Below are 121,896 nucleotides of genomic sequence, written 5' to 3'. Positions count from 1 at the left end.
AATACCCAAATATCCAGAATCAGATTATATCCGAATAAAATGATCTCGGACACAAATCTGTACAAACTAAAAATAATATGATCTAATACTTGAGCAGAGGTATACCCGTATTAAGGCTGAGCAAAAAATCAAAAAACAACCGAAACCGGTGAAAAACGTTAAAAACCAAGCTGAAAAAAATCGAGCCGAACCGAAACCGAAAATTTATAATCGAACCGCTGTTATGGGTTTGCCGGTTCGGTTCCGATTATTGGTTAAAACCAAACCGAAAAAATCCGAACCGAACCGACTATCTAAATAATTTAATATATACACATAAATAATTTATATGAATTTAAAAATAATTACAAATAGATAAATGTATCATATATTATAAGTTGGTCCACTATTAATTCATTTAAACTTGTAATACACTGTGCAAGTCCAACAGTTTAATATTCATTTAGACTTATAATATAATTTTAAATTCCAACGGAACAGTATGCTGTGCTACTCCATTATACAAAGAATGTGGTATTTTTTATTGTTTCCTATTCTACCATCCTGTGATGCATGTATAAAAATCAGACCGTTTATGCGGATAGTTGAACTATATCATGTTTTCTTGTAGAACTTGATAGTCATAGTTAGGTTTTAGATTTATAATAAGATTAAAGAGCTTTTATATAATAAAAATTGTCAGTTTTGTAACTGAAAGTCTGAAACCGAGCCGATTACAATTGAACAGGGACGATTCGGTCCGGTGGTTGCGGTTTTCGATTTTAATAACCGGTTGCAGTTCCGGTTTTATTCAGAAACCGAGCCGAACCAGCTCATACTCTACCCTGCCCGGTATCATCTGATCATTTTACAGCCCTACTATTATGTCCGAAAATTCAGCAAACTGTGCGTGTAGAATAGAGTCACCAAATTTGCGATATTTCAAAGAGATTCTACTCCGTGAACATAATTTCAACCCAGTTCATTTGTGTAACAAATCTCTTACTGCTGCATGGGTTGGTCTGGAGTCTTGTCTTCCATCCCAACCATAATGTCTGCATTGAAAAACTATTTTCTCCGCAAAATGCTTTGGCGGATATTAAGCACCTGTTTCTATTTCTGTCAAAGAAGAACCTAGGTTTCATACTTTAGTTTTTCATTGTATTTTGTAAGCAGGCGCATTTATAAAAGTTACACGTGCAATCATCTATATGAATATATTTTCATCTATAAACAAATTTTGAAAATTAGATGATTTTAACGTTTGTAATTTAGCTGTACTTCGTAGATACTCGAATTTCAGAATTTTTCGTAGTAAACTTAATTTCTGATACATTTGTAGTAGTTTAAGAGTGTATTTGGGTAACTAAAATAAATAAATTATTTATATTAATCTGATACGATATATTTGTAGTATAAATTTTTTGTTGGGTTAATTTTATATTCATAGATAACTTATGAAATATTAAAAAATAATACTAAAAACAAATTTTAAAAAATTAATTATTTGAGTGATAATATTGATTTTTATTAAAAAATTATAAGAACAAAATAAACTGTTTTAAAAATATTCTGCTGATTTTTGATTTTAAAAAACAGTGTTTAACTTGATTTTAATTTAAATTAATTTCTAATTTATTATATAAATAAATATTTTTTAAACCACTGTCACTTAAAACTCAGGGCATAAAGTCAATATAAACATTTAGTGACTCCAATATTACGTTATATAATTGGATAAGGTTTTTGTCACCGAACCTTAAATTGAAGAACATGCATACAAGTGTCGGAGCAGGATTTTTTTTTTTTTTTTTGACGAATACAAAATGTATTTCAATATATTGAATTTATATTATATGAATTATTATATATAATATTAAAAATTTGTGAGGTTAATTTAATTTTTACAATTTTATATATGTCCAGAATTTGAATTGAGGAGGAGTAACTTGTACCAAAAAAATCACCGACAAGAAGAAAATATTTCATACATCAAGGTTAACATGATTTGAATTCATTACATATAATATAAATTATATTGGGCTAATAAATTTTACGGGGATAAATTATCTCTTACATTTTTCTTGTATATAAAAGTTTGTCAATTGGAACCCACTCTCCCCCCTTAATAGGTCTTCCATGTACGTATATTATTCCGACTTTTAGAGGATCTTATCTGCCATAAGACATTATATTCATAGAGTTATATATCGCTTGGTTAAGTCAAGATATGAAGTTAATTAAGCTTAGAACTAGAAAGATGGAGAGAAGTTGAGGTACAAATGACAAAACTTGAAAAGGGTACAAACAACAAATGTGCAAGCAAGTAACATATATTATTAATTATAGTACTTAGAAATCGATCTAGCACCAACCACCAGATAATGTCTTGTTTACTTGATTAAGTGTTGATGTTAATGAATCAACATAACTAATATACCCACTTATTTGTGGATATATATCGGTGAGGAGAGTTCGATTTCGTGGGGTAAGAAATATTAATCAGTTAAGAAATCAAATATTTTATTCATTAAACAAAATTCTGTTAATTTTATTCGTACAATTAACCAGCCATCTGCAAAATTTTGTTAACATGGTTTTGTATCACTACGTGCTTTGACTGCCTACCAGTTTTATATAATTTATAATAAATTATCGGTTTTTCTATGGTGTGCCCAAGGGCACACACTAAGCACTAAATTTAATGAGTTTGGTGCATTCTTATTGGTCATATAATCATAAATATGGATGGCCCCCTGCATTTACACCAAACTCCACCAATCAAAATCCACTAAACCCATTAAATTTAGTGCTTAATGTGTGCCCTTGGGCACACACTAGAAAGACCCATAAATTATATGCAATCGATATTCTACGGCCCCTTTGGCTGAAGATATGAATTATGACTTAACGTGACTTATGATTTAACGTGATTTATTTGATAAACTGACAGCTTAAAATGACTGTTTGGATAATTTTGGCTTATGAATGATTTATGAGTTATTATAAATATAATAAGAAAAATAAAAGTGTTTATGAGTAACTTATGATTTATGAGTAATTTTTATTTAAAAAAAGTTCAAAAAAATTTCGCCACTTAAAAAAGTACCTGAAACTAATTTATGTCTTTAAGCTAGTTTCTGGCTTACTTCTGACTTTAAATTGACTTCTTATTTATTACACAAATAGACATTTTTCAGCTTAATAGCGGAGATAGACTTAAATCCCGGGCTTCCCAGGCAAACACCTCTAGTCAAGTCACTATGCAAGATTGCAAGTATGTGCTTGAGTTTTTTATTGTTTTTTATTAAACAAAATGATAATACGAGAAACTCTTGTAACGGAGATGTGTACAGGTGTAATAACGATCAACGAGAAAATGTCCATCATATATTAAACTTAACAACTTTGATTAAGGTCCAACTTTGTAATCATTAGTCTTAATCAGATATTCGTGTTTACCTGAGAAGAGTAAGCTACTTCGATTTCAATTTTTATATACCGGTTAGGAGGTCTCTTCTGATATCTTATTGCGTTACTGGATCATCATCATATCATATTTTTGTACATATATGTATTGCCACAGCCGATGTGGTCCTCGTGTCATAGCTATCGCGTTTGATTTTTCATTTTTTCACGTCCGGTTTGTCTTAACATATACTCCCTCTGTTTTTTTATGACGTTTTTGACTTGGCCACGAGTTGACCGGATAATAAAAATTATTATTTTCAATTGATATTTTTTTAAATTAAAATCTTGATTACATATTTTTATTCAGATAAAGAAAATTTTAAAAATAAATACTTTTAACTACCCGGTCAAAACAATTAAAAGTGTGTGCCAAAAAGTCAAAAGTCATATATTAAAAAAACAGAGAGGGTATATTTATCTAAAATAAGTTATTTCATTTTAAAGAAGGTTCATGAAAAAGAATACGTATCTTTAAAAAAAAATTAGTTTTTTGCAAGTGAAAAGTAGGACAATTATCAAATACTTATTATTAATTAAAAATATTATATAAATATATAAACTATTTCTGAAATATATTCTTAGCTTCATTAATTGTTAAGGTGAGCGAAACATGCATAATATATATTATACACCCTTACTATGTTAATAATATTTCAATTCTCGACTTCTGTAAGTTCAATTTTTTTTTTTTCTGTCAGGAGTAAGTTCAATTTTCGGAAGTGGAGTGAAAATAATACTTGACAAATAAGTATGGTATATATGTCCGTGACAAAATATATATACTGAGATAACTTGCTGGATAATTATATTATATTATATAGTAATTAATATGAGTTTTAAGGGGTCAAAATATATGTCATACTCATGCAGTAGCGTCATATGAATATGAAAAATGTTCTGATTAGATAAGCATAAACACCTTAAATATATATGATTAGTTAGTTTGACCTTAATGGCCATCATTATTGATTTTTTCTTAATTAGATTATTTGTTGCAGACTTGCGCTACTTGCTTTCCGATTTACATTATTCGCAGGTACTTTTCTTTTAACAAAATTTCTCATGCATGTGTATATAAACCTTTTATTTATATATTTTCCCATTTTCTTTGGTCAGCACGTTATAAGTACTCACTCTCTTTTGAGAGAAAAAAACTAGGGCTTGATAATTAAAAGCTAAACATAACACATGAGTTAAAACAGTTGTTATATGAATACAAGTTGAATAATTATATTCATTTGATCATGATTTAACGAGATAAAAGGATTAATCTATCCTGTGACTAAAAAATTTTTTATATAAAAATTAGCAAACACTTAATTAATTAACACATAAAATAGCATTACTTATTAATTAGGTACAGTAAGAAGGCTAAGCACACATAAAAACATAAAAAAAATTATGTAGAAAGTATCCAACTACTACTACCCACAGAACTGTTATATAACATAGGTTTAAAAGTCCACAAGTCTTGTACCTAAACAAAAACAGATTAATTCATAATAAAACAATTACATAAAAAATGATGTGGTTAAAGCTCTTAGTAAGAAAGTGTCATTGTATGTACAAGGACACAAAAGCTTGTTGTAGTTAATAAGCTCCTATTTGTCGTGTAAAACCAACTAAAGTGACTGCCCATCCATAACCCTAATAGCAACCCCAGCACCTTTCCTTGTTCCTCTTGTTTGGTGATTCTTTCCTTCTTTAAGACCTTCTTCTCTCTCCCTCCCTCTCTCTCTGTCTCGTCTCTTTTCACCTCATTAATATTAATTACATGATCAAATATAATTAAGCTCAACCGATATACACTTATTTACATGGATGATCAGACCGGTGGGGGCTCTAGTGCTGATGATGCCCCCTCTTGTCCACGTGGACACTGGAGGCCTGCTGAGGATGATAAGCTCCGGCAGCTCGTCGCGCGGTATGGGCCCCAGAACTGGAATTCTATTGCTGAGAAGTTGCAAGGAAGATCAGGTATATAGTGTTCTTCAATATTCATCTGACACTACAACAAACTGGCCTATTTACGGTGATGAAATTTATGATGATGAAATGTCATTTGATGTTCTTGATCTTTTGTTTATTAGGAACGTAGATATCTGTTACCTATCTTGCTTAAATTTTTGTATAAGTATGAAGATATGCCTATGTCAGAGTTTACTAGGCAATAAAATATGATTTCTGATAACAAACTTAACGGTCTTATGAAGTTTTAATATACCATGTTGATCTCTTCTTACTCAAGAACTAATATATGTAAATTGATAATAATGAGAGTCATGCATATGTCACACTTTAGTAAGAACCATATAGCCAGTAAAGCTGGAAACGAACTGAACTGTTCGGTAAGCTTATTTGGTTCAGATTATGTTCGAGTTCGGTAAAACTTTGTTCGAATTCAGTTCGTTTACAGCTTTACATATAAGAATCATAACTAAAAAATTAAAAAATAAAACAAATAATAATTCATGGGTTCTATGTATTTTAGTTTAATAATGTTTAGATTAAATTTGATCTGCAGGGAAGAGCTGCAGATTGAGGTGGTTTAATCAGCTAGACCCGAGAATCAACAGGAAGCCTTTTACAGAAGAGGAGGAAGAGCGGCTGCTTGCAGCTCACCGAATACACGGAAACAAATGGGCGCATATATCTAGACTGTTTCCAGGCCGAACTGATAATGCTGTCAAGAATCACTGGCATGTAATCATGGCACGAAAACAAAGAGAACAATCCAAGCTATGTGGCAAACGAAGCTGCCCCGATTTAATTAGTGCTCCTGATCATGTTCATCGTCCGAATAATAATAGCTCAAAAATTTGCTGCACCAACACTCATTTCCTGGAGTTCCAGAATTATAAGAAAATGGATTCGAGTACTTCGTGGAACTTCAGACCATCAGCTTCCAAGGATCATGCAGGTAACGCAGATAGAGGCGGCGTAAATTATTCCAGCTCAAATGAATTTTTTAGAGGCAGTGCTTCCTCAAGCACGCCTCTTTTACATCACCCCTATCATCTGAGTCCTTCGGTTAGTCGAGGTACATTATACCGCGATTTTGGTTCACGGGCAATCTCGGGTTACAAGATGCTACACTCTAAGCATGGTGATCAAGAAAGCATGAATAGGGCCATGGTGAGTCTAGGTAACAATCAGCAAGTAAGGGAAGATGAATCCATCATACAGAAGGAGATCCCCTTCATAGATTTTCTTGGTGTTGAATCTCTGAATTCTTGATGGTCGTTTATTTATTATAATTTACTACTAGCTAGTTCATACTAGTAGTGTATTATGTTGGATCAGTACATAGAAAATAGTTCCAGTTTTATGAACTGCACCATCCTGGCTCTCCTTGAAATTTTGTTTAGGTGCTATAAAATATGAAGAATGAGCTAGAGAGCAATATAACGAACATCATTTCTGCTTCTTTTTTTCTAATTTTGATCAAATAAACATACATTCGGAGTATTATATATGTATATCAGTGCTAAAATTAATATATTTAATATTTTATATATATATATATAATTATTTTATAATCGAGTTGAGTTCGAACAATTTTTTTACACTACTCAAACTTGACCGTCAAGGAGACAAACTTGAACCTTGTTTGAGGTCACGATCGACATCGCCTATAAATCGCTACAAACCACACACATTTGTGGTCTGGTCTTGTTCCGGTTGGTGGGAAAATGAACCGTTTATTTATGTAAAACAATTCTGTACGTAAATTGTACTTTAATTTAATGTGATGTTGAATTATATTGTTCGTGCGTTTAGTAAGGTGTTGGTTTACGGTATTCGTTTAGTTGTTGATTTACAATACTCGCTAGGTTATGATGTACTCGTAGCTAGCTAGTATAGTTACGAGGAGTGTTTTATAGAAGTCCCAACTGAGTTTGAATATTTTTATCACTTATTTTAGGTTATAAAATATATGGTTGTATATCATTTTTTTTCCTCCGAAATAAAATTTTAATATATACATATATATATATTTATACAGAAAAAAGATTTTAAGAAAATAATATATTAGAATATGTATTTACATTTTAAATTACATGCAGAAAATTAGAGTGACTATTATTTTGGAATAAAATGAGTAAAAAGTATCAGATTATTGAGAAAGTATTGGAATAATTACTCTAATAAAAAGTAGAATATAATAAAAAAAACATATTTTGATTAAGAATCTTTAGTTTATGGATATATTATAACAATTATTAAATGTCATATTTTTATTGACAGAGATTGTTGTCTATGTTAAACTTGAAATTTTGCTATGTAAATAATGCTAAAGAACAATCAAGCTTTCATTACTATATCATCATGTTTACACCATATCAGCTCACTATAGAATGCTTTACATAAGAACTAAAACTACTAACTAGAACTAAAGAGGAATGTAGCTATATATACAACTGATTAAACCTACTCTCTAATCCTACACATTATTTTTAAAAATAATTTTCTAAATAAATTAAACTTTTCTTCGGAAAAAATAAAAAATAACATATAAAAATATGTCTTTAACCTCTCAAATTTGGTAAAAGATATAAAACAAACTACTACATTCAAGTAAATATAAAATGGATGCCAAAACTTGTACGACTCCAGATATTCGGCGGATAATTTTTGGTCGACAATTCCTAACAACTCACAAGCGTCAAGAAATCAAAATGTGATTGTATGTTCTATAAAAAGGCCAACGGTTGTGGGCTTTATCAGGCCTTTGTAGAAATTTGGGAATGGCACACTACTCGATTGTCCAGGAAAACCTTTGCTCAAGGCCCTTCTATTGTGCTCTACCAATAGTCCAAATGTCCAATATGAAAATGCCTTTGTATTAAATAAATAATTTAAAAACAAACATGCAATTGTCTTAAAATGAGTAGCACATATAATTAGTTACAAAATTTTATATAAAATAACATAACAATTAAAATAAAATACTTTAATAAATATTATTTATGTGAATACATGATTTTATTCCGGTCAAAATTTATTACATTAATACCCTTTATTAATAAGCGAAACCACATTTCATTGGAACATCGGTACCAAAAGTACCGAAATTTGGTCACTTTCATATTGATTAGGATTTTATAGTCATTATTATATTATTATCAAAAGACTTTTATATTGAATACAATTTTATTATTAAAGACCTCGATATTCATTAGGACAGTGAAACACTACTATATTGATTAGAATTTATGAAAATATCTTTATATTGATTCTGATTTTAAATTTTATTATTGGTTAAGAATATTATACTACTATAAAAATATAATATTTATTCTATCCGCACAGTTACATCGCTAACAATTTAACTTATGAAACGGTCTATAAAATTCATATCAAAATTTGGCTATTATCATATTATTTTTTATTTAATAATTATTACTATTATCAAAAAACTTCTATATTTGACAGGATTTTGTATATCTCACTAATAAAAATATATTACCAACAAAATTATTTGTTTTAATTTTTTAAAACTCAAATAATTTAATATATGAAAAACTTTATAAATCTTTTAGCATACTTCAGAGTTCAAATAAATAAAGAGTTCATATTGATATTACTATAATATCATATCAATAGAATAATAATGTCAACAAAATTATTCGTTTTAATTTTTAAAAATCATACAATTTAATTTATGAAATAAATTTATAAAATTTCTATCATATTTCAGAATTAAAATAAACAAGATTCAATATTGATACTAAAGTACCAAAAAACTTGATCATATATTTTTTTAATAATAATAATAATTATTATTATCATTAAGTGTTTTTCAGAAGATTGCGATAAATACGAATAAGGTGGTGGTAACACTGACTTGACAAATAGAAACTCAATGAAAATGAAGTCATTGTCCATATTGCAACATATGACAAAAGAACCGAAACTCTAGACATACGTCAAATATTCATTTTAATTTTTAAAACTCATACAATTTAATTTACGAAACAAATCTATAAAATTTCTATCATATTTCAGAATTAAAATAAACAAGATTCAATATTGATACCAAAGTGCCAAAAAACTTGGTCATATATTTTTTAATGATAATAATTATTATCATTCAGTGTTTTTCAGAAGATTGCGATAAAGACGAATAAGGCGGTGGTAGCACTGACTTGACAAATAGAAACTCAAAGAAAATGAAGTGATTGTTCATATGGCAACATATAATAAAAGAACCGAAACTCTCGACATACGTCAAAATATTTGATATCTTGAATTTTTGTTCAAGATTAAAAACGCTGTAAACGAATTTATATGTGTTGATCTTGAATATTATTTTCACAATTTAAAAATCATTAAACAACATAGTAATTTCACTAAAATAAAACATACTATTAGAGTTAAGTTTCATAAAATCCGCATTTAAGCCGCAGTAAGTAACAGTCATAATCTTTTAGTTTAATCATAAATAATATCTTTAATTATTCAAATTTATATATAATTTACCATCTTCAAGTAGTTTTAAATATGTAATTATCAATTAATCATTAAAAATTTTCAACATTAACAATTATTATTTTACTTATGAGTCATATTTTAGAACATATATAATGTTTAGTGATTTGTAAAATAATTGTTTTATCTTTTAATTGCAACGATTATATTATGGAACATAACCTGTAGATGTTTCCAAATATTGTAGACTAAAAAAATTAAAATTGAAACGAGTAGATTATTTTTAAATAATTATGGACTCCAATACTCCTATTTTTTGGACTTCATAGAACGGGAACGCATATCGTTATGAAATAAATTTAAAGTAGGATCAAATTATAATATATAGAAAGTCTTATATTAAATAACAATAATATAAATATCATTTAAAAACAATAATTTAAATAGGTGTAATAAAAATATGATCATGTAATTAAAAAATATTATTGTTCCAATAAAGAACAAATTCTTAAAATATATTTAAACCCGTGCTTGGCACGGGTTATCAACTAGTATTAATTAATAAAGAAATTTGTAGCCATGAACTATTTTCTTTTAAAACAATTACTCCCGCAGGGGCAGAGTAACGTAGAGACTAGTCACTAGAGAGGTGCATCGTATTACTTCGTATCTTTTTTAAATTAACAACTTTTTATCCGATGAAATATGCAAGTCACCTCCTTCTAAAAGGTGTTAGGTAAAGATGCATGAGAAATAATAAATATTCAAAATAAACACTTATTTTAATTACTTAAATTTATATAAACAAGAACTTTCCTCGCACATAACATACCAAATTACCAATGAGTGATTATAAAAGTTATTTATTATATTTTAATATGTGTAAATATCCTGACAAAAAATAGCCATATTTTTGACAAGAACGTGAAGGTACTTGCTAGGCACATGAATAATAATTTTGATCTGCTGGATAAGAAGGGACCTGTTAAAAACACACAGATTCCTGTCCGTTGGATAAATATCCAGACCCCTGGATATTCATCCAACTGCGAGGAACCTGTATGTTTTTTAACGGTCCCCAGCATACATATATTAGGACCTGGACCTGGACCCGGATAAGAAAACAGGATGAAGTAGATTCAATACAAAGAGGATCAGATTCAAACATAAAAATCATTGCAAGAGCAGATTCAAAGCAACATTAGCAGGCCGATCTTCTTCGATTCGAAACGGAGGACGAATGAGCCGTGTTGATCACCACATGACCCGTGCCGCGAGTCACAGCCTGGCGACGAAGTGCACAATTGAGGTCCAGATCAAACTTGCAGGTGGAGCAGTGAAAATGGAAGGCACTTCCCTGGTCACCGCAAGCATCACAAACGAACTCACCGATTTCATAGGGAGATTGCGTAACCAGGGTCAGATGGTGGGCCGGGTGAGATGGATGTTTGATGGTTCTTGACAAGCTGTAGCAAGATTGGTGAAGATAGAAGCTGCATTCTGAGTTGGTGCAGCTCACAACATAGCCTGAAATGTACTGCTCACAGCCTGAGCAAACTATTTCATCTCCTTCGTCTACTTCCGCGAGATGCAGAACGTGGGGATGGCTAAAATGCTTCATCTCTCCGAACCTTCTCTCCCTGTTAAGTGTTGTCTATGAAGTTTGTTAGCTTTTTATAAAAAAGGAATAAGGGCAAGGCAATTCGGAACTCGGGAGCCTTGTGTACTGAGCAAATTGATTATTATTGTTTCAGCAACTTGTTTGGTAAGATGCCATCTGAAAATTATTTGTGCTAGTTTAACAGCATTTAAGCAGTCCTTTGGAATGAGTTTAAACTACAAATAACGTGGCTTTCATACCTCCCTTGCTATGATTGGTTAGATTTGTTGACTTCATAGTTATTTTAACACTAGCTGAAATTGTCAACTATGGTTTCTTAACAGATTTCAGTACTATGGGGCATATGCAGGGACAGTGGGGGGCACGATTGGTACCTGCAATCGGGTAGATACCAATTAGTGGTATTCTGATTCTAGACTGTCATATGAAGCATCTTTCTTTTCGATTCTTCTTCAGCTTCTCTGTTTTCAGTTTCGACTCTGCAAACATCCTAAGCCTTGTAGGAAGATCGTACGTAGGAGGCTTAAGCATTAGTCATCTTCGGTTTTGAACATTTAAGTGATTATTTACTTATGAATTTTCCATTTCAATACATTTATACTCTGCACCAGGGTTTATCAGATAGAGTTATGCATTGGAAAATTACAAAAAAATTCGTCTGAACTGAAAAGTTAGCTCCATGAGCATGAGGCTGACAAACATTATTAATTTCATCATCATACAAAACTACATACTGTTGGTCACAGCTGTGCCATATAATTTCAGGTGCGACAGATTTTGGTGCCACACGACTTAACTTCTATCTTGGCTGGCTTTCCTATATTCACTCCCAAGCTTCTGCTCATCATTGCCAGACTTATGATCGCAACCAGCCAACCCCATCTCCGTTGATTTATCTGTAGTTGAGTTCTTCGTCTTTCCTTTGTCTTTGTAATAAATAGCATACAGTATCAGCTGCGCTATTCCTAGGAGGCCTCCAACGCCATTTGGAACCTGCAACACCATAACTTTATGTATAAATTTTAATGAATTTTGAGGTAGTGCAACGAATGAGGGTAAGTAAATAATATAGATTTTATTCATACAATCGAAGAAGGAGAAACTATAAATTATAGATCTTACAGAAAGAAAAAGATCTTTCCCCAGCAGCCCGAAAATGAACCAAGAAGTACCACAGAGGAAACTAAACAGTGACAGGAAGAATGGCATGTACTCCACACTTCGTGTTCTAATAACCAATCTCTGCACGTTTTCAAAGATATGGTATCAATTCATCTTTGCGACAGAAAAATGTTAAAATTTCTTTCTGAGCACAAAGTAGTTGTAAATAAATTTGGCCTGCAACTCGCAGTGAGCCATCTATAAATTTGTACCAGCAAGAGTTCTGAACAACATAGCATTATTCAGTAATTCAGAGACTAGCAAGTTTAACTATACAAATTTGAGTGGATTCCAGTCTAGTGATAACATAAGAACATATCTTACCATAACTGATAATGGAGAACCATACATTATGACAGAAAAAATTCCAGCAGCTAAACCACAGAAAATCTTTCTATTCTGGTGGTGGAGAGCAAAGACGGAGATGAGGGCAATTGTGGAGAACAGGGCTAGAACAAAGGCGAGGATTCCAAGAATTTTTAGCTTCTCTTTCTTGGGCGCATATATGATGAATATGAGCACATATATAGCTTCAATGCTTGCTCCAGTGCCATTAAGTGTCACAACTAGTATGTTGTTCGGTGATACAAAAGGCATTCCATACCTATTCAAGTGATACTTCTTTAGTACACAAGGTACAGAGTATATCAAGGCAAATAACTTCACTATAGTGACAAGTGAAAATGAATTATACGCGTCCATCAACTAAAACTAACAGGGTACTCTTATATAATCTGCTACTTCAAGGCTACGTAAAGATGATTGATGTAGAAGAAAGAAACGTTAGTTGCAGCATGATCAAAGTGTAACTGCATATATACAAAGGTATAGAACTTCAACATGTGCTTTCTTGTAATAGCAGATGGTGACCCTTTCTTAACTCTTAACTATATCTAAGTGCAGCAAAATACTCATATATAGAACTAAGAAGTAGTCTTACCAGCCTGAAAGGGCGCAATTGAGCATGGTCATTAAGTAGGGTATCCCGGAAAATTCCTCAGTAGATTTGTTTAATATGATCCTCTTAAAAGTAATCCTGTGATATATACACACACTTTTCACAAAAGGCAAAACTTCAACGGATTGCTACTTGTTCTGCAACATATATTATTATTGCAAATATACAAGCATAATATGTTGCTGAACATGAACAGAAGTATATAAAAAGTATAACTGTGAAGTACTTAAGGTTGTGAGATTTTAATATACATTGATAATTCTCAGTAAATGGATGCTTACGTTGGTGCAAGAAATAGGAACAAACCAATTAAATCCCCTGTTACAAGAAAATAAAAACACAAAAGCACCATTAGTCAATTACTGACAAATTTCCAAGAAGCTTAATTATGTAACTGCAAGGTTCTTCTAATTCTCTATATAAGAGAGAAGTAAGCATGACGAAAAGGTTGAAAACTATAATATCAGAAGAGATTAGAAGATGAAACACACCAAAAATCCCAAAAAATGAGTGCAGGGCTTTTGTCATTTTTTTTTTTTGAATCCTTGAACTCCGAGGTTAGTGAAAATATTGTAGTTGTCCGGAGATTATAATCCCTTCAAACAAACACGGCCTCAGAGAACTGTAACTACATATGATATACTGAGCCACTGAGGTCAGAGTACCAAGGCAAGCAGGGAGCAGAAGCTTAAATAGAACACTGGTGAAACTAATACAGATATACAAATTTTTAGCCCACATTTAGGTGCGAGATATTATGTACTTGGGTAAATTCTTTATATTTATTTTTAATAATATTATTGTTATAGATTTGTTTTTCTGGGGCACCACAGACCTGTCCGTCCAAAAAGTACTCTTCTCTCTTTGCATGCAAACAGCTAAGAAAAGTGCTCATGTGTATTTACAAACATGTGATTGTTTCTCTTTTATTGCTAAAATCTATTTTCGACCGAAACATGCTCCTATACATGTTTGATTGCGAGCACAAATTTTTTATGATGAGATTCGAAAAAGAGGTCAGGTTTACGAGAGACTTGAGCATATCGTCTTAATTTATGATGTAATAAATGGAACGACAAATGAACGAGACTTTGAACAATTGTTTCAGATCGTATTATTCCATTACTTCCAAATTCTTTCACCGACCAAACACAACAAATATACGTCATCTCAAATGGGATATTAGGAAGCAGATCACGTCAATGTTCAAAGTTTGTGTTGCACACATGGTTCAAAATTAGGTTTGGGGTTTTTGTCCAAACTAAAATAAATATTGGTAGTTTTCTCATCAGTTCTGAATTATTTGCTTTGATTCCTAACTAGCCTTATTTGAGGCAGCATTTGAAAAGGCCAAGATTTCATATTGGTGAATTGTTACAGTGCAGTACTTGAGTTGGATACATCCAACTCTTACTAAAGTTTAGGCAGATGGCAATCCGAACCCTATTGTTTGGAAGCCGATGTTTATAGTACAAAATAAAGTTAGCCAGAGCCTAGATTATACCTAAACTTTAATTTGCTTTCGAGGTTTTGTATGAATTGTGATTGTCTGGATCTCCTTCTCTTTTGATGTGTATTTGTGCCGCTTCAAAGAATAGACTATACAAGACAGCAAAGACAGCAGTCTACCATGTCGAAAGTTGTGAGTTTGATTTTTCGACCACCCTACATCTTTTCTGCTATTTTAGATATCGCGCATAATGCAGAGTCGGGAGAGGGTAAGATGTATAACAATTCATGCTCCAGAGTTATTTGAAGACCAGTAGAGAGACGAGAGTGAACCATATTCTACTTAGTTTTGTTGTAAGATTTGAAGTTCGGAATGAGTATAGAAGGAAGATAAATGTGTGAAACAAAATTTATTTATAAAAGAAGCCTTTGATGCTGGGGAACTGGCAAAACTCTGTTCACCGTCGCCTCGGAAAATGGCAAATGTTAAAAGAATTAATGGCGTACATATGGCTTGAGGTTATGGAGTATTGGGGAGCACTGAGCACAAGCATGCAGTTACTAATTATGCTAATCTAGAGTATTTATTTATCCATTTGGTTTAAATTGAGTCGCATCAGATCAGAAACCTGTATAGAGCATTCTCATTGGGCACCCAATCCTCAACCTCAAAAACTTACTTAAAAATAGTAATTTCTCAAAATATTTAACAAATTTTCAAAAGTTTCTTCCGATCTATTCCCCGTATTCAATCCCTCTTCTCATTCTTTTTACTAAACCTTGTTCACTTTTATTTATAATTTCAATTTTTATTTTTTATATTTTTATATATTTATATGTTTCATTATTTTTATTATATTTAACATTTTTCAAATAATTTTAATTTTTTTAAAAAAATATCATTTTTAATATTGAAATTTTAACTCAATAATTTGTAGGGTGCATTTCGATCAAAATTAACAAATTTCTTTAAAATATAGGGATGGGGTTGGATTTGGGGATGGAATGTGAATACTCTAAGAGCATTCACATCCCCTCCCCAATCCCTATCCCTATAAATTTACTAAAAATAGTAAGTCTTCAAAAATTACTCTAAAATTTATTTGCTCTTGAAATGATTTCCATCTCATCCCCCATCTCTCATCCTCATGTTCCTTTTACTTGCTTCTTTTCATTATTTTATTTAAAAAAGCAGCCATGTGTACATGTAATATGAGATGCGGGCGGTACAGTATGCCCCCATATATGAGGATCCAATTTTCAACCGCATAATTATTCCTCATTTTGGGGTTTCGGAGCACTGCTTTTGCACAAATTAATACAAATATCCTTAAATAATGAGGATAGGGTGCAAATAAAGAACCGGATGTGAATGCTCTAAGAGCATCTCCAACGGCGTTGACTATAATCGTTGGCTAAATTGGACCTGTAAGACATTATGTAAAATTTGCTGAACCTGTAAGACATTTTGCTTCAATGGTACTGGGTATATTGGTTGGTTATAATTTAAAAATAGTATGTTATTAATATTTTAAATTGTTAAAATAGAATATATCAGTTCAATATGGTAATAAATGATGTACAATCTTCCTACAGATTTTCTTACATAGAGGTTCGACAAATTTAACCATCCATGCGAGGTTGGCTAAATTTATAGACAGCAGCTGAGCATGATTGGAGTAGTGTTTTTGGAGCTGTTGGCTAAATTTTTTTATTTTAAGTATGTCAACTCATCTTTTAACCAAGAGTTTTAGATGATTGGAGATGCTCTGACAGCTACAATTCAGCTTTTCGCTAATTCGTTTCGGAGCCTGCATTGATTATACTAGCTTATGACCGTGTTTAAGATAGTTTTATAAATATTTTAAATGTTAATGGTAAGGATTATTAGAATTAGTATATTGCAAGAGTTGCTAAAAATTAATCTCGACCAGAATTAATCACTGATGATTTCTAAAGAGATAAAAATAAATATTCAATACCAATAATTATAAGTTGTCTTGCAGCCTTTAATAAAATTTGAACTTTATAATTATTTTAGATGTTTAATAGGCAAATGTTATATGTGATACTTGTAATTCTAGCTATAGTTTAACATAGAAAATTACGTTTTAGTTTTAGTTTTGACCATAATCTCATATGATCCATATTTATCATATTGTATATTATTATCTTTAGATGTTTTGCCAAAGTCGTAATAGTTGGAGGTGGCTTATCATCGTTACATTACAAAATCTTAACAAATATAGAAGTTTTTTTTATAATTATATAATAATAATTATAAAATCCCAATCAATATGAAATTTTTTTCATAATAATATAATAATAATCATAAAATCTCAACCAATATGAAAATCTTTTCATAATAGTATAATAATAATTATTATTATTATAAAATCATAACCGATATGGAAGTCTTGTCAAAATAATATAATGATATTTATAAAGTCCAAACCAATATGAAAAGTTTTTCGTAATAGTATAATAATAATTATAAAATCTTAATTAATATGGGTTTTTATTGGATTTTTTATGATAATATAATGTTTTTGCTTGTATTATTAAATAAAAAGATTATATTATGATAATAAAATTTTGATATTTTATTATTTGGTGCTTTTGATGTTTCACTAAAACTCGAAAATATGAGATCATCTCATTTTGAAATCACACCAAATCTGACAAAAAATTTAAAACCAAATAAAATATGATATCGGACGTGAATACTCAAATACTCGTTCATAATAATTTTGATCCTATCCGAATATTTGGAAACGAAAAGGTAAATCGTAACGGAAACAGTTTCAAGTGAGAAACGTGCGGACACTTATTTACGTGGCATGTTCTGAGGCATTCCACCTGTCTTGCATTTGTCAGGAAAGCTTAGGCGGTGGTTCTAGGAAGCAGAGGAAATTACACATTGTATGTCAGATGTATGCATATAAATATTTACCCTTTTTTCTTCACTCCGCCAAACACACCATCAGATCTTCTTGTGCACCCAAAATACACAACTACTCCAAAATGTCTAGCACGGCTGGTCAGGTCATTCGTTGCAAGGGTAACATTTTTTACCTGATCGAAAATTTAAATACGCACGCACACATGGTATAAAAAGTCTTCATCATGGTTATTTTGTATTTGGAGTATGATCATTATAGTGTGTACAGTAAATTAATCTAACCGTGTTTTATATATGTATAATTTACATATTTAATTGGTTAATTAGATCACGTGTGGCCGTGTAGGGTTTAAGATTTTTGATTGCATTCGATTTTTTATAAATTGGAGAAATGACTGTGCTTTTAATCAATTTGTTAAATATTTGTTAATGGTTTTGATCAGCTCGTGTTGTACATTTAATAAAGATTGTAGACATTGGGATTGTTGTGTGGTGATTTATGTGAATTTTGCATTTTTTCATATAGCTGCTGTGGCATGGGAAGCAGAGAAACCGTTGGTGATAGATGATGTTGAAGTTGCACCACCACAGAAAATGGAAGTTCGTGTTAAGATTCATTTCACCTCCCTCTGCCATACTGATGTTTACTTCTGGGAGGCTAAGGTATCAATCTAATTACCTTGTTTATTACTCCCTTGTACATTAGAAGTTATGTTAGTCAGAGCCTTCATTTTATTTTCTTCCCATATCGGACACTCGACACTCTTGACGACACTCTCTGAGAACACTCGGACTTGGTCACTTACTTTATGCCAAAAATATGTGTACTCATTTCAAATGTTACTGAGTCCAATACTTGTACACCTATCCATGATGTTGGACATTTGTAGTCGAGATCTGAGTAACATAGCATTATAGTCATTGATTGTATGTGTATTTATGTGTTAAAGAGGCCAGACCTCTTTTCTCTGTTCCGTATTGATTCTAATTGTTTTTTGTCACAGGGGCAAAATCCTCTGTTCCCTCGCATATTAGGTCATGAAGCTGGAGGGTAAGTTGAATTTGTTACGGGAACAAGTTAATTCTTGAGATAGGTGACTAAGTTAATTTGTACTGATTTGTGTTCTTGTGTAGAATTGTAGAGAGTGTAGGTGAAGGTGTAAAGGAATTAAAACCCGGGGACAAAGTTCTCACGATATTCACCGGGGAATGTGGGGAGTGCCGCCACTGTAAATCAGCTGAGAGCAATATGTGTGATCTTCTAAGGATCAACACGGAAAGGGGTGCGATGATAAGTGATGGCAAGCCAAGATTCTCAAAAGATGGCAAGCCAATATATCACTTTCTTGGAACTTCCACCTTCAGCCAGTACACTGTTCTTCATGCTGGTTGTGTGGCGAAGATCAATCCTGAAGCTCCACTTGACAAAGTGTGTGTTCTAAGCTGTGGTATATCCACAGGTATAAAAGTTTTTAAGTTCATTGCTTTAACATCTGGATGGTAAGTGTCTCTCGTGACTCAACGTGACTTTCCTTATATTTTTTTTATCTTTCGAATTCTGTATAGGAATGGGAGCGACACTGAATGTTGCAAAACCAACAAAGGGTTCTACTGTTGCTGTATTTGGATTAGGGACTGTGGGCCTTGCTGTGAGTGAGATCGTTATTTTCATTGTTTCTTTCAATATGATTGAGAATTTTTAAGGAGCAAGAAAATGTCGAGCAAATATAATTTACTTCTATTATCTATATATTGTCTTAAACACTAGGCTGCTGAAGGTGCTCGGATTGCTGGTGCATCCAGGATTATTGGTATTGATATGAACCCAAATAGATTCAAGGAGGGTGAGTAAACTGAATTTTTTTCCAAAAGTATATATTGGTAAATCTACTTCCTGTGTAACTATGTAAGAAAACTTGCAAACGAGATATCAGTTTTATGGTTTATAATAATATCAAGATTTTTTTATCCTTGTATTATGCTGATGTTTGTGCTATCAACAGCAACCAAATTTGGTGTTACTGAGTTTGTGAACCCGAAAGATCACAATAAGCCGGTCCAAGAGGTTCGTTACAAGATGTTCTTGACCTCAGCTATACTTGCAACATGAGAATGAATATTATTATTAGTTACTTTTTTTTATTACACAGCTCAGTATCTTTAGATTTGGAGACTGTTTTTTTTTTTTTGAAAGTTGTACTGATTGGCATTTTAATTCATTTTTCCTGTGCCAGGTATTAGCTGAGATGACGGATGGGGGAGTAGACCGGTGCATTGAGTGTACAGGAAATGTTGGAGCGATGATCTCTGCCTTTGAATGCGTGCACGATGTAAGTGTGTCACCGATTAATCCTAAGATTCGTCACAGAAATTTGAACTGGATCCTGAATATGAATATATGGGTACGTTCTTCGCAGGGTTGGGGTGTTGCTGTTCTTGTTGGCGTCCCAAACAAAGATGATTCATTCAAGACCAACCCCATCAACTTATTAAACGAGAGGACTCTCAAGGGAACTTTCTTCGGCAACTACAAGCCCCGCACTGACATCCCGGGCGTCGTGGAGAAATACATGAACAAGGTATAATATGCATTACTCGACTTCTGCAGATTACATAGGATGCTTGTCAGTTATCAATGTTCTTTCTCATTCAAAATCCAATTGATCCATAAATTGTGAATCTGATTTCTACTATACTAAAAAGAATGCCATATTTTCACAATGCAGGAGATGGAAGTGGAGAAATTCATCACACATAAGGTGAACTTGTCGGATATCAACAAAGCATTCGACTACATGATCAGGGGGGAAAGTCTGCGCTGCATCATCGACATGGGTGCTTAGGCGAAGCCTATATTTTGGAAGCATAAATATTCTGCAATCAGTGAAACATGCGCGAATTTGATAAAAATTATCAAATAAGTGTTGTATATAAATAAAAGATTTGTCAAGGGGTTGCCACTTAATACTGAGTATTGGTGTTTTGACATTGTATTGCAGAGTTTGGTTGTTTTGTTTACCTCATTTTTGCATGCATCTTCTTTCTTTTCATTTGACTGGCGTGTTAAGTTTCTAGTTTGGTTTTATTGATACAAGTATGGAAAACTGAGAATAAAGATATAAATCGATCGAAAAAATCGAAGTGCTGAGCAATAACGCATGACCCTGTAGTATACCAGCAACTGTAACGGTTTCATATGATTTCAAAAAAAGAAGTAAAAGATGTTAATATCACTGTGAGATTTTATGCAACAACTTCGAGATAAACACCAAAACAATGCTGCATTGTCTAAGATCTTGCTGCTAAGATTGTGAGGTTTTTTTTAGGGGTGTGCTCATAAACACATGCTAAGCATTAGAAATTAAAAATTACTATGTTTGACTTATCAAATGGCTTTTATTTCTTAATAATGGATGCCTACTGCATGTACAACAATACACCAATCAAAATATCTCAAATATATAAAATTTAGTGCTTAGCATGTGATCTATATACTTAGAGCAAGTCCAAGAGTGCCCTAAAATCATGTCCTAAATCAAAATTTAAGGCATTTGAAGTAAAATGAAGCTCCAACAATATCCTAGTGGTGCCTAAAAACACTAGGACATCTAACAAATGCCTTATTTTTGAGGCACAATCATATATGCCCTAAATCATTTTTATCAATAAAATATTAGCTTGATCACATTCCAACACACCTCTCTTCTCTTTCTTTTTCACTTCCCTCCAACAATAATTCAAATATACTATTATTTAAATAATAAGGCGCAATAATAAGGCATATTGTTGGAGTTGTTATATTAAAATGATGTCCTAAATCACCAGGACATCATTTTTTATTATATATATAAGGCACTTTTTAAGACATTGTTGGACTTGCTCTTAGCATGTGCTCATAGAGACACACTAGATAAACTCTTGTTTTTATGTGCTGCGGATAAGTATCGTAGGACTTATCTAGATTTTAGACTCTTATTTTTATGCTGCCGATAAGTACCGTGGGACTTATCTAGATTGGATTCTTCCGTTTCTATAATGTAACGGTCATGATACCTTAGGACTTTTCCAGATTTTCGATCCTGGAGTTCATCCGTTTCTATAATGTAACGGACACAAAAGATATCTATCCACTATAATTTTAGAATGCATATGTTTCTGTAATGAAACGTGCATAGAAGATAGCGCTGCGTTTCTATAATGTAACGTACATGGAAGATAGCGACCCACGGGTGATTTCATCAGTCTGTGAATGCAGCTGGACTATCAGAGCTGTTTGCTACCAAGAAAGATAAGAATGGAGTTGATACTATTTATAGAATGCTACAAACTGATATCTATCTGCACATAGTAACACCTGGAGCAACATGCAGATAATCGCTACGTGTTGTGTCCAAAATGCAACCAAGTGTCTTTCTGGTGCGTTTTATTCACACACATTTCACCTATAAATACCATCATCCTTTACTCAACTCCTCCATCCACAAAACACACAATCACATTTTCTGCAAAACACACACAAATACTCTCAAGAGTGAAGATGTCTAGCAGCACTGTTGGCCAGACCATTCGTTGCAAGGGTAATTATTTGTCGTAGTAAACCTCCAGTTTTATATAGATGAAGAAAAAAAGTCATCTTCTAGTTAGCTGTTTGGAGCATATGTTGGAATTTAAGCAAAGAACTAAATTATCAGGAATCGAGATTTGATATTTACAGCGGCTCATCATAAATCTCGAAAATAAACAAAATACCGATGCCATATTCGTCCAAGTTAATTGTCTAGCTAGGTCGACAAAGGAGGTCAAATCTTTAGTTTGCGGATTCTGCAACCAGATATTAAATTTTGCTCGACAAAATTTAATATCTGGTCCGCGCATTGCGTGAAACTTTTTCTGTTCGCGCATTGCGTGAAAATTTAATATTTAACTTGTGCATAGCGCAAAAAATATTATCTTAACTCTCTGCACGGTGTTAAAAATTTATTCTGTATTTTTTTTAGCTTTACAATCAGATTAATGTATATTATTGTTCAAATGAATTTTGCATTTAGCTGCGGTGGCATGGGAAGCCGGAAAACCCTTGGCGATAGAGGAAATCGAAGTGGCACCACCGCAGAAAATGGAAGTTCGAATGAAGATTCATTTCACCTCTCTTTGCCATTCTGATGTGTACTTCTGGGAGGCCAGGGTACTACGCTAATTAACTCGTTTACTACTAGATTAATAGCTAGCTTATAATTAACTCACTCATATTTGCTTATATGGTGCTTTCTGTCACAGGGGCAACAGCCTCTGTTTCCTCGCATATTAGGCCATGAAGCTGGAGGGTATGTCCGGTTCAAATTGCAAAAAACTACTGATACCCTAAAAATAAGCATATGTTCTAGGATAATTTAATGGTCATGTTTTCGGCTTTTTGGGGTATAGTTTATCTCCAACGAGCATTTACTGATATTTGTTTTTGCCTTTTAGAGTCGTGGAGAGTGTTGGCGAGGGGGTTACTAGTCTGAAACCTGGAGACAAAGTGCTCCCTCTATTCACAGGGGAATGTGGCAAGTGTCGTCACTGCAGATCAACTGAGAGCAATTTATGCGATCTGCTAAGGATCAATTTGGACCGTGGTGTGATGCTAAGCGATGGCAAGACGAGATTTTCGAAAGATGGAAGGCCAATCTACCATTTTGTTGGAACGTCCACATTCAGCCAGTACACGGTTGTTCATGCTGGCTGTGTGGCAAAGATCAATCAGGAAGCTCCCCTCGATAAAGTCTGTGTTCTGAGCTGTGGTATATCCACAGGTACAGAAGTCTTTATGTCGCCTTGTTTTACATATACATCGGAACTTGCATCCTTAACTAAGCATGATTTCCTAAATGCTTTATGCATAATCCTATAGGAATGGGTGCAGCCCTGAATGTGGCGAAACCAACAAAGGGTTCCACGGTTGCCATTTTCGGATTAGGAACTGTCGGCCTCGCCGTGAGTAAATATTTGTTGTTTCATTGTTTCGTTACATTCAGATCATACAAGGATCATGAAAAGATCAAGCAAGTAGAATTTTCTAACATTGCTTTTCTTTTTGGCCAAAAATAAAAGGCTGCTGAAGGTGCCCGCATTGCTGGCGCATCAAGGATTATAGGCATCGATATAAATCCAAACAGATTCAAGAATGGTGGGTTTCTAATACTTAAGCAGAAAGCTTGCATCTGTACATTCACTTCTCACTTCAGTTTCTGAAGCTTACAATGTATTTACTACTTTAGTTATCTTGTGTATGTTTATGATCCTAATGTCTCTGCTTCCATCTATCTAACAGCAAGCAAATTTGGCGTTACTGAGTTTGTGAACCCCCAAGATCATGATAAGCCGATTCAAGAGGTTTGTAACAGGATATTGCTGCCTCGATTCAATATGTTAGATCAAGGGTTAGGGCCTTAGGGATAATTGCTCTAAGTATGATGTATGAGTTGTAATGGATGCTCTTTAAATTTTTTAAAAACCAGGTACTAAAGGAGATGACTGATGGAGGAGTAGACCGATCCATCGAGTGTACCGGGGTTGATATCAGTGTGACAGTTTCTGCTTTCGAATGTGTTCATGATGTAAGCAATGATTTCGATAGAACATAGAGCTTCTAATCTATATATGCATGGCAGACAGTGAACTGGGTCTGGTTATATGCAGGGCTGGGGGGTTGCTGTTCTTGTTAGTCTGCCAAACAAGGACGATTTATTCAAGACCAACCCCGTGAACTTTTTGCAAGGAAGGACTCTGACGGGAACTTTCTTCGGCAATTACAAGCCCCTCTCTGACATTCCGTCTGTTGTGGAGAAGTACATGAACAAGGTGATATCCTATATTTCAAACAGGCGGATTCTGTATCCTATATCCTTACAGTTTTGAGATAATTGATGAAATGATTTGATTTTTGCATGCTAAAAGAAAGACATGTTTTCCTACTGCAGGAGCTGGAAGTGGAGAAGTTCATAACGCACAAGGTGAGCTTGTTTGACATCAATAAAGCATTTGACTACATGCTGAAAGGGGAAAGTCTGCGTTGCATAATTGATATGGATGCCTAGGAAGCTCAAATCCTATACAATCAGTGATCTATGGCCTATGTATGTGTGTGTTGAGAATAAACGATTTGCCGGGTGTTGCAAATCGCATATGTATATAGAATAAATGGAATATTTGGTAAACAAGTTGCTTGCCGATCGTTTGGCGATGGCATTTAAATTAGCGGATATGTGTTTAGAATAAATGCAGTATGGTGTTTAAATAACGAATTAATAAATGAGTTACGACTTGGGATAGTTGCTAGTCTATAAACTAAAGCCAAGGTTTGACCCCATACACTCGCTTTTTACCATCTCCGGTTACTCGCCACAACATTTATCAAATATACAAAAACACTTAAAATTAAAGCATGTCTAAGCATAGATATACAGCGAGGATCAGAAAGGAAGACAAAAATGTTCCCACTACATTAAAGCAAAATCTTACACAAATGTTTAACGGCTCATGCCCTGACACATAACCTTACCTTGTAATAAGAAAGAAAAGGGGTAAAATGGAATACAAATTTAATAATAAAAGATAGAGTGTTAAATAATGACATTACATTCACGTGATTTTTACAAACTTTTAGCTGCAAGTGAGATTCTATTAAACATTTTCAAAATAGACTCAAGATATTGTGTAGTTTTTATACTTCTTATCTGAACTTAGTTTGTGTAGAAGATTAGCACTGTAGGACTCCATTCACACTAGAATATTTTAGTTCACGTATCTAGAATAACTTACAAAGAAGGGAGTAACCCAGAGATGATTGGAACAGGCGGTGCTAGAGTGGCAGTTGCATTATCGGTCCAATTTGTTTCACCCCAATGCCATAACATGCTCTCCCAGAAGCAGAATTCTTCAAAACAAGCCTGCAAGCGTGAATCTTTAATTTGAATCTTCCAATGACCATCTGTGTAATTACCCTTCTCGGCTTGCATCCGATCCCATTCTAGAGCTGCCTTCTGTTTAGACCTTAGCAGGCAATATTTATGCAAGTTTTCCGGCATTGCATCATGCACTTTCCACCATCTCCTGTGAGCAACATCACTTGCGAACTCCTGCAATATGTTCACATTCCAGTTGCAATCATAATCTCGAAAGCACAACCATGGTTTTAACCCGAGATAGTGAATAACATATAGAACAGGAGGATCAGCTCCAAATAGCTTTATTTTCATTTCCTTTTTCTCTTCTTCATCCCCTTCCCAGAAATGCTTCAGGAAATTCATGTGTTTTGGTATCCGGTGCCACCAGGTGAAGACCTCGTTCAAGTACCCCTGATCTCCGCCATTGTAGGACACAATTTCATTAATGTGATCCATCAGCAGTTGGAACGTGCAATTGGATGGTTCAATCACCATTACCCCAGAATTAAATAAGGTAGCATTATTTCCAATTGCAGTAATTTCTGGCATCTCAAACAGGATATCAATGTTTCTAAGTATGAGCAAATCAGCATCAATGAATATGATCTTATCATAATCTGTTAATTGCCACAGGCGGAATTTGCTGTAGTTCCATTCGTTATAAGCATCTCGTTCAGCTTTTGGGTTCCTAATTCTTTCAATTGTATGTAGTTTCCACCCTGCAGCTTCCAAACCTCCTCGATGATATTCACTGATCGTGTCATCAACAAGGATTACAAGATCGCGTGTGGAACCTGACATGCGGATACTCTGAGCTGCTGTTATAGCCCCGCAGACGTACACATGTGCAGAGTGCAAAATAGTTGCATACGCTTCTCGCCTGGCATTGCTGGAGTAGTGATCTATATCAAAACTTCAGTCAGTGTTGAATACAATATTTTTTACCATATTCAAGAAAACTCAGGATTGATACCATGCATGAAATTATTATTAAAGCCTATAAATACTGCTCATTAAGGGTGGCGCCAGTATTTGCTTGAAAAAGCGGGGAGGGAGCTGTATACTTTATTTTCCTGTGACAACAATATGCTTCCACTTCAAAACTGAATACATATCTTATCACAGATTAGAGCCCCTTGTTAGAATTACAAGACTTAATTTTTAGTAAATTAACAAAAATATCACAGTTTACAATATATCTCTGCTGGATTCAAAGCAAAGAATGTCCTAACACGAAAGAAAAGGGAAGACTTTACTCAGTTGAGAATGCATAAAAAAGAAACTAGATCCAATCTAATATCTTAACACACAATGCAAACTAGAAAAATCAAAGATGTAATACAACTGTTAAAAGACATAGGCTAATGTTTTTCACATCCGCTTCCTTGATATAGGTAGGCTAAATATATAAGCACTTTATATGCATCTATGTTCCTACATCTTAGTTTGACTGGCATGAAAGATCACGGTGGTCATTAAGGTGCTAATAAACTGTGACCAAAGTTACATGCACCACAAAATTTTCCCCAAGTGAAGTTGAACAATTATTGTATTGGGCACTTCGTCTCAAACAAACTGTCCTAGTCCTTGTAAAATGAGATGCCTAAATTTCCAACTTATTATATTCCTAATATTCAGTGTCTTAGTACACTCAAGATGATACAGACGTCAAGTGAAAACTTCCACAGGACTTGACCCTGCTATTTATAGCTGGAGTGAAGAAAGCCAGTGTTTTGTAATGGTTTAGCAGGTAAAGTCTAGAGAAGCAGCTGTGCTTTTGTCAGGAAGATGGTATTTGTGGCTAGTAGAAGATATATATAATATCAATGCACAGGAAGCTATCAATATATGTTTATATCTGACCTTTACTCTTAAGAGGAACTGCAAGTTCACATGAGCCAACTGGAAGATTAACCTTTTGTCTCAATGTATTCAGATTAGGTTCGTATAACCATGCGTTGCCTACACGGACAACAAGCTCCTTGCAAGTAAAGAGATTTGGAATTGGGAAACAATCACTCAACAGAAGCACGTGCACTGAATGATACCCTTTTGACATAGCAGCAAGCCTTGCTGCTGCAATTTGTAGATGCAAACGAGCCACATCTCGTGACCATTTGCTTCTTTTATTGCAGGGAAGCTTTACAGCAATAAGATCAATTCGCGGTTTACCAGGAGCATGAATATTGGGTAATGTAGGACATATGGGCACCTCAAACTCTTCTTCTTCATCTATCCATTCAGGATATAGGGATTCCCACGTCACATTGCTGGAAACAAAATCAAGGTTCAGGACAACATGTTCTGCGTCTGGTATAAGCAGCTTCCATTGTTCAATATCACTGTCATTAAAATTTAACAGACCTATCCCCTGATACTCATGCCTATCAGCAAGTTTCTCAATCACTTCGGAGACTTGGTCCCAATTGACCTCCAATTGTGATAGATAACGTTGATCAGCGGCAAATTTGTCCTTTATGAATTGACCTACAAAACTTGGCCTGAATTCGATAAGGTTTAGTTAGTCATAACGACAAAACCATGACTTTCTGAACTCAAAATGATTTTATATTAATAAAGTCTGTATGGCATTTAGATCTTCAAAAACGTGGCAGATCGGTAAGAAAGTACCCTTGCATGCATCATTAAGAAAGCAATTAAACATATTAAATGTAAGCTAAATCATTCATAAAAAATTATTTCAAGATTAGGCAAGACAATATACCGATGTCTGAAACTGGCTAGGTGGTCTGTGTTGTAAATTGCTGGAGACTTTAGGAGGGTCAAAAATGCTCCAAAAATTATAATAACCAGCACTAGTTTTAGAGTAGAAAACTTGCAGTTCAAATTGCGCTCCTGGCTAAAACTGGAGAAAGGTTTTTCGGCACTTCTAAAAACTCTACTTCTGAAAGATCTTCTCTTGGTTGTATCTTCTCTGGACCAGACATCAAAAATAAATCAGGCATATACAAATTATTAATTAAGAGAACAGAAAAATAAATGCAGAAAATAGACTGAGAGTTTTTTAGTTACTGGTAATGTAAACACCATATTAAATACGTCATACATGCCTCAGAAATGCATGGCCGTAATCAATAATAGAGAAAGGCAAGCTAGCAAATTGCTGACCATGATTGTATTCACTGTTATAAATACTAATACTAAGGATTTTTTTTCAGATAACAATAAGAAGAAAAGAAAGTCAACATTAGAGATCACAGGATTGGAGATTACAAATTTAGCAAGGTAGATTAACTAATTAATAGCTACAGCTTGCTTACTTGTTTAAAATTTAATAAAAGGTCTACTTAATAGAGGTTAACAGTCAAATGCTCTGTGGCTTTCTTTCATAGGATTTGAGAATGAATTCAACCAATTCTGCCAATCAAAGACAGACCTTAGGTCATATATATTTATTCCAACAATTACAACCATTGAACAAACTTAGTTGACGAACATGGTTTATATTGGTGTGGCACCAACCACGTGTTCATATCAACAAAGAGACTCCATTAAATATAAAAGGAATGGACAATGTTCCACCATGGTCAAATCTACATATATTGGTGCGGGTATCATGATTCATTTGTATGCACAGGCAAGAACACCAATACTTATTGGCTAGACCTTAATGGTAATAGAATTATCCAAAGTATTTAAAAGGAGCTACAGAAGGAATATAACCCATCCTCGCCTTTTAAAGAAAAGAACAAAGAGATAACTAAAAACTCGAAGAGTGATATATAAAGGGAAGAAATTGCGGGGGGGTTTAGCTAAGGTAAAGATTTGAATAAATTTCTAGTTCGTACCATACTATTAATCAAACTTTTTCATCATACAAATTTATCAAGATATGACAGTACAGTACACTATTATGAAGAAAACATCACTTAAGAGATCAACACTAAGACACTAAGACATAAATCTTTAGTTACTTAAAGTCTCCATTAGAACACGACCCTAAAGGCCTAACTTAAAAACCATCCCAAGTCTGAATAAGTGAATGAGCTATTTCTTTGCCCAAATCCTCAACAAAACCATCTATGTAGAGATATAACATTCACCTGATATTAAATTATGGATATTAGACTATATTCCGGTCCCTAGGTTGGTTAACCTTTTAAAAAGATTTACATAACTTCACATACGAGAGTTGTGGGTGAAATATGTTTATCTGCTAATGTTATATATACATGAAACATCATTTAGATCAAATATGCAAATTATTATTGATATCATATATCACCGCTTTCCTTGTAGCAGTCCCAATGAAATTTTTGGGCAGAGTAATATTAAACTAAATGATAGATCTCGTGCTTTCTTTTATTATCAACTTAAAAATATCCGTATGGACCGTATCTGGACCTGTTACTTTGCTACAATGTCGAGCCAATATAATAATAAACTTACCACTTCAAAAGTACAGGAAAATTATTTAAAATACATCTGGTGTGCTAAACCCCTTCAATAGTGTAGGCCCCTAGTTGCTCGGACTTTCTTTGTAAATCGTTTAAAGGTCTTAAAAATCTTGCTTAGGTGGAACAGATATATTAAAGCTCATCATATGATCATCAAATACTTCTTCAGTCCCAGCAACTGATAACACAATGACTTTTGCAGATCTATTCATGTTCAGAACCCTTGTCACATTATCATCTGAACTCATGACTTTCCAGCAAACTTGTACTTCTTTTTGTGGCCCAATCAGATAGAATAAGCTTGTAATATATCAAAAAGTGGCATATCCTCATCTTCCTTCCTAGGGCAATATTCACTCATTCCCATGCTAGATTCCTAGAGTGTCCAATTGAAGTTGTGGCATCACTCCTTGATATTTAATTTTTCCTCTTAATTCCTCTAAAAGTGTGAAGAAGATGGAGGAAACAGAAGAGAGCACAACTAAGCTAATTCATTTCTATTTTCAATTTCCTCCAGTTTCATCCTTCCGAATTCCAAGAAAAATGTAGCCTAGTCTCTTTGATGTTGGTTTTGTCATAATTATTTTCAATTTTAGGACATGTGAAAATTGTTTCTTACATGACCCAATGATGCTAGACAAAGAAGTAGAGATATCTGGTTTGGTTCCTGTATATGTAATTATGTATTAAAGGAATGCCAGGTGATGATAAGTATATGGGGGAAACCAATCCAAGTATTAACCAAAAAATGCTCTTGTGATTTGTACACCAATGTCATGTGTCTCATTCAAAGTTATACATTTACCTTGAAACATAAGTCATACCAGTCTTAATAATGATTGATGATCCTACTATCATCATATTTTCAAAGCTCATTAATGAAACAGGAACGTAACATTTAATTTTATAACCTGCGTTGTTTACACACATTTCTTAAATATGTTCACCAAGCAAGTCATTTTAGACTTGCATTTCAGATTTCCCTCTAATATGACAATTAACAATAAAACACTCATAACAAACTTGTCCAACAAATATCACAATACATAAACAGCAGTGAATCTAAAACATTTCTCGCCAAATCCTACAATTCATCCTCTAAGACGAAAGTCATAAATTGGCTAACCACCACAATAATAATCACGTTCCAAATCAGATGAATGGGATTCATTTAAAACATTTCCTTCTTTGATCTTCAATTCCATATTTCCATCAACGATACAAACTTAATGTACACATAGATACACACACTGGAGAGAGAGAGAGAGAGAGACTAACTGAGTAGCAGAAGAGAGTCTGTGTCTACGTTCATGACTACTAGGTGAGCCGCCACCACCAGCTCCTCTCATACTTAATTTACTTACAAAATCATCTGATGAAAACAATTCAGAACACGCAAAAGATCAAACACTTTGGGTCCATTACATACAATGAATGTAACAACGAAGAAACACAAACATACCTGGAGTGTGATTACATATATGTGCCTGTGCTACAACAATGGCATTGGGAGATGTGATCTAGTAGATTTGTGCTGAGTTGAATGTTTGTTACAGAGTTTACTTTATTAATCAATTCAAACGCTTAAAGAGCAGGTCAATACAGGAGTAGTATGTTTTTAGTGTGTGACTGTGTGTAAATGTGCTGTACAATTGTTTAGTGGAAACAAATTTACCAAAGTTAAAAACAGTGTTGACGGCAGAAACCGTTACTCTGGTCTGATTCCGATTTTACAACCTTCATGGAAGAATTTGGATTTTCGTGTCACAAAATCTACAGTTGTTAGAGCATCTCCAATAAGCTCTTTAAACAAGCTCTTAAATGAAAAAATAGAGAGCATTAACAAAATGGAACTCCAATAGACTCTTAAAGGCTCTTCAAAACCTTAAGAGTCTATTCTCTCTCCTCTCTTTTAAGAGTCTCTCACTCACTCTTAAGTTATATTTTATTATAAAGTAATACAAGCATCCACTTTCTCTTTCCACTCTAGTATTGTAGTCCTATTCATTTAATAATAAAATATTGTTTAGGAGTGGATGTAAAGAGTGTTGTTGGAGATGAATATACATTAAATTGTTAAGAGTGAATATTTTATATTATATTTGAGGAATGACTTAAGAGACTATTGGAGATGCTCTTACATAAATAGTACTCCGTTGTCACATTTTTATTTTTGTTAGTCAAATTGTTGACTAAAAATTATAAGTCATTCTTTTTTTATTTTAAAATCCTGAAAATTACATCTTAAAGTAGATTAAAAATTATTTTCAGTGACAAATTTCTTTTTGTTTTTTCACTTGATAAAATATTAATAATTTTTAATCAAATTCTAGTCAATTTGACCGGCACAAACCAAAAGTGACAACTAAAAAGAGACGGAAAGAGTATATTATAAGACGAGGGTTACGAGAGATTTTATTAAATTTATGACAGTGAATTATTAATTTTAACACTTCATCTATGGGGTGGTCTTGACCCCCGAAAACCTTAAATATAATCAATTTATATGATTGAATTTATAATTTGTAGTATTTAGTCTCCTCAAAATTCATAATTTTTTTTAACGTAGGAACTCGCAGCCGCTAAAAAAAAAAACTCATAATTTTGTAGTATTTTGTTTTTGAAATTTTTTAGTAAATTTCGTCCCCGGAAAAAAATTCTGATTTCGTCCCTGTATTATCTGGATAAATTTATTTATATAATATTCGTTAAAAGAAAATGCATATTTATGTATTTTTATAAACATATACATTTTCTTCTAGATATAAGTAATAGACGGATGTTTTGTTTTGTTTTGTTTGATTAAAATAATTACTTATTTCAAATAAAAATTATATTATTATATACTTCTTCAGCAATAAATGCCAAGATGATACGGATACTACCGAAATTCAAATTAACCAGCAAACTCGCGGAAAATCAAGTGTAAAGAATTTGGATTCTTGTAAAGTACTGTAATACTAATACAGTACAGGGGATGATTCGATTTTGGTTAATAAATTAATATATCTAATTGATCTGTATTATATTAGCAGCGTGGATTAGCAATTGAATGGAATAATATAAATTTTCATTGTAGAATGGTCAGAATATATTATCTTAGTTATCACTATCATAGTAATAATAAAATACGGCTCTTTCATCTTATTTTAGGTGACCGATAACGAAAATTTTGAATAACCCAGTAGACAATTTTTACATTTCGACTATACCTGTAAAAACTTTTACATTTCGACTATAAAAATTTTAAATAACCCATTAATGTAAAATAAATTAAAATTAATATTTTATTCATTATAAATGAAAATTAGATATATATATATATATATATATAATGAAAATATATTAAATATAATAAAATTTTAATATATATAATTTAATATATAATAACATATTTTTGAATATAATAATAAAACAAATAAACATTACTTATATATAATATGATATATATTTAATTATATTGGATTTATTAGTATTTTTCATAAATATGCAATATTTTAAAATAATTAATAAATTTGAGTAATAAGAATACAATATTATTATACTTAATATTATATAATATTGAAAATATAAAATTAAAAATATTATAAAGATAACTATATTAGGTTTAAATAAAGCACAACCTGACGTCGCGTCGTGGATGTTATAGATAATGATTAGAGACGGGTTAATTATCAAACTCATCACTGAAGTAGACAAATGATATCAAACTCATCACTGATCTCCACGGGGTCTCAAGTGGCTCGCTAAAGTCGCTTAATGGTATCAAACTCATCACTGCCGTTAAAAAAATTAACGAAAGTTTAGACGGAATGATGGTACAGAGTGATATTCATGTTAAAGATTGACATTCTGAAAATAATGAACACTAATTAGGGTTTTAACATGATCAACTATCATCATTATACAAACACACGACACCTTAACAATGATTTAAAACATGCAGATAAAACATATATAAGCCACAAAAACATTTTCTTACAGCATCAATAAACAAAGATACGACACGAAAATGCAAAAAAGATTAGGGTTTTCATGCCTGGTTATGATTTAGTGTTGATGAGGTTTAATTTGGATTAGGGTTTATATGCTATTCGTTCTGAATGTTCTTGACGCTTGGTCTCTTCTCTCGTGTGAAGCAGCAGTGTGTGTCTATGTATGTAGCTACTGTTGACATATGTTTTACTCTTATTTACTTTCTTTCTTTCTATTTTCTACTTTTTCTTTTTTTTTATTTTATTTCATTTATTTTTCTTCAGTCTTTTTTATTAACGTGCCACGTCAATCGCCAATGTGTCATTCCGTCTAAATTTCCGTTAGTTTTTTTAACGGCAGTGATGAGTTTGATACCATTAAGCGATTTTAGTGAGTCATTTAAAATCCCGTGGAGATCAGTGATGAGTTTGATACCATTTGTCCACTTCAGTGATGAGTTTGATAATTAACCCGATTAGAGACTCAATAAATATTGAAGAGCAGAAGGATATGTAAATTTTCGGAGATGCTCTAAAAATATCGGGTTCTTTACTGTACTCTCTTTTGAGAAAAAGAGGAACGATTCTTTGCTAATTTGATTTGAAATTTTGAATGATAAATGGGTCTTTCTAGTGTGTGCCCAAGGGCACACATTAAGCACTAAATTTGATGGGTTTAGTGGATTTTGATTGGTGGAGTTTGGTGTAAATGCAGGGGGGCCATCCATATTTATGATTACATGACCCATAAGAATGCACCAAACTCATAAAATTTAGTGCTTAGTGTGTGCCCTTGGGCACACCATAGAAAAACCGATTTATTATTAGCGTAAGTTGATTAATTAACCCGAAACTTACCAATCGGCAAACAGCACACGTTTTCAGCCACAAAGGCATGTGGATATTATGTCATTGACCAGTGTCTGCAGTAGAACAAAACCAACAAGCTAACTTACATGTAAATATCAAATCTATAACGAGTCGTGTGGAACAGATTTTCGATCCCAACGGGTCAAAATATGTTACAAATTATACAAAAGGAAAATCGAACATGTGATCTGTATTCGACGGACTCTCTGTTTTTGTCATTAACGGCTTGAGTTGTTGAATAGTAACTGTAATACAACATTGACTAGTCATCATCCCTGCAGAATCGGAAGCTTATAAATATCTTCCAGGTTAGTGTAGTAGTATTTTCATATATTGTGTATTATACTATGGCAGGAGCTACGAAGGTGGAGAAATACAGGGAGTTGCTGGATGCAGAGAATGTGAAAGACGTTGAGTGGAGGTTTGGAGCTCCTCCAAACTATGATGTCGTTGATGAGCTTTTCGAACAAGGCCGAACTAAGGTAGTTTTCTTATTTTCAGTACGTTAAAAACACTTCAGGACTTGCTGAATGCTGAGAATATTGTTTTCATTGGTATCGGATTTTGCTTGTTAAAGAACTTGGAAAAAGTATTGGAAACGAATTTTACACTCTCAATCGTACAATTAAAGATGTTAGAATATAATATGATTCTAAGCTCTCTTGTTTTAAAAGATCGGTCACTTTTCATCTGGAATTATTAAAATATAATATGATCTTGCTAAGTCACTTTAAAAAATTCAATTTAAACAAATGAGCTCGATGTATCATGTTAAGTAATCAATCCATTTAAAATTTTTAGATATCAATCATGCTTTATCATTTTTTTTATTTTAAATCTTAATGTGTTAATCATGACTACATGAATTTCATATGTTACCTTAAAAACCATTGTGTTTCTGTGTAGATATGGCCAGCGGGTTCACTGGAAGAAAAGGTGCAGAAGCTTGTGAAGACGTGGGAGATGGAAATGTTTCACAAAACCCGACCGGAAGACTTCAAAACTATTGATCCAGACAAGTTTACTCTAAGCGTCAACGGTAAAATTTCAGGGCCAGAACTAGATTAGTTCTTAAAAGCACTTTTGTTACATATGTGATAGCTAGCTTCGATTAATGGTGTGTGCAATTAATTATAATAGAATGGTTAAAGTTATAAGAGTGCTACAGTTTTCTGAAGGGACAAACTTGTTGAATTCTTCAGGAAGGCAAGGCCTTGCAATGGGTGACATAAAAAGGATCAAGGGAGGATACAATGCTATGCTACAAACACAACTCCCTGAACATTTGCGCGTCTACAATCCGGCTGAGGAATCAGCTGACTCATCTCATGTTGTTTTCACCACAGCATTTCCTCGGGGATTTGCTCTAGAGATTCTCCAGGTATATGCAGGACCGCCCGTGATTGTGTACAAGTTTAGACACTGGGGTTTCGTGGAAGGTCCTTTTAAAGGCCATGCCCCTACTGGAGAAAAAGCAGAGTTTCAGGGAATTGCCATTTTTGAGGTACATTATCTCTTGATCAATAGCATTTTAATGTTTATCGCTCGACTTATGGACATATAACTGTCATAGCTTGTACCACTTGGAATGAAAATTGACAAACTAAAGTATTTGTCATACAGTTGGATGAAAACTCAAAGATCTTCAAGGTGGAGCTTTTTTACGACAGGGGAGAACTTCTCGGAGGTCTGGTGAAGGGTGAAAAGACTACTGATTCTACTGGTGGAATGGCTTCAAGCTGCCCTGTTATGAGGACAGGATAACCTCTGCAACAAACTGATAAATAAATAATAAGCTTCACCACTGGATGGTCTCAAGAGTTCTCATAATATTTCGTAATCAATAATGCATCTTCATAATATGTATTTTGCCTTCAATGTATAACATATAGTTTGTATTACTGCAATTTGCCATTTCCTGAAGCTTTTGTGATAAAATCAGTTAATCTCATCTCAAGTGCCAGTCTTTTATTATGATTATATCACATCTTTTCGGATCCTTATTCCTTGACTACATTCTGCAGTTATCTTATATCATCATTTTTTGTAAATCATTCTTTGCGGAAACAGCCTCTCCCTTGCGTCTATCATTACTGTCACGGCCTACTAAACATTAGAAACAACAGAATCACCCAAATTGTTATGACAGAGCTCAAATTTAATAGCAATATTTCCTTAGAATATTGCCATTTGGACAGCTTGGTCCCTCTCATTCTTCGTATTTAAGGTCTGAGGATATCTGTTTAGTTGACAACTACTGCATTGTAATTACCGTTATGATAGTTATTTTCTTTACTACATATATTTAAAAGCACAAAAGTTCTTCTACTCTTGCCTGCAAATCCAGCTTGACTTTTACAATCTTCTATTTGGAACTACATTTTCTAGCTTTAATCCAATTAAAATTTATGGCTATGATTTAAAACGTAAAAAGGTCGGATCTGGTGCAGGAACTTCACACTTTTGTCTTCCTAGCTTTCAGGGTTCTTCTCTTGTTGCATGCATCAACCTCTAGCTCTTACACTCATACCATAAGATGATTCACTAACTTAGCCATACATTTCTCATGTAAATATTTTATTCACTTCCCACCAGAAATATCTTACTGCTTCCCTTGGATATATTGCCTAGCCTTTCTAAATTCATGAAGTTACTAGTAAAAGTCTGATATAGCAAAAAAAAAAAAATTTAAAATATAGAGATCTTATTTATTTTACTTATTTTAAAGTATAAAAAATCCCATCAACCTGTATATATTACTCCCTCCGTCCCGTTGAATTGTTAACATCACTTTTTGTCACGTTTTTTAAGACCTCTATAAAATATAGTTGCATGAGGGTTTTTTTTATAAAAAAAATTCTGAATAAAAGTTTGATGTTTAAACTTTTATTCAGAAAAAAAATAAATTAAAAAAACATTATGAAAATATACTTTATAAGAGCCTCAAAATGCGTGCAAACAGTGAACGTTAACAACCCGGTGGGACGGAGGGAGTAGTAAATTTCAATGGATTTTATATCAAACTGTCACCCGGTTGTATCAGAATATCTCACTTGACCCACTCATCTCATTGGGGACTCATTTAAGCCACTATAAATACCTTCCACGTTAGTGTAGTAGTATTCTCATATATTGCGTATTATACTATGGCAAGAGCTACAAAGGTGGAGAAATACAGGGACTTGCTGGATCCAGAGAATGTGAAAGACGTTGTTTGGAGGTTTGGAGCTCCTCCAAACTATGATGTTGTTGATAAGCTTTTTGAACAAGGCCGAACTAAGGTAGTTTTCTGATTTTCAGTACGTTAAAAAACACTTCAGGACTTGCTGAATGCTGAAAATATTGTTTTCATTGGTACCGGATTTTGCTTGTTAAAGAACTTGGAAAGAAGTGTTAGAAACCAATTTTACGCTCTCAATTGTCCGATTGAACATATATACATTGCCGGTATATAATATGATCCTCGTAAGCCCTCCTCTAGATCCAGATGTTTCGGGATAACCAGTCACTTAACATGAGAAACTCGGGAAATATAACATGATCCTGACAAGCCCTCCTCCCAACATCTTGAGAAAATTGATTTAAACAGATAAGCTCATATATCATGTTAAGTTTAAAATCTTTAGATATCGACCGTCAAGATCTTATACTCTTCCATGCATAAATCATGTTTTATCTTTCTTTAAAAAATATCTTAATCTGTTAGTCACTTAATGAATTTCACATGTTAACTTAAAAAAAAAACATTGTGTTTGTGTGTAGATATGGGCAGCGGGTTCATTGGAAGAAAAAGTGCAGAAGCTTGTGAAGACGTGGGAGATGGAGATGTTTCACAAAACCCGACCGGAAGACTTCAAAACTGTTGATACACAGAAGTTTACTCTAAGCGTGAACGGTAAAATTTCAGGGCCAGAACTAGATTAGTTCGTAAAAACACAGTAGTTAGTGGTTTGAGGTAAAATGAGAGGTTTGAGGTGTTTTAGAGGTTCGACATCCGCAGATGCTAGTGTTTGATAGTTAGCGGATTGAAATAGAGGTTTGGGCTCAAAAAAGCTAATTTTCAAAAAGCTTCTTTGAGGAGTTTTTTGGGTTAGAGGTTTTGATACGTGTCATAAAAATCTAATCAAACAGCTATTTACCAAACAATTTTAAGAAAAATCGTTAATTCAATCCGCTAGTCAAAACATCTATTTTAATCAGTTAGTCAAAACATCTATTTCAATCCGCTAACTGCTAATTCCCAAACAGGCCTTTGTTACATATGTGATAGCTAGCTTCAATTAATGGTGTGTGCAATACAATTATAATAGAATGGTTAAAGTTATAAGAGCGCTACAGTTTCCTGAAGGAACAAACTTGTTGAATTCTTCAGGAAGGCAAGGCCTTACAATGGGTGACATAAAAAGGATCAAGGGAGGATACAATGCTATGCTACAAACACAACTCCCTGAACATTATCGCGTCTACAATCCGGCTGAGGAATCAGCTGATTCATCTCATGTTGTTTTCACCACAGCATTTCCTCGGGGATTTGCTCTAGAGATTCTCCATGTATATGCAGGACCGCCCGTGATTGTGTACAAGTTCAGACACTGGGGTTTCGTGGAAGGTCCTTTTAAAGGCCATGCCCCTACTGGAGAAAAAGCAGAGTTTCAGGGAATTGGCATTTTTGAGGTAATTTATCTCTCGATCAATAGCATTTTAAATTTTTAATGTTAATCATCTCGAATCATGGACATTTTAATGTCATAGCTTGTACCATTTGGAATGAAAAATTGACAGACTAAAGTATCTGTCAAACAGTTGGATGAAAACTCCAAGATCTTCAAGGTGGAGCTTTTTCACGACAGGGGAGAACTTCTCGGAGGTCTGGTAAAGGGTGAAAAGACTACTGATTCTACTGGTGGAATGGCTTCAAGCTGCCCTGTTATGAGGACAGGATAACCTCTACAATAAACTGATGAATATTTCATAATGCATCTTCATAATATGTATTCTGCCTTCATGTATTGTATTACTGCAATTTGGCATTTCTTGAAGCTTTTGTAACAAAATCAGTTAAACTCATCTTAAGTGATGCATTTTATTCCTAGCTTGACTACATTCTGCAGCTACCTTATATCATCATTTTGTGTAAATCATTCTTTGCGGAAACAGCCTCTCCCTTGTGTATATCTTTACTGTCACTGCCTTGGCCTTTTCTTACTAATTAAACATATATTTATTTATAACTATGCTAGTTATTACTAAACGTTAGAAACAACAGAATCACCCAAATTGTTATGACAAACGGCTCAAATTTAATAGCAATATTTCCTTAGAATAATCTTCAGCCGGAAGGATAGCAGGCATTCGGGTTCGACATGATGTTGCCATTTGGACAGCTTGGTCCCTCTCATCTTCATATGTTATGTCTTAGGATATCTATTTAGTTGACAACTACTGCATTGTAATTACCGTTATGATACTTCTACTCTTGCTTGCAAATCCGGCTTGACTTGTACAATCTTCTATTCAGAACTACATTTTCTACCTTTAATCCAATTAAAATTTATGGCTATGATTTAAAACATAAAAAGGTCGGATCTGGTGCACAGACTCGGATCTGGTGCACAGACTCCGGAAAAGATTTTGATCTGGTGCACGAACTTCACACTTCTGTCTCCCTATCTTTCAGGATTCTTCTCTTGTTGCATGCATCAACCTCTAGCTCTTGGACTCATACCATTAAGATGATTCACTAACTTGGGCATACATTTCTCATGTAAATATTTAATTCACTTTCCCAACAGAAATATCTTACTGCTTCCCCCTTTGATAATTTGCCTAGCCTTTCTTAATTCATGAAGTTACTACTAGAAGTCTAATATACCAAAAAAAAATAGAAATAAAGAGATCTTATTTATTTCATTCCTTTATATATTACTATATTAGTAAACTTCAATCTACCTCATGTAGTTCTTTTCATGCATATTAAACTCCACCCTAATACCAGACAGTCCATAAAACAGCTAGGAGTCACTTGATCTCCATAAGAAATGTCAAAAATCTTTCAAACTATGCTTTATCATTTTTAGATTCTGCTCTCACCTTGCATTCCCTAGTCTACCATGCCTCGATCATCATCTGTAGGCTCACCGCAGCACACTACAACAGCAGCTTCTGATGATGACTATAACCAGCCGCTTGCTTTTGTTCATACAACAATATCTGGGGCTGGCCGGCTTCTCCCATCATCTAGCCACTGGAACTCCATAGAAATTGACTTCAACATCTTACCTCAATCACAAACTCCGTCCGGATATGAATCAGTACTCCCTTCAAGATTCTCTAAATCCTATGACTACAATCTAATTGTCACTGATAAGACACACTTGAAACGTTGCGTTTATGTTACAGTTTCTTTTTTTCTTGTTATTGCCCTTATCTTTTTTCTGTTACACTTTGTTCCCTTGCACAAGCACCATCACCAGGACTCTGTCAAGAATCTTACACTTGCTGTGAATCAAGCACTTGTCTTCTTTGATGCTCAAAAGTGTAAGGACAAAATACCATGTTTTTCAGTCTGCGTGAATTATAACATCTATGGTATTCTAATTAGTTTGAACTTTCTTTTTCAGCTGGGATTCTTCCAAAAAACAATTTAGTGAACTTCCGAGGTGATTCTGGTTTACAAGATGGAAATAGTAGTACTACGAACGTTGATCTTGTGGGAGGATTTTATGATTCAGGGAACAATATTAAATTTAGCTTGTCAACTGCTTATACTATAACTTTATTGAGCTGGACTGTGATTGAGTATCATGAGAAATATGATGATATAGCTGAACTTGAGCATATAAAAGACATCATAAAGTGGGGGAGTGATTATTTGCTCAAGGCCTTTGTTCCTCGAAATTCAAGTGCTTCCACTCCTAGTAAAATCTATTCACAGGTATGCTATGTTTGTAAAAGTGAGCCTTTCTGATCTAGTTAATTAATTCTTGAAAATTTTGTACAGTAATATTTTCTAATTTTTAGGTTGGGAGTGCTAGTAAAGATTCTAAGGTTGACAATGATATAAATTGTTGGCAAAGGCCAGAAGACATGAGCTACGGAAGGGATGTATTGGTCTGTGATAGTACTGCTTCAGATTTAGCAGGGGAAATTATTGCAGCATTCTCAGCAGCATCATTAGTATTTAAGAACAACGAAGCTTATGCAGGAAAACTAATAAAAGCAGCTGAGGAATTGTTTGAAGTTGCTAGTAAAAATGGCACAAGACATATACAGGGAATGTACACTAACAGTGATTGTGGCAAACAAGCCAGTGAATTTTACAATTCTTCAGGTTTTAGAGACGAGTTGATATGGGGTGGAACGTGGTTATTTTTTTCAACCGGGAACAGTACTTACCTCGACTATGCCACCACAAATTTTGATGCAGCAGTAAAAGAAGAATTGTCCTCTGAAAATGGGATCTTTTATTGGAATAATAAGCTTAGTGCAACTATGGTATGTGATCTACTATAAAATTTTGTTCATCCCAGGCTTACCTCGACTATGCCTTTTTGTGGTGTGAATGTACACATATGTGTTGATTCCTGACATTATTTTCTACTTATTGTTCCTCTAGATTTTGCTATCAAGACTTAGATTTTTCCTTGACCTGGGGTACCCTTATGAAGATGCATTTGGATCATCAACCAATAGGACTGACTTGCTCATGTGTTCTTATCTCAACAAACTGCAATCTGATATGACAGACGGTAAATTATTTGTGTGTGCTACTTCTGGTGAAGCTTGATTGTCGCCATTAGTTAATCCATTTCATTATGAAGTATTCTGCTTTTGATATCAGGTGGTTTGATCCTCTTGAAACCTAAATATGGTGCACCGCTACAATATTCTGCAACAGCGTCTTTTCTGAGTAAATTGTACAGCGATTATCTTGATCTATTGCGTAGATCTGGTAGCAGCTGTGCTGGCTCTGTAGTAACACTGGATAAACTGAGAAGTTTCTCAAGGTCTCAGGCAAGTATTCCCTAATTTGTGCTACTTATTTGGAGCCTATAATCACATAAGTTCTCTGAAGGCCTAGCGAGGTTTTCAACCCCTTAATATTGGAATATATATCATAATCTCACTAGTAAAATTTTTACATTTTTGTTTTAGGTTGATTATATACTTGGAGATAATCCTATGAAGATGAGCTACATTGTCGGCTTTGGTGATGAGTATCCAACACACGTTTACCATAGAGGTGCATCGATACCATGGGATCACAAAACTCATTCTTGTGCAGAAGGAGATAAATGGCTGAACGCCAAAGAACCAAATCCAAATCAGATTGTAGGAGCCATGGTTGGAGGTCCTGACCATAATGACATATTCTTAGATGAAAGGGATAAGCCATGGTTTACAGAGCCAACCATATCGAGCAATGCTGGTTTAGTAGCTGCGCTCATAGCACATCATGGCCCTCCGCTCATGACCCGTGACCATTTAAATTCATCTAGCTCAAATGGCCTCAATTTAGGCATCGACATGATGGGTATTTTTCAAAACATTCATCTACGTTAATGAGACCTTCACTACATATCTTTCAAACTGTTATTGGAAGGAAAAGATGCATCAGCACCCGAAATCAAGGTGTCAAGATATATTGGCTTGAAAATTTTGGACTTTGAACTATTAACAATAACTTTGGATGTTTATACATCATGACTGTGTTCAATGCTTTATTTATACCTCCTGTAGCATAGATCTTGTTGATCAAGTCACAAATGGCTAAAACTGCAATGCCCTGTGTTGAAAAGATACAGAAATTTTTTTATAAGGCTGTACAGCTGATAGAAGATTTTCTTTGACGGTATAATTTCTGAAATATAGCATATTTACAGTTACATCTGTGCATTACAGATTTTTTACAAAAATTGGAACGACTGATCGACTGAGCAAACGTTTCACATTGCATTACGGACTTTTTACATTGTAAACTATTGCTAATTAGAAGGTGATTCACATAGTTATGTACAGCACGAAGGATAATATGGATATACACTACAAGCAAAACTGAACTATCTAAAACATTGTGGTTTCTTTCACTTCTTTCGCTAGCATCTTCAGGGAGACTTCATATTATCCAAGTTGAATGTTATCTGCAAGATATCAAATAGAATTATGTGCCGACAACATTATATACACACGATGCACATGTATTGATCAGAAGAAGGATTCACACACCGAAATTAAGTGGATTTTGTCGAGGAAAGGCACAAGTAGTGAAATAAACATCTCCATTTCTTCCTTAAGTCTGTCATTGTCTTCATCATTGGACATGAGAATGGCAAGAAAAGCTTTTGTATCAGGCACTAGTTTGAGAGCTACCTGGAAAACCATAAATTAGTCCGCTTAAATTTCAACTACCATATATATCACTGTATGATGTTCATGTAGGTTCAAAACATTAAGTTTTCTGTTATAAAGAACAACTACGCACCAGAGGCAACTTGCGCAAATTTGCAGAAGACACACTACAAGTAAATAGGTGAAGTTTAAGAAAACAAGGAATAAGTCAAAGAGATTCAGTAAATTTTTCCGATTCACTGCAATTTACAGATTGCAGTAAAGTAATAAAGAAGGAAATACAGAATGAAAGTAATAGTCAAGGAAGTACAGAATGAAGTTTTGGTTTTTTATGAAGAACATTTTGCAAGCATTAGTGCATAACACAAGAAACTATTCTCAAAAAGATTAGTGTAATTGCATTTGCATTACCAACATAGCTTTTTAAACAACTTCTGGAAATTGAATGGTTACCTTGTAAGCCGTTGAAGTGATCCATCCATGCCATGGTTTTAAAGTGACAACATATGCTTCTTCTACTGCTTTCTCCATCTTAAGTTCAGAGTCCTTCAGTAATAACTGCAACAATGTCACTGTAAAATCCAGAGATCTGCAGAGTACCGAAATAAAATTGCTCAATACTTATTCTTATAGCTGATATATGGACTTGCAAACTAATTCTTAAAAATTTGTTCAAATTTCCCCATATCAGCATGAATTTTTTTAGACCCCACAACAATATATGCTTCTATCTATAATTTAAGAACCTGCAACCAACTCAAATATATTATATACGGAGTCAGCAAGCTCCAAAATTTTAGTTGTCAACTAACCACATGCATCATGCCATTAGCCTAAAATTATGCACTAGTATATTATTTTAGCTAGAGGAGTGACTGTGAAGTGGTTCGCCATCTTAATCCCGAGAGCTATGTTAAAAATAAGGCTAAATTGTCGACTTCCAAATTCCTAAGGCTCTCCTCTGTGATGAGCACACCTAACTAACTCTGAGGAATTAAAAAGAGCGATTAGTTGTTAGCGGAAAAAAGATCATAATTTACCTGGTAAGCCATACAAATGCTCTGCTGCAGCTGGTAACATGTCTTGCAGAGACTTCATTCTTCTCTTTCTTTAGGATCTCAACCACATTTGAATATAATGAAGGGTTTGATTCCTGAAACTTTTCCAGTCTCTGGAAGTGAAATAGAACAGCATTACATTTCAGTGGTCCTAAAATATGTTTTCGAGGATGCCAAAGGAGGGTAAAAATGTCTTATAATCTATAACAGAAAAGTCAAAAGGGAAGGGAGTGTGTTTTTCACACACCACAACTCCACAAGTAACACAAGGAACAGTTTGTATATGAAATCATAAACAGGAGCAACATGGCCTAATAATTAAGCAAAGTTTTGTTTGTATTTACCTGTATATTCTGATTTATGTCTTGTCTCAAAACAGCCATTGTTGGGCCAATCTTATCTGCAGGAACATAAAATCAAATATTAAAAGATAAGAACAAGAAAAGCAAAATTGCATACAATGATACAATAACATAATTTCATATGATAACTATTAGTTGTAGAGAGAGAGAGAGAGAGAGAGAGAGAGAGAGAGGGAGAGAGAGGGGGGGGGGGGAGAGGGGGAGAGGGGGGAGGGAGGGAGGGAGAGAGAGAGAGAGAGAGAGAGAGAGAGAGAGAGAGAGAGAGTACCAAGAACTTGAAGAACCATATTGCAGACAACAAGAAATGGTTTGATGGGAATATGTGCTGCAGCATTATGAACTTGATCATCAACAGGCTGAACTATCAAAGCCTCCTTAGAGAACTCTTCAATGGCAGACCTTAGTTCTGATCTCATCTTCAGCTCCATCTCCATGTCTCTCCTCCTTTTCATCACAATATATCTCTCCTGTTTCCTTGCTTCTTGATTTGCAACCTCTCTCTCTTTATATACAAAAATTACCAATTATTATAAGAAAAGTTCCAGAAATAACAAGTGTTATTAAACTGGAGTATGACTATATAATAATATATTTATGTACATAATTTTTCACAAATGAGAACCTGCAACGACACCAGATACCTTGGAACCTATAAAAAAATCAGTGCTGTGAACTCTACAAAAATTAGAAACATATATCTAAACTTTATTTTATTTGGTTCCTTATCCAAAGTTCTTGTACTAGACGTCTAGACATGTGAGAGCGACCTTTACTTTGACCTTGATGTTATCAGATATATCATCTACCATTGTTTATGTGCAACAATTTATATTCTATTTCAGACTAAATGGGAACTGCACCATTCTATAATGCGGTAGAATCTCGGCAACACAGCTGTAAGCCCAAAATCATCTAGTTTTTTCTTCTTCTTTTTTTAATTTTATTTTCCAGGTAGAAGGTAAGGAAATATAATTCATAAACCACATATACGAACCTGTATTTTTTATATTCCAAGAAGAAAAAATAAATCAATAACTTTTTCAGTTTTCGGCCTATAATGTAGGGCTAAGGGGATGTATCCAAAAATCCAAATTTGGGGCAGTTTTGCCCCAAACCACTCCAGCTGTGGACTAAAAAGTGATTCAAATTTGGATCACTGCTATTCACTGATCCAAATCTTTTTAACATTAAAATATTGTTATTTTCATTATTTGATGATTTTGTTAATGTTACTAAAGATAGATTAATTAATATTAGAATTTAATTAAAACAACGGTTAAGTATAATTAAAATTTCAAAATACATCAAATTATCAATCGTTACAGAAAAATCAAAAATAAAGATGCTCATCTTGAATTTCGAACGCTGACTGAGCATTTGTGGGAAGAATATACTAATTCTAAGAATTAGTATTATAATGTAATATTTTGATACTTTTAATTTATTTTAATGTATTGTTTCATCTTTTTCGAATTATTTTGTAATATTTTATTTTTGTATAGTCGTTTATTGTATTATTAAAATTAATGATGAAATTAGTTAATCATTTTTAAAAAATATATAAAATCAAAGTATATGAATATTATAAAGATGAATGAATTTGGATCCATATTTGGATCACAGGATTGAAATAGGATTTGGATCTCACCCAAAATTTGGATCATTTGGTGATCCAAATTTGGATTTATAGTTAGAGTTGGCCTAAGGTGAATATCGGAGGACATAGAACAAAAAATAAAGCATTTAGTTTGCAAAAATATAAAACTATTTAAATTATACTTTATATATGTGTCAGAAAACCTAATTACTATTTCTGTATACATATTGCCAGAAAATAAAATCATATCATCATTGAATATTCACCTTATCACCGTATCAGATGTCGTCATAAGAAAATTTTGAATATACGAAACATTCTCGATTGATATATGTTTTTTTTTTTTTGAAACATCTCGATTGATATATGTTATTATATTCAAACGAGACTCGCAAAGATGAATGATCTGATGAATATTATGGAACAAACTTGATATCAAACTAAACTGATTCAAGTTTACGATTATTTCAACTTCAATGTATATTATCAATCATGGTTGAATTATCCTGTTTTAAGTTAGTTATCATGATTTATTGTTTAGAATTAAACACCTAAATTTAATTAAAATTTCTACTTTAGGCAGACACTTAAAAAAATGCATGAAATACTCGAGCGAAACAAGTATTTAGTGAGAAATCACCTCGGTTAATGATAAATGAGATACTTCTAACAAACACCATATTTATTTATATGAGTATTCTCTTATAATTATCTTCTTATTGTAATATGGTATTTATTTAAGAGTTTGTGCATACACTAAGCACCAAATTTTATAAATTTGGTGGATTATTATTGGTGTGGTCGGTGAATTTGCAGTGAGATCCATCATTATAAATAAGAAGGAGCCAATAAAAATTCACCAAACTTATAAAATTTGATGCTTAGTGCCCATAAGCACACACTAGAAAAACCGTGTATTTAATTAATAAATCTATATTGGTTGACTCTACAGATTTCGAAATCCCGATATATTGTACATTATCACTGACTGAACTTCTACTTAATATTATATCACCCTCTTCCAACAATAATTGTGCAAAACAGATCTAACATTCAGAGAACCACTTGAGTTGGATTTCCAAATTGCATGCATTACGTTGGTCAACTAGTTTCTTATTATCCGTCTGCTGGAAACATTCAAACATAATATATAAGTTCCAAATACAGCAAATGAGTAATTAGCTGTATAATGTTAAATTATTAGAATTAATAATTCATATATGTTGTAGCATGGTAGATTTTCTTAAATTATCAAAATATCGTAATACTTTTAGAGTAAATTTTAAAATTGTGACCAAAATTTACACAAATTTTTCAAAAGTGGGGCAGAAATCCAAATTCTCAGAAAGGAGGCTAGATCCGTTTTTTAAAAGTGTGGCTCCCATTAAATGTTATTAACATGAATGACGGGCAGAGGGTAAAAATGAGTTCCGAATTCTCAAAAAGGCGGTCAAACTTTGGCTCCGCTTTCCAAAAATATGGCCCCCGTTAAGTGACATTTAACGGGAATCACACTTAAAACGCTGAACTAAAGTTTGACTACACACCTTTCTAAGAATTCAAAACTCCGGCCAAATTTTTGAAAATCGGTGTAAACTTCGGCCAAACTCTCAAATTTACTCTACCTTTTGTTATATTCAAATATTATAACGAAAATCTTATAATTAATTTCTCTCATCCTATCTTTCATCCGTTGTTTGAAATTTATACCGAAATATAAAGTTAATATAAAATATTAATCATATCTTACATTTACCTACAAAATATAAGGAAATACTAGAACAATCAAATTAGAAAGAAAAAAATAAATGGAAATCACATCACCGATGTCACATTATTTTGTGACAAAATCTGTACGTAATTTGGTACTTATAACATTACGCGAAAAGATAAACAATACTTGAACTTACTAATCATATCTTTGTAATTTTGTTTTTAAATAAAATCATATCTTGTCAACAAACATATGAAACTTATAAATTAGAATTGTCAGCCAAAAGATTTAATTTAGAAGCAATTTGTGAAGATTTGTTTTTATAAAATACAAACTACGAGATCTGACAGTAATACACACATGTTAACATATTAGTTTACAATACGATAATATAAAAAAAAACACTAAAAGCCTATGATTACTGAAGGATGCAAATTATGAGGATAAGTAGAAGAAGGGTCCAGGCGATGCAGATTGCAGCGAGTAGTGGTTGAGTTGTCATAAACCACGCCGCGGCCTTGACGCTCACTCCCTTTGATTTTGATCCCCCGGATACGCTGACGCTTTCCTTCCCGTCTCTCAGAAATCCGTTTGACTTATTCTAATTTTATTTATTTTTTGTCTCTCTCATTTTTTCCTGTTATTATTTTGAAATGTCTCTCTCATTTCTTTACATTACTACAAATAGTAAGTTTTTCTCATTATTACACCCACTATCTTCTCATACTATTTCATATTTAACAATAAAAACTACTATTACACTCACTACTTTCCTCCACTATCTCAAATCTACTTTACTCATTTTTTATACATTGTCTTGGTCTCCGTGTCCCCCTCCAATATAAAGAATTGAGGGAGACAGAGGGAATAATATTTATTTACTTTTCATTAAAATTATAATTGTATATTTTTAATGTGAGCAATTTTTAAAAAACTAACTGATACTAAACACTTTTTGAAAATTTATTTATATAAATATATTCAAAATAGAGAAAGAATATAATCAAACATGTCACTCATACTATGTGTGTGGACTAAAATTATAGTTATGAATGTGTTTTATATTAGAGTTATAATATCTAATGTAATTTATTTATTTTTATAAAAAAATTATATAATTTTACAATTAAAATGATAGTCATAATTTATTTTAAATTAAAAACAAGAATCATAAACTAGCGTTTATTTTGGATTTAAAAAAACAAACCGTAAATATGAAGTAGATATTAGTTGGCTTCCAAGATGGAACAATTTTTTTTCTAATTTAGCACTTATTTGTTCGATATATAATTCGACCGATGATAAGTTTTTGATGATAATAATATCATAACATCAAATTATTTCCTTTTAGACTTATAACATATAAGAGCAACTCCAAGGCATTAGACCTCTTAGATAAAAGTGTTTATGTGGCACCTACATGGCATCTATGTGGCACATTTTAGACAATAGGTAAAAATTCTACACTCCCACCATGACCCCTTAGCAAAAAAATATAGATAACTAAATTTGGGGTTGCTACATTTGTAAAACATCTAAAGCTATTATGTATAATTTTAGATAATATAATTATACATAATACCATTGGAGTGAAATTAGAACCTCTTAGTTATAATTTTAGATGATTATTTATATATCATATTATAGCTAACAAATATAAATAAGACCCTTGGAGATGCTCTAAGGACATAATATAATTATAACTTGATTATTTTGGGAAAATCAAAATAAGTGATACGAGTAGTGAGGAGATGTGGGAAGGATAACTTAGCCATAATAAAGTTAATTGTTTTTTTAATCTTCACAAGTGTTATGTTGGGCTTATCCTCTGTTGTCCCGGGACACCCGGGTTCGACTCTGGCTCATCCCGAAATTTATTAGAACAGATATTAATTTATAAGGCATATAAGCCCGCATTGTCAAAAAAAAAAAAAAAAAGAATCAGTATTCTTTTATATGTAATTTCAAACAATCACTAAACACTATTTTGAATTCTCATCCCGATCAGTTTGAGCTTTGTTCTCCTTAATGAGCATAAGATACGAGATTTATCTTTTTTAAGAATTGCATGAATTATATTTAAAAATTTCTACAATATAAGGAATAATCTCTTAGTTCAATAAGAATATTCGAGTATATGAGACGGATTATCCTTTTAAAATTGGAATTATGATAAAAGATATTCCTACAATCCTACAAAGGACTCTACACACTACAATGTGAATATTCATGTAATGTTTAATTATTTATCAAATTATATGTGTTTTCTGCGGTGCCGATTAATTATTGCCAAAGATTTATAATAAAATTATAATTATTTACGCGTATTACTTGCCGATTACTAATGAAGTCTAAACACGATAGATTCTTGGGACCATTAGAGCATCTCCAACCATCTAAAGCTCTTGGCTAAAAAGTGAGGTGGCATACCTAAAATAAAAAAATTTAGCCAACAGCTCCAAAAACCCAACTCCAACCATGCTCAGCTGTTGTCTATAAATTTAGCCAACCTCCTATGGCTGGCTAAATTTGTCGAACCTCTACAGGTCTGTAAGAAAATCTGTAGGAAGATTGTACATCATTTATTACCATATTGAACTGATATATTCTATTTTAACAATTTAAAATATTAATAACATACTATTTTTAAATTATAGCTAACCAATATAGCCAGTACCATTGAAGCAAAATGTCTTACAGGTTCAGCAAATTTTACATAATGTCTTACAGATCCAATTTAGCCAACAATTATAGCCAACGCCGTTGGAGATGCTCTTATGACATAAAGCAATCAAGCTTATAAGATACTGTACGTATGATGCTTGGACTATTTAACTACTTGATCATTAATTTATAGTTCCTAATTATATAATTAACCTAAAGGCTTTACTATCTCTTAGATTGGTGACGAAAGTATAAGAAGAATCTCCTAGTTGTGTGCATTCATTCACATTGAAAGTTTCACTGATTAGTAATCTTTATTATTCGGTTCCAAAGAAACATGGACAAATGAACAAATTACAAGTTGATTAAAATTTGTTTATTATCATTAATGGCATGTTGATGACATCATGCATATGCACTGCCACAGCTAATCATGAAAACGAGATGTTAACTCTCTGTATTTTTGAATTTTTATAGCTGTATATCGGCTAATCGATAAAATTAAGCAAGAATACACCACGTAACTTTCATTAAGTTGGATTAAGTTGAAGGAATTTGTGTGTTAATCCTAAGGCGATGATGTAATTACTTGTGTGTTGACTTGCATTATTGTCATTAAGATTTTTTTTTAATAAAATTGTCATTAAGATGTTGACAATCAAACAAATCTGATTGTTATTAAGGTTTTGAGTATAAACTTCAATTAGCTTTATCTAAAACGAAGTAAAACAAAAAATTTATCTCAAACATTTTATGTAAACACATTTTTATATTTACAGTTAATTTTAATAGAAAAAGTATTGATATAAATATTGACTAAAATATGAAACCTTTTTACTATATCTAGAATGATATCTTTTACTTATTCCTTTTATAATTTATAATTATATGTCTTATAAATAAATATGTTTTTATATTTTTCATGTGAGCGAGAAGTAGAATAACATATCACAACAAAATCAAGTCATAAAATCCATACTTTGTGACCAGATTTTTCGAGTTTCGGTACTGCAACACAAAAAATGTAATACTCTCAAGTTTATATATTATTTGTGATACAAATTTTAACACATTTAATTAAGATAAATATACAATTACATAGTTACTAAGGAACCACGGATAGATAAAATATTAATATAAATATATCATGTATTTATATTTAGGTTATAGATGATACCAATATTGCATTTAGTTAGACTAGTCCAGAAGATTATAAGTAATTTGCAGTGGTGTAAAAAGCGGGAATCGGATTTAATCGGTAAAGTCACGGAACAAGGATTAATCGGGGATTAATTGAATTGATCGGAGATTAATCGGATTGATCGGTGATTAATCGGAGATTTAATCAGTTCGGCGAGTTATGAAACAGGGATTAATCGGTGATTAATCGTGATTTTTAGAAGAGAAGTAATTTGTGATAGCTGTTCAGGCGAAAGGAAATCGAAAAGAAAAAGGTGTAGAAAACTTGAATGAATACAGCCCATTTCAACCCTGGGCTTTGTAACCTATTAGTAAAGGTTTTATGTACATAATCATTGGTAGAGCCCATTTCACATACCATGGATAATTCCACACATTGTAGATAGTTATTATTTCAGTCGTACACTCATACCTAGTCGATGGACTAAAATTATACACTTTTAAGAAATTTTTTTGTTTCAAATTACTTGTTCACTTCAACTTTCAATGCAAAATCATATTTTCAAAGTCAATTTTACTCCACACATCTCTTACTCCCTCCGTTTTTTAATATATGACGTTTAACTTTTTGGCACACACTTTTAAGTGCTTTGACCGGGTAGTTAAAAGTATTTTTTTTGAAATTTTCTTTTTCTGAATAAAAATATATAATCAAAATTTTAATTCACAAAAAAAATCAATTAAAAATAATAATTTTTGCTAACCGGTCAATGCACCTAAAGATACGTGCCAAAGTCAAAAGTGACATATAAAAAAAACAGAGGGAGTATTTATATTTCTTAGATCAATCTCACTCCACATATTTTGATCATTTAATGCAATTAATTTATGAACAACCACTTTTCTTAAACTGTGTGATTTTTTTAAAGTGGACATCTAATTTGAAACGGAGGGAGTATGAAATTGTAAGGAATCGAATATTGGATTTCTCTCGAACCTGCTAAATATGGACCTTAATAATTTGGTTTCAATTTGGATTTCATGATAATAAGTTAAAAAAACATACTTGCTTTTTAAAAAAATGAGAGTGGAAATTTTTAAATTTTTAAAAAACGGCTAGAAACACACTAGAACATAATATATCCTCTTCAAATTTCGCTAATTAACTATTTTATATTAGTCTGTTATTCACACACGAACATGATAATTGTTGTTATTAGAAGGGGTTTTTTTGGAACTAATATCATGTCCCGAAGGGCCCGAGCGACATATAAAGAGGGAGTTATTTAAAATTGCAAGAAGGATGGTTAAACAGGCAGTCGCATAGGCAAAATTTAAGGCGTATCAAGACATGTATTATGTATAGGCGTCTAAGTACTAAGGAGGGGGTAAATGAAATTTTTAAACTTGCAAAAGCACGTAATAAGAGACGTCAGGATATTGGTTTGGTTCGTTATATTAAGGATGAGGGTGATCGTGTTTTACTTCATGATCAGGATATTACAGCGAGATGGGTTAGGTATTTTTCAGAGTTATTTAACCCAGCGCGAGGAAGGGAGATTGTTTTCGAAAATGAGATTGTACATGTTCCTAACAATGATGTGGATATGGGTCAAGATATTACTGTGGCAGAGGTTCGCGCAGCTTTATGCATGATGGGTAAAGGTAAGGCAGTTGGGCTCGATGAGATTCCGATTGAGGTATGAAAGTGTTTGGCAGAACAGGGGGTAACATGGTTGACGGCTCTTTTTAACGTGATCTTTCGAACATCCAAGATGCCGAGTGAATGGCGGTTGAGTGTTGTGGTACCCATCTACAAGAATAAAGGTGATGCTCAAAGTTGTAGTAATTATCGTGGTATTAAGTTGCTTAGTCATACAATGAAACTCTGGGAGAGAGTTATTGAGTGCAGGGTTCGAAGAATTGTTACCATTTCAGCGAATCAATTTGGTTTTATGCCTGGGAGGTCAACAATTGAGGCGATTTATCTCATTCGTTGTCTTATGGAGAAATATCGAGAGCGTCGTAAGGATCTTCATATGGTGTTTATAGATCTTGAAAAGGCTTATGATAGTGTACCACGGGCCGTTCTTTGGAGATGTTTAGCAGCGCGAGGGGTTCCGTCGATGTATATTCGCACCATACAAGATATGTATTCAGCGGTGGAGACTTGTGTTAGGACACCCGTTGGAGATACTCAGTATTTCCCAGTGGAAGTAGGACTTCATCAAGGTTCAGTGTTAAGCCCGTTGCTTTTTATAATTGTTTTGGATGTGATTACCTGTGACATTCAAGTGCATGTGCCTTGGTGTATGCTTTTTGCTGATGATATATTAATAGCTGAGTCTCGGTATGAGGTTAATGTAAAGCTAGAACAGTGGCGTGCATCGCTGGAGGGTTATGGGTTGCGTTTGAGCCGTTTTAAGACTGAGTATCTTTGCACCAATTTCAGCGAGGAGATTCACGAGGAGGGTGTATCTGTATGTATTGCGGAGTCTCGTGTGCCACAAGTTAATACATTTAAATACTTGGGTTCTATTATTCAGAGTAATGGTGATATTTCTGCGGATGTGACACATCGTATTTCGATAGGATGGTTTCGATGGAGGGCTGCTACTAGTGTCTTGTGTGATAAAAGTGTACCGTATCAGTTGAAAGGTAAATTATATCGAGTAGCGATCAGACCGTCATTGCTATATGGTTCTGAGTGCTGGCCATTAAGAAAAGCTCAGGAGCGTAGGCTAGAGACAGCGGAAATGCATATGTTGCGTTGGATGTGTGGTAAAACCATGACTAATCATATACCAAATGTTACTTTTCGACGCCTTTTAGGTGTGGAGGCTATCTCTAAGAAAATGTGGGAGGGGCGTTTACGTTGGTATGGACATGTTCGACGAAAATGTAACTCGGCCACGGTTAGAAGAGTTGAACATATATCGGTTCGGGGTAAGAGAAAGAGAGGTCGGCCCGTCGGACGGGGGCTGATCAATTAAGTTTAGATATGGGAGCCCTAAGTCTCACGGGTGATATGACAGTAGATAGAAATGATTGGAGAAGAAGTATTAGAGTAGTTGAGACTCGGTCTCGTGGCGTCCAGAGGTTTTGATTGTCATGACATTATGCTTTCAGAACAGGTTTAGATTATTGATGGACATAGGAATTAAAGACAAAGAGGTTTAGTGTTATGGTTATATACGGTGACGAAGAGGTTCAGCTCTTTCATTGACAGACGAATTAGAGGTAAAGGTGAGTCCCATGTGTTCACAACCATGGGCTCAGGTACTATTTACATATGTATCACACCATACTTTGTCTTGCACTAAGCTGGGGGGAAACAACCTCCTTATTCTTTAGAGTAGGGGCATGGTCTGCGTACATTTTACCCTTCCCAGATCCTGCTTTAAGCGGGATATACCGGGTATGTTTGGTTTGGTTATTTGATTTTAACACATATCGTAGGACAAAAACATTCGCAAAACATCCTGATTTCCAATTCTTGGTTGCATGCAATCAGAACCTTAAAAACAAAATTCTTCACATCAAAGAAAAACACCATAAACTACGACGCAACAAACTCTCGTATTCGAGAAAATTACATTAACCTATATACACATGGACTTGCTCGATCTTACTGCATTCTTCAACAATTATCCCCATCTGTATGGCTCCAATTTCCCTAATGTGTTTGATTAGTCCAGATGCCTAACTAGTAGGTACTACCTAGTAGTCAAGCGAGTGTCGCAATTTTACGCAAATCCCATGTGCTATATTAAAAATTAGTTCCTTCGATATAAAAAAAAAAAAATTAATACTTCACATTGATCGCGCTAGGCAAGAAATATCTACTATACATATAATCAAGTCTTCCTTGACAATATCCAGACTTTTATTTTAATCTCAATGTAAGAGGAGAATATTCATTGGTTATATATAAGTATAAATGTTTCTTGAAAATGTAACAAAAATTAATTATGGAGGGATTAAAAGATCTTAAATTAATCCAGATAAATCCGTTGACGAGGAGCTCCAATTTTGGTTGATTAGATTTGCTGAATTTTGTAGTTGATCTTGATGTGGAAAAGACCCAGGCTCTTGCCACTGCATGCCAGATTCCCACATAAAATTCGGAAAAGTTCCCGCATTCATCCATGTCACTTCTTCTTGTAAATTATCATCGAGCAACTCGAAAGCATTCGGAGTTTGAGCAACAAAATCCTGATAATTATCGTCCCCAATGCTAATATCTTGGTAGAGATCATCATGTAGCTGGGTTTCTTCGAGTAGATCAAGCGATTTTTCGAATTCCATTACCATATTGTCGGAATTTTGTATTGGGAAGTCGTATGATGCACAACTAGCTCCGCTAGAAACATCTTGATCAGCCCCTACATTATTTTGAGAACCAGAATTTTGATTCAAATAGTTGGCATAAACCGCAGCCAGGTCTATATTAGCCGGCTCCTCGTCTCCCTCAGTAGTCGTGGACCTCGTAGTTAACCCGTCCGGGTTAACCGTGGTATGAGCCAGACTCGTACCACTCTGCTTTGTTCTCGAGCGGCGGTATTTACGACACCCGCCGCCCACGGGAACATTCCTTAAGGACCCACCCTTCGTCCAGTACCTCCTACAGCCCTTACAAAAGTACCTAGGCTGCGACAAGCTATAATTGTTGTAGTAACAAAATTTGGTGTTCGGGGAGGCGCATCTCGGACAATTCGGTGCGATTTCAGCTTGGCTCGACTTGTTCCAGCTTCTATCCATCACAAGCGGCATGTGAGGAAATTGTAACATTTGGAGATCATTATCAGTGAACATTGCATAAAATGAGGCTTGTTTGGAGTGGGAAAATTGTGTAGAGAGAGTGTGGAGGAGAATGTGGATTTATATAGTTGAGTGAGATGGTAGGGGAGTGTAGGAGAGTGGGATCGATCGTGGGCGGTTGGCGAAGCGTCAGGGCCAAGGAAGGGCGTGTGAAATGAAAGATGTAAGAGGGGTTGTTATCGTAGTAATAATCTACTACAGCGTAGCCGGATTAGACGTGTCTCTTATTTCTTCATGTGTATTTTCCGTATTCGTTACCCCTTGACACTGATTGATGTTGATTTCCTCTGTGTTTCTACTTGCTCCATGAGCTCAATCTAAATTTTATTTTTTATACATCTTGTTCGATGATCAAGAGTTTATAACAAGAGGGACTTGTCCAATTGATCGGTACTTCTGTACTCGTTTGTTTAGCCATTATGATGGTCATCTCCTTGCAAATTTATGCTGATATATGTTCCCATCTTCTGGATATATCGAGTCATTTTCTTGTAATTGAAATTTTAATTTTAGTGAAGCGTTCATTTTATAAGAAATTTAATGGTCGAAGAGAGTAGTTAACTGTATAATCAACAACGAAATTTGATTTGTGGATCATATACTCCTATTTTTATTTAAAGGAGTACCCTGTCAAAGTTTATGAAACTAAAGATTTATATACAGTGATAACATTGATGCTACAAAATATTACTACAATAATTTATTCTTCAAATAAAATATATTTTTATATAGTGCATATTTCTTCCATTTCACCCAAATATTTATATTTAGTTTGGGACTAAGAAAATAAGTAAAGGAATTGTTAGAAAGTGATGGCTCTGCTTAATACTTACCATTTAAAGTGAGTATAATATAAGAAAATAGCGGAAGTAATTAGTTTTTATATTAAAAATTTTTATCATTTTGAATAAGTTTTGAAATATAAAAATTGGAAAAGACATAAAAAAAAAAGAATAAAAAGATGGGTGGGACCGAGTCAGTATCATATAAAGATCATAAATTGTTGACAATATATTTGTGCACTATCTTAATATATAAATTGATAAATTGTATTCTCTCCGTGTTTTTTAGTTGTCACTTTTGATTTTGTGCCGTTCAAATTGATCAAAGTTTGACTAGAATTTGTTAAGATTTTAGCAATTGATAAAAATAAAAGAAATATGTCACCTGAAGTAACTTTTAATCTATTTTAAGATATAATTTTCAGTTTTTAAAAATAATGAAAGAGTAACTTACAAAGAAAAAATCAATTTGACCGATGAAAATAGAAATGTGTCAAATAAAAAGGGGCGGAGGGAGTAATATGTTAATGTCGGGATTTGAATATCAGGTTTTTAGTAGCAGTGAATTATTAAGTAATCTAACAATTATAATATTAGTACAGTGAAATATTAAGTAATTGTATTGATTTTATATGGCTTAAATTAAAGGTTATAATAATGCTTAAAAACTTCAACCGCTGATCCACAAAATCGAAGGTCCAAGTTCCGATACCGGAATAAGTGCACTGATGATGAGTTACAGGAGTATATAAGAATTTAAAAAAAATATTATCAAGACTCTGTAAAAATAGTGGGAAAAGCCATACAAATTATAACATGAGTACCGTTTTACCGATAAAAAATGTGGAGAAAACAGACCATCTGTGCGGCCTGCGGCGTGAACCAGGTGTATACAGATTGTAAGTAATTCTTTCAGTCAAAATGAATAGTATATGCATGCACCGTATGTTACTCATACAGAGTCATACTCTCGTAGCATAGGGATCAACAAAGGATTATCTTAAAAGAAAGGTTTTTAATTTTTGTTAATTGCATGGCATGTTGCAAACCACATGCTAAGAGGGGTTACGTGGCCACTCTTTCACCAATAAAATTGATTCCAACGCTACATTCACCGTGGCTAATAATTTAATAATCATATCTACCCGGAATTAGAGTGAGAATAATTCAGATATTTAATAACTTTTGACCATGATCCTCGTCCTCTTATTGGGTATCTCGGACTTCATTCTGCACCAGGTTCATGGATCCTTTTCGAAGTCAATACTCCACTTCAATGGAGTACAATGATACGAGTACAATTTTACAAAGTCAAACATCTCTCTTCGTTCATTTTCGATTTTCGATTTCTTTATTCGCTCATCTCGGGTTATCCTCAGCCAGCCAGTTGCATGAGGTTAGTAGAATATTTGTATATATTTTATGAATATAATTGATAGATGTCATATTTGTACATGGTAGATGTCATATAAATGATATTAAAATTGTTGAAAGCCCAAAAATTCTCTCAAAATTTGTTCTAAATACTCACATGTCATTTGTGCAATGAATAATTTTTCAAATAATATAATACACTCTACATTCGCCCATATATTAAAATCTGTCATATGTGATATCATGGCCTCAGTGATTTTCTGATATATTTTTGGATTATTCATTCAAAAAGTATTTAACCGTAAATCATATAAACTCTAGTACTAATCACTTTTAGTCTTATATCTTTCGATTGGAATCAGAAAAATTCATGATTATAAGTGCATATGTGTTTTGCTGAATTTTTGTCAAAAAGACATTTATCTTGGTGTGTTGGAAGAAGTCTTTTGATTAATACAAAATTTTCTTTGTGCGTTCGCGCGATTTCTCAGATATTATGTCTGAAATTTTCATGGGACTAGGCAGACTCTCATTTCAGCATGGGTCATGTAGGCATGTAGCCCTTTCCAGAAAAGGGATGAGTAGTCTTGGATTGTTAGTCTTAGCCTTATTACGTTTGGACTCGCTAGGTTACGGCTCATACATCTTGTGCGTCATATTGGACTCGCTATGCTACGACTCATATATCTTGTGTATGCGCTATGACAATCTCGCTTCGAGATAAACTAAGCAAAGAGATCATATGTCTTATATATCAAATATTCTAAAACGCCACGCCTATAAGAGTTACTTCCTCTGTCTTTGTGTTATCTCATGCCTTCAGGATACGAAGGTTCATGTCTATCTGGATTAAATTTTTCCAAATTACTGCGTAATAGCTTGAGTCCACGTAGAATATCTTTGTGTTATCTCATCCCTTCAGGACACGAAAGCTCATGCCTATCTGAATTAATTTTTTCAAAATTACTGTGTAATAGCTTGAGTCCCTATAGAATATTACAGAAGCCTCTTATATCACTTCTATGATTTCTAAACTAATAATTGAAAAAGTAATTCCTATACACTATGGGTCTGTTTGCGAAGGAGAAGCAGAAGCTGTTTCTCGCTTTTCTTGACCCGTTTGTGTAAAGAAGCAGAAGCATTTTTAAAAAGCTGGGAATCTTAACTTCTCTTTCACAGCTTCTGCTTCTTTTCCAAACACTTTATTAACTTATTTACTTCTCACTTCTATTCCACTTCTTTAGTTTAAACAAGAAGTCACTTTTTTAAGCTTGTCCAAACGGCTCCTATGTCTATAGGAATCACTTTTTCAATCACATAATATACTTATTCTTCGTAGCATCAGAAAAACAATACCAGACCTCACATTTTATACATTCATCGACAAATCAAAAGAAATTAACTGTCGACCACGTAATTTGAGAAAAAATTTAAAATTAAAATTTGGAATAACTAGCCCTACAGAAAAAAAAATCATATTTTGATTCACTATGATATTAAAAAAAAATTAATAAAGAGATAAATGATAATATATATTACTCTGATATTCATCATAGTTGATCTGCATATTAAAAAATAACATTTATTTAATATTTGAAATAATGTAAGGGCTATACCAAAAACGAGTAAATTTGGTTATGAACTATTACTCCTTTTAATTAAAAAAAATTATAAACCCTGTATGTAGGAAGAAGATCTTTGTAAATACAGCATGCCTTATTTCATTTTCCCTAAAAATTTATATAATTTTATTTGGCAAGCTAATCTTCTTATATCACAGAATGTCTTTATTCTTTCATGTAATAAATTAAAAGTCATATAAAGTTTTAAACTGTGATGAGCAGTACATTTATAAAATTAACATTTTGGTTTGAATTTTTTAGTTCAGTTGAAATCTATAATCAAACTCGATTAATATAAAGCGGTGTGATTTTGAAAACTCGAGTTTCCGTCTGAATTTGATCATACACGGTTCCATTTTTACCTTCAAGATTTTTGGTTCAGGAGCAACGGAATCTGGACCCAGGGCCCAGGCTCTTGTTTGGGTCTTCAAGTAATGGGCTTGAACAGGTTGCTTATACACGTGAATCTTTTAAAGACATTTTTAAAAGTCTGAGAGGCTACTTACAACAGTTTACAAAATAACTCAAGGAGCAATATTTGAGCATTGAAGGACCACTTAACCCAGTATACGACAAAATGAACTGAAACTACTTGCAGAAAAGAACATTGAAAAGCGATATAATTGACTATGAGACTCGTTCTTCTGTGAAGAGGCTGAATCAGGCCAACTGCAGTTCAACTCCGAATCACCTTCGAAAATTATATGTTACTAGAAATTTTCTAATCTTCGCGGAATCAGGAAGATTACTAGACATTTTTGATATATTTCCCTATTCTGACTTGAAATTTTGACTTTTGATTGGATGATATAGACATCATAATTTATTTTGTTTTTTAAGACGAAAATGCTTAACACCAAATTTATGATGGATTCCTGTACAGTGATATTTTCTGGCAAGTTGACCAGTATATATGTTTTCTGTGTGCCCTTAGTCGATATTAGTTGAAGATATTTCTTTTAATGACTTAAATTTTTTTTAAAAAATTATTTATAGATCGTAAGTTACATATTAATCACTTTTATGTTTATTATCGCATCTTTAATGATTCACTGATAACTAACAAATCAAAATTGCTCAAACAGAGCTTAGCATACCAATTCAGGCCTAGCTTAGAAAGAAAAATTTACATACACTCAAATTATACAATTTTACAATGATATAATCAAAAATATTATTTTAAGAATAATGACATAATCAATTAAAATATATATATATATATATATATATATATATATATATATATATATTTAAGTACATAAATCTGTCATTATATATGTATGTATATTTTTTGGTGTCCCTGAAATAGTATTGCTCTAGACGTTGATTGCTTTATCTAATATGAGCTTTTATCACTGGGTCATAAATCACCATTCTAAGCTTGCATCAGAACTACCCTATCACAGGTCATACCTGTGTTAATCTATGTATTATTATTAAATTATCATCTTCAGATTATTAGAAGACTTGACTCTTTCAAATCTCCATAATTCTACGGAACCGGCCCAGCCCCTCCAAAGAATATTATTGCAGCTAGCCACTCACCATCTGTTTCGTAATTAAATTTTAACAACTCTATTTGTTTATTCAATATATATACTACCAAGTCATCTGAATCCAACTGTGAACATATTTCATGTCGGCTCTTATAATATTATCTTCCTCGTCAAGCTAGAAAACACACAATGCCTTTAGCATCACCACCGTCTGCTTATACTTTTCTCCCCATCATTGACTCTGTCCACCACAACATGGACTTCTCCGGTCACGGAAAGTCGCCCCGACGGGAGCTCCAAGGCCCCCGTCCGACGCCTTTAAAAGTGCGAAAAGACTCTCATAAGATCAGAAAACCTCCTCCTGTTCCACAACAGCAGCATCAGCAGCCGCCTCCAGTACACCGCCCTCCGGTGATCATATACACAGTTTCTCCGAAGATTATTCATGCAAACCCTAATGAGTTCATGCAACTAGTTCAACGTCTCACAGGACCTAATTCTTCCACTACTTCCTCGTCGTCTCCTGTGCATTCTTCGTCTCATTCATTCTTTCCAGATAGCGGTGCAATTTCTCCAGCAGCTCGTTATGCTTCCATAGAGAAAATAAAGTCCCCGGAAGGTAAAAGAAATTTACAACAAAATGGTCATGTTCAACAAATGGTTGATGGCTCAGATCTAACTGCTGATATTGATAGAATTACAGGGCTATTTCCCGGCATATTATCACCTGGTCCGAGTTCTCTTCCACCTATACCCCCAAACTTTTTTTCTCCATTAATGTCGTCTGATCCAAATCCTCTAAGTTTCTTTCATGACCTAAGCCCTGGGTTACAAACCAGCAGGAATTTTAATATAGACGGCAGTTTCATGCCCAGTAACTTCATCCCTAGTCCTTCAAATAATTTATTTTCTCCTAATATAAACTACTCTACTTCCCCCTCTGTAGATCTTTTCAATAATTTCTTCGACTTCTAACCCCTAATTATAGCAAAAATCTTATGCTGAACTGTTATACCAGATATACGGAGAAGTTTCAGATATACGCAGACCTGATCACAAGAAACTGCTTCTATTTATCTGCAGCAGCGCTGAAACGGAAGAAGATTGAATTTAGGTTTTCCAGTATATTTAGTAAGCACAGAAAGTTGGTGAGGTTATGATTATTGCTTCATTTACTAATTGGTAGTCTATATTTTGATTATACAGAAATTTTTGATGTAATGTTCTTATGTAATGTAAAATGATACTAGTAAAATATATGATAGCTTGTTTTTTCTTGTTTGTTTCATTCATTTGTTGTTTTTCATATGATTAATTTGTAGTAAATCAGCTAGCCTGTGTCTGAATGATTGCCTTGTAATAAAATATTTTGTATACTCCCTCTGTCCCTCTCATTTCTACGGTTACTATTTTGGGATGTCCCTCTCATTTCTTTACGTTACTATAAATAGTAAGTTTTTCTCATCATTACACCCACTATCTTCCCCTACTATCTCATATTTAACAATAAAAACTACTATTACACCCACTATCTTCCTCCATTATCTCAAATCTATTATTAAATATTGATAGGTCCCACCACTTTTCATCTAACTTTACTCATTTTTTATACATTGTCTTGGTGTTCGTGTCCCCCTCCAATGTAAACAATTGAGGGGGACGGAGGGAGTACTATGTTGACATATGGGGATGCTACCCTACATGCAATTAAGGATTTATATAGTGGCAGCAATGGCAGGTAGAGAGGAGTCTTTACTCTTTAATATACTTTTATCCATTATAGAAACTTCACATCTCTCAACTGTCAAACCTGCCCCCACTACAATTTCTACATTAATGTGTATAATTTATTGATTTGTCAAAATGACAAACATTGAGATGTTTCTTTTGATCACCCAGTCAAAGTATATTGGCAGAGGTAGATTTTCAGAAGAAACATGTGATATCAGTAGAAATGTAAAACTCAAAATTTCTTATAAGCTGGGAAGAAAATGTGATGTTAGAAATTTAATTCCGAAAAAAATGTTGGTTCAAGAAAGATTTAGAAAAAACTAGGAACGGAAAGGAAAAAGTTAACACTGAATTTATATTCTCCCAACTGACTTGACATAAATTCTCTAGATCTTGCACTTCAGCATTTACCACATATACTACTTAACTTAAGGTATGAATCAACAAAGAGCAAGTCAGAATTACTAATCCCTGTCTATTAACTACTTCTGATTATTTATAGATTAGGAGGACATAGCCAAAAGAGAATTCCATTTTATTTGTTATCAACATCCAAGAATGAAAAATCAATTCCTCCAATGCATCCCAAGGTAATAACTTCAAGCATTAGTAACAGCGTATCAGGGTCAAAATGTCAAAGACTTACTTACCCAGTGCCGAAGGAGATAGGAGCTAGTGGAAATATAATTTGGTAAGCCAAAGATGTCTATTGGTCTCACTTGTCAAAAGATACAAAAAAGAGAATGTGAAGGTCTGCAACCAAATTATTCAGACATATCTGTAATTAGGTTAAAATTAATACAGGCAACCATCCCCGCTTCTTGTATGTCTCAAAAATTAAACAAAAGTTCTTCCACTAGGAATATTTATACAACACATAATTATAGTGAAAACATTGATTTATATCATTTTAATTAAATTACTAATTTATATTTCTGGACAGGTCACTGCTCTTTGGATGTTTTGATGAAATTAATACCAGCACCGATACAACTGGATATCTGTAAATAGATAACACCGGTGGATATGGAAGTACTATAAGGCACGGTGTGATGCCAATGGAGAGAGAAGCAATAGCATGCTGGAAGAGAAAGCAAATCGGATGGATGGAAATATACCACCATTGCCTGGAGTAGTATGAGGATTCTACAGTCTGCAATCTGCTACAAGGCTACCTTATAATCTGAGATGGTAATATTAACTCCCTATCACAAGGGTCCACTAAGTGGGGAACTTTTCTTCAAGACACCCCAAAGATAATAATTTTCCGCTAGTCCTGCATAATAATTATCCAAGATCTCATTAAATTTTAGGTGAAATAGTTAAATTCAAATCTGAAACATAATTAATAATAATTATGTATGTTATTTCTTTATGGAAGCTGCTTGCACTCACTCCAACATTCTTTGGGCAGTCGAAGAGATGTAAATACCAATAGTTCTAAACTGTCAATGACAGCCACGAGTGCAAGATCTTCATCAATCATGCGATCTAGCAGGCTTTTGTAGAGGCATTCATCACTGTAGAAATTCATGTGAACACATGTTAATACGTGTGCGCGCGCACACATGTATGTATAGTGTGTGTGTGTGTGTGTGTGTGTGTGTGTGTGTGCGTGTTAAAGAGAGAGAGTGCAAGAAAGATGAATCTACGAACAACACTAATTATTAACATTAACTAAACTACCTTTCAGTTTCAGGAAGGAAGTACATGCCAATTTGTCCACCAGTTGGCTCTGATCTACTGAATGATTTAGGCCAAATATGAAGCCTAGGATATATATCCAAGTGAAGCACTGATGGGAACTGTTGTGCTGCCTCAAATACTTTAGTTGATGCTATGTTCGATAAATGAGACGCCAATTTCATTACTGTGCAGAAATTGTCACTGGAGACACTGAAACCTCCTCTGTACATTTAACAGAAGTTATGAAATAAGGCGCCACATTCTTTTTTGACTATTGAGTTTCATGCTACAGTACAGATATACTTCATAAGCTAGCCATCTTACCTCCATGTTGGTTCACTGCATGGTTGTGCTTGGCCAACACCATAAGCTTCCAAAGTAGTTGATGTATCATCTGTTATAGCCTGAGAAGTCTCACCGCTGCCAACTTCAACACTCAAGTAATCTTCATCTTTGCTAGTTGGCATTTCTTCATGCACAGACTTCTGAAAGTTATCAATATTCATGTTTAAACATGAAGTACGTTTGTTCTTAACCAAAGGAGAGCTTTTAACCAAGTCAACCTCCGGATGCACCTCCTCCAGGTGCACCTTACAGGGTTGAAGAGCATCGATACTTTCACCTATCTGTATCTCCTTCTGAGAAACTATGCATGTGTCCCTCAAATCGATTTCTGTAACATCGTTCGGATGTCTACAAACAGGATTTGCTGAAATAGACTGTTCTGCATTATGCAGTATGCAATCACTGCATATCCAGTCAACGTCATCCTCGAAGTTTTTAGGCCATGCTGGAGAACAGTAACTGTTGAATACACACGGAGCCATTAGAAAAATGTTTACAGACTTCAAACATAGATAAATATAAGAAGTAGACATGACCAAATAGTACTTTATATACAAATATGCAAGTAGCTTATAGTTGTTCTTGACCTTTGTTCTGGATAAAATCCCTAATGGTGCTGTAAAGATACATATTTTTAAATGTGCTTTTATTAAGAAAAATTGCAAGGCGATTTATAGAAAGGCTTAAATTTTCCATTAACGTTCAATTGTTTAACCGTATTATTGACTGTTTCATTAGATACAGATTAGTAATACTTTAATAGACATGGTTGATAATTCTAACTTCTAAGACCATGGTATTGAAGAACATATTGAAAAATTGAATTTTCCCCCCCTTAATTTTAGTGGAAAGATAATTGCATAAATTGAACATCAAGACAAACTCGCCTCCACTAAAGTTTGGATTTTCGACCTCTTTTACCAAAAGTAGAGGGGTACCAGTAGATGAAAATAAGAAAATTGATTCTTGCTGAGTTTTAGGTGAAAAAGCAATAAACCATATACTCCCTCTGTTTCTCTCCATTTGCAACCATAACTCTTTTGAAATGTCCCATTGATTTGCAAGGATTCCTTCAAAGCTTTAAGTAATATATTTTTGAGCTTATTGCAATTCGCATCCCTAGACTTCGGCCCAAAAACACTTTAGTATGCAAACTTTAGATAATTGCACTTCGCCACCCACAGGTATTTTGTGCGCGGCAATTTCCACCCTTTCCGTCAAAACTTAACGGTTCTGTTAAAAAGTTGAGGGTAATTATGATATTTAAAAAAATTAAACAACAAACCCACTATTAGTGGGTTAATTCAGCTGACTTAGGCAAATCTGCAGAATACACAACTCTTAGCTGAACTCGACGAAACCACAAGACGAAAAACCAGCAGAGCAAAACAAACTACACTGGCGCATACAAATCTACAAACTCAAAACATTAATCAACACTAGTAAAAAAACAACTCTGCAGCAAACTCAAACGAAACGAAACTCAAAGAAATCAAGTGACTCGGTGCTATACACAGACTACTCAGCGATTCAACTCAGCTATAAACACTAACGGTGATTCAAACCCAAAACTAAGAGTCTCTACTGTTCCATGGCAGTAGCATTACTTTGTGTATGTACGTTATGAAGTAGAAAGAAACACTTCCATGTAAGATGCTTTGCTTGTGAATATAAATGCACTACTTGCACCAATTGGAAGCATTCTGTAGATTTTAGGCATTAGTATCAATTAAGTACAGTGAGTTTGACCGCAATCGGATAGTCCAATAACTACCTTGTTCCAATGTTTCGAGGGTATATTCAGATGGGGATGGAGAATTTTTGGGTTTCGTAACGGTTATGGAACAAAGTGGTGGTAAATTAGGGCTAATGAACATGAAATTAGGGTTTATATACATTAAAATGGGGAAGAAGACCTTAAAATACGTTTTTCCCATTTTACCCATGCCTTAATTAACGTTAAACACAAATATTTAACGGAGGTTGACGGAAAGGGTGAGAATTGCCGCGCACAAAATACCTGTGGGTGGCGAAGTGCAATTATCTAAAGTTTGCATACTAAAATGTTTTTGGGCCAAAGTCTAGGGGTGCGAATTGCAATAAGCTCTATATTTTTTACATCAAGTTCACCCTTTTTACTTCCCTGCCTAATATCTATGGTCAGCAACTCCACCCACCTAATATCTTATGTGTAATTCCACAAAAAATGAACACATATCTGTCCTTTATATACATATAAAATTATATATGTGTCATATATTGTAGAGCTTTATGGTTTAACCTTGTCAGTATTCTTTGATAGAAAATTATGATTATAATCTCACATATATCAATGCATAATAGAGATGTATACATATTAAATTTACGTAGTATTGACATTTGCAAATGCATTTTAACGGACAACCTTTAATAAATCAAGACCTAATCACCTAAACCATTTAAACCAGAACTAACTGAAAATACTGTAATGGTAATGAGCACATTTCTCTTAGAGGTTAACACTGATACAATATACTAATCCCAAGTATATTCTCCTGATCTCCTTCACATAGAGATTAATTGTGCAAGGCAGTACGTAAACTCGGCTACAATAAAAAAACTACCTTCCCCTCCCCTTCAAAACAAATGAAGTTCAAAAAATGAGGTTGATAAATTTTTTTATCAAAGATGCAATTCGCTGTGTTCTGGTAAAGAAAAATGCACTCATGTAAACTTAAATATAGATTATGAAGGGTAAGATATACTCCCTCCGTCCCCCTCAATTCTTTACATTGAATTTGGGCACGGAGGTTAAGAAATATGTATAAAGTAGTGAAAAAGAGAAAGAAAAGTGGGTGAAGCGGTGTTTTTAATATATAAAAGGGACATAGTGGAGTAAAAGTAGTGTGAAAAGGAAGAAAAAATGGGAAAGTGGTGGGACTCATTAACTATTTTAGGAAAGTTTTGTAATGTAAAGAAATGAGTGGGACGTCCAAAAGAGGAAACTGTAAAGAACCTAGAGGGACAGAGGGAGTAATAAATTATCTCCTTAGATCTTAAAGATCTGACTATATATGACTACATAGGCCCCGTGGAATACCTTATTTTCAGAAATAAGTCAGCTTATTCCTGAAGTATGCAAATGTGTAATCTTTTCTGAAAATAAACTTGTTTCTGCAAATAAAAGGGATGTTAAATGCTCCTTAATTACTTAATTCCGGAAAAGAGTATGTTTGTGAAATTTTTATTCAAAATAAGCACTTATTTTTGTAATATAACTCAAGCCAAATATCCCCATAATAACTACAGCTAGATTCTTATGCCATTACTAATAAAATGCCCGTCCGCCTTATCTTATTTTACAGAAATAAGTACTTATTTTCAGAAAAAGCTTGTTGCACCTTAATTGGAAACATATGTGGGGCTTAAGCCCATTTCAACTCATAAAGGCGTGTTTTTTTATTCTGAAGATAACCTACTTCTTTCCCACGAATAAGGAAAGGCGAACGTGCTTTAACATGATTAACGTTTTACTGTGATGCAATCACATTTACGTCTTTGAATATTTTATCCCATTTTGGGCCCACCACAATAAAGAAAGATTTGCAGCAACTTATCATGAACAAATACAAGTAAATAGACATAACGAATGGTAGCATTACCGGTGTTCCCCGGCATCATGACACTTGACGCAAATAACTATAGCTTCTGAAAAGCCTTCGTCGCCACAAGTCTGGCAAACAGTCTCCTGCATAAAATATTGTGTACAGAAATGTAAATAATGACAAAACTTAACAAATGAAAGGAGAAAGCTGAAGTTGTAAGTCCACTGCTGCATTTGACAAAAGATCCTTAACATATAGGACAAAACGATCATAACAACCTATGTTCGCCTGACTCTTCATTTTGTCTCAAGTGCCACTCCGACACTTATTTTAGGCCATGAACATGTAAAATATTAAGATATTGTACTTGGGCACGTATCCATTTTGGACCCTCTTAGCGGAGTCCTGTTAACATAGATAACAAATTTATTGAATTTCTATTAGCATATCAAGAATGATTTGAGAAATATGCTTGGCGCTTCAAAAAAAATTTTGTTATCTTGAATTCAATATATTTCATTCTTAGACAAGATCTATCTCGTATACCAACCTTCTGTATTTTTAAACAGGTCACAATTGAGAATTTTAAAGCTTAACATATATGTTTACTCCTACACGACCCTCTTCTTTCATTTCAGATGTAACCCTCACCTGAGGAAAATTTTCTTTTTAAGAAAGATTATATTGCAAGACAGCAAAGACACCATTTCGAACGCCATGTTATTTGAACTGTTAAATAACATTTTTAAAGGTTTGATGTCACAATGCTTTTTGTCTGGCATTGAGGATAGATACTATATAAGTGCGCTCTCCAGCAGTACTCTCCGCTCAATTCAGATTTTCTTCTTTTAGGTTTTAGGGTTCTGTAACCTGTTAATAAAAATAGATGACAAACACAAATGACAGAACCCAGATGAACATCAAAATCTAAAATTCTTGCCAACTACAAGGAGTTCCAAACCAGAAGGAACCCTCTAATAATAATTTAAAACTAAAAGTTCTTCAAGATACTAATAAATATACAAACTATTACATTTCCGTGCGGTTTGCCCAGCCCTAGCAGAAGTTTAAAATATAAACACTAAATATCTATCAGAGAATCTCAATTTATATCTTAGATTCTTCTTTCACTTGTTTTTGCAGTGTTAACTAAAAGGGTCCACTTATCTCCTACATATATATAATCAGAGTATGAAGGTTTGTCAGCAGAGGCGATTCTAGAAGCAAGGCAGGGGCAACAATTGTCACCCCATTATTTAAAAATATATAAAAATGAAACTTTTAACACTATATGAATTATATTAACCCACTATCACAGCTGCAACCCCATATTCCCATTTATAACACGAATACAGACTTACAGAGGGGTAAACTGTTGGTGCTCTTCTTCTCTCTAAGATACTCTTAGCTAGTGTCTGTGTAATAGTATGGGGATGAGTTGCTTAATGATTGTTTAGTATGTTTTATTGAGAGAAATTTAGCTTCCAATTCTAGAAATAATGCTATAATACATCGATTTCAGTCGATGAAAACTCGTAGGGGAAAAGTATAAGTGTCATTTGACATGTATTAAATTTCACTTAAGCGAATCTTTTTGAACGTCTTGTACCCCCATTTGCAAAATCCTTGAATCGCCACTGTTTGTGAGGTCCTCGTTGATAGTATAAAAAAGTATATGACTCAAACCTATAATTAAATACAATTTTTATCCAATTATATAATTGCTAAAAAATATTAGAACAAAAAATAATAAGGAGATAATCACCACGTAATATAAATGAGATAAATTCAAAAAAAAAGAAATGATACTAGTCAATTAGAGATGAAGTAAGCAACAAAGAGGGAGAAGTCAGAAGAGCCAACTAGAAATCAGTACAAAGTGGAAACACGATCTAATAATGATTGCCAAAACCTAAAAGGAAATGGAGGAAAGCTAATTAACATGTTCCAATCTTTATTTATATCATGTATTCTTTCCTCTTAAATAAGATCTTCAATTCTATTTGATCATCCAAAAGTAAGCATTAGAATGAAACCTTTTAATAATCTATAACAAATAGAATAAACACAATTTAAGGACAGGGAGCCCAAGCTCTCATTTTAGTATTAATACTTACAAGACAAAGCGGTTCTTGTTACTTGCATATGCGCATGTCCAGGGCATGCGGGAAACCTTTCTCTTCAAAAAAAATATTAAACTTTTTTTACCATTAAAATCTTTATGAAATCCCCCCCCCCCCCCCAATAAAATTTAAAACATATAAGGGCGCTTGTCAAAATTTACTTCCCTGAAAGAAAAAATCCCAATCAGCCCCTGTGCATGTCCTCATTTCCTTGTAGTTACACTTACAAAGCATGGCCTATCTTGTTGCTACCACATATGCAAGTCCTGATTTTGCAGGAGTATTAATACTTAAAAGACAGGCCTATCTTGTTGTTGGCATATATTGACAATATTTTGCATTGAAATATGTTTTACACGGAAGTACTTTGATAATCATAAGCAATTAACACCAATTTAGGCATGTGATAATATAAACACCCATATTAGTATATTACATTTCTTAAGGCTGGATGATAGATGGCACAATGCCATAGCAATTAGCACACAATGTCAAAAACTCAGTAACAATACTAGTCTAACAAGCAAAAGGGTCAAAAACGCAATGATAATATCGCAAAATTACATCTGAAATACAAAACCCATCACATTCAACGCGAAAATCAGGGTCTCTAAAGGCTGTGTTTTTAAAGAAACACCCCCCTTCTCTAGCGCTTAGCATTTGCCAACCGTAATGAGCATTCTTTTTGATATTTCAACATGTATACTCACAAATTTCACAAAGGAAATCCCCAATAAGTAGTATTATGACAAAAAAAAAGGGCTTATACACATCCGTAGCTTCAATTCGAAACCCATAAAACCAATATGTGCATGTGTGTGAAATAGTACCTGTAGTCCTGGCATGTTCTTTGAATTTAGGGACAAATCATTGGATGGAAGACGGACTTTGACGGGGAAAATATTGAAATTACTGTGTGTGCGAGAGAGAGAGAGAGAGAGAGTGAGGGGGAGGGGGGAGAGAGGTGTGATGTCTCTGTGGACTGTCGACAAAGTAAATCAGAGTTGAAAAATACAGAATAAATCAGTAGGAAATACGACCAATTATATCGCCATTCGCCAATAATTTTAGTTATGGGTCGAGGTCTTGACTCTCGATGATCAAATTAAAATTTATTTAAATTTAAACAAAATTTTATAATGATATTTATTTATTAATTTATATCGGTAGAACTGATGTATGTCGCGAATACATGCCGTGCTTGTTTATTTGAGGCTTCTTGCTTTTTTTGACGAGCCTGTTTGCGAAAAAAGAAGAAAAATTTATAAAAAATTGAAAATGCTAATTTTTTTCAGACTACTTTTTTTTCCTAAGTTGTTTAATTACTTATAAAAATCTTAATTAACCTCTCACTTCTGGTCTATTTAAAGAGTCGTTTTTTTTAAGTTTAGTCAAACGACCTCGTTAACGAGAGAGCCCGGACGAGCCAATTTTCACACATTCCGATGCAAGAATTGGGTTTATATATTTTGATTTTACCAATTTTTCTACTGAGGGTTGTATATTAATATCCGAATTTAGGAGATATTCCAAATTTTAATAAATTAATAATAATTTATGAATTTTAATAAATTAGAGGTGATTTTGATTTTTATATTATGCCGAACATAACGGATTCGAGATAAGATGTTATGGATCAATGATATAGAACACAATCAAAACATTGTGGAGTGATTTCCACAAACATAACAATATCATAAATCCGACATTACAATAAAAAAATTTCATCAACTTTTCAATACTTTCCAAATCTGATGTATTTTAAACGATTTAAATTAAATATCATCGGATATTCTTAAACATAATTTAAAATTTTAATGGCAAACTATCTAATTATTGAAGATAATTTAAAATATAGTTAAATACATCAAGATTCCAACACATTTTTAACTGGATGGCATAGTTTCAAAAGATAATTTTTATAAAAAAAAGCATCCTATTTGAATATACCGCACCAGACAAGACAAGAACTGCAAGCACCGATTCAAAAAAAGCACAAGCATATGCAGAGCTATCCCTTTCAAACCAAGTACGATCAGAAGTTTTTTTTCTGTCTCTGCAACGATATGATTAAACTCTGTTGTTACTTGTTATTTCACTACTCGTGCCTCCTACCCAACAACTCGAACTCTCATCTTCTTGAATTGTTTCCGGTTGCAATTCCGAAGATAACCTCAAAAGTTGTAAATTTCTATTCTTTAACAAAATGAACAGCTGAACCTCTCCTATTAGCCACTGAATATCCCAAATGCATAAACTCTTTCAAGTGCTTTACGAGGTCAATTACAGATTCGAGAACAGAGCTTGATGACCTAACCTCGTAATTTCTTCCAAGCCAAACTCTAGTTTTCTTCACCGGATTTCTATACTCAGTCCAAGCAGTCAATTCACCGCTATTAAGATGAAATCCTAGTGAAGATACATCAACAGAAGCTCACCAGAGTTTGTATTAGCATCAATACTAATGTGATTTCCACTAATCTCTTCAAGAGATGAGTCAAAATCGGTATCCAATTCAACATCAAGAAATGAATCCTGAGGGTTGAAACCTTATCTGGAAGACCAGTGCAGGAATGTAGGCATGACATACCCAAATAAATATTCAAGTGATTCAAATGCAATTACACGATTAAATCAAAAAATGATGTAACGTTACCTGAAAATCAGCAAGTGTTGACATTTAACAATCTCTTCCAACCCCATTACATAGGGAAGAATTAGAGGAACCTGGACACTAGTTATTTGAGGGAGAGAAAACACTGAACAAGTAGAGGAGAGAAAGAACAAGAGAAAAGGCCATAACAGAAGTGAATACATGATTGTATATACAAAATGTGTTTTTTAATGTTCTTGGATGCAAATTGAGGGAGGGATTGCGCTGGAAATGTAGGATATTTGGAAGTTCGATAGTATATAAAGACTCATGCAAACGTCAAGTCAAAAACACAAAGAACTCCTACTGTTTCCTCCTATTTCTTCCTATTTCTCTTTATCAACCAAGGTGAATACAAATAGAACAATTAATTAAGGGGGTGAAGTAAGATAAAATATAGCCATACACAACCTATTGAAGGAAATAATGACAAGGCTATATTCAACAACTACACTAACGAGAGTTGGACCTGCAGCTGTACTCAAAAGGTCTAGTAAACTGTAAATCTACATGTTCCTCAAGAGGGAAAAAAAATAATCTTGAGCCATCTTGATCATGACATATAAAACATTATCTTCATTCATGCTTGCATATCCTGAACAACCTCTATTTACCATTAAGTGAAATTGTATACACTGGAAAGCACTACAAGGAAAAATTGCCATCATAGAGGCTCATGTCTCTGACAACTAAAATACTGCAAGACTCGATAAAAAGAAACTGAATGCAATTGTCATAATACTGAATTAAAAATGGAATAAGGGCAATGACTGACAATATTCCAGCTCAACATGGTTACAGGGCGTAGCAACATGAGATCACAGCCACTTCACTTATGTGGAACAGCTAGGTCAAGATTATCTTCTCGAAGCTGCTTCTGACTGAGATATTGATGCAAAATTGCAAGCCTAGCTGTCTCAAAGGCAAAGTACCCTAAAGCTGAAAAGCAAGCGCTGTGGATAACTCTAGGCCCCATTCCATGAGTAAAACCAACCCAGCCTTCATCCCTTAAAATCTGTTTCACAGTAGCCGAAACTCCGGCAGCAGTATCTCTATGAACCTGAGTCATCAGTCGAGTCTTAACAACATCCAACGGTGTCGTCAACGTAGCTGAGGTAGCACCAGCTAAAGCTCCACATATAACACTCTGTAACGGGTTCAAGTTCGTCTGGTTTGTTTTACTTAAAACTGCAGCTTTCAAGTACTCAAACGACGAATAACTCAACACACCTGCAGGCAAATTCCTCAACAATGTAGCAGAATAACCAGCATACAAACCCAAAAACCCATCTTTCTCTAGAATTCTCAACAAAACCTCCCAAGACCTTCCCTTGGCCCCAGTTTGCATTCGTTGTGTAATCAATTCTTTAGGCACCATAATAGCCGATGATATAATATTCCCCATTGCCCCAGCAGTTGGAGGAATAAGCACAGTTGGATAATCAAATTTCGACAAAATAGACTTCCCAAACTCACAAGTACCAAAATACATCGCAGATGAAAATGTAGACCCAACAATTACCGCAGAAACCCCGCTATAAAACCCCAAAATCCCTTTGCTTTGAAAAGTTTTAGCAATTGCATCAAATGTGCCATTATACATATCTTTAGCCCCTTTTGCTTGTAACTTAGTTTTAATAGTATCAAGTGGATGAAGACATACATAAGTAAATGCCCCAGCAATCCCTCCGCCACCAGCACCAATAAGAGCCCTTTCCAAAACAGAGAGATTCTTGAAAACAACTGGTACGTCCTTGCTACCTGTTCTTATCCAATTCTGAGAAATGGGTTTTTCAAGATTTGTGGTTTGGGTCTCTACGGAGATGGAAGTTGAGCCGAATTTGAGATGGGGTTTGAGAATTTTGTTGGATTTTGAAATGGGTTGGTTAGGGTTTGTATGAGAAGATAAAAGGGTTGAATTTAGGTGAGAAAAGAGTGGATTGAAATCATCAATGTTGTTGTCATCAGAGGGGATTGAATAGAGAAGATTGAGAGATTTGGATATATGAGTGTTCTTCATTGTAAATGAAATGAATTGGGTTTTCAAGTTCAGAGCATGCTTGAGAATGTGTATAGGTAGGTGTTTATTGTTTGTACAGAGGTGGGGGCTGAGGTCTGAGGACGTGCTTCAATAGGATGCATACATTTGAAGGTTGAATTGCTCGGATAGGAAATTTTACATTTTAGCATATGATGATAACCACTTTGACGGAGTGTTATAGAAATCGGGAATCGGACCTAATCGGTTTACGTACCAATTCAAGGATTAATCGGAAATCGGGGATTAATCGGAAGGATTAATCGAAGTTAAAATTGATTTTATTTTAATATTAAAATATTATATAATATTTAGTTATTATTATATTAGTTATTTAGTAACTAATATATTTATTATATCCATAAACTCTATAATTATTTATATTTAAAGTAATATAGTATTTTAATTTTAATAATTTATCACATATACTTCGATTATGAAATATATATAAGGATTAATCGGATTTCAAAAATCGAATCGATGGCCGACCTTGCAGAGGATTAATCGGAGATTTTTAGAACACTACTTTGATGCTGAAATTTTAAATGCGGTATGGAGATTTTATCATTTTATAATATTAAAACTTGAAATAAATTAAAAAGTCGTTTAAAAAATTTGAGGACGTTACCAAGATAAGTTGTTGTCTATCAGTTTTTATTTTAAACGATATGGAGTGAATTGAAATTATCCCACCATGATCGCATCCAAAACCTAGTTTGATAAATTTAAAAATGTTTTAAATTTAGGTTTTCCTTCTCCCTCAAAAATCTTAAAATTATTTATGTTTCTTGGAGTAGCGGCCTCCATTATTTGAGGGGCTTCCATCGATTTTCACCGGTGGAAAGACCCAAATTATTGTATTTGTTTTATTTCATCCGTTTTCTTCAATAATCTTCCTCCTCGGGAAGACTTTCTATCCTTTCGACTATGTTTGGTTTGTTTTTCTATATTTAATTCATCAGCGCTTCTGATTTACGTTTTTGTTCGATTCAAATGGAGTTTATCGGATTTAAAAGTTAATCGCCTATCTTGTGGTTCGGTTATTAGATGTAATTTTTTATTTTGATTTGTTTTCAGTGGCTTGGATTTTAAGGTTGCTTTCTCTCATTGGTGAGAGATTTGTTTTCCCTTGTTGATTGTAAGTGTTTATTTTGATTTAGTGATGAAATTTGTATAGGGTCACAATTTTGGTCGATAACTCAAATGATAACTTCATTGGGCACGATGAAGAGGGATATATTCAACTTGATATTTGAAAAATGCAATAGAATGCTAGAATATTCAATTAAGATTATATATTACTCAACAAAATGTGATGATATTCGGTCAGAATGTTAAATTATATCTAAAAAACGGATGGATAAAATTAGTTAACAATGATTAAAATATAAGAATATCTAATTGTTGATAATTTTTTTGTACCTCATAAAATAATAAATTTTATGAAATTGTTCAGTATATTCTAAATTTATGTATTTTTTAAAATATTATTAGAATATATCAAATTTCAGAATATTAAATTTAAATTCTAAAAAATCTTCAGTATCAATATATATATACTCGATTCAGTCTTATAATTTTTCTTAAATCTCGGAGAGAAAATATAACTATAATCCAAAAAAATCAGGTTCAAGAATTCTAAGAGTAATACAAGTGTTTTATTATTTAAGAGTAATACAAGTGATTTATTTATCCTATTCTAAAGATAATACCCTACCATCTAAAAAAAGAATCATAAAGATAATAGAATTCTTATTTTTAACTATATATGAATATAATATTATACAGGTATCGACATTAATTAATGAGACATCCATGATACAGCAATAGAAGTAGAAGTATATTCCTGAAGCTAGATACAAAAAGACCAAGCTGGTCGCAGCTTCAAATCTAAACTACTATTCACCATCATTCTTATTTGTCTGGCTCTTCTGTTATTTTTACAGCGAGGTAAATAAAGCCTTCACTTTTCCCCAAATTTGCTTGCTTAGATCTTCCTGTATATTGAGTCAAGTAGTTGTTTATTTTTGCAGTTGGTTTCTGTCTCGAGTTTGTTTCGTTTTGCCTGAGTCCCTGTTTGTTAGATTTTTGTAGTTTGAATATTTTTTTTTTCTCAATTAATGAGCAAAATCAAGTGTCGACTTCAATGTATTTGTGTAATTGTTTAGATTAAAACTACCTAAAGGAATCAGGTGCTAAGTCACAGAGCATAAAAACTACACTCAGAAAATCAGTAGAAATTATACTAATTATAATATTTTTTTATTAGTGATATGTTTAAATGGAAGATGATTATAAATTTTTATGTTATTATAATATTAATTCGTATCAAAATTTATACAAAATTTATAACGCCGTCACAAAGCGCGGCTTTTATTCACTATAATTCAAATTATAATTCTTATTTAGGAATCATAAAAAAAATCATTAACAGATAAAATTGGAATCATATATTGATTTTATAATAATATAAATGATTCTTTATTAGTATTGTGTTTGACGGCACGGGAGGCGGCCCAAACAAATTTCTTTATTAGTAATAAATTTCCATTAGTATTATGTTTGACGGGAAAGTGGCTAAAATAATTTTTTATTTATATTATAGTATATTTTTTTTGTTAAACTGGGACCACAGTTCAAAATAATTTTTATCCAATTATAATCTTTAATTTTATCATAATTAGAATAATTTTTATTAGTATTGTGTTTGACAATAAGAGTATTGTGTTTGACAAGAGAGCGGCTGAAACTAATTTTGATCTAAATTATAATATTTAATTTTATCATAAAAATAATAATTATGGATTAATATTGTCTTTGATGGAGGGGGTTCGAACTAATTTTATTATTAGTATTGTGTTGGACATGATGACCACTTAAACAAACTTTTATACTAATTATAATATTCTTTAATTAGTAAGATGACTCAAAAATACTTTTTTTATTCTTATAATATTGATTCATATTAAAATTTATAACGCCGCCGCGAAGCGCGGCTTTTTTCACTAGTTATATGTAAATCATGTAAGATCATAATAACATAAAATCTATAAAAATTTATAAATTATGTATATATATTTTAAAATTATTAAAATCGCTTTAGAATACCGTGAGGCGTGAGCGACTATTCGGTGACAACTGACAAAACGCGAAACAGAAACCGAGTAGAGTGAAACCAGGTCCAGGTTTAGGGTTTGGGTTGGCAAAAACACATACATTCAACAAACAAATTAAATTTCATCGATTCTCTTTTTCTCAGGTTCGTTACTCTGATTCTTTAAATTACTGTTCTTATAATCTGCACTGCACCTTAATTCTCTCTACACTCTTTTTTTGGCTGTTATATGTTTGATTGATTGTTATATACGATTTGATAATTCCGTATGCTATATGTTTAGTTGTCTGGGTTGGACAATACCTTTGATTTTGAGCACGCCTAATCCAGGAATCGACTGAAAGCTTTGAATTTTTTAGTAGTTGTATAATTGTAATCAAGCTTATTTACACTTACCTTAACACATTCAGCCTTATTAAAGTTTGCCCCTTTAGGTTAAACCCTTAATTAGAACATTCGGGGTCGCAGAGTCCCTCCCTGGCATTTCATCAATGTGCGTTGCTCAGAGAAATACCGATGATTAACCTATGTATCCAGCAATATGCTTTAAATGCACAGGGAATTTTAAATTTAAAAAATTTTAAAAATGTGAAAATATTGATACAAGAGGAAGCAGGACTATTTGAGGAGACGGTTCGCTTTGATGTTAAATGAAGTGTTACATCTTACAAATATCGTTGCAGAAAAAGGGAATTGATCAGTTTGTGTGTGTAGTCTGTAGTGAATCATTGGGTTTTGAGATGAGGGGAAGAAAATACTGAAAATTGAGAGTTTGAGAGAAGAATTTCAGGACTGGTTTGGGAAATACGGTTGAGTAAGTGTTTACATCTGCGTCGGAAAGAGCTTAATTTCCTAATTTTGTTAGCATTTGTTTTTCTGTTCACTTGCCTGATTTGCTTAGAATTGTTTTTCCGACTAAACATATTATGAAATTAGAAAACAGTTTCTTGTCAAATGTTTCAGTGCAAACAAGCACGTCTTCATTACAACTTTACCCTGCATCTATGGATGGTACTAATTCGATATGTAAATTGGATCTGGAAAGAGATATTTTGAAGTGCAGAAGAATTTTTTAGTAGAGGGCTGTAATAGAGATTAAAGTACTTCTAGCCCTGGGAATAAGGATCTGCATCCGTAATATATATAATAGATGTCCTTGTTTGGCAATTAATCTCACATGTGCTTAGGAAGATGTGTAAATCTTGTTAATTATCAGAGTAAAATAAACTCCTGGTGACTGTATGCAAGGGGGTGATAATGATTGAGTAAATTTTTTCCCTCAATATTATAATTGTACTCCCTCTGTCTCAAAATAAGAGTCGCTTTGACTTTTTACACGTAATTTGAGACGTAAAAAAGACACCTTTCGACATATTATTTTTCAAATTTTTTTTTTTGAATAAAAATATAGATGTTAAATTTTTATTTAGAAAAAGAAAATTTGAAAAATAATATATAAAAGTATGTTTTTATATACTTTAAATTACGTGTAAAAAGTCAAAACGACTCTTATTATGGGACAGAGGGAGTATATATGTCATGAAAAGAGTGTACTCAGTCATTGCAATTGACAACCATAATTAATTAGGTAAAGTGAGCAGGGGAAATTGTGTCATTTAGACTTTTGAGAGCCTGTTCCTATGATTAAGCCACCCTAATTTCTAGTGATGGAACGATGAGGGTGTATAACTAGGTGATGGGAACTTGTGACTTTTATTGTTCCTCAATTTCAGCGTTGCCTGAGCTCAATTTTCAGTGTTTCCACTGTGTTTGGGAAGTACCTTTGCACAGGTGTTGTCTCTTTGGTTGTTATTTCTCGATTGTGTATAGTACTATCGTTGTCATAAAAATGTGTACAGTGTACTAAGTTTTTTCTCCATAATAAGGTGTGTCTTTTATAGTGCTTCTATGTTTATAATTCCAGATGAGTTGGGCCTCATTTCAGTGTAGTTCTTTACATGCCGTGATAATTTAAACCTTTTTTCCTCAGTTGAATATGGCTGAGCAGGAAGAATTTCGTTGTTTCATTGGGAATCTCTCTTGGTCAACATCTGACAGAGACTTGAAGGATGCTTTTAAAAAGTTTGGTCGCCTTCTTGATGCAAAGGTATTCATGCTGCTTTTATGCATATCTGTTCTTTATCTTCCTATATTGGGTTTTATAGTTTTCTACTTCGGGTCTTCAGCATTGCTTTCCAATACTACGGTGATGCTATCCAATATGAGCGCTACAGTTCTTCTGTATCTTCACGTTAATTTTTGTGTGTATCATTTAATATTAGAGTAGACTTTCTATTGTGTACCTGTTAATATTAGAGTACACTGTCTACTGTGTACCTGTAATTTATGCTTTTATTAAATTTTGTGATCTGATTTATCATAGAGCAACTAGATTGCATTACATATGTTACCATGTTAGTAGCTAAGTTTTACAATCTGATTTTATTATCATCTTTACTATTTTGTTTCCATCCCAAACTTTAAACTCGAATTCCTAACATATCAAGCATGGCTTGATTATGGAGAATATTATGTTCCACCATATATAGCTACACAATTTGGTTTTCAAACAAGTGATTGTACAATTGTTAACCACATGTTCCTATCATTGTCTTGCAATTTGAAACCTAAATCTAATATCGAGTTAGGTACTATTACTATAGAATTTGTGGACTGGCACATGAGTTGAACCATGTCAATTGTCAAGTGCACATTATATTCCATATGTAACAAGTGGACTGTTTAAAAGCCTAGCCCAAGGTATTAGTCCTGAAGACAGAGTAAAAAAAAATTATATCTGCTCAACTGGTATAAGCTTTATCTAGCATCGTCTAGTGAGACATTTGACTGGTGTAGTTGCTCTACCTTTCTACGGGTCAGACTCCGTCTGTTTGAACTAATGTTATGTCCTGTAGCTACTGTTTCTTTACATAATGGAAATTGTTGATTTTGTTTGTTGACTTGGGATTCAAAGACACTTTGCACTAGCTGAAGTCTGGGCAAAAAGCTTTTTAGGCGTTAATGCCTGCTTAATGTTTTTACAAGAGAAACAATAGCTTTAGAACGCAAAAATACCACAAATTTTTTACACTGTACAAGTAATTTGATGTAAAGGTTATGTTGTGGTGGGAGTTTTATTGTGGAGCCATGTGAGCTTTCTAAAAATCATGCCCACTAATTTGCAAAAATGTGTACAAGATTTACAAAGTGCAATTTATTTGTTATTATTATTAGATGCACTCACTATGACTTGACACTTGACAGGATGCAAGTTAGTAGAGTCATTTAAAGGTTTTGAATATGTTAATATAGTAGTCATCTAGAGTAGTAAAGAAAATTTGTCAATATCAAAACTTATCTTGAAGAACTTCATTTGTTTGAAATGCATTCGACCATCTTATAACAAATAGAGGTAGATATGAAATTTATCTACCAGTTAACAATGATCTTTTTAGCAAATGTTATACTGACTGAATCGGATAATTACGTTTGCTGCGGTGTCATAGTTAGGGTTTAGCCTTAACACTTGGTTCTGGAGCAGGACTCATACTAATTTATCATGTACCCAGTTGTGCAGTTCACTTGTAGCATAAAACTCTAGCATTTCACGTTGATTTCAGCTTTAATGTCATATATAGTTTAGGCATGTGAGCAGATTAGTAAAAACCACTACCTACTTTCGAACCCTTTATTATGATTTTTGTTCATGGCATTTAATCAATTTACCCTTAAATTTGAGCATGATACGATAGCCTGGGTGTAAAGGTTTATCTCCTGTCCGCTGTCATCCCAAATTCTGGGTTTGATTTTCACTCACCCTGAGATTTATTAGAACAGAATACTAATTTGTAAGGCATATAAGCCTACTAATTAGTCAAAAAAGAAAAAAGATTGACATTTAACTTTTCTAGGTTGTCATGGACAAGTCATCTGGACGGTCTCGGGGGTTTGGATTTGTTTCTTTTGACGAAGAAAAGGCAATGGAAGATGCAATCGAATCTATGAATGGGATAGATTTAGGTGGACGGTCTATTTCAGTAGATAAAGCTCAGCCAGGTTCTGGTAGAGATAGAGATGGCGGTCGAGACCGTGATGGTGGTCGAGACAGTGGACGTGATCGTGGACGTGATTATGGAGGTGGTGGACGAGGATCTGGTGGAGACTGCTATAAATGTGGCAAACCTGGGCATTTTGCCAGGGAGTGTCCATCTGGTGATGGTTCAAGGGGTAGATATGGTGGAAGAGATGACAGAAGGGATGACAGGTATGGAGGTGGTGGTGGGGGTGGCAGTCGCCATGGCCCTGAACGTAGTGGTGATCGCTATGGAGGCCGCAACAGGGACGGTGGTAGTCGCGGAGGATCAGGCTATAGTCGTGATCGTTCTGGTCCATATGATCGCCCTGGAGGAGGTTACCGTTGATGAACTGGTTCCCGTAATATTTGGTATGCCTTTGCTACCTGATGTATCATTGATATTCTTTTCTTTTACACGTGCTTTATTTATTTATTTTTGGATAGGCGACAAGTTTAACACAATATGTTTTATCATTTCAGCTGTCATAACGAAGTTTTTCGAGCGTCAATGGAGTTGGTCAAACTGATGCTCATCTCATTTAACTATCAATTTGAATGATACAAAACTGTTCTGCCAGTTTAGTGTTTCAGACTTGGTACGCTTGTGCTGTTATTCGACTATGTTCTCTTGTTTAAGTCCTCTTTTAAGAAGATTTCTGGTTACCATTTGAATGCGTGAATGATCCTGGACTGTTACCAAATTTCTTTGTTGATTGCTGTTCTGGCTTATTGATTTGGGTGTGGTATCCGATGAAAAATCTAAAAGCGCCCATTTCCTTCACAAGTTTGAGGTATTTGCTATATATGCAGTGGGTTAAACAAGATCTGAGCTAGATGGTTACATGGATAGAGGAGTTTTGAACTAATTTTCATAAAATTTTAGAGTCAAATTTACATTTCAAGATTACTTTGTAACCTAATTCTTTCAATGCCTCCAACCATTAGAATGTCTAACACAACCTTCATCAGATTAGGTCACTATTACTTTTGCAGTCTGCTTTGAGTATGATTTTCCTGGCATAGACGTTACATGTATTTTTAACACTTGTTGGTGTTATTTCTATGAAACAATTTTGTAAAAATCTTGTATGTCCATCATCAAGTACGACAAGGTTACATTTTACGAGATAATCAGTTTTAGTAACAGGATAAGTGATGTTACTTGTACCGATAATTACATATAATCCCGCGGCTATATCCTTTGTTTTGGCATGTTTCTATCTTTTCTTTATAGAAGATCGGTTAATAGTTTAATTGTTCTTTCGATTCCCCGTCCCTTTCAGCCTCCCTGTAACAGTGTATGCATAGTCAACTTTAGGCCCCTGTAACAGTTTATACCTGTAAATTAATGTTACATTGGTGTGGCTGGGCGGAGTTTCTTGATTGCTTCTACTTGTACATAAGCATTTTGTGATTGTCCGATACTGTTTGTATACTTGCGTATGGATGAACTGGTCTATGGTAGGCTTTATAAATAATCATGGGGCATGTCCATTGGTCAAAACAGTGTAGCTTTGTAATTCATGTGTTTTGGCAAGACAACTGCAAAACGTCAAGAAATTTATTCCCCACACGAACTGCATATACCAGATATCGGATTATCGGATCTTATATTTTTGAGGGGCCGACCCTACAAGTTATAATTATGAGTTGCAACATAGTTTGAGATTTTATTTTAGGAGCCAAACTTGATAGATTAATATTCTTTGGATGACAGCTTTTAAGTTTTAACATGTCCGTAACTTTATATCGACCGGCCAATAGAGTTTTTTTATATGTAGTGATTTTTTTAACTAGGAAGAACTTGCATTGAATCAGCACTTACATGCGAATAGCGAGATTTGTATTTGTACCTGCGAATTGAATGTAAAGAATTTCAATTTATTTTCGAAAGTATGGTTAAAATAGTATAAGGTTGTAACGTTGGTCGAAGATTTTCTGATTAGTGGAGTTGGAAACGAGGTTGTATATATGATCATATCTTATTACCAAATTTTTTTTGCAACTTTCAAATTCTTTTGTCAAATATTATTAGCAAAAAATTTTGATTGTTTAAAACTTGTTCGTTGTGAACATGGAACAAAGTAGGTCGATTAATATTTGTAGAGGAGAGGACATAATAGAAAGCAAAATGCTGATGAACAAGTAACTCTACTTTGAATGAATCTCTTGAATTGTCAAACACAAATTCACTTTTGAATTTGGATATACATCTAGATATCTCTACTTCTCTTTGGTCAAATAATAACAGCTACAACAAATTTTGGTCAAACAAACAATACTCCCAAAAATACTTAATTTCATCACCAACTCACTATTCAACACCATCACCAACCAACCGAGTCAATACGGGGTAATATGACTCATCCGAGTCTCGTAACTCGCCAAACACGACTTCGAGTTGACTCGGAACACTTTCACCAACTCGCCACACATTTGCTTCACTCTCCCGGAGCAATCACTCTGCATCACCAACAGCACTTTCGTCAATCCATTGCTTCTCATTGCCGCGTCCCTGGCCGTCCGATCACGGCTCAAATAACAAACGCTGTGGATTACTCCGATACCGTGCTCCGTCGCGGTATCGGACACTTTCATCAATTTATCAGTTATTGCTGATACGCATTTTGTATCTTCGCTTATTGCACTTCGCCCTTCCGTACAAGTCGAGACTATTTCTAGCAATTTCATCGTTTTCTCGATGATCGGCCCGGTCTGGTCTGCACTGGAGAGGATTTGAGCTCCGGTTCGAACGATGCCGAACCGGATTAACTCGGTTTTCACGAATTTCGAGGATGTGACCGCAATCAATGCCGATAGAGCGGCGTCGATCGCTTTCCGATCAGTTTCGGAGCTTAAAAATTTACACAATTCAGCGAGTAAATTCTCGTGTTGTTTAATTTTGTTTCTAGTTTCTTCGTTCATCGACATTGATTCTAGAACTTTCGCGGCACTGATCCGTGAATTGAGCTTGCCTCTTCGAAGAATTTTATCGAACGGAGACAGAGAGCATCGATGAAGCTCAACAATCAGCTTCTGTTTCTCTCTACTTTCGAAAATAACAAACTCAAACAGTAAAATCACCAACTCCAGAACTTCGATTTCAGCGAATTTGTCGAAAATCTCCACAATCGCAGTCACGAATCCATCATAATTCAAAACAATCTCGAGATTCTCCTCCGAAAACACCGCGAATTCGAGAATTACCGATACAGAGCTCGAATAACACTCCGAATTTCCATTAACAACGTTTTTAAGCGATTCGAGTATCTGTTTCTGTTCTACAGGCGAGAAAGCGATCGATTCCGATTGCCGATTGTGCGCGGCAGGGGAGTCAGGGAGAACCAGGAGCGAGTTATTCCAGCAGCGAATGAGACTACGGAGAGTCAGATTAGGGATGATATCAGTTGACTGAAGGATTTGAGCGGTGGCGGGACAGGTATTGTGGCCTGAATTGAGCCAGGTGGTGATGCTGGAACGGTCGTAGGTGACGCCGGTGCAGAGACTTACCGGAGATTTCATGACGTCCATTGAGATAGGGCACCGGAAGAGGCTCGGAACGGTGACGTATAGCTCGTTCTTGTGGCGAGCCATGGAGAGGAGTAGTTGTTTTAAAATCGTTTGAATAGAAATGAGAATCAGGAGAGTTATGGTTTCTGCTAAAGGAAGGTAGAGTTATTTATTTTACGAGGGATAGGGAAAGTGGTGACGTTCAATTAGTCAACTCTTTTAATGTTTGTTTATTAGAAAAACCAGGAATTCAAATTTAAATGATGTAAAATTAGAATGATTAAAAAAACATGTTAGACCTTTGCCAAATAAGTTAATTGGAAATCCGGTTGTAAGTGATTATAGAATTTAAATTTGTTTTTATTAGCTGGTTTAAAGTCGATAGAATTTTTTAATCATGTCAGGCAGACATTAACAACTACTAGTACATATTAGTTAACTTTTATTTGGATCGGAAAAAAATTTGATAAAATTTTTTGTTTGAGAATGAGATGATCATTATTAATAAAATTGAAATCGCTAAATATTCATATTCCAATTAAAAAGTGGTTGTGCATAGACTATAAAGCAATACGTTGATATTAGTGTTTGGTAGTTAACGGATTGAAATAGATGTTTGGATAAAAAACTAATTTTGAAAAAGTTACATTGAGTTTTTTTGAGTCGGAGGTTTTGGTTTGTGTCAGAATAAGCTAATCAATCAGCTATTTATCAAACAGTTTTGCGAGAAATCGCTAATTCAATCTATTAGTCAAAACATCTATTTCAATCAGTTACTCAAAACATATAATTCAATCCACGAACCGCTAATTTCCAAATAGGACCAATATAGCGATTGAATGAATGAGCTAATTATTTAGAGGTCGTAGTCCCTGCCATTCATGTCATGGAGCTCTTAAAAAACATATAGGTTCTGGTCGTTAGGATGAATATCCATCGGTTAGGATTATAACAAAATTTTAACATGGACATCGCTTTTTAAGCGCTCCATATTCATTTGACGGTCGAAAAGCTGTATGCTACTTAAACAATCCCCGACAATTATATGCGAGAGACCCTTCTTCGCATGCATGCTCCATTTGGACTGAAATCTTTGATTACAGGTAAGAATATGAATTATCTTGTTTGTTGGAATTGAAAAGTTCCCGATAGTCGAATTGCTTAATCAACTTTGTTCATTATGCTCGTGTGACGTTTATACTTTCCTGAATTAAAAGGAGCTTAATATACTGTCCAAAATTAACAGTTCATAAGAAAAACAAGAGACATAACTTCATAACAATGTGAAGGGGTAGAAAATGGATAAATTGTGTCTCTTTTAATATTTAATTGAGAAATTGAGAAATATGGATGAAAGTAGTACGTGACCTCAATATTTTAATTATAGAATTTTATTATTTTTAAAGAAAATTAAAATTTAAATAACTGAAAAATATTCTAGAGAAAAAAAAAAGAGGCGCAGAGAAAAGGACCAGCAGAATATACAGTAAAATGAATGTTAAGGACACAAAGGCCCAAGCTTTGATGGAGTATGTATTGGACTAGGGCCTAGGGGTGCTGGCAATAGTATCTATTCTGAGCCCTCGGGCTTTGTTCTCCAATTTAAACCAAACAAAGAAAACGGAATAGCCCATCAAAAGTTTGTGTAATCACTTTTGGACTATTGGATAAACAAACCTGTAGTATATATTTAACAATTCGGCTGTTGAAGATATTAACCGAGGCCCATGATTATTATCTTATACAAACTATAAATGTCTATTGAATCCTTTTCTACATAAAAGATCTTTCCTCACAAACTAATCAAATATTTTAATGAAATTGAAAGAGGCAGTTCAAGTGAATGATAAAAACTAAGTTGTAATTCAAAATTCTGAGTTTTTTTATATGATTAAAATGTATATTACTTTGAGTACCCAGGTTGTACTATTGTCATAATTTAAAGAAATATAAAGTTTTAAATAAGATATTTTACTCACTTTCATTTAACTAGTTGAGAAGCCGCGCGTTGCGGCGGCCTATAAAAATTATATTAATAATTTAATATTAATATTTGTAGAATAAAATAATTTTGTGGCTGTCTATAAAAAAGTATATTAATGATTCAAAATTAAAATTTGTACGATAAAATAAATTTTATATTATAAAAATCTTGATGTAATACCAATAATAATATATACAACTGTAAAATTGGACTATAATTCATGGTGAAAAAATGAAAATAAATTATACACCTAATTAACAATTTAAACTGCGACGAATCTTAATTGTATTTGTGTTTTTTTTTAAATGTAATCATGTTCTTACATCGCCACCTTCTTCCGATTTTTTTGGATTGATCGTGCACAAAAACATCTAACTTAAATCCGTAAGATAGTGGTTTATAACTACCCTTACTTGTAACAACATTTATTTTTCAATACCGTATAAACAGCCTTCACTTAAAAGTTGCTTTAACGGAGCAAACAGATAATGCATGAATAATTTTTTCCTGTATACAAAGTAAATCATATAAAAATTAACAACAACAAACATGTCCGATAAACAAAACAAATATTATAAAAGAATAACCAACAAACGTACATCACTAATAGTTAATTTATTGATATCATCTATCAATATCATCTAAAGACTATATTCGCCTCCCACGTAGCGGTCGATAACTACCTTTGCTTGCAACAATCTTTATTTTTTTTAATAGCGTATAAACAGCCTTCACTTATCGTTGCTTTTTTAATACTGTATAATCAGCCTTCACTTATCGTTGTAGAAGAACGACACCATCGAGTTAGAAATCGAGCAAGAGAACTATCACCAAAGAGAGGTAGGGTTCTGGTATTGAGAGAGAGGAGGTTGTGTTTAGATGATCCAAAACCCTACAATTTATAGGGGTATTTATAGGTGTAGAGAGACTTGTGTGCTACTCTTTCCCATAATTAAATAATCTGAAACAAAACCAGATTAAAATTTTCAAGCTACTATATTCCATAAATAATCTGAAACTTGCTTCTAATATATCTACAACTAAAAAAGGTAATTTTAATTTTTGATATTTTTCTTCCAAAAATTCCTGAAAATTAGAAAAATAGAAAGGAGCGATGTGAGAGACGCCACATACACGCCCCTCGCTTCTGCTACTATATTCCATAAATAATCTGAAACTTGCTTCTAATATATCTACAACTAAAAAAGGTAATTTTAATTTTTGATATTTTTCATCCAAAAATTCCTGAAAATTTTAAAAATAGAAAGGAGCGATGTGAGAGACGCCACATACACGCCCCTCGCTTCTCCTTTATATAAGTACTAGTTGAGAAGCCGCGCGTTGCGGCGGCCTATAAAAATTATATTAATGATTCAATATTAATATTTGAAGAAAGCAATAATTTTGTGACTGTCTATAAAAAGTATATTAATGATTAAATATTAATATTTGTAGGATAAAATAAATTTTATATTATAAAAATCTTGATGTAATACCAATACTTATATATAAAATTGCAAAATTGGACTATAATTCATGTTGAGAAAAAGAAAATAAATTTCTACACGTAATTAACAATTTAAAGCACGACGAATCTTAATTTAATTTGTGTTTTTTTTTTGAAAAGTAATCATGTTCTTACATTGTCACTTTCCTCCAATTTTTTTGATTGATTGTGCGCAAAAACATGTAACTTAAATTCGTGAGATAGTGGTCTATAACTACCCTTGCTTGTAACAACCTTTTTTTTAATACTGTATGAACAGTTTTCACTTAGTTGCTTGAACGAAGCAAACAGATAATGCATGAATAATATTTTCCTATGTACAAAATAAATCATATAAAAAATAACAACAACAAACATGTCCGATGAACAAAACAAATATTATAAAAGAATAACCAACAAACATACGTCACTAATAGTTAATTTATTGATATCATCCATCAATATCATGTCAAGACTATATTCTTCTCCCGTATATGGATTTGTCGACTCCCACGTAGCGGTCTACAACTACCTTTGCTTGTAACACCCTTTATTTATTTTTTTAATACCGCATAAACAGTCTTCACTTATCGTTGCAGAAGAACGGCACCACCGAGTTAGAAATCGAGCAAGAGAACTATCACCAGAGAAAGGTAGGGTTGTGGTATTGAGAGAGAGTAAGTTGTGTTCAGATGATCAAAAACCCCACAACCTATAGGGGTATTTATAGGTGCAGAGAGACTTGTGTGCTACTCTTTCTCATAATTAAATAATCTGAAACAAAATCAGATTAAAATTTTCTAGCTGCTATATTCCATAAATAATATGAAACGAAATCAGATTCTGAAACTTGCTTCTAATATATCCGAAACTAAAAAAGGTAGTTCTAATTTTTGATATTTTTTATCTGAAAATTCTAGAAAATTAGAAAATTAGAAAAATAGAACGGAGCGATGTGAGAGGCGCCACCTACACGCTCCTCCTCTTTTATATGGAAACAAAATCAGATTAAAACTTTCAAGCTATTATATTCCATAAATAATCTGAAACAAAATCAGATTCTGAAACTTGCTTCTAATATATCCGAAACTAAAAAAGGTAGTTCTAATTTTTGATATTTTTTATCCAAAAATTCCAGAAAATTAGAAAAATAGAGCGGAGCGATGTGAGAGGCGCCACCTACACGCCCCTTGCTTCTCCTTTATATAAGTATATTGATATTGATTGTACACTAATAAAATCGACTAAATGTACATTTTGTTGTACTATGGGTACATATTTTCACCACGGTTCCGTTTCATACCATTTTGATATGAGTATATCAAACACAGAAACAACTCAAAACATACCAAAACATCCACAATTTTGAAGAACATACATCAAACAACCCAAGAATCTAAACATAAAAAAACACCTCGACCAATAATAAATTTATTGGAAAAGAACAAGATGAAAATAAGGAGCTGGCTCTCCAGTCTCAGCAGGGACGAAGCCAGCAAACATCTGAAGGGGGGCCAAAAAAAATTTCTTCGATACAGTAAAATTTTTCATCAGCACTGTAAAATATTCATTATAAAATAAATACAAAAATATTAGTAAAAAAATTATAGTAGAGCTTTGCGTTCTTTTATCTCAGGAAATCAAATTTATAATTGTGTTAACAAAAATATTTAGCTATTTCTCTTTAAATATATTTAAGTATAATATGGTCAGGAAACTCATCATAATAACTCTAACTTATACAGTAATCTTTAATTAGCAAGTAACACACATTAAATGAAATTGTATTTTGATAATATCCCAAAAACTAAATATTATGTTTATTATACTTACTCCTTTTCAAAAAAAAATGTTTATTATACTTACAAAAAAAAATATTATGCTTATTTAGAAGATGACAAGTTATAATTTAAATAAGTAAAAATATTATTGAAGATGAGTAGATCAATATTAATATTAAATAATAAATTGATAATGTATGAGGACTAACTATAAAGAAGTGAAGTGAGGTAAGTCTCTTGGATAAGACCTCCACCAAAGATTCTTATTTTTAAAGAAGAATTATATTGACATTTATATTTATCATATATCACATTTTATGATTTTTTATAAATAGTATAATTGTGTGTATATATATATATATATATATCTATACTTTTGTTTATTTTTATTTTTAAATTTGATCTAATATAATAAATTAGAAAAATCTAAGAATTAAAACTTTATTTTACAATGTTAAATATTTCTTAGAAGCAAACAAATATTTTTTGAGGGGGGCCAAATTTTTATATTTATATAAATATATAGATAAAATACAATTTTTTCCAAGATTATATAATAAAAATTACAATACTATAGAAACCTTAGGGGGGCCATGGCCCCTTCTGGCCCCTATGTAGCTTCGTCCGGTCTCAGGTGAAGAAGCCATCGCTGGAGGGGGAAGAAAGAAGATGACTACCTAATATTTATATGTGTTTATTCGTATATCAACTTCTTTTTTTAACATTACGTAACATACATATAGTCTAATAAATCACACTATTTTTTGTTTATTCGAACAACATGCAGAAGCAGAAGTTGGCTTGACGTGAAAAAAGGAAGAAAAATAATAATAAGGTGACAATATCAGACACGACCGGCAGTCCTTCGTGAGTGCGGCACGCACCGAAATCCGGCTCGAATCTGATCCAACTCGCAACCGATTTACTGAGATAAAATTCGAAATTGACCCGAAAATCACCTCATTGACTCGAATTGGATGCGAAATGACCCGAAATTAAAATTTCATTTCTAATAATTTTAATTTTAAATTTTATTCATTTTTAAATGATTTTAACTTGATCCGAAATCGACTCGATTTACTGACACGATCACGATCCGTTACCGATGCCGCCCCTTTATTTGTGGGCTATAAAGAATAAAATTAAGCTGACCGGTTTTCTGTTGGTCAAATAATATTATCAATTTCACCGGCTGTCATTAATTGAGCTGGGGACACCCGACCTACCAATACAACATAATCCGACTTTCCTACTAAACATTTAATAGTTTTATTCTCAAATCAATTTATAACTCCTGTGTGTTGAGCTTTCCCTTTCCCACTCTCTTTTCTTTCTACATTGGCACTAAAACTCTCTTTCTGTCTGATCACTAAAAAAAGCAACACATATATCCCCTCGAATCATTTATAAACATTTACAAACATATAACCCCTCTCCTATCCAGTTTATTATCTAAGATCAAATCACTCCAATCCTGTCTTGCAATTTCATTAAATCTTAAAAACGCAATTTTATGTCACAAAACAAATTTCACTACTCACAACCGTAAATAAGTAAGAATCGAAACTTGTTCTACTTAGTATTTGGATCAGCAATTAAGAATCGAAATTTATTCTACTTAATATTTGGATCGGCAACTAAAAATCGAAACTTGTTCTAACTGTTAGAGTGTTAGTGTTTGGATGAACAGTTTTGAGTAAACCCGAAACATTTTACTGCATGCTCTCCCAGGAATGACATATCCATGTTACATTTCCAAAGAAATGACATGTTCTTGTGACATTGCTCTTACCATCTTTCAACTTCAAGTGTCACCCCTAATTAAAACCCGGAAAGCCTACCAACATGCATGCAAGCTCTTCCCTCCATTATCCCTATTCCCTACCCTCACATATATAAAATAAATCTCCATCAAGCAGTCATATTATGTCGGCAACCTCCAAATCCAAATATCACTACACCATGATATTGTCCTCAAACACACGACCCCACATTCACTATTAACCTATGTCACAAAACAAAAATAACATTCAATATTAACCCCCATCCACCACCTCCCCAAAAACTAATATACTCCCTCAGTCTCATCCAGATGTTTACGTCACTATTTGCACGCATTTTGAGATTTTTATAAAATATAATTCAATAATGTGTTTTTAATTTTTATATTTTTTGAATAAAAGTTTAAACGTTAATTTTTTTTCTTCAAGATTTTAAAAAAAGTTAAATATATAACGGAAGTATACTTTATAAGATCCTTAAAATACGTGTTAAAAAATAACATAAAGAACCTGATATGAGACGGAGGGATTAGTAGTATTTCCCATCAGTTTTCATTTTTATATCTCCTTGTGTCACAAGTCATCCTAGACAATCCCATATGCTCCCAGATACATTACATTACACATACTTTTGACTCTGCGGTAAATCAGGACTCTCTTAACTCTTTTTATTGTCATTATATACATATATTGTATTTATTCATTTCAACCAGCACTCCACTATATACAAAAACAAAATCTACAAACATATCAAATCTTGTACCAGAAGCCGTGTGCCCCTACCATATCCTTTTCTACTCATCTTTCTCTATTTCTCCTTCACTTTGCTGCTTGCTTAATTTTTTTCGAGATGAATTCCAAGAGACCAACAACATTGCTGACACTGCTGTTGGTTTTTATAAGGGTGGTTTTCATGTTTGTGTTTTTAGCTGCAGGGGAAGCCAGGGGCTCTGGCCACACACAGTTTCTTAAGGTGAGGCCTATTCTGGCTCCTGACTTATCCGCCACTTCTACTGGCTTCTTGCCCAAGGGAGTTCCGTTTCCGCCGTCCGGGCCGTCGTTGCGGCATAATTCGTACGGTGGCCTTAAAAGCTGGCTCAAGAGAGCTCCATGAAGCTGGGGAATTAGCTTGTTAAGGTGCTTGTGTACATGTTTTAATGAAATCATCATAATATTTTATATAGGTCAGACTTTTTAACAATATTTTCATTTCTCCGTGTTTGTTAAAAGATTAAAATCATGTCTTCTACATGTTAACATAGTGGCTGGAAATTAGAAATTTTCAGGATTATGAATATAGAATTTTATGTATAAGTTTAGACAGAATGAAAGTCTCATGCATGCGTTATGTTGTGAGAAACTGTTGTCCCTGCTTGACAAAATGGCTAGCTACTGACTTTGTCTTTGTCAATACTGTTGAGTGTTGAATAGTGGCAATGGATTTAACAACATTTTACTGTTGAAACGTATGCATAGAGATTTACCTGCTGCAGCACCAACTACTCGGAGTAAAAGCATTGTTGTCTGTTCAACTCATCTTAGACGCGGAATTGGTGTTGTTTTATATTCATACTGAGTAGAAATTTCGCCACATTATTTTATATTTGACGAACATTATACTTGTCAGCTCATGAATATTTTTCATGATTCAACATTCTACACTTAATCTTGATCTCTTATTGCGAAATCTGCAAATATACAAGTGATCTGCATATTCCAGATTTGATTCTTGCAATCTGGCCGGAGAACTGTTGTCTGTTGTAGAGGTGGTTGTGTGACATGACCTCCATGGGAATTGGTCGGTTTTCAACTTTTACTCTTTTTAGCAACTCCTATACTTTTTGATTCGATAAACGGTCTGGGTTGTTCTGATTAAAGAGAACTAAATTATTTTACCTACAAAACCTACTTTTCCATAAGACTTTATAATTGATTTTTAATGATATGCACAAGATTAAGATGCATGAGTGGGTAAACATAACAGAAAGAACCAGAAACATAAGGATTGAAAATAATGGAGGCATTCAGAAGAAGGGGTTTGAACCTCACTGCACTTCTATAATACTGTATTGGCAAATGGCATTATTATTGGTAGCAAACCTTGAACAAAACTAGGGCCATAATTCTTCTGTTTCAGTATTAATTTCTTAAATATAATGGTGGAATATAATCTAATTTTTGTACCTAATATGATACGTTCTAATTAATCTTATGGAGTAATAAATTTTGGCTCCGGTCCTGTACATTCCATTTTACAAGAAATAAAACTAAAACATAAAAACCCCACGCACAAAAAAAAGAAAGAATAATATTTATCAACATTCCAGATCCTCCTAATATTTTCAAGGGTCCCGTTTGGAAGTTTAAACCAACAAAGTCTGATTAAATTGGGGGTTTCCACCTTCCAAAGAACCTGCTGAAATACAGAACCAAAAATTTCCCGAAACTATAAGTTGGAGATATGTACACTACATGACTACAGCATATATTTGGAGGCCTGACATGCTTAACAATTAATTAAAAAAGAGAATAATTATTGAAGAAGTGACGGGAATTAAAAAGAAGGATCTACAACTCCCTTCGCTTTTCTCAGCTTTGAACCTACTTTGATATGCCAAAAGAATGTTTACTGGAAGAGACTTCCAATACTGGCTTGACAGCTAAATAGCTCCTCTGGGAGTACGATCATTCAGACCTGATACTGATGACAAGTTCTATCCTCTAACATTGTATTTCTGGTATACCTTTTCCCGGTTCTCTGACCACCAAGTCTCTGCTTGGTGCTCTCCAAATCTTCTTCGACTGCAAATATGGAAGAACGTAAATGTTATTACATACTGAGAAGTGATTTTACCTTCACTTTTTTACATACAGATATGGAAAAATTTAAAGGTTTCAACATTATCATAAGAAATGCATAATCATGGTTAACTTTAAACACTATTTCACCCATATTGACTCTTTTAAACAATATTTAACAAAATTAAAATATAGATCTGGACAGCAGATACACTCCATTAATGACATTTAAAATATGTGATGCAACAATATTATGCTAATACCTGAAGCGAACCCTCTTGAGATCCCTAGTTCCATCTTGTAGTGCTACCAGTGTTATATACACACCAGGTTCATACTGCTCTATCCATTCAGCCTCAACTTGATTTGGATTAGCAGGCACAGTCAGATTTCTTTGTTTCATGCCATTCTCGGCACCATGAAAATGCCCAGATTCCTTGTCTGGACCAGATAAGACACTGTTACTTTCCCCTTGCACCCCTCCGTTACTATTAGGAAGTTTATGATCCGAAAAATCTTCCCTTTCATTGGGTGTCAAGAGATCCTGGCTATTACCGGAACTAATACCATTGCACCCTGCCAAATCTTTAGGCAGTTCAGAAGGGTCACCCGCTTCATTGACTGAACCAGTTTCCAAGCCCACGTGAGAAACAACATCGGAGCTGTTTATTGAATCAGATTTTAAATTTCGCTCTCCATTTGTTTCCAGATGGTGTCCACTGTCTCGATCCAAGCCATTTGGCAAGCAGGCAAGCCTAAGGCTTTCGGCGTCATAAGCACCAGGCGGCAATCTCTCAGCCATGTCTTTGAGCTGACATAGTAAATAGAAATAAGTATTAATTTAATAAACAGTGGGTGGAAGTTGTAAGCCGGAGAAAAACAATTGGAAAACTATTTGCAAGAAAAACTGCTTGGAAGAAGAACTGCTTGCATCAATGCTTCACGGATGTGATTTAGCTTTCTAATATCAGTGCAAAAGCCATGGATTCCACATAATATTGATAGTCAGTGATTCTTTGAACTGCTAAGGGCTGGAAACCAAAAATGCTACTAGCCCGCATTCAAGAAAATGGATAAATTAGGCTAAACAGTTAAGAATTTTAAGATGCCTGCATTACTGTAACATTTATAGGCTCCATTTGTTTGATGGGAAGTTACTTAATTTCCATACCTAATTTTCTCAAAAAAAACCCGGAAGGTAATTTCTCAGAAAACATATTTCTCAAAATTAACCAATTTTCATTTGTATTGTTCCTGACGACAGTTGTATGAAAATGCTCTAATTGAATTCAACAATTCGAAAATGTTATCCTCTTCGAAAAGGGGATGTCATTCTCCCTAACATAATAGCATTTTCTAACGACATTTCCTTCACAAAAATATATTATATTTCTAAAATTAAACACAGGACAGAAAAATTAATTCAAAATTTAAATATATACTTATATACATCCCAACGTGCTTAGCACAGACTCTGCGACGCTTGTATAGATAAAACACACATACATTCATTTATAAGTTGATGCTATGAACTTAAATTTACTTACCTATTATTTTTGTTTTAGACACATGCATGTTATCTTAGAACAACTCACAAGGAAAAAGAACTCCAGCAGGGGAGACCACAAAAAACTACCTGTGAAGTGAGCGACTTAATTACATCTTTCGCAGCTTTTGATTTTAAAGATTCCTCAGCAGCCAATGCCATCGCTTCTTGCGTTTTCTGTGTTGATTTCTGAAGCTCTTTTTCTTGTAGTTCACATTGATTTCTCAAACTTTCCACCTATTACAAGTCCGTATTATATCAAATAACAAAATCTTTAAAAAAAAATTATTACAAACAGAAAGAAATTAAACGCACCTGCCGACGTAACTTAAACACTTCCTGATTCAATAGATCATTTGTTTTCTTTAAACTATCAGCAACACTCTTTGAAAATGAAAGTCCTGATGTTGTAGGAACAGGTGTTGCTGAACGTGGAGGGCTTGGCTTTCTAGAAAATGGTGACACCGACCTGGAACTAACACCAGATGAAGTAGGCTGGGACTTGGGAATAGTTCGTCGAATATCAATGGCAGTGGACAATACAACATCTTTTAGTTGTAACAGGGAAGGAGCCTGCGAGGAACGGTTTAATGAGAAGGTATCAGATTTTTTAGCTTGCTTAGCTGCTTTGCTATCTAACTGCTTGATCAGGTCCAAATTGGACGGTACCCCAAACTTTGCCAATCGAAGTTCAGACTTGTCTAACCGGTCCTTATTTTCACCTGAAAGGCGTGGTATAGCGTTTTTTCTTATACTTCCACCAGCTTCTGTCATTTTATTCAGTTTCACAAAACAGGAATCACACACACGATATGGTTTGCTAGGGTTGGGAGCCAATGCTGCCCTCAATGCTTTTTTAGAACTGCAAGAGTGACAGTGCACAAGCCCACAGTTATAGCAGTTGTGCCTCTTCCTAGTAAATCCAAAAGCTTGCCTACAAGCAGAACACTGAGACTGCTCAGCACCAGAAACCCATTTATGGAGACAGATAGCTGTAGTGTAATTTGAACCACAAGATATGTACTTAATGTGTCTATCTTTCAAAGCTTCAACTAAATTGGGTGTTTTCCGATCTTCAATATCTCCATGACCCAACCTCCCATTAGCTCCTTTACCCCACGTATAGACCTCATTCCTAGATGTTAATACAGCTACATGATAAGCTCCACAAGCAATCTCTTCAACAAACTCTCCAGATAGCTTATCATCTACCGAGCAAGGTACCTTACCATCAGACTGAGGATTGCCAAGTTGACCATACACGGTGCTTCCCATTGTAAAAACATGTCCCGATGTGGTCAAACCTACAGTCAAACTGTGCCCACAAGCAACTTTCTGAAAATCATAATCAATAAGAGCTGGCACGCACGTAGGTTTGAGTCGGGCATCCTTGTCTCCATGTCCTAAACGATTTTTGTCACCATCGCCCCAAGTAAACAATTTCCCAGACGATACGCTTGAACTAGACTGTGTAACAATAACTTCAACTACAGCAGCAGTGTGCCATACTCCACAAGCAACAGCAATTGTCCTCAAACCCGAGAGAGATTCTATTTCCCTTGGATATGGAACACTTTCTCTGTCTCCATGGCCCAAAACACCAAAAGTTCCATCACCAAATGTAAATAATTGTCCAGTTGACGTGACCAACGCTGTGTGCCATGGACCACAAGTAACCATAGCAATTTGAAGTCCATCGAGAGGACCAGATATTTTCTTGGGTATCCAGTGACTGACTTCAGTGCCATGCCCAAGCAACCCGGCATTATGTGTACCATCTCCCCAAGTGTAAATTTCTCCAGCCATTGTAACAGCACAGGTGTGGAATTCACCACAAGCAACAAAATCTACATTGCAAGCAGTTAGAGATTCAACTAATTGAGGTTGGGTAATATCTTTACGAACGCCATGGCCAAGTCGTCCTCCAGATTCTTCTCCCCAAGTAAAAACTTCACCCTGCCTCGTGACTAGAGCAGCATGCCTTACCCCACAGGCTATATGGTGTACATCCAACACTACATTGGATTCCAGGGGTCTTGGTAGGAGGATGTCAGTTCTGGTGGTTATAGAATCACTAATTTTATCACTATCTGACTTAACAAGATTATCGCATATTACCTCACCCCATATGTACACATCAGCTAAAGCATCATAGTCATCTGGTACCGAACCGTGACTTGAGGTGCTGGGGGCACTAGAAACACTGACACGGAAGGCATCTGAACCTGATCCCTTTACTTGCATGTTGGTTTGATCCAGAGCTACATGTGACCCTTCAGAATGGACAGACTTCTTGGGACGATAATCCTTTGGAGAATTTTTGTTGGAACTGAGAGAAACGTCTGGAGAACTACTATCTCGAGCAGCACTATCACTTGCACTATTTGATGTCAAGTCTTTACTATCCTGAAATCATTTTATGCAACAAACATTACACAGTCAAAGGACAGTAAATATTATTCTCAGAGTAATGTTTTAGAAGACAAGTTAATGAACTGCATTACTTCGTACAACCTAGGACCACCATCAGTTAAAATGTATATTTATGGCTTGATGTAAGGTTACAGTAACATAGCAATTCATGAATCAAGATGCATAAGTTAAATATAATAGTTACGCCGTACGAATTCAATTAGAATCCTTAAAAAAATATGAACCCAATTATATATATACATTCTATTTTCATCCATGTCACATTATGGCGTTAGCTACTCCATATAAATTTCTTAACAAAACCTATATGCTTATGCATGCTCCAGATTTGGTTCATATGGGGACCAATTAATCTTGAGAACATTAAAACCCGTCAAAGAAACCAGTTTTTTTCATTAAACTAAACTGGGCAGGCCAACTTTTTTAACATCCACCGGTTAAAATTTAACTTCTTAGGTTCATATTAAATTGATCATCCGTTGAACCTTCAGATACACATTGTTATATATTATCACCATTCTATAATGTAGTTAAAAGAACAAACACTTTCTTAGCAACCATATACATATTAATGCATTTTGTCAATAGTATTTTAATTTATTCTGAAAATTTAGCCGCTATATTGTATTTATACAATCATTATGTAAATATATTCAGAAATAAATTAGAACATTTCGATTATACATCCAATTTATTAAACTTAATGTTATAAAATATACTTACAATATCATAATAATATTAGCATTACAAATTTACAATAATACATTAATCCCTCCGTGCCAATCAGTTCTATACAGTTTCCTTTTTGGGATGTCCCATCATTTCTATACATTCCCAAAATAGCAACTTTTTATATTATAAAACACTACTACACCCACTACATTCTCCCACTATCTCCATTATATAATAATAAAAACACTATTACACCCACTACTTTACTCCACTATCTCAAATCTATTATTAAAAATTATGCGGGTCCCACCACTTTACCCACTTTCCATCTAACTTTACTCATTTCTTACACTTTTTCTTGGTCTCCGTGTCCGATCCAAATGTATATAATTCATTGGGACGGAGGGAGTATAAATTAATCAGTAATCAGTTAAAAAAATATTAATATTACAATCCTACAAGAATTGCAAATGCAATTTTCCATATATTTCAAATGATATTTCTAATATATTAATTGATCCATACGTACATGCATGCATACGTTATAACTTCAAATACTTCTGTTTCTGATACTACCAATCATAAAGATATTTATTGATTTTCTGAATGTCTTATTAAAAGTATATCTAATACTATACAACACAATAATTATTTTATAATTTAATCGACAATTTTATAAATATATGAATAGTGTGACTGACACGGGGTATAAAGATATTTATTAATATTCTGAGTGTCTTATAATAATATATTTAATACTATATTACACAATAATTATTATTGTACAAGTTAATCAACATTTTTAAAAATATATGAATAGGGTGATTTGCATGGGCATGTGCTAGTATACTGAATTACGAATTCAAACTCCACTCAACCTCTGTAATTAGAAACATGCGATATTTTAATTAGCTGTAGTGCAGGGGTAGACGATGAAAGCTTAAAAAAAAACTACTAAGAGAGCAAAGGTTACTAGAACTACATCAAGGTAGAGGCCTCCATCACTCCATCCATCAATTTTGGAGCGTCCACCTTGCCCTGAAGATATTAAGGATTTGAGGCCTGCAATCCACAACTCAGCCTCTGCTTTATCCTTGCAGATCTGGGAAAGAAACAAAGCTCAACTCAGCAATGAAGCCAGAAAACAATGGATGGGGACGAATTTGGGGGGAGGGGGTGTGGTTATGCGTAAATGATGAAAAGAGGATAACATAAAAAAATAGATAGCCTACCAAATCAAGTGACCGTTTCCCGTTGTTGTATATGAGAGAAAATGACAAATAGTCCTTTTCAGGACGAAGATACCGTTGAAATACAGCCTGATAACATATTAATCACAATAAGTAAGGAAACAACATAGGTACTACAAGGCGTTTAAACTATAATATGAAGATACAATAGAAGCCATGTTCAATTGCAGTCATTGAATCATAACCTGGAAAAAGAACTTGGAAAAATGAGAGAACAGGCACACAAGGTGGTTATTGAAGCCTATAATTTTAGTAACTTACAGTTCTTTGTCCAGGAATGATTCTTGAAACTGAAGCTAACTTTAATACTCTTTCGCCGCTACTAGAGAACCAGATCAAGGAAGAACCATCCTGAAATTGAAATACAAATCATCAACTAGAAAAACAACGCAGAACTGTTTACATATGCTTACAGATTGTCAAAGTGGACACTGAACTATGAGATGAAATGAATAATTAAACTAAAGGACCGATTCATATCAGATGTAGATGTAGTATAATCATACAATATAAAGAATATATTTCACTAGCCTGAGAACATATATAGTCTCATCATAGTGCATTGTGTGGACAAGGTGATACTATGGACAATTAATGATCTGAGACCAGTGGATCTCAAAATAATGTAATAACCAAATATTAGCAATAATCGACAGAAGTCCTTGTAAGCCCCTTCTAATTTATGTATTAGTGTGGCGGTGTGGCTTTTAAGCACCCCTAACTACGGTCAAGTAGTAAAGGAAAAAGCCTGATGAAACTGTTTTATAAACTACTTTCTAACTTTTGCAAGGAGACATTTTGACAGAAGTACATAACACAAGAAATGATGATCATATTCAAATAAAGTTAAACCTCTTTATAGTGATACTCTTGGGACCATGAAAATATTATTTGATCGAGTTTATTACTATATCGATAAAATAACAGAATATTAATTGACGATAAATGCATATGCATTATTCCCAAAATCTATATATGTAAAATGTAGCGCACTCTTTATAGTTGGTAGATATATTCAATGTAAATTCAAATCTACTTGTATTGCAATATTAAATGCATACCATAAACACAAAATGCAAGATTTAATTGGTTAAGTTCTACAAAAAAATGTACGTTGCATTTATCATAGTATGAATGATACGATTTCTAAATCACGAAGAAAAAGATATTCAGAACTAATTATTGTGAGCCAGAGTTTATGTCGTATAATGTGCTATCAAAGTAAACATATGACATAATCACCAGAACCAATAATTTGCTGTAATAAGAAAAATTATATAAGAAAACAAGAGTTGTCTATATATATTTCTTTCAAAATATAATATACGTAAATAAATTTTAATAAATACTACTTTATATTTTGGTTGGGCCCAATATTTTTGAAATTTATCATCTTATGCATTTAGTGAAAGTATTACTTTATCCTACTGGCCGAAGTGGGAAATAGAAATAAATATTACTTAATGGAAGTTATTACTTTATCGAGTATTATTCTGTCCCTAGTACAAATCTCCATTTTAAATATAAGTAATGAGCTAACTAATTAGAACATACATCAAATCTTTCAGCCCAAGGCTTCTTAGGAACCACGTAAACAATATCGGATGACGCTCACACAGCCCTATACGCCCAATCTAGGCAATTCTTAGACATTATATACACATATATATATTGACGCAAGTCATAAAATATGTACAAGCTCGTATAATCATGACTGGTAGAATTTATTTAACAAGAATATGCATATCTCTGTTTATACATAATTACAAATCTAACTATGTAAATCACGTTCCTACAGTTTTGAACGGTGCCAACATACATAGAAGCAAGTATCTAATACTTGATACTTACATAAGAAAGTCTGAATGGACAAAATTTTGGCTTTCCCTTTCGGCCATATTTAAGTAGTTGAGAACCCTTCTTTAAAGTAACTAGTGCCTGCAACAAGAAGAGGAAAATAGTGATAAGCTATTCACATACATGTGCTCAAAGCAAGTATATAGACAAAAATTACTATGAACTCAATTATACTGACTGCACCAAATATATCTTGGGCGTAAACTTTGAAAGCCATCAGGTGCAAAATATAGTCTCAGGTGTCCAGTTCAGTGGATTAGAGGTCTATATATAGCTATAATCATTGTAATATTTTATTTTGTTGAAATCTCTCCATAATAACTCTTCTTAGCTAACTTTCCGCACAGTCCATTATTCTATTTCTATCTCTGTCTATCTGTAACTCTGCCTCTCTCAAATCTCCCTGCTCTGTCTTTCTCAATCTCTCTTTAATTCTCTTTTCTGAAAACTATCTTCTACATGTCTCAGCTGTTATCTTACATTCCTGCATTTATGTAACTAAGAAACAGAAAAAAATCATACATACATACATATATATATATATATATATATGAAACTGTAAGCCTGGTTCCTGGTGTGCACTCTCGGAGTTAATACAATACTCGTATTTATTTTAGTTGTCATGGTACTAGGTCACTATTGGTGGAGAATAAAGTTCTGTAAAACCAGTAATATGTTCTGTAGTAATATCAATGTACAAGCACTGCGAAAAATTACTGAAAACCTGTTTCATTATTGATCCTGTTTTCAGAAGTAAAAAACAGTTTTGGGACAAGAATAGGAAATGTTCTTTTGTGGAACTATAAAATTGTTCTGTATCTCTTAAAATCCCTCGATATAACGCTACAACCTTCTGTTATGACGATTGAACTACTTCGCATCTCAACCAAAACGGTATTACTTGTCTTTTAAACCTTTTCCAGAAATTAATTGCAAAACACCGGTTGATTTTATTTTCACTTTTTTGACGAATATCACCTGTTAATTTCGAACATTACAAAAAACAGTTTATTGCTTTAGTTTAAGGCAAATTCTGAAAATAAAAAAACAGAAAACAATATTAAACACAACGTAAAGTACAAGCAACCTGAAGTTGTAGAGAGTCATTATGAAATTTTTATCTACATATAAAAAATGTACACGAACAAGCACAGCTTAATTCCCGCGGAATGCTATAGATATGATCCTCAACAAAACAAAACTCCAAACTGATCTCACATAAAAATAACAATATCTATCCAAATTTCATACATAAAATGATTACTAAACCTAATTTGTGCGACATAACATTAACGAATTAAGATGCATCAGAATTAAAATCGAAGAAAATTATACCTGTTCAATATTATCAGCATTAGCGGAGCTCGCGAGATCTGCCATTCCATGAGAGAGATTCACCAGTACACCACCGCCACCTCCGAAGAGTTCCGGTCGTCATCAAAAGTCAAAAACCGTGTGCCGTACACTACCATCAACTCTCTTCACCAGTCCCCCAACGGCAACTCCTATTACTCAAATATATCTCAAAATCTACACGATTTTCGATAACACTCAGCCCTAGAACTCACCGCAGCCTCTTAGATCTATCAATTGAATCAGCAATTAGTGTTTTCAAAGCCGTTTTTGATTGTATTTTGACTAAACAGCTCTATTTCTCACCGCCGTTGAATTCACTAATTGACCGTCAATAGTTTCACTATGAGGAGAGTCGAGATTGAAGAGGACGGAGATCAAAGCTGTCTGGCGGGGTGAGCTTGATCTCCGGCGAAGATGTAACGTGATCGCCGGCGAGGCAGCGTATATATGTACGCCGAGAGAGAGGGGGAGAGAGAGTCCTAGAGAGGTCAAAGATGAATCTATGAATCAAAAGGAAAGAAAAGGGCCTGAAAACAAAAAGAAAAGTAGCGAGACATTTGTTCCAAATTCCAATGCTACTAATCTTTCTTTTCTGTACAAAATGTTACTCTTAATTTTATGTTTATTTAACCTGGAATTTTACATATCAGTAACTTTACTGGATTCACATTTACTCTTTTCCATTTAAACTTTGCTTGTGGTTTGGTTCGCAAAATATCGATGAGCTTGGATCGGTGTGATGCGGTGTGAAATTGAGATATTATTTTTTATGTTAGTTTCAAAATGTGTAACTATATCAAATTAATAATTGGTGGATGAATATATACTTAATTTTAAATATAATAAATATTAAATAATTTAAAACATTAGTTTAATTTAAAATATTAATTTAATATTAGTTCAGTCTATAATGTTAATAAGTTTAATATTAAATCTAATATATATTTTGCGAGAAAATATTTTAGAGAACTAATATGCATGTGTTGTATATCTAAAATAACACATAGTGTGACAGATTTTGTACATTTTTTATCTTATGATCGTGTTATATTCATATTTAAGGAATTCACACAATTGATTTCTTGATCGAGTAAAGAAAGTCTGACTGCATTCTCTCATCACAGTATCATTATTATCTTTACATTTTTCTTCTTATATCACTATACAATCTCAACATGCACATATTTCGCATTTAATATATTCAAACATTAAATCTCGATGATAAGTGGACACATTATACAATCTCAATATGCACACATTACTTGTTTAACATATTCAAACATTAGACTAGGATTTTCATGAAAAACTTGTAATTACCATAGTACTTATGAGTTTGTAATTGAAAAATTTGAGATATTGTTGACGAAAATGTCAAGTAGATCGTCGGTGTACGATCACGTATGCCAAGTATATTTGTATATAATGTTTAACTCTGTCCTAATTTAAAATACAGTGAGATATGTTTCACATACAATAAATAAATGTGTATAATTTTATCTATATACATAATACACACCATTGTGTTACAAGTATACAAAAACCAATACATCAACACGGTGAACGATCACGTATGCCAAGTATATTTGTATATACTGCTTAACTCTGTCGCAATTTAAAAAATTGTGATATATGTCTCGCATACAATAAATAAATGTGTATAATTCTATCTACATACATAATACACACCGTTGTGTTACAAGTGTACAAAAACCGATACATCAATACGGTGTGTTATAAGTGTACAAAAACCGATACATCAATACGGTGGCAAGGTAATCGCATTCTATAAAAAGCACTTGTACGTGTGTGCACGTATATTTATCCGATCATTTTGGGCATCTTTTTATGTTGTCGTTTGGATAATGTTTGGTTGAAAAACAGTATAATGGAATTGCATCCTTATAATTTAAATAAATATTTATTATTTATACAAATATTTGATATTTAATTAAATATTAATTAACATATAATAGTTGTCAATTTAATTTGATTACACACATATATTATGCGTTTTTAAAATAACAAAATATACGCATATTACTTTTTTCTCTGAATCATAGACCTCTAGAAATATAATTTCTCTAGACCTTCGGATCTTTAGGAGCATACGAATTAATTTATATATTCTATAATGCAAGAGGAGTGTAGTTAAAGAATATAGTATAAAATCGCCGATTCTCGGTCTAGTTATAAGTGTAAACATTTTATTCCTTCTACTATGTCGAAGACATTGGGTATTGTAAATATCAAGGCGTCCACTCTAAGGAATATCAGCCTTAAATCTTAGGGGGCGTTTGGCTTAACTTAAAAGTTTGACTTATTGCTTAAAATAAAGAAGTGGATTATAATTGATAAGTGAACTTGACTTATAAGTTATTAAAAGTGTTTGGTTAACTTTTTCTTATAAGTCAATTGAGTTTAAATGTATAAATTTTAAAAAAAATAAAATTATTAAAATATTAAAAACTTTATTAATAAATAAAGTTTATTATATATTAAAATTTTTAAAACTTCATAGTAAATTCAAATCACGGGAAAAGCTCAAAAAAAGCTAGCATGTCTAGCTTCCAGCTTCTGGCTTAAAAACCCAAAATAAGCACTTCTGCTTATTTTTGCCAAACACCACGTAAAAAGTAGAAGCTGCTTAAAGTGCTAAAAGAAGCCCGGAAGCACTTATAAGAAGCTTAGTCAAACACCCACTTAATCCCATTATGCCTGTCCGGTCGACTATAAAAGAAAAACAACATGTCTGGGTGAATTTTGTTGATTTATGATTTAGGAGGGATATCACGTCAGAATCTTAATAATGTATTGTAAAATGTACAAACTAGTTAGTGTTAATTAAATTAATTATAAGAATTATCTATGTTCCAAAACTATTAATTTATTACAGTATTATTTATATTTCTTAAAAATTAAATATACATTATTTTAATATGATAGACGACGAATATGATCGATGTGCCGAGGTTAAATAATTTCAGATAAAAATAACTCCCACTTACCTTTTACATATTGTGTATGTATATTGTTTTTGGCCACTAAGATTTCATCATTGATAACAGAACAGAGATGTAGTTTACCGCTGGTTCAAATTCGTGTTTAAAATTTGAAGGTTATTTTGGTTATATATTCTTCAAAAAAAAAAATTCCCATAAAAAAGGGAGTTTGTCTGTTTTTTAACCACAATATGGCTTCTAAACTCTAAACGATTTATTCACAATATATTTAATTCTATTTAGTTCATGTCTTAGTTTTTAAATAAATTCATATCTTAAATTATAATTATTATCTAATAATAAACTATTAACGATATAACAATACACCCCAATTATCGTGTTAAGTTCTATTTATATTTGTCCTTTTAAAATTCCAATCTATTAATTCTTCTATGACACCTACACCAAGACGATTTTTTATAGAATATTAAAATTTTACCAAATTTGGACCCTTATAAACCCCTATGCGTTTGACATGCATATCATCTCCCATTTACACATGGGCAGAAGCGAAAAAATATAATCAACGCGTACAACAGATCACTGAAATTTCAAACTTAAAATTTACAGAATAGAGAATACGTATGGGCCGTTTATGTTTTCAAAATAAGTGTTTTCTTATTTAAAATAAAAAAATAAAATAAAAGTTTGAAACAAATTAAAATGTTAAAGTGATTAAGGTATTTGAGAAAAAAACAGAAGTCATGAAACGAAAGTTAGTATCTTCAACTTCTTTCAAATACTCTTGACTTTTTATACAAAAAGTACGAATAAATGTTTTTACCTTATAAATCTAGAAGTCAAACTTATGTATAAGGACCGTTTGGGTGAGTTTAAAATAATTGATTCTTGCTTAAAATAAAAAAGTGGAATAGAAGTTAGAAGCAAGTTGAGACTTATAAGTGATTAAACTGTTTAGAAAAAAAATAGAAACTCTGAAACAAAAACAAGCATTCTTAACTTTTTATAAGTACTTCTTGACATTTTACACAAACGTACGAAATAAGTGCTTATAACTTATAAACCCAGAAGCCGGTTTTTAAACCGTTGCCAAACAGCCCTATAGTTAAAGATCCTAGCAAATCCAGTCATGCATTTTAAATACTCTTATATTGAATAATTATGTACATGTAGGGACATATTCAATCGAGATTTTAATAAATTTTATATAGTTTACGAATATTAGTGGATTATATCAGATTTTGATTTTATGTGTATTTTTTATAAAATGTCGCAGAGTTGACGAGAGTTTTTAAGATTTAAGTAAATGTTTCTAAATCTCATGGATTTTGCTGAGATTTCAAATATTTTAAATGAATTCAAAAAAAATCCATTAACATTTAAATACCATTATATTCTAATGAGTTTTAAATAATCCTAATTAAATATCATCGGATAACTTAAAATCATGATTGAGTACCACCAGATTTCGTATAATAATTTAAAATTCTAATTGAATATCCCAAAAATCTTGTTACATTATTAAGAGGTGAATACCCTCTATTTTTATGAATGGAAATTTTTTTAAAATCCGAATTAAATACCCCTCATATTATAAAGGTAGGACTCCTAGTTATGGAATTATATTATTAATAAAGCATATAACAATAAATAAAACTATGATGTGTTGCAGGTACGATTGCGGAAATTATGAATCAGAACTAACCTATTAACCCATCAATTTAGAATTTATTAGGGATTCGATAATTTTTAGTCAAATTAAAATGTAATCAATAAATGAGTAAAATATTTGAAGGATCAATCAGAGGTTTTTTTTTTAAATAAATCAAGAATCTTTCATAAGACTGGACTTGCAAAAAGTAAAAGTAAATGATATTCTTCTTAAAAAATGTTATGAGTAAAAACAGTTACATATTAATCTATACTTAAATACCGGAGTATTCATAACTGATAAACCGCTACTTCCTGAGAAAAACACACTTAAGACAAGTTCTTTGGCATAAAAATGAAAATCTAGATAGAAGGTATAAAAATATTAGCAGCAAGTTAATTAGCAACATTCCTACCCAGAAAACAGTTAAACCCAAGACCAGATTCTGCGGATCCAGTTCCAAGTCATATGAAATACTTCTCAGAATTTTATGTTGCTTAAAGGTATTAGTTTAAGTGATAACACACAGTAATATGTAATATAACAATTCTACTGAAGTAATCATTTCGATTTATTTTATTTTTATCTTAGATTTGCACAAAGACCTTTTCCGGTAAAATAGGGATATTTTGCATATTTCTGAGTCGTCTGATTTGGGTAGCTGAGCAACCATGTTTCATCAGGTTTTAATAAGGCCCTACTTATATCAGCTTACATCATTCGTCAGCTTACATTATTTTTGCGGGATTACATAATGCTACATGATTTTTTTAGTGATGATTTATTTCTCTGTATAAATATCAAAATCGCAACTTATTTGGTTCAAATATATCAAAATAATCATTTATTTTATAACTGATTTAATTTAGTCAATAATTTGAATTATGTATCAAGTTGATCTTCTATCAATGTTATAAAATTTTAATTTTTTAATAATTAATTTGATACAGATTTTCAAATTGATAACCAAATTGAGTCAATTCTGAACTGAGTGACTAATTTAATATACTCGACAAACAAGTGATATTTTGATATTAATCTTTTTAATTTCCTCTAATCACGTTGGTTCAGCTGGTTAAAGAGCGGACTAAGTATTGAGTTTGGACTACGTTACAAATTCATAATACTAATATTTAATTGAATAGAAATTGAAATTTGTATTTTTTTAATATTACCATCTCTTTTATATAGTTAAATATATTAATACAAGTTTAAATTAATAACACAAAACTATAATATAATAATTTTAATTATATTTTAAAATAATTAAAATTAATAACTTTGACTCTGTTCGGAAGCCAGATGTTTGAGATGATTTAGAGGTTGTAACATTTCAATCCGCTAATGCTAGTGTTTAATAGTTAGCGGATTGAAATTGAGATATTTTGACTAAAAAACTATTTTAAGGAATTTTTTGTTTTGAAGATTTTGGGATGTGTCAAAAAAAATTAATCAAACAATTATTTACCTAACACTTTTACAATAAACTGTTAATTGAATCCGTCAATAAAAACATTTATTTCTAATTACTAAATGTTAATTTCTAAAAAGGTGTTCTGTTTTAGTGAACCAGAATCCCCGAACTGATTAGTGTACAGTGATTCACAAATCACAATCTGGATCAAGCATCAACACGGAGTAGTATTATTCTGACCTTTCATTTTTGCTTTTCGATCGCGCGGTACAAATACACAAGATATTTCAAAGAGAAACTTCAATATTTGATAAAAACACACATGCATCTCTCATAATCCATTTATTTCATTGAAGTGATCGTTTTATAGCAATATCTTACCTCAGTGGTCTACATTAAAATAATGAGTTGTATATACCTTTACTATGTTACATGATTTTCAATTATATCTGGTGATAAAATTACTACCGTCATGTTGCTTTCGGTACAACACAAAAAGTTGCGAATTATTTTATGAAAATCCGTTGGAATGGAGGAGAATAAATCAAGCGTTTTATTGTCTGACTCATCTACCTCCTGTATATCTTACTCCTATTCTTTCCTAATTTTGTTTTCGATCTTCCAGGTCTTCGATGACTTGGAACATATAGTATAAATAAGTTTGGTTACTGCTTATAATTTACAAATCAACTTTTTGAAATAAGTAACAAGTCAAAACTATTTTTTTCGACAATCTATTTAATATATAAAAATATTTTATAATTGTTAAAATAACTTTGATTTTTGTTTCCTCAAAAAAAAAAAACCTTTGATTTTTGTGTATTGAATAATTTATGATAATATTGAAAGTTAAAGTCAAGTCCCAAGTAATTAAATTTGAAAGTTCATATAAAATTCTAATAATAATTTTTTTTGCAAGGTAATAATAATTAATTAATTTAATTGTGCAATAGCTTTTGGAATTATTTTTTTGACGGGAAATTTTAATGATAAAATTTTATGGGAGAGAGGCGGACATTATTGAGTGAAGTACAAGAGAAACACGAAAAAGAATGGGGAAAACATAGCTCCAAACGCTAACTTTGCAGAGGAGTCGTACAAATCAATATGATTTCGACCCCGCCTACCATTTTGGTCGGCCTTTAAAAATTAACCTGTCATGTAAGCCTATCTTACAATAATCATTATGCACCTTTTCGAATCAGCTTGACATTGCTGTTTTTATTCTTTTGTTAAAAACATTACGCGGAAAAAGTGGTTATTAGAACACAAAAAAACTGAGTGCATCAATCAAATTAACCATTAATAACTCTTTAGAAGAAATAATTAACTATTAACAACATATATATTATAATTAAATTTTGACATGAATAGATTATTTCCCTCTCAAAGCTAAAAAAAAGTGAAACATAATTTTAGAAAAAAAAACACAGCAAAAGTATTTTCAACTAAAAACACTGTATCTCTGTTTTTCCAAAAGGAACATGTATTGATGTATATCTGCCTCTAGGTTAACCAGTGTGTCAGCTAGTTTTTCTAAAGTTAACCTTGTTCCGGAAGAGTAAGCCCAACAAGAAGCCCATGGAGAACATTTAGCTGAGAGCGAGCTTCAATCCAATTATTTATCCAACTCATTTGGATCCAGGTTAGTATACAAAAGCTTAATAATCGTTCTGCTTCTTTTTATGGGCTTACGGGAGTGCTTGGTTATAAATAATGGGCTGCCGATTAATCTCCGATTATCCGATTAATCGCTGGACGGTGCCTTTACCGACTAAGTCCGATTCCCGCTTTTTACAACACTGGCTATGGTTAGTGATCGTTGCTCTAATCAGAGCAGATGAATAAAAAAAATTCTAATTATCTGTTTTAGGTCCCGATACGGTGGTTTGAGTTATTTTTTTCAATAACAAAAACAAGTAATTTCAATAAATCTGTAGAAAGATTGCACATCATTTATTACCATATTGAACTAATATATTCTATTTTAACAATCTAAAATATTAATAACATATTATTTTTAAATTATAGCCAACCAATATACCCAATACCATTGAAGCAAAATGTTTACAGGTTCAGCAATTTTTACATAATGTCTTACAATTTTTACATAATGTCTTACAGGTCCCATTTAGGCAACGATTATACTCAACGCCGTTGGAGATGCTCTAATAAGTACAATTGTCTCCAACATAATTATAAAAAGACATAAAAAATATTTAAAAGATGGCAGAGGAATGTCTCAACTTATGCTATATTTTAATAACTTCTTATACAAGACATTAACAACAACGAGAATCGCTGTGTTAGAGAAATATGTCAAGTAATCTTATGCCTCGAGTAGATCTGTATTTTACACATCGTAGAAGACATTAACAGCGAGGAGAGTCACTCTGTACCACCACACCACATCAGCCATCTTCACCAAAAACACCCCATGCATCTGCTTTCAATAATAGACACCTCCGCTTCCTTTCTAGCATTTCTTGCTTGGATGAAACTGAATAACAGTATTAAATCCATTTGCTCCAAATGAGTAAATAGTAGGCATGAGTTCATATTCGAGAGAGTCATAAACATGATGTAATATCTATCTTTTAAAATTAAATATAAAATTGTATTATATATAATGATTGGTAGTATATATGTTTATTTCGTAAGTTCATATAAAATATAAAATGAATAATAATTTTTTTAGATGTTTATATATTATTTAAACATGATTAGGAACGTGAAATATTTTTACAAGTTTATGGAGGTCGGACAAAATATAAGAACGGTTAATTTAAATTATAGGAAGTTGACTAAAATTAGAAACGACTAAATATTCTGATTTTTTTTAAATAATTATTATTGACCAGAAATGTATTACGAGAGTATGTGGAATAAATTTATTTATGATAAAAAATTATTCAAATATCACCTGATCAAGATATTTTATCACTGAAGACATTTTTACTCACAAGTCAACTTCATCACAACAGCCAGAACCAAACCGAATTCATATTATTATTTGAGGGGTTGGACTGCAGTATATCTGTGTACGTTAACTGAACATTATCTAAGAAAGCAAAGAAGAATACACGCTAATAATTCTATGTCAAATCTATTCCAAATGAATATTTCCTTAACGGAACAGCTAATAATCCACCGCACGATCTCTCTTTCTATAACAATGAACATGATCACCGCCTAATCCGAATGTGCAATCTTCTTGCGGAACTTTCAATGACTGTTATAATCAATCTCATTCTTTAGAATTTGGACACATACAGGGACGACAAAGCCCAAAGCTGTTCCTTGAATTATTAATCAATAATTACAGTAATTTTGGAAAACAAAACAAAAACCTGCCCGCTTAGGCTAATATGAAAGATAAAGACCATTCAACTTATTTTATGTACCAGCAATAGCATGTAGTTATTATTCAATATTAATTTTAAATAAATATATAATTTAAACTTTATATTTATAATTAAATTTATAATGTTATTATATTCTTTTATATATGAAAAACTACATGATAATATATTGAAATCTGATTGGATATTATCGACATCTTAACTTAGATGAACTTAGATGCTGAAATAACATTCACGCAACTCCCATCCCATCATCTATAATCAGCTTTCATAATTCTTTTCTACAAGTGTTGGAAAGATGATTGTTCTGTTCTCATCTTACTTCTCAATCTTTCACACACCAAGAGTTGAAAAATAATAGCAAGAGATATACTTATATCAGAATCCACCAAGTCGTGTGTATTAAACACTGGATTCTCACTTGTACAAGTACTCAAACATGATAATGGTATAATAATATGATCTGATGAACGACAAAATAATTGTGAAAAACTCGTGATTGTATATGAAGTATACAGAGACATTAAGCTTATGGGAGGCGGTTACTTACCCGCAGCATTGAACTTCTGAGAAGTAGCCCAAGGAGTTGTGTTTCACGTAGGCAAATAGATCACTCCCTTCGTCCTGATGAGGGTCCGTTTAGTTGGAGGAGTGGTATGAGTTTGTAATGAGGAATCAGATTAAGCTGATATGAGTTTGAGACTTTGAGGTATCATATTTATTTTACAATTTTTGTAAAAGATAAGTTATTAATTTATATTAATTGAAAAATATTAATAAAATTATTATTATCATATATTTTTGCATCATTAATTTAATTTTGTATCAAACATTAATATTTCATTATTTAAATAAAGACAGAAAGATTAAAAAAATGAAGGCATCACATACCTCCTATTCATACCCACATCCCCACTCATGTATCAGAAACCCATACATTGGGGAATTAAAGGTATGAGTTTGAGATTTAATTTTTTCCAACCAAACACAAGTTATGAGTTTGAATTGAACAAATCCTTTGCCGATCCCCATGAACCAAATGAGCTTTGAGTAGTATATGGAATGTGGCACCCAGATTATAAAAATATGTAATTTAATAAATAAAAATATGGAAAATTGATTAAGTGGTGGGACTACTAATATTTAATGAATAAAGTGAGTGTTGTATAGATAAAGTAATGAGACCAATTAATATTTGTTATATAAAGTGGGTGTACGTAGTGGAAGAATAGAGTGAGTGTAGTTAAAATTTTTTAATTATTAGATTTTGCTACTTTTGAAATGTATACAATTGAGTGGAACGTCAAAAAAGGAAAATGTATAAAAATGAATGGGACGGAGGAAGTATGTTTTATTTGATTTGGCTTTTATTATATATATATATATATATATATATATATATATTTGTATATTGTAAATGGTTGATAGAAATAATATATATTTATATCATCTACTTTTAAATTTTTTTTGATATTAATATATGTTATTGATAGTAATTTTAATTTTTAACTAAAAATAAATTATATTTTCATATTTTTATTACTTCGCTTATATGGAAAAGAATATAATAGTCTTGGAGTTCAAGATATTAGAGTTAAGAAGATTCACGCTTATTTATATAATTTTTTATTTAATTTTCTGTTTGTCTTGGAGTATTTATAATACATCGATTTATAAGTATTTTATAATAATAATTTATGTTATTTTACTACAAGAAAATGGGCTAAAAGCGACCAAGCAAAAATGATCACGGACAAAAGCCAACGAAATAGGCCGCTTGTAATATTAGTTGAAACTTTGATTAACTGACTAATAAAAGCGGCAGTTAATGGTGACATTTAATAGCTGTCGCTTTTAATTGGCAACTTTTGTATGTGATGGCTTTTGTTTAGTCGCTTTTGAATACAAAAGTGGCCAACAATTTTCTGCGGTTGTTTTTTTTTTCTCCCTATATGCGGGCTCGAGAATTCCCGCCGATTGAGGTGAAAAATGTTCGAACAAAAGTGATCGGAATCGGTGGCATATACAGTCTCTTTGAAATAAAAGTTATCATATTTTCACGGCCGTCGCTTTTAGCCCATTTTCTTGTACTGTTTAGTTATACTTTTTTTTACTAATTATAAGTTATATTTTTTATTTCTTTATTTATAAAAAATATATTATTTATCTTGTATAAATTACATGATAACTTAAATAGATAATAATGAAAATCTTATCTTGAAATATGTTGTTTCGTATTTGAATTATTTAATGACGCTGTGAAAGAGATGTTCTTTTTTTTTGATAAGCCAGAATCATATATTATAATCTCGAATAATCTTACAAATATGATGGGAGACCATCACAAAAAGGCACTAAGCCAAACTAGGGTAGAAACTACAATAAAAAGAGCAAAGATTGTCCGAGATAAAAACATCTTTTAATGCACTGGCAATCGACCTAGAGCTAGACTTAAAAATAAAACTAGATAAAACTAAAAACAAGCAGAAGCCAAGCAAAAATCAAGAGACGTTGTTTAGTATTTGGAAATGGAGAGTTTTTTAAATTTGATTTTTTATTTTAAATCTGTGCTCTCGAGCTTGGCATCAAGTAATGACGAATTATCAATTTCCACTATAAAATTATTTAGAGTGTCCAATCATTTATGACCTTTAACTATAGATTATTATTACATATTATAAATAAAAATCATAGAGATAATATGAAAAGAAAATCCAACTCCAAAGGATAATTCCCCTGTCTATATATATTAATTTCCAACAATTTGACACGTGAAATGAATATATATTTTGATTTTTGACCCACAACCACACATAAGAGACACATATATGAGTTTCAACTTCACATACACGAAAATATGTGAAACTAAAATAAATGACCCGACGCCATAGCCAGCTCTAATAAATATAGTCAACCTCCTGTATTATTTATATTTGTCGAACCTATGTAGAAATTTAAGAAATTTGCAATAAGATTCCACATCTTTTTATTATGATATTAAAATGATATACACTATTTACAATAATATAAAATATTAATAACATACTATTTTTAAAATATAAATAACCAATAACCAATACCATTGGATTATAATGGGCTTGTTTCGTCAATTTTTCTTTCAAAAAATAATCCCTTCTTTTTTTTCTAAATATATGTCCTTTTTATAATTTTATGAATGTAAATGTTAAATACGTATTTTACCTTCGTTATTTAGAAAAAATAAATAAGAGTTTATTCAAAAAACAGATTGATAAGTACTTTTCTCCAAAAATAAATCCTTATTTCAGAAAAATAAAATTAACTAACCGGCAACAAAAATTTTAATATTCAAATCTTTGCAAAATATATATGTTGCGATTTAACGAATGAAGATACTCTTAGGCAGCTGATCACATTACATATTTGATAAACTATCACGACACATATCGAGAATTATTATAAAAAAACTTGTGCACCAATGTATCAAAGCTCTAACAACCTCCTCCCTGCAGTGGAAAACAATGGTGAGAATGATGAACCAGAGGTTGTGGATGAAGGCTTGGTTAACGATGAGGGTGAAATGGTGGAGGTGATAGAAATTGATGATGATTAGATTCTCGGTGCATGGTGCATGGTGACTTGGGAATGTTGCAGCAGTCTTAATCCGTCTGGGATATAGTGTTATGAAATATTTTGTGGCTTTGTGCTTTCTTTTGTTGACAGATAGTGGCTAGGGAAGGGTCTAGTTATTGATGATTGGCTGTCTAAGTATTTATATTATTAAGTATGTTGGCTAGGTTCTAGATCTAAGTTGGTAGGCTTTTCAAGTACTTTTGGTTACTGGGCTCGTTGTAATCTTTGCTTTATTAATGCTATCTTTCGCCTTTCAAAAAAAAAAGCTCTAACAAGTAAAATGAAATGGAAAGAAAAGTAATAGAAATATAAGAAAAACAAAACTATGATGAGACAAAGAAAATTATAACTTTAACAGCAAACATATCATTTTATAGAAATAAAATGTTTTGTCCAACTTCTCTGTGTCCCACATAATCAGCTTTTTTATATGCATTTTTTAATGTTTCATACCAATTTTTATACCATTAAAATTTTATTATTCATTTATTATAATCTGGAAAATTAAAAAATAATAATCATAACTATATTACAATTATATGATAAAAATACATAAAAATGAGACAAAAAATTATGTCTATTCAAGCCATCTATGTAAAGAACTATTTAAGCTATCTATATACAAGCCATTGCTTAAATAAGTTCGATTTAGTCGTAAAAAACATATATAACTGAAAAATCAAAAATTACTTTTAAGTCTGGAGATATATGTTCTATGAAACTGAAAGTATGAACATCTCAAAAGAGTCTCTTAATTGATTGTTAGGTATAATATATATATATATATATATATATATATATATATATATAATTTCTAGAAAATTAGTATATTTTTAAATTTATGAACTCTAATCATATTTTTTATATTCTTTTCTTTATTTTATGTTTTGTTAACATATAAATTAAAAAGAAAGAAAAATGATAAATGAACAGGGGATGTGAATTTTTTTCGGTGAAAATAAGTTATTAATCACACGGAGGCGGGAGAAAAAGGATTATTTAATTTCGTAAAGAGTTCACTAGAGTTTTATTTGAACGATTCTCATTGTTTTTCTATTTTTCTCTCTTATTATCTGATGGAATTGACACGTGGCCCCTTCCTTTATTTCTCTCCGCAATCAACGGCTGTCCTCTTGCACAATGAATTTTCAGTCAATATACTTATATAAAGGAGAAGCGAGGGGCGTGTAGGTGGCGCATCTCACATCGCTCCATTCTATTTTTCTAATTTTCTGCAATTTTTAGATGAAAAATACCAAAAATTAGAACTACCTTTTTTAGTTTCGGATATATTAGAAGCAAGTTTCAGAATCTGATTTTGTTTCAGATTATTTATGGAATATAAGTAGTTTGAAAGTTTTAATTTGATTTTATTTCTATATAATCTGATTTTATTTCAGATTATTTATGGAATATAGTAGCTTGAAAGTTTTAATTTGATTGTGTTTCTATATAAAGGAGGAGCGAGGGGTGTGTAGGTGGCGCCTCTCACATCGCTCCGTTTTATTTTTCTAATTTTCTAATTTTCTGAAATTTTCAGATGAAAAATATCAAAAATTAGAACTGCTTTTTTTAGTTTCGGATATATTGGAAGCAAGTTTCAGAATCTGATTTTGTTTCAAATTATTTATGGAATATAGCTGCTTGAAAGTTTTAATCTGATTTTGTTTCAGATTATTTAATTATGGGAAAAGTAGTACACAAGTCTCTCTGCACCTGTAAATACCCCTATAGGTTGTAGGGTTTTGGATCATCTTAACACAACCTTCTCTCTCGGTATCACAACCCTTCTCTCTCGGTATCACAACCGTAGCTCTCTCTCGTGATAGTTCTATTGCTCGATTTCTAACTCGGTGTTGTCGTTCTTCTGGTGAAGGCTGTTTATACAGTATTAAAAAAAATAAAGGTTGTTGTAAGCAAAGGTAGTTATAGACCGCTACGTGGGAGTCGA

General features: G+C 33.1%; 16 protein-coding genes and 1 long non-coding RNA gene across 19 annotated transcripts; 9 read left to right on the top strand and 8 right to left on the bottom strand.

The window, feature by feature from the left end:
• Positions 1-5,028: 5,028 nt before the first annotated feature.
• LOC108218084 (transcription factor CSA) lies at positions 5,029-6,918 on the top strand. The gene is made up of 2 exons (XM_017391007.2): positions 5,029-5,427; positions 5,975-6,918. The coding sequence occupies exons 1-2, from the start codon at positions 5,268-5,270 to the stop codon at positions 6,685-6,687; spliced, it is 873 nt and encodes a 290-aa protein (XP_017246496.1). The 5' UTR covers positions 5,029-5,267; the 3' UTR covers positions 6,688-6,918.
• A 3,880-nt stretch (positions 6,919-10,798) lies between these two features.
• Positions 10,799-12,496, top strand: LOC135151927 (uncharacterized). The gene is made up of 2 exons (XR_010290894.1): positions 10,799-11,647; positions 12,269-12,496. It is a non-coding gene; the product is annotated as an uncharacterized LOC135151927 (long non-coding RNA).
• LOC108216705 (bidirectional sugar transporter SWEET1) lies at positions 12,138-14,333 on the bottom strand. The gene is made up of 6 exons (XM_017389538.2): positions 14,114-14,333; positions 13,904-13,940; positions 13,605-13,700; positions 12,989-13,268; positions 12,626-12,745; positions 12,138-12,496 (listed from the first exon to the last, which is right to left on the bottom strand). The coding sequence occupies exons 1-6, from the start codon at positions 14,148-14,150 to the stop codon at positions 12,296-12,298; spliced, it is 771 nt and encodes a 256-aa protein (XP_017245027.1). The 5' UTR covers positions 14,151-14,333; the 3' UTR covers positions 12,138-12,295.
• Positions 14,334-17,954: 3,621 nt separating this feature from the next.
• Positions 17,955-21,026, top strand: LOC108217676 (alcohol dehydrogenase 1). The gene is made up of 10 exons (XM_017390551.2): positions 17,955-18,132; positions 18,500-18,636; positions 18,978-19,024; positions 19,108-19,433; positions 19,540-19,622; positions 19,742-19,817; positions 19,977-20,038; positions 20,208-20,303; positions 20,391-20,552; positions 20,700-21,026. Exons 1-10 carry the CDS (start codon positions 18,003-18,005, stop codon positions 20,814-20,816), a joined length of 1,236 nt encoding a protein of 411 aa, XP_017246040.1. The 5' UTR covers positions 17,955-18,002; the 3' UTR covers positions 20,817-21,026.
• A 1,988-nt stretch (positions 21,027-23,014) lies between these two features.
• LOC108217675 (alcohol dehydrogenase 1) lies at positions 23,015-25,281 on the top strand. The gene is made up of 9 exons (XM_017390550.2): positions 23,015-23,158; positions 23,251-23,297; positions 23,443-23,768; positions 23,867-23,949; positions 24,067-24,142; positions 24,287-24,348; positions 24,474-24,572; positions 24,655-24,816; positions 24,936-25,281. Exons 1-9 carry the CDS (start codon positions 23,090-23,092, stop codon positions 25,050-25,052), a joined length of 1,041 nt encoding a protein of 346 aa, XP_017246039.2. The 5' UTR covers positions 23,015-23,089; the 3' UTR covers positions 25,053-25,281.
• Positions 25,282-25,434: 153 nt separating this feature from the next.
• Positions 25,435-32,119, bottom strand: LOC108219518 (putative UDP-glucuronate:xylan alpha-glucuronosyltransferase 3). Its single transcript, XM_017393004.2, has 5 exons — positions 31,782-32,119; positions 31,598-31,691; positions 28,627-28,836; positions 27,765-28,402; positions 25,435-26,803 (listed from the first exon to the last, which is right to left on the bottom strand). The coding sequence occupies exons 2-5, from the start codon at positions 31,666-31,668 to the stop codon at positions 25,773-25,775; spliced, it is 1,950 nt and encodes a 649-aa protein (XP_017248493.1). The 5' UTR covers positions 31,669-31,691; positions 31,782-32,119; the 3' UTR covers positions 25,435-25,772.
• Positions 32,120-35,260: 3,141 nt separating this feature from the next.
• Positions 35,261-37,166, top strand: LOC108216766 (pathogen-related protein). The gene is made up of 4 exons (XM_017389604.2): positions 35,261-35,645; positions 36,070-36,202; positions 36,366-36,667; positions 36,787-37,166. The coding sequence occupies exons 1-4, from the start codon at positions 35,511-35,513 to the stop codon at positions 36,925-36,927; spliced, it is 711 nt and encodes a 236-aa protein (XP_017245093.1). The 5' UTR covers positions 35,261-35,510; the 3' UTR covers positions 36,928-37,166.
• Positions 37,167-38,101: 935 nt separating this feature from the next.
• LOC108218201 (pathogen-related protein) lies at positions 38,102-40,325 on the top strand. Of its 2 annotated transcripts, none has more exons than XM_064091033.1 (4): positions 38,102-38,423; positions 38,968-39,058; positions 39,536-39,837; positions 39,967-40,325. In XM_064091033.1, exons 1-4 carry the CDS (start codon positions 38,310-38,312, stop codon positions 40,105-40,107), a joined length of 648 nt encoding a protein of 215 aa, XP_063947103.1. In that variant the 5' UTR covers positions 38,102-38,309; the 3' UTR covers positions 40,108-40,325. The 2 variants fall into 2 exon arrangements, with proteins under 2 accessions (XP_063947103.1, XP_017246605.1); XM_017391116.2 differs by having other exon boundaries at positions 38,104-38,444; positions 38,926-39,058.
• Positions 40,326-41,073: 748 nt separating this feature from the next.
• LOC108216499 (endoglucanase 25) lies at positions 41,074-44,305 on the top strand. The gene is made up of 6 exons (XM_017389271.2): positions 41,074-41,700; positions 41,784-42,097; positions 42,184-42,657; positions 42,779-42,911; positions 43,004-43,176; positions 43,318-44,305. Exons 1-6 carry the CDS (start codon positions 41,274-41,276, stop codon positions 43,723-43,725), a joined length of 1,929 nt encoding a protein of 642 aa, XP_017244760.1. The 5' UTR covers positions 41,074-41,273; the 3' UTR covers positions 43,726-44,305.
• Positions 44,089-46,645, bottom strand: LOC108216500 (glycolipid transfer protein 2). Of its 2 annotated transcripts, XR_010291544.1 has the most exons (7): positions 46,200-46,645; positions 45,914-45,969; positions 45,552-45,682; positions 44,965-45,100; positions 44,645-44,678; positions 44,389-44,532; positions 44,089-44,303 (listed from the first exon to the last, which is right to left on the bottom strand). XR_010291544.1 is itself a non-coding variant. In XM_017389272.2 (6 exons), exons 1-6 carry the CDS (start codon positions 46,381-46,383, stop codon positions 44,268-44,270), a joined length of 687 nt encoding a protein of 228 aa, XP_017244761.1. In that variant the 5' UTR covers positions 46,384-46,632; the 3' UTR covers positions 44,089-44,267. The 2 variants fall into 2 exon arrangements, 1 of the variants encoding a protein (XP_017244761.1); XM_017389272.2 differs by lacking the exon at positions 44,645-44,678 and having other exon boundaries at positions 46,200-46,632.
• A 10,391-nt stretch (positions 46,646-57,036) lies between these two features.
• LOC108217839 (dof zinc finger protein DOF1.2) lies at positions 57,037-57,819 on the bottom strand. Its single transcript, XM_017390729.2, has one exon. The coding sequence runs from the start codon at positions 57,817-57,819 to the stop codon at positions 57,037-57,039; it is 783 nt and encodes a 260-aa protein (XP_017246218.2).
• Positions 57,820-63,250: 5,431 nt separating this feature from the next.
• On the top strand, positions 63,251-64,429 carry LOC108219380 (nuclear speckle RNA-binding protein B). The gene has a single exon (XM_064092362.1). The coding sequence runs from the start codon at positions 63,331-63,333 to the stop codon at positions 64,114-64,116; it is 786 nt and encodes a 261-aa protein (XP_063948432.1). The 5' UTR covers positions 63,251-63,330; the 3' UTR covers positions 64,117-64,429.
• Positions 64,430-65,548: 1,119 nt separating this feature from the next.
• Positions 65,549-73,632, bottom strand: LOC108219379 (PHD finger-containing protein 1). The gene is made up of 6 exons (XM_017392796.2): positions 73,441-73,632; positions 70,545-70,630; positions 66,883-67,362; positions 66,559-66,780; positions 66,268-66,392; positions 65,549-66,148 (listed from the first exon to the last, which is right to left on the bottom strand). The coding sequence occupies exons 1-6, from the start codon at positions 73,453-73,455 to the stop codon at positions 66,081-66,083; spliced, it is 996 nt and encodes a 331-aa protein (XP_017248285.1). The 5' UTR covers positions 73,456-73,632; the 3' UTR covers positions 65,549-66,080.
• A 2,156-nt stretch (positions 73,633-75,788) lies between these two features.
• LOC108216064 (protein MITOFERRINLIKE 1, chloroplastic) lies at positions 75,789-77,421 on the bottom strand. Its single transcript, XM_017388729.2, has one exon. It carries the CDS (start codon positions 77,281-77,283, stop codon positions 76,093-76,095), a length of 1,191 nt encoding a protein of 396 aa, XP_017244218.1. The 5' UTR covers positions 77,284-77,421; the 3' UTR covers positions 75,789-76,092.
• Positions 77,422-80,415: 2,994 nt separating this feature from the next.
• On the top strand, positions 80,416-85,202 carry LOC108216125 (glycine-rich RNA-binding protein RZ1A). The gene is made up of 4 exons (XM_017388804.2): positions 80,416-80,560; positions 82,407-82,523; positions 84,328-84,860; positions 84,972-85,202. Exons 2-3 carry the CDS (start codon positions 82,413-82,415, stop codon positions 84,835-84,837), a joined length of 621 nt encoding a protein of 206 aa, XP_017244293.1. The 5' UTR covers positions 80,416-80,560; positions 82,407-82,412; the 3' UTR covers positions 84,838-84,860; positions 84,972-85,202.
• A 1,441-nt stretch (positions 85,203-86,643) lies between these two features.
• LOC108216420 (U-box domain-containing protein 28) lies at positions 86,644-88,178 on the bottom strand. Its single transcript, XM_017389176.2, has one exon. The coding sequence runs from the start codon at positions 88,083-88,085 to the stop codon at positions 86,835-86,837; it is 1,251 nt and encodes a 416-aa protein (XP_017244665.1). The 5' UTR covers positions 88,086-88,178; the 3' UTR covers positions 86,644-86,834.
• A 9,147-nt stretch (positions 88,179-97,325) lies between these two features.
• LOC108218682 (PH, RCC1 and FYVE domains-containing protein 1) lies at positions 97,326-107,543 on the bottom strand. Its single transcript, XM_017391741.1, has 9 exons — positions 106,926-107,543; positions 105,585-105,671; positions 103,995-104,084; positions 103,716-103,802; positions 103,466-103,585; positions 99,694-101,784; positions 99,469-99,615; positions 98,096-98,643; positions 97,326-97,835 (listed from the first exon to the last, which is right to left on the bottom strand). The coding sequence occupies exons 1-9, from the start codon at positions 106,968-106,970 to the stop codon at positions 97,748-97,750; spliced, it is 3,303 nt and encodes a 1,100-aa protein (XP_017247230.1). The 5' UTR covers positions 106,971-107,543; the 3' UTR covers positions 97,326-97,747.
• Positions 107,544-121,896: the final 14,353 nt, after the last annotated feature.

Source organism: Daucus carota, chromosome 4, assembly GCF_001625215.2.
Source record: "Daucus carota subsp. sativus chromosome 4, DH1 v3.0, whole genome shotgun sequence".
Classification (NCBI taxonomy): domain Eukaryota; kingdom Viridiplantae; phylum Streptophyta; class Magnoliopsida; order Apiales; family Apiaceae; genus Daucus; species Daucus carota.
Note: the sequence above shows the minus strand (reverse complement) of the source record. Positions and strands in the feature narration are given on the sequence as shown.

What these genes read in the sequence shown, in the direction of transcription:
- LOC108216125 (XM_017388804.2), top strand. Translation starts at nt 82,413, where the DNA reads ATGGCTGAGCAGGAAGAATTTCGTTGTTTCATTGGGAATCTCTCTTGG. An exon ending in GTCGCCTTCTTGATGCAAAG is followed by an intron (nt 82,524 to 84,327) that starts GTATTCATGCTG and finishes TAACTTTTCTAG; the next exon opens with GTTGTCATGGACAAGTCATC.
- LOC108216420 (XM_017389176.2), bottom strand. Translation starts at nt 88,085, where the DNA reads ATGGCTCGCCACAAGAACGAGCTATACGTCACCGTTCCGAGCCTCTTC.
- LOC108218201 (XM_017391116.2), top strand. Translation starts at nt 38,310, where the DNA reads ATGGCAAGAGCTACAAAGGTGGAGAAATACAGGGACTTGCTGGATCCA. An exon ending in TTGAACAAGGCCGAACTAAG is followed by an intron (nt 38,445 to 38,925) that starts GTAGTTTTCTGA and finishes GTTTGTGTGTAG; the next exon opens with ATATGGGCAGCGGGTTCATT. An exon ending in GTTTACTCTAAGCGTGAACG is followed by an intron (nt 39,059 to 39,535) that starts GTAAAATTTCAG and finishes TGAATTCTTCAG; the next exon opens with GAAGGCAAGGCCTTACAATG.
- LOC108216766 (XM_017389604.2), top strand. Translation starts at nt 35,511, where the DNA reads ATGGCAGGAGCTACGAAGGTGGAGAAATACAGGGAGTTGCTGGATGCA. An exon ending in GTTTACTCTAAGCGTCAACG is followed by an intron (nt 36,203 to 36,365) that starts GTAAAATTTCAG and finishes TGAATTCTTCAG; the next exon opens with GAAGGCAAGGCCTTGCAATG. An exon ending in AGGGAATTGCCATTTTTGAG is followed by an intron (nt 36,668 to 36,786) that starts GTACATTATCTC and finishes TTTGTCATACAG; the next exon opens with TTGGATGAAAACTCAAAGAT.
- LOC108217839 (XM_017390729.2), bottom strand. Translation starts at nt 57,819, where the DNA reads ATGCCGCTTGTGATGGATAGAAGCTGGAACAAGTCGAGCCAAGCTGAA.
- LOC108218084 (XM_017391007.2), top strand. Translation starts at nt 5,268, where the DNA reads ATGGATGATCAGACCGGTGGGGGCTCTAGTGCTGATGATGCCCCCTCT. An exon ending in GAAGTTGCAAGGAAGATCAG is followed by an intron (nt 5,428 to 5,974) that starts GTATATAGTGTT and finishes TTTGATCTGCAG; the next exon opens with GGAAGAGCTGCAGATTGAGG.
- LOC108217675 (XM_017390550.2), top strand. Translation starts at nt 23,090, where the DNA reads ATGGAAGTTCGAATGAAGATTCATTTCACCTCTCTTTGCCATTCTGAT. An exon ending in TCCAAACAGATTCAAGAATG is followed by an intron (nt 24,143 to 24,286) that starts GTGGGTTTCTAA and finishes TCTATCTAACAG; the next exon opens with CAAGCAAATTTGGCGTTACT. An exon ending in TGGAGAAGTACATGAACAAG is followed by an intron (nt 24,817 to 24,935) that starts GTGATATCCTAT and finishes TTCCTACTGCAG; the next exon opens with GAGCTGGAAGTGGAGAAGTT.
- LOC108216500 (XM_017389272.2), bottom strand. Translation starts at nt 46,383, where the DNA reads ATGAAAAGGAGGAGAGACATGGAGATGGAGCTGAAGATGAGATCAGAA. An exon ending in TCACTTCAACGGCTTACAAG is followed by an intron (nt 44,533 to 44,964) that starts GTAACCATTCAA and finishes ATGGTTTTCCAG; the next exon opens with GTAGCTCTCAAACTAGTGCC. An exon ending in ACAAAATCCACTTAATTTCG is followed by an intron (nt 44,304 to 44,388) that starts GTGTGTGAATCC and finishes GATATCTTGCAG; the next exon opens with ATAACATTCAACTTGGATAA.
- LOC108216064 (XM_017388729.2), bottom strand. Translation starts at nt 77,283, where the DNA reads ATGAAGAACACTCATATATCCAAATCTCTCAATCTTCTCTATTCAATC.
- LOC108216499 (XM_017389271.2), top strand. Translation starts at nt 41,274, where the DNA reads ATGCCTCGATCATCATCTGTAGGCTCACCGCAGCACACTACAACAGCA. An exon ending in CTAGTAAAATCTATTCACAG is followed by an intron (nt 42,098 to 42,183) that starts GTATGCTATGTT and finishes TCTAATTTTTAG; the next exon opens with GTTGGGAGTGCTAGTAAAGA. An exon ending in GAAGTTTCTCAAGGTCTCAG is followed by an intron (nt 43,177 to 43,317) that starts GCAAGTATTCCC and finishes TTTTTGTTTTAG; the next exon opens with GTTGATTATATACTTGGAGA.
- LOC108217676 (XM_017390551.2), top strand. Translation starts at nt 18,003, where the DNA reads ATGTATGCATATAAATATTTACCCTTTTTTCTTCACTCCGCCAAACAC. An exon ending in TTTACTTCTGGGAGGCTAAG is followed by an intron (nt 18,637 to 18,977) that starts GTATCAATCTAA and finishes TTTTTGTCACAG; the next exon opens with GGGCAAAATCCTCTGTTCCC. An exon ending in CCTTTGAATGCGTGCACGAT is followed by an intron (nt 20,304 to 20,390) that starts GTAAGTGTGTCA and finishes CGTTCTTCGCAG; the next exon opens with GGTTGGGGTGTTGCTGTTCT.
- LOC108219518 (XM_017393004.2), bottom strand. Translation starts at nt 31,668, where the DNA reads ATGAGAGGAGCTGGTGGTGGCGGCTCACCTAGTAGTCATGAACGTAGA. An exon ending in AGACTCTCTTCTGCTACTCA is followed by an intron (nt 28,837 to 31,597) that starts GTTAGTCTCTCT and finishes TGTCTGGTCCAG; the next exon opens with AGAAGATACAACCAAGAGAA. An exon ending in AGTTCCTCTTAAGAGTAAAG is followed by an intron (nt 26,804 to 27,764) that starts GTCAGATATAAA and finishes GTTTTGATATAG; the next exon opens with ATCACTACTCCAGCAATGCC.
- LOC108219380 (XM_064092362.1), top strand. Translation starts at nt 63,331, where the DNA reads ATGCCTTTAGCATCACCACCGTCTGCTTATACTTTTCTCCCCATCATT.
- LOC108218682 (XM_017391741.1), bottom strand. Translation starts at nt 106,970, where the DNA reads ATGGCAGATCTCGCGAGCTCCGCTAATGCTGATAATATTGAACAG. An exon ending in GGAAACGGTCACTTGATTTG is followed by an intron (nt 103,586 to 103,715) that starts GTAGGCTATCTA and finishes TTTCTTTCCCAG; the next exon opens with ATCTGCAAGGATAAAGCAGA. An exon ending in ATGGAGGCCTCTACCTTGAT is followed by an intron (nt 101,785 to 103,465) that starts GTAGTTCTAGTA and finishes AAATGATTTCAG; the next exon opens with GATAGTAAAGACTTGACATC.
- LOC108219379 (XM_017392796.2), bottom strand. An exon ending in TGCAGTGAACCAACATGGAG is followed by an intron (nt 66,781 to 66,882) that starts GTAAGATGGCTA and finishes TTAAATGTACAG; the next exon opens with AGGAGGTTTCAGTGTCTCCA. An exon ending in ACTGCCCAAAGAATGTTGGA is followed by an intron (nt 66,149 to 66,267) that starts GTGAGTGCAAGC and finishes ATTATTATGCAG; the next exon opens with GACTAGCGGAAAATTATTAT.
- LOC108216705 (XM_017389538.2), bottom strand. Translation starts at nt 14,150, where the DNA reads ATGACAAAAGCCCTGCACTCATTTTTTGGGATTTTTG. An exon ending in CTCATTTTTTGGGATTTTTG is followed by an intron (nt 13,941 to 14,113) that starts GTGTGTTTCATC and finishes TTCTTGTAACAG; the next exon opens with GGGATTTAATTGGTTTGTTC. An exon ending in GGAAAGATCTTTTTCTTTCT is followed by an intron (nt 12,497 to 12,625) that starts GTAAGATCTATA and finishes ATGGTGTTGCAG; the next exon opens with GTTCCAAATGGCGTTGGAGG.